This window comes from Scyliorhinus canicula, chromosome 6 (assembly GCF_902713615.1).
Source record: "Scyliorhinus canicula chromosome 6, sScyCan1.1, whole genome shotgun sequence".
NCBI lineage: Eukaryota > Metazoa > Chordata > Chondrichthyes > Carcharhiniformes > Scyliorhinidae > Scyliorhinus > Scyliorhinus canicula.
The window spans coordinates 113,357,052-113,486,863 of record NC_052151.1 but is presented as its reverse complement, the minus strand read 5'-3'; the positions used below and the strand labels follow the sequence as shown (position 1 = coordinate 113,486,863).

Below are 129,812 nucleotides of genomic sequence, written 5' to 3'. Positions count from 1 at the left end.
GTGTTTTTAAGCAGCAATTCAGTTTCTATGTTGCAGCCCTTGGCCTTCAGGCACAGTTTGACGATAGACATATTGCTTTGCTGCTCACGATAGTAGGTCTACAAGCAATAGACATTTATAATAACTTCGCATTCGATAGCGAAGCGGAAAGCAAGAGCTTAGATAAAGTAATAAAGTACTTTGATCGCTATTGCTCTCCAAAGAAAAGAAAAATTAAACATTCAAGTGTTATATCTTTCCCATGCACATTCAGACGGCGGGCAAATTGTTCGATTGTTTTCTAACCGACTTGCGGTTGAAGGTGCAGTCATGCAATTTTAGTACTTTAAAGTCGTCGATGATCTGTGATCAGATAGTGTTTGGGATATCAAATGATAAGGTACGTGAGAGACTATTATGGGAAGATGAGCTTCAACTGGAAAACGCTGTCAATATTTGTCATGCCTGCGAGCTAGCTGAACAGCAGATTAGCATGCTCAATCTGAAACATTTCGGCGCCAATGTGGCAGAAGGTGGCAATGCCATAAGCACTGTTACGCAGTCAAAAAAGAAATGTGGTCACAGTGCAGGTGGCCATTTGAGTGGCCAACCGGATATGTCGTTTTGTAGCAGCAAAGTGGCAATCGACATTTGCCACAACAATGCCCCACATTTGGAAAGGTGTGTTAAGTGCGGAAGAACAAATCACTTTGCTAGGCAACGTCTCTCACATCCAGCAGTTGAACAAACAGGGTCAGTTAACTTAGTTAATGAGATATGCATCGACGACCTGGCTACTGTGGACATGGGTTCAACTGAGGACATGAGTCATCCGAACAGCCAAAGTGGCAAATTTTCCCTCACCTTTTGCAACCACAGTGATGGGGATGCGAATACCGTAGAAGATAGATGGACGATTCCGTTGATGGTTAATGGCATGCTAATGAAAGGCAAGCTTCACAGAGGAGTGATGGGGATGGCCTAAGGGTTCCTGCTCGGGTTACTGCAATGTGCGGGCAGAGCTGAGTGAGGCAAATGGATTTCTGCTGTGACAGCACAGGATTATGATTCCGTATTCCTTGAGGCCGTTCATGCTCAAGGAGCTACATGAAGGGCACTGGGCATTGAGAAGTGCAAGCGCACGACCAGGGATACAATTTACTGGCATCACCCAAGACATTGCAGTCATGGTTGACAACTGTGACACTTGTCAGAAGTTCCAGTGCAAGCAGAGCAAAGAGCTGATCACATGGGTGAAATCATCACATGTTCTTGGCAGAAGGTGGGCATGGATTTTTTTTGCTTCAATGGAAAAGACTACCTTCTGGTAATCAACTACTTCTCTAATTACCCAGAGGTAGCACAGTTTGTGAACTCGACTGCTCGTTGTGTTATCCAACATGCTAATGCGATTTTTGCCTGGCATGGCATACCAAACACTGACATGAAGAACGACCCTGCCTTTCATTGCAACCCACTCTGTAGATTGAGAACTAGAGCCAAAATTACTTCTTCAAAAAAAGAGGCAGAAAGGGTTTTGTGATTGATCCACAAGGCAGTTCCAGCCACTAGATCCAGGTGGCACTGTTAGATTGGAGGATGCCAATGGAAATGGATGGTTAAGGCTTGCAAAGTTACTGCAACGGGCAGGTCCACATTTGTTTCTCGTCATCAGTGAGGATGGGTCAGGCTGGTGAAGAACCCGAAGAGCACTGTTGAAAATTCAACGTCCCTTCGTTTTGAGTGCAGTAGAAGAGTTGGTGTGTAATCCCAAATCACTTGAAGAGTCCAACAAGCTTCTTAAAAATCCTTTATTTCAACAACAGCATCGTACATGCACAGGGCCCAGTTACGTTTCACCGGGTCCTCATTCCTTTTTAGCTGGCTTTACAACTGCCGGTCCTTTATGCTAGCGCTGGGTTAATTCAGTCCAATTGAACACGGGGATCAATCATCCCCAGCTGGATGAGTCCTGTGCAGGTTATTACACCCCTCCCCCGATGCGACTATCAATTCACTCAAGACACGAGTAGAAGTAAACTGTGGCTTTAATCGACTTACAACTGAGCCTGCCTGCGGCCAGATGAACTGAGGGCAGGCTCGCAAGACCGCAGCACTTTATACTTCCGGTAGTGGGAGGAGCCATGGGCGGAGCCCTGTACATGCTCTTCATCTCCCCCTGTGGGCAGAGCCATGCAACGGCTCACAGATGGAGCCCACAGGGACACAGTGATGCACAGTGTGAATTATACATATTATACATTCACCACACCCCCCCAAAGTCCGAAACCCCTCGCATCGCAGTCATTTAGGAGGAGTGGGTGGCCTGTGACGTAGTCGAGTCCGGTGGACGCCGCGACGGTGGCGTCCACGAGGGGTTCGCCGGGTCCGCGGGGAACGCGCTGAGGCTCTGGTACGCCACCTCTAATGAGGTGGATAGTTTTACTGTGTCCTGCAGGTCAGTGGTCCCGTTTTCCAGCAGGCGCTGCCTGATGTAATTAGACCGGACCCCAGCCACGTAGGTGTCCTGGATCTGTAGCTTCATGTAGTCCTCTGCCGTCACATCCTGATAGTTGCAGTTCCTAGCGAGTAGGGTCAGGTTTTTTAAGTACTCATCCAGCGATTCCCCGGCGCATTGACGACGAGTACTGAGGAGGTGTCGCGTGAACACCTCATTTACGGGCTTCACGAAATGCGCCTTGAGGGTCGCGACTGCTGCCTCGTACATGGCAGCTTTCTCTATCATTACGGAGATTCAATGGCTCACCCGTGCGTGGAGGAGTCGCAGCTTGAGGGTTTTGGAGGGCGGCGTTGCGGAGGAGTCGAAGTAGGCCTCGAAACAGCAAAGCCAGTGTGAGAAGATCTCCTTAGCCTCTGTTGCTCATGCATCGAGTTCGAGTATCTGGCATTAGAGCGGCTTCCATGGTGATGTCTCTGGATAATAAATTGTTATACCGCCAATTCACTGCGAGACTGCGAGAACGAGTCAACATAAGGGGTGGGATTCTCCGACCCCCCACCGGGTCGGAGAATCGCTGGGGGTTGGCGTGAATCCCACCCCCGCCGTCCTCCGAATTCTCCGGCCCCCCAAAAGTCAGGAAACTCAGGAAATTTTCCAACTAGAGCAACAAAAATCCAGCCTTTATACTCCAATCCCTTGGCAACAAAAGTGAATGTACCATTTCAGAACATACCATAGAATCTATGGGCGTGAATCTTCCAAAACATTTCTAAGTTAATTTGTGGCGGGTTTTTCAGGGAGTGTCTGCCTGCTCTACCGGTGAGTTCCCCACCGCTATTCAATGACACTTAGTCAGTTTTTTGGGCCCTGGGGAGTTTCTCACCAGTTTAGCCCACACTTAAATTTTTTTTAGCATTGGAGAGCTGAATTCAGATATCGGCCCGCCATTTTGAAAGCGTGCCCCGATCTCTAAGTGAGCTTGTGGGTCCCCCACATCCATGGCAAATGTCACCCCGCACACACAAGTACACTACCCCACACCCCCATGCAAACAATGTTTATTGTACGTGCGTTCCAGAGTACATTGACGCCGCTGTCGAGGTGAATGTGAATTGCAATTTGCCGTCAAATAGGTGCCTGCTACAAATTTGGGATCGGAACCAATTCTCCGCCCAATCGCAAACGTTTTGCGATTTTGCCGTCGGCCAACGGAGAATCCCGCCTGATAACTGGTTCTCCCCATAGATGCTGCCTGACCTGCTGATTATTTCCAGTATTTTCTGTTTTTGTTTCAGATTTCCAACATTTGCAGTGTCCTGCTTTTGTGTTGCACACAGGCCCCTCCTCGAAGTCAACAATATAGATTGTAAATAGCTGAAGCCCAAGTAATGATCCTTACCGTACCCTGCTATTTACAGTTGCCAATCTGAATATGTTTCTGTTTATGTGTACTTTGTTTTCTGCCCAAGGTCATGCAGGCATACGTTACTCAGTTCAGTAAGGATTTTGATTACTTTCATCAAGAAAAACAAATTATAGATCTGCCACCGGGCGACAATCCCTAACACTCACTGCCCCCTATTAGGCTTTGACATATTCTTCACCTGAGAGACCTGCATTTTGAGACACATTTCACCATTCTGTTTGTTCATAAATAAGACCAGCAGTTCATTGTGACTGAACAAGTGAAGTATGTTTTTTAATTGCATGGAATTATGGGATTCCTCAGGACATTTCCCATTATTTTGAAGATTGAATTCCATTCATATGACCACTTCCAATTAGCTGTCTTTCAATTTTGAAATCTACTGTTAGCTCCAGCTTTTAAAAGCACCTCCCATGAAGGTGAGCCTTGAAAAGAAACCCTGCACACAGGTGATCCTTGAAAAGAAACCCTGCACACAGGTGATCCTTGAAAAGAAACCCTGCACACAGGTGATCCTTGAAAAGAAACCCTGCACACAGGTGATCCTTGAAAAGAAACCCTGCACACAGGGTCTTGATAAAGAACCTCCGATACAGGTTAGGGAGTATTCTTGTTGAAATTGAAAGTTAGCTAATAGACATGGTAACACTTGTGGCTTCTCACAAAGCTGGAATGAAAGTCAGGAATAAATTAAATTGAAAAGGTTTGGTCAGCTGACCCCTCAAGCTCAAAACTTGTAACTCGGTAAGTCCCTGGTCTTATACTGTAAGGGTCTCAGGCATACGTGCAATTATTTTTAGTAATAGTTATACAGCTTTGTAACCTTTCCCTATCAGTTAAAACTTTGGCTGGCTGGAATTCCTTTTGCTAATTGAACATTGCTAACATTGCTACCTCACATGGACTATGTTGTGTGGCAGCACTGTGATCAGAAGAATATTGGGAATACATTTATATTTATAGTGAATTCTGGCATGAAACCAGCAGTTTCTATAAGCTGCAGTTCTGGTTAATTAGGTAGGACTCACACTATCTCTTTGGCAGTTGTCTAAGGTCCACCCAAAGACTAAATGTAAAGTCTCCATAGTCCCAGATGACCATAGGCTGCTTTCCCCTTTGAAAAACCTCTGCCGGTACGGGAATCAAACCCGTGCTGTTGGCTTTGCTATGCCAACCAGCTGGTCAGCCAACTGAGCTAAACTGCTCCCTATCCTCCATAGGAGTAGTTGAGGCCTATTTGGAGTCAAGTCTGACATGATTAAAGTGGAAGTTTGGAATCATTTAGCTTTTCTCACAAAATGTGGTTGTCTAATGTCTGGGTCAGGCAAGGATCCATATTACCCTAGGTCAATATTAATGATAACATAGCTCCTAGGGCTGGTTTAGCTCAGTGGGCTAGACAGCTAGTTTGTAATGCAGAACAAGGCCAGCAACGCAGGTTCAATTCCTGTACCAGCCTACCCGAACAGGTGCTGGAATGTGGCGACTAGGGGCTTTTCACAGTAACTTCATACTTATGACAATAAAAGATTATTATTATTAAATGAATCCTGAAGGAGTAGACCAGTCAATGGGAGATGGTATTCCTTTCCTTTATTCTTTCATGAGATGTGGGTGTCACTGGCAAGGCCAGGATTTCTTTGCCCATCCCTAATGCCCTTGAATTCAGTGGCTTGCGAAGCTATTTCAGAGGATAGTTCAGGTCAACCACATTGCTGTGAGTCTGGAGTCACAGGCAGGCCAGATTAAATAAGGATATTAGTGAGCCAGATGGGTTTTTACAACAATCAATCATAGTTTTATGGTCACCATTACTGAGACCAACTTTAACTTCCAGTTTTTTTAATTAAGTGAAATTAAATTTCACCGTGGTAGGATTTGGACCCATGACTGGGAGTCTAGATTACTCATTGTGTGACATTACCACTAAGCCACCATTTCTCCCCTTTCTAACTAACCCCCACCACTGGTCCCTCATACCCTTCCCACTTTGCTCCAGATAACCTTGCTGGTGCAAACGCTGATGAATGGCGAGCTTGACTGATGTCAGAAATTTTATAAATGCTGTTCTGAAGTCATTGCTCGAATGCCATCTAGAGGGCTTAATATGCAATGAGTGTCCTTGATCACCGGAAGGTAGTTTGGTAATATCATGGCATTGTTTGGCCAAGAGGTTCCTGAGGAGAATGACATAGTTGAGCTGACTTTGGTAAACCTCTTCCCTCCCATCTTATGCTTTCCCATGTTCCACTTAACGAGGCCTCACGCTGGAAATAAAGGCTCGCCAGCTGATTCGCTGCGAGCACGCTCGCCAGGCTCCCCCTAACAATAAGGTTGAACAGCACTTAAACAGCAGTTGCACAATCAACCCCTCTCAGATCGCAGCCATAGAGACGACTGGCCCCAAGGTTTGGAGACACGGATCTCGGAAGGCTCCGAGATGTGGTGGAGATCAGGTGTGATATCCTGTTCCTTCGAGAGTCCTGGAGAGTGAGCCATAGGGCAGCCAGTGCCACCTGGGACAAAGTGGTAGTAGCCGCTAGCTCGGGAGGCTTGGCCAGGAGCATTGGCCTCCAGTGCGGCAAGATGGCCAATGACCTATACCAGGCAGCATGGGTGAGTTGACCAGCCCTCCACCCAGGACCCCACCCCCAAGGCGACCAGCCCCTCCAACTCTCCGTCTGCCCCCCCAATCAACCCTTCACCACCCCCTTTCCAAGCCTCCCATCACCCCAACCCTCCCTTCACATCCCCTCCCCCTCCCACCAATGTGAACCGCATGTGTGGCAGGAAAAACTCTCCCTAAATCGTCAGGTGGAGGGGTTCCGGAGATAAGAATCCTCATGACCTTCAAGGCATGGGCCCTGGAGGTTACGGGGGTGGCCAAGAACAGAGCGATCACCTATGCAGAGGTTGGCGCACGCCACAGTGATGAGGATCCACCGGGTCCCACCCGGTCACATATGAAGTCACATATGAATTTTACATGCCACACACGCTGACCCATCCCTCCCACTGACCACCTGGAGCTGATGGAGACATTAGGGAGCAGCCAGGACATTCAGAGGGAGATATCAACAACATTTCAGCAGATGCACAGCTGATTGGAGGAGTCCCAGAGGCTACGGGCGTAGGAAATGTCACCAGCAATGCGTGGCACAGAGACCAACCTGCTAGTGTGGCAACCGCAGTGGATGTCAGCAGCATTAGTGGAGGTATCCAAGGCATAGCGCAGGTGGGGATGGCCATGGCTAAGGGCCTTGATAAGGTGTCCAACTCGATGGGGGACGTGACCCAGTGCCAGGCTGACCATGATGAAGTACTGCGGGACACGTCCCGCTCTCAGATAAGAATGGCCGAAGTGCTGCAGAGCTTGGTGGGCATTGCCGAGTCACTAGATAGCATGGCACAAACAGTAAAGAGCATCTCTGAGGATGTTGACATGCCCCACATGCTGAATGGCCCACGAATTTCCACTTGGGATGTGAGAAGAACTCACTTAACTACAATTGCTAATTCCCTATTAGTAATAACCTTCAGCCGCATGACCAAAGGCTTCTGCGGTCAGTGGGAGTTATAGATCGTCGGTGGGGCAGACAGGCAGGGACTAGGGTTGCCCTCAGTTAGGGAACACACGGTTCAAGGGTTGGCATAGCAGACCCGCGCGCGGCCGGTTCCCCCACTCAACAGCCCCACAGGGCCCCACCCAGTTTTGTAAAGAAGTGCTAATCAGTGCCAGCGTGACCACTTGCTGGGGAGATCACTGAATGACGGGAGGGCCGTTGGATGTGGGGTGGCTCCCGTTAATTGTATGGAAATAGCATTTAATTGGTGATAATTGATTTCTTGCCACGCTGCAGCTGGATCCCTATTTTGCCCATGGGAGCAGGCCGGTTGCTTTGCATCTGGTTTGGCGGCCAGCTCAGTTCTCGCTTTCCGTCTCTCCCACTATTCACCGGCCTTGTTTCACTCGAGCGAGAGAGCATCGAAGCTGGAGAATCGCACCCCTTGTCTCTTCTTGTTCTTCCCTTTCCATTAGGTTTGAGATGGTCGCTGGCAAGGTGCCATGGAGCAAGTAGTCCCAGTTGTTGGTGTGCCATTTCATTGGTCAATACAGGGGAAGTGTGGACGACAGTACTCAGGGGAAGCTTTCCCATTTCAGTGCTCTCTCCCTTACCCACTTGCTTTCTTACAGGATGTTAAATCATTAGATTGTTGCACTAATCGCCTTTCCCAATTCAGCTTTACAATTCAGTTGTAAAGACATTAGACAGGCTAAATGTCATTCTTCATGGCAGCAATGCTTTTGATCAGACACTGGCATTCACAGAGAAGCAGCACAATGCAGATATCCTGGGCTGGATTCTCCCAAAACGAGGCTTAGTGTTGACGCTGTCGTCAAAACCGTGGAGTTTCACGACAACGTCATCGGGCCCCCAGGTGGAGCTATTCAATGGCCCACAATGGGCTAGCACGGGCGCAACGTGCAATGCCTGACGGACCAGCCGCCGATTCGCCGGTTCCATCATTGACGCGACGACGCGGCTGGAGTTAAATAATCTCCCCGCCACGCACAGCGACGCAGGCAAGATGGCCGCCAGGTGAGCAGCCCCGAGATTTATGGACTGGGAACTAGACACCCTCCTAGACGCCGTGGAGGAGAGGGGGCTGGTGTTCGGGCCGGGACGCAAGACAGCAGGCGCCATCATTCGCCGTGCCTGGGCTGAGGTGGTCGAGGCCGTCAGCGCCGTTGGGATGGTGGCCAGGACCACAGACCAGTGCCGGAGGAAGCTGCACAACCTCCTCAGGGTAGCTAGGGTGAGTACCCAGCAGTGTGCCCCGGCACCAAGCACCCTACCCCCCACACATGTGACCACCCCTCCCCCAGGGGCAGCCCCACCCCCACCCTCACCCACATTGCTGCACCCACCCATGCCAGCCACAATGGCCGGATGCCCTGGGCACCAGGGCCATCAGAGACCCAAACCCCTGGGCTGCAGGCGTCGGACCGTCTAACACTGTTGCTGTTTGTGTTTGCCCCAACCCCCCCCAGGACAAGACCGCTCATAACTGCCGGGAGCGGGAGAAGACCAGAGGGAAGCATGCCACCAAGTGAGACCCCCTTTTTGGTTCCGGCCCCTGATGCCACATGCGTGCACACCTCACCCCACACACCTTCACCCCACACCCTACTCCCCCACACCATCCTCCCCTCCCTCCCTCACCCCTCCACCCCCACGCCACACACCCTCGCCCCACACCCCCTCACCCCCCACCCCACGCCACACCCCCTCACCCCAAACCCCTCACCCCACACCCCTCACGCCACACACCAACAGCCCTCACCACCTCACGCCTCACCCCAGGTATGCCTGTCTAACCAAACATGCTGTCTTGTGTCTTACAGGACCAGACAGCGATGGGCCGGCCCATCCGGGAACCCCGCCCCCAGCCAGTGCCAGATCCGGTGCTCCCCAGGAACCCAAGAACCAATGGGGAGAACATCTTGAACACCAGCCCTCTGCCCGAGATGACCCAGGTGATGAGACCATCAATTCACGTGACACGTGGTTAGAAGTGAACAGTGGTTTTAATTGTCTTACAACAGAGCCTGCCTGTGACAAAATGAACTCCAGATGAACTGGCAGGCAGGCTCTCAGCATCAACCTTTATACTTCTGGTTAGGGGGAGGAGCCGTGGGTGGAGCCAAGGGTGGAGCCCAGTACAAATTCCCATACACTCCCAGTGCATCTCCCCCTAGTGGCAGAGCAGCGTAACTGCTTGTGTGCCGAGCTTACAGAGACATAGTACAACATGTGTAATACAGTGTGAATTACGCTACTGTGATTCGCCACATTCAGCCCCTGTCAAAAAAGTCCGGCGGGGGTGGTGGCTTACAGATTGAGTCTGTCCAGTGGCCGAGTTGTCCGCTGTGATCGGCGTAGCACCGGGGTTGCAGCCCCTTCTGGTGGCTGGATGAGCACCGTCGGTTGGGGTATGATGGCGGACCCTGGGGGCGATTCCGCTCGAGCTTCGTACCCGTCTGGTTTGACTGGGGACTGGGGGCGCTGGGAGCTAGCTGGCGCGGGCGCGCGAAAAAAATGTAGCGAACTGGTAGGTGCGGGGGGGTGGGGGGCGAGCTGGGTGGGATTTAGTGTGAGGGGTACCTCGGCGGTGGTAGTGGGGGGGTTGGACCCTGCAGGTGCTAGGTCCTGGAGGAATACAGTGTCCTGACGGCCGTCAGGAAACTCTACGAAGGTGTACTGGGGGTTCGAATGCAGTAGGAGCGCTTTCTCTACGGGTGGGTCAGTTTTGTGCCCCCTGACGTGCTTCCAGAGGAGTACCGGGCCCGGTGTCTTCAACCATGCCGGGAGCGAAACCCCCGTGGTAGTGCCCCTGGAAAAAATAAAGAGCCGCTCGTGAGGGGTCTGGTTGGTAGCGGTACATAAGAGGGACCTAATAGCGTGGAGCGCGTCGGGGAGGACTTCCTGCCAATGGGAAAAAGGGAGATTCCTAGACCGGAGGGTCAGTAGGACGGTCTTCCAGACCGTCACATTCTCCCTCTCCACCTGCCCGTTCCCCCTGGGGTTATAGCTGGTAGTCCTGCTCAAGGCGATGCCCTTGCCGAGCAGGTACAACATAGTACAACATGTGTAATACAGTGTGAATTACGCTACTGTGATTCACCACACCAGGACACCACGACCCGAGGACAAAAACACAGGGGACAGACACACAGGACACCACGACACAGGATACCCTGGACCTTGGGTCCAATGAGCACATTGACATTCCAGCACAGCTATCTCCTACACCATCGCAGAGACTATTACCTCGGTTGGGCACTTTAGTGATGAGGCTTCTGAGACACTCACCGTTCAGCACCACACAGCCATCCCGGTACAGCAGGTGGAGGTAGGAGCAGCCCGGCCCCAGCAACCAGCTGCCGCCCAGACAGGTCCCGTGCTCCTGGAAGATCCATTCCCACCCATAGTTCAGGCGCAGTCAGAGACCCAGGGATGAGAGGAGCGGATGAGGGCCGGCTTTCAACACCTGCAGGGGCAGGTGGAGGAATCCAACCTCCTGCAGGAGCAGGGAGTGGTGCCGGTCATGCGTGTCACCCAGGCCGAAACCGCACGGGTGGCGTCCGCGGTGGAGACAATGGGGGCAACGGTGTCAGACATGGGTCAGTTTTTGCAAGGCCTGGGGCTATCTGTGCAGGTGAGGGCCGTGGCCCCACTCATAGGCAACCACGTGCCAGAGAGAGCTGCAGATTGCAGCGGCACTCCTCAGTGTGGTCCAGTCACAGCAGGCCATGGATGTGAGCATTGGCGCCATTGCCCAGGTGCTGACCGCGTCGCACAGACCCAGAGGGAGGTGGCCCAGTCCCAGAGGGAGGCGGCCCAGTCCCAGAGGGAGTCGGCCCAGTCCCAGAGGGAGGTGGCGCAGTCCCAGAGGGAGGTGGCGCAGTCCCAGAGGGAGGTGGCGCAGTCCCAGAGGGAGGCGGCCCAGTCCCAGAGGGAGGCGGTGCAGTCCCAGAGGGAGGAGGTGCAGTCCCAGAGGGAGGTGGCGCTGTCCCAGAGGGAGGTGGTGCAGTCCCAGAAGGAGGCGGCCCAGTCCCAGAGGGAGGCGGCACAGTCCCAGAGGGAGGCGGCACAGTCCCAGAGGGAGGCGGCCCAGTCCCAGAGGGAGGCGGCCCAGTCCCAGAGGGAGGTGGCGCTGTCTCAGAGGGAGGCGGTACAGTCCCAGAAGGAGGCGGCACAGTCCCAGAGGGATGTGGTGCAGTCGCAGAGGGAAGTGGTGCATTCCCAGAGGGAGATGGTGCAGTCCCAGAGGGAGGTGGTGCAGTCCCAGAGGGAGGCGGCACAGACCCAGAGGGAGGTGGCCCAGTCCCAGAGGGAGGTGGCCCAGTCCCAGAGGGAGGAGGTGCTGTCCCAGAGGGAGGTGGTGCAGTCCCAGAGGGAGGCGGCACAGTCCCAGAGGGTGGTGGCGCAGTCCCAGAGGGAGGCGGCGCAGTCCCAGAGGGAGGAGGCGCAGTCCCAGAGGGAGGTGGCGCAGTCCCAGAGGGAGGCGGCACAGTCCCAGAGGGAGGAGGTGCAGTCCCAGAAGGAGGCGGCACAGTCCCAGAGGGAGGTGGCGCTGTCCCAGAGGGAAGTGGTGCAGTCCCAGAGGGAGGCGGCACAGTCCCAGAGGGGGTGGCCCAGTCCCAGACAGTGATAGCCCACTCCCTGTGCCCCATGGCCGCTAACGTTCAGACCATGGTCAATACCAGAGCAAGCATCCAGGACTGGCCGTGTCAGGTGTCGGAGGGGGGGGGAACTTGGGGTTTGTCTCCGCTCGCGCCCCCGTCCCATGGAGAAGCCCGGGAGCCATCGGGCATGCTGAGGGGGGAGGAGATGATGGGGCCCGTGCCGGTGACCCCTTGTGATGAACGATATCTGCACCTTTACCTTTAATACGATGGCCCCTTTAAGACCGGGCTTGGAACCCTGGGGGACTCCGCCTCTGGCTCTGCCCCCAGGAAACTGTATATAAGGTTACGCTTAGTGGGCAGCGTGCTGTGAGCACACTTCTCGCTGGCTGTCTGGTTCTCTGGTAATTAAAGCCTTTGAATTACCAATCTCTCCTGTGTCGTAATTGAGGGTTTCTCACCCCTGCAGGGGAGGTGCCAGAACACCCCAACACCTCGGACTCCCCGCCCCGCTCCTATCCCTGGTGCATCAGGTGGGCAGCAGACAGAACAGTGTGGCACCACGCCACCCGGGAAGTACGAGGTGCAGCCTGGCCCATTGGGCCACCTCAGGAAATGTGCGCCAACGGAGACCCTAGTCGCAGGGCAGGAGTCTCAGCAGTCCACCTCCACTCCTGCTGTACCGTCTGGGGTACCACCTAGGCATAGTGTTAGGGCCCGGAAGGCCAGAAACTAAACAACATTTAAGTTGGCACAGATGCAGGGCACAGTTGAGTAATAGGGGCTAGGATACAGACTGTATATACCTCTTCACATTAAACACATATTCACACCGTTGAACGCCGCGTCCGTGCTCTGTCTGATGGGTGTGGGGTTAGGGTGGTCAGTGATGGCCACTGTGGGTGAGGGGTGGTGGACGGGTGAGGCCCAGTGAGTGGGCCATTCAGCCTCCCCTCCCACTCCCTCTCCTCTGACCGTCCCCCCATCACCCCGACCCTCGAACATGCCAGGTATCAATGATTGTGCCAACACGAACGAGCCATGCACACTGCCTAGGTACCGGGCAGAGACGTGCAGGATCCTCATCTGGTGGTCACAGGCCACCTGAATGGTCACGGAGTGGTACCCCTTTCGGTTGGTGAACTGCGGCCAGTTATTCACAGGTGGCCACAGGGCGACATGCACCCCATCGATGACCCCCTGGACCCGGGCATCCCGGTGATGGCGGCAAAGCCCGCTGCCCGGGCATCCTGGTGAGTGTGGTCCACAGGGAACTGGATGTACCGGTCCGCAAGGGCATACAGGGAGTCAGTGATAGCACAGATGCACCTGTGCACAGATGTCTGCAAGATGCCAGACAGGTCCCCACTCGGCGACTGGAATGACCCCGTTGCATAGACGTTCAGGGCGACTGTCACCTTGATGGCCACCGGGAGTGGGTGTCCTCCCCCACTCCCACGCAGTGCCAGGTGTGCCATCATGTGGCAAATATAACCGACGTTTTCCCGGCTTATCCGCAGCCTCCTCCTGCATGGCCGGTCCGGAAGTTCCTCAAAGGTGCCAGTTCACTTGAGGCCTCATCAGGCCCCTCCTTGGCACCACCACCACCTCCTCCTCCTCGGACTGTCGGGCAGGCGGCCCTCCAGCCTGAGCAGCTGCCACCTGCCCCTCTGCGGCCCACTCCTCTGCTTCAGCCTTGGCATCCTCTCTGAACCGCCTGGGCTGATGATGACACAGGACTGCATGCAGAACAGCGGCCCCGCCACGGTGGCCAACATCGCTGGCTGGTTCCCAAACATGATAATCTGCAGGGGATGGGGAGAGAAAATGTTATCATGGTGCATAGACCCATGCACAACCAGGTGCCATGGGCTACATGGTGGCCCCGGTTGACTCCGTGCGCCCCTGCCACGCATGTTCCCCACCCCCACCCCGTCGGTGCCCCTGTTCCTGGCGCTCATCAATGCTGCCAGGGCCACTATTTCATGGCACTGCCCTCACTGGGGGCTGCTGTCGGTGAGGTCCTGGGTGTTCCCCCCGGTGGGTGTCACGGGTTGAGTGGGGCGTTCACCCACAGGCCAGGGTGGGTTGCCAACAAGATGGCTGCCGTAATGGCTCTCGTTGCATGGGCACCGCCCTGTCATGGCGGTGCTTTCTGCTCGATCGCTACCCTCCCCTTCCCCTCCCCTCCCCCGACCCTGGCAGGGCCCCCCTCTCGCAGAAAGCACGACCGGTGTCTGTTTGGTAGCACGTGGTCCCCCCCACGCCAACCCTAGCTTCTCCCACAGCCGCCTCAGCCAACACGCCGGTATCATAAATTTTTACAGGAGGTTAGAACCACGCTGTTGGGAAATCGGCCCATTGGGCCGCAGAATAACTTAGGCCCCGGAGAATCGATCGTCGGGGCACTTGAGGCAATTCTCCAGGCTGCATGGCGGGCGCCGTGATTCCGGGATTTTGGGGGGGGGGGGGGGGGGGGGGGGGGGGGGAATGGCATCAAACCCAATTTCGGCGTCGGAGCCGATTCTCCAGCCGATCGCATTTTGCGATTTTGGATCCAGCCCCCTATCTGACTTACTTTGACCTGTTAGAGAGTGGATGTTTTACTTATCAGTTTGTGTTAGTCCACATTAAGGTTCAAAGACAGTTAGTGGCTTTCAAAAGAATCAAACATACGATTATACCCATTATTATCAACAATGTCACATATACAATGGTAATCATTACTAACAAAAATTACACAAATACTCAGGGTCATTTAAAGTAAAACAAATGACCAGAGAATTCACTGTCTTACAGAATTCAAAGTCAAGGGAATCAGGTGGCCGAGCTTTTTCGTCCCTCCTAATATTTTTTCCTCTGGTACAGGTTTCTATATTATCACAGTATAATCTCACCCCATTGTTCACTTAATAATTTTTAGTGTTCACAAGACAGCCTCCTCCCAAACCCCTTATCAAACAACATTTACTTTTCCACTGGACATTCCACTGGAAACAAAGGTGACATTTTCAGCCTCCTAACAGAAGGTGACTTAACAGCTAAAGTTAATATGAAGAAATTAACCATTTCCTTACTCCTTCTCCACACCCCCACTTCACCTTCATGACAGTCAGCATAAATATACATATAAATATTTCAGTGGTAACACTAATGTTTCACATCGCCAGGGCTCCCAGGTTCGATTCCCGGCTTGGGTCACTGTCTGTGTGGAGGCTGCACATTCTCCCCGTGTCTGCGTGGGTTTCCTCCGGTTGCTCCGGTTTCCTCCCACAAGTCCCACAAGTGCTGTTAGATCATTTGGACATTCTGAATTTTCCCTCCATGTACACGAACAGGCGCCAGAGTGTGGCAACTAGGGGATTTACACAGTAACTTCATTGCAGTGTTAATGTAAGCCTACTTGTGACACTAGTAAAAAGATTGTTATAAAGACTATCCTTTTTGTCATGCAAATTTCTGCCCATTTCTTTTACATGACAGAGCACAATATGTTGAATTAAAAGTAAAGTCTATTTGTCCCTCCAAGTGCACCTATACATTAAAAATTAACCTTCTTGGCTTAAAAGACTACTGCTGACCATGATATGAGGAATTTTAATTTCAATTTTGGGTTCATTTAAAATTAGATTTTTCAATGTGATATTTCTCCCTACTCGTATTTCCAATTTCATTAAAAAAAACAGTTTATCTAAGGAAAACTGCCAGTGTCTTGATTAAAAAGTTTTCTCACTTTCCTAAACCACTTTACACATTTCATGTAATGGTAGTGTCGGCCTGACCATGCTTTTCTGAGACACGTTCTTCAATCACTTTCACTCGGCAATTTGCACTGCGGGAAGATAGATTTAAAGATCAGCTGTGATCTTATTGAATGCCGAAGCAAACTCAAAGGACCAAATGGCCTACTTCTGTTCCCTTTTCTTATGTTCCCTATATCGCATTTGCACAGGTACCACATCCAAAGATTATGCTGCATGTGACAAAAGATACAAGTCATTCCTATGCTCTGAAGCTATCTTATCAAAAGCTCAAAGAGTGGTCTGAGATCTTCGCTTATCACCCTGCATAATCCCAATGTCTCAAGAAGTGGGCAGTTTATCAAACACATTTTATTTTTCGCTGTACAGTATAACCACCTCACGGAGAAATCTGGCAATTAATTATTTTTAACTACATTATCCTGACTTTCACCACATTGCACATTGATAACAAATTGATATCTTTTGGTGAATAACAATTAGTTATTTGTAAATATATGCACATCTTTCGCTCAACCGTTTAGTTCAGTTCCTGAAATTTACCCAGAGTCATGAGGGGCAATGAGCTTGGTCCCTACTTGGTGTTGTAATTTTACAGTTTTTGTATTCTCAATCGCTTCCTCTCATTCAATTTTACACATTCCGTTATAATGCCATTTCATCTCATTTATTAACTCCTGGAGAAAATTCCCATGATTAAAACATATATTAAAATTTCACAAATTGGTCCAAGTTAGCAGCACATTTATTTTATTTCAACTGGCCTCTTTTTATCCTCAGAATATCGCATTATATTACGGCAGAGTTCATTATATCTTTTCAAATTTATCCCAATAGTTCAATCTGTAAGACAAAGATTGTTTGTTTCCTTTAGTCTCCCCAATAGTCTCCCCACCCACAACACCTTACCCCCATCACCACATCACCCCTGACCATCAGGAAGAGTTTCAAAGGTATTGTTGGGCTGGGAGGACTTGTTAATGCCCAATTTTATTTCAAAATCAAAATCTTTCTTCCTTATCACAAAATACCGGGCAGAATTACCTGGATTGGACTCTTTTTCCATTTAATTATCCTATTAAGCCTTTCCAATTTTTTTTCTTGATTGCTTGAAGAGCAAGTTTTATCCAAAGATCTCATCAATTTTAACTTCAGAAACAAATGGTTCCCAGGTTTGGTGGATTTACAAAATTGCGATTGCAATTACTTTTGAAGGCCAGTCTTTTGTTCCCTTGCCCACAATAAAGTTTGGTTTCACAATTTAACAGTGACTCTAATTCAGATCAATATTTTAAATTTACAGTCCACCAGTAAATTACATCATTTTTCCTCTTGCTCTTTCTTCAGGCACCTTCCTGAATGACTAAAAATATTTAATAAAACTGAAGAACTATATAGTCTCAACAGCTAAACAAATCTTTGCAACATTCTTACACAGAAGGGGTTAATATCTGCAGACTAAAATAAAAGGGTGGTGGAGTTTCCTGCAGCTTCTGAGCTACAAAAACCAAACTAACATTGTTAAAGAAATAGTCCGGAACACAAAATAAATCTGTTTGCACCACATTCTCCTCAGGATAACTTCAGTGCCTGATGCGTGTTGTGAAGTTTAGTGTCTTTTCATTATGAACAATGGTGTACTGATGCAAATAGAATATAGGTGGATAGTGACATTGGGGACCAGATGATACAACAGTCCCAGATTACCGCATCTTTCAGTGTTGGCTCCAACTCGAAAACCGTCCCATATTCCAAGCTGTCCACATACCTCACTGAATTTATTACAGTGTTGTAGACTGTATCGAGATCTGGCAGCTCATAACTAACCGCGGACCACCTGGTCCTGTTTTGTGTTTGAATAAGAATCGAAGGGGACTCTTAATCATTTAAACATGTCTTCACGTCCGACCGCATCCAATCAAAATTATGATCCTTGACGTTACTTGAACTCAATTTCTCTGAACTGTATTCCAGTTTGATAATGCCATGACAGAATAATTTACTGTCATAAGTTGGCGTTAAAAGTTGGAAAGTTAAGATCCTAAAATTTCTATCCTCTGAATTATACTAACACTTTTGTCCCCTTCATCTGGGTCTGTTGTTTGTGATAAATTTGAAAGTTACTCCATAAGATAATAGAGTTCAAGACATTTAGTGATTTTCATTGGAATTAATGATATTATAACTATTATTATCAAAGGTTACACATGTACAATGATGCCCATTACTAATAATATTTACAGATAATATTTTGTACGCTGGTCGCACCATGTACCAGGGAATTCACTGCGTCACAGGCTTTGAGCTTGAGGAAGTCAAGCCTGTTTCAAGTTCTGAAGTATCTGCTCTAATATGCCCTCTTTATATTTTTCCTCTTGTTCAGATTCATATGCTGTCAAAGGATTACCTCCCTTGTTATCATTTGATGAATTTCAGTTTTAACAAGACTTCCCATAAAAACCCTTATCAAGGCTTTATCTTGAGTGAATTATCAAGCAAGTATTGAACTGGATTGTTTATTTTGTGTCTTGCACTCGTGTCCTTGGAGGTAATGCAGAGGACGGAAACTACGAAAACAAAGAAAACTTGTAACTGACTGCTTATCTGCTCAACTCTCTGGGCACAAAATTAATTTCGGCCCATTTTGGAGCACTTCAAGTGTCCTTACACTTCCAAAATGATGTCCTTAACATGAGCATAATCTTTTGCGGCAAGTCGCATCAGATGCTACATAGGTAATGGAGTATGTACATTGAATGGCAACTGGATATATGCAGAGCAGGCAAGCCATGACATGCAATGCTGATTTAATGCCAATACAGTGACATTTTGGAGCTCAACACTCCAGTTAAATCCCTCTCTTAATCATGCTAAGCTTATCAAGTATTTGGCAGCAGGAAGGAGCCCCCCACCAGCAATATTTAAAGGGATCATCAACTTCTTGCAGGTTAGTTGCTGGTTATTTAGGTAAAGGGTGAAACAGTCATTAAGTGAAAATGCCTGAAACACACTAAAACCTGCAGGTTTTCTCACTGAAGCACTGATTTGTAGCTATTTTCCTGGAGTGGTATTCAACAATTCCACACACACACTTCCACTGAAGATCTGGATCTTGTACATGATGGACAGGGGCATGAACAGGGGCAGGGGAATACATTCTTCCATATGTTCACAATGGAGGAACTGCTGGTGATAGTTTTGAGCAGAGTGGCAGGCAGGCAGAACTGGCAACCTATTCCCTAGTGGTACACGATAACTAGCTTCTTTAAACCCACAGCTATTTCTGATTCATAAACCCCCAAATAAATTCCCACTTACCAGCTCCATATGCTCTCCTCACACACATCCTTGCATACAAGCTATGGGTGCTGCACCCCAGCCTTTATAACTTTATCAGTGCAGTCTCCCAGGAGTTAGAAGGAAAAGGAGGAGACAGGATGGAAGAATCACTACCATTGTCACAGGCACCAACTCAGAGACTGGCAATCTGTGTAGTTTAGAGACTAGGAGGAACAGCAAGCCACACAGTAACACACACAATGGTGGGCAGCAGCCACATCAGGTGGAAGAGATGCTACAGATAACACTTTGTCAACATGGAAGGTCACACACTGGCAAAATCCCAATGATCAACCCTTCCCTTTCTCCTTGTGGCTGCAATAAGGTCTCCAGTGACAAACAATAGCAGAACATTCACTCTTTTCATCTGAGATCCTGAGAGATTTTCCAGAATAAAATATTGATAAGGGTGTTGAAAACAGTCTTGACAGTGACTGGATATGTATCAAAAGCCCTTTCCAAACGCAGGTCATAGAATCCCTGCAGTGCAGAAGGAGGCCATTCGGCCCATTGGGGTTGCACTGACCCTCCTACCCGACCTAATCCCCACTCGCTACCTGTAACCCCACCTAACCTAACCTTTGAACACAAAGGGGCAATTTTATTTTTTTTAAATAAATTTAGTGTACCCAATCATTTTTCCAATTAAGGGGTAATTTAGCGTGGCGAGTCCACCTAGCTTGCACGTTTTTGGGTTGTGGGGGCGAAACCCACGCAAACACGGGGAGAATGTGCAAACTCCACACGGACAGTGACCCAGAGCCGGGATCGAACCTTGGACCTCAGCGCCGTGAGGCTGCAGTGCTAACCCACTGCGCCACTGTGCTGCCCCTCGGGGCAATTTTCTAAGGAGTAGCAGCACATTTTTGGACTGTGGGAGGAAACTAGTGCACCCGGAGGAAACCCACGCAGACACGGGGAGAACGTGAAAACTCCACACAGTCTCCCGTGAATCGAGCCAGGGTCCCTAGCGCTGTGAGGCAGCAGTGCTAACCACTGTGCCACCATGCTGCCCAGTCAATCTCAGAATTAATAATCTTTATTAGTCTCAAAAGTAGGCTTACATTAACACTGCAATGAAATTACTGTGAAAATCTCCTAGTCGCCACATACCGGCGCCTGTTCGGGTTCAGAGGGAGAATTCAGAATTTCCAAGTTACCTAACAGCACGTCTTTCGGGACTTTTGGGAGGGAACCGGAGCACCCAGAGGAAACCCACGCAGACACGGGGAGAACGTGCAGACTCTGCACGGACAGTGACGCAAACCGGAAATTGAACCTGGGACCCTGGCACTGTGAGGCAGCATGCTAACCACTGTGCCACTATGCCACCCATTATGCTACCGTGCTGCCCAGTCAATCTCAATCAGTAAATGAAAAGTGAAAGTTGAGTCTGGCTTTGCGTAGTGCTCACAATGTTCAAAATGACTTATTTTGCTCTTGTCGAGCTGGTTGCTGTTAGGAGAGGTTGGTAATTGCAGCCCAAGCCAGCAAAATGGTGTGCAGCCCCTTGAATGAGCATTAGGAGCCAATTTAATCGGAAATCAGTGTTTTAATCTGTGGTGAATGTATTATACCAATAATCCACCAGTGTATTTGTATCTGTGCTGTTGCCCTTGTATTTGTATCTGTGCTATGCTATTGCCCTTGTGGGCTTCTCCTATGGGCCATTGTATGGCATTATCCATAGGGGAACATGTTGGGGCATGTATGGGCTCCGCCCATTGCTCCTCCCCTTGAAGGGAGGTATAAAGAGCAGTCGACCTGTAGGCAGTTCTCAGTATTGGTTCAGTCTCAGGCAGGCACTGTTCTAAGTTGATTAAAGCCACGGTTTACTTCTACTCATGTCTTGAGTGAATTGATGGTCGCATCATAATCATTCTCGGTTTTGCTGTAAGTGCTTAAATTCCTTTGCCACGAAGAAGGTGAGCTCACCACCTTGGAGGTTCTTTAATTCCTAAACTGTCAGAACTACAGCAAAAAAATACTTCCAATATGTTTAAAGACATCCTCCTCCTTCTCTATCTATGGCCTCTGTCAATCTTACAGTGTCCCCGCTCCCCATTTCTCTGACTCAGTCGTCTTCTGCATTTCCCCTGAACCTTTGATCACCATTGCAGGTGCTAATACAACCTCGTAGGTTCAACTCTTTGGAATTTCTTCTAATTCCCCCTCCCCACTTATTCTCTGGATTCCTCTTCTTTTAAGAGTCTTCTTAAAAACTACGTAAAACAAAACATTTGGTTACCCCCTCCAATCATTCCTCTTGGCTCAGTACCCATTCGTTTTACAGCTCTGCAAAGCATTTTGGGATATTTTTCTGTGTTAAAGAAAGATATGAAAATTAAAAGTGCTGTTGAATTTTTGAAATTCTGAAAAAAGGCACAAGAAGCTAGACTATTAGACCTTAAGATATCGGAGCATAATTAGATAATTTGGCCCTTCGAGTCTGCTCCGCCATTCAATCGTGGCTGATATTTTTCTCGATGTCGAGATGCCGGCGTTGGACTGGGGTAAGCACAGTAAGAAGTCTTACAACACCAGGTTAAAGTCCAACATGTTTGTTTCAAACACTAGCTTTTGGAGCACTGCTCCTTCCTCACCTGAGGAAGGAGCAGTGCTCCGAAAGCTAGTGTTTGAAACAAACATGTTGGACTTTAACCTGGTGTTGTAAGACTTCTTACGATATTTTTCTCATCCACATTCTCCTGCCTTCTCCCTGTAACCCCTGATCCCCTCATTAATCAAGAACGTATCTATCTCTGTCTTAAAGACACTCAATGACTTGGCCTCCACAGTCTTCTACGGCAAAGAGTTCCACAGATTCACCACCCTCTGGCTGAAGAAATTCCTCCTTATCTTAGTTTTAAAGGATAGTCCCTTCAAGCTGAGGCTGTGCCCTCGGGTTCTATCTCTCCTACTAGTGGAAACATCTTCTCCACATCCATCCTATCTCAGCCTCTCAGTCTTCTGTAAGTTTCAATGAGATCCTCCTCATCCTCTAAACCCCAATGAGTACAGACCCAGAGTCCTCAACTTCTCCTCATATGACAAGCCCTTTTTTCCGGGATCATGGAGCTGCAGAAAAGTATCCTGAAGCAACTGTTTCACAAAGAATACTACGAGATTCATGTGGCAAAGGAGTATTATTATACTTTAATATCTGCAAATAGAATCACCCCTGCATCAGTCAGACGGGGCGGCCGGTGGGCAGCACGGTAGTATAGAGGTTAGCACAGTTGCTTCACAGCTCTAGGGTCCCAGGTTCGATTCCCGGCTTGGGTCACAGTCTGTACGGAGTCTGCACATTCTTCCCCCGTGTCTGCATGGGTTTCCTCCGGGTGCTCCGATTTCTTCCCTCAGTCCAAAGGTGTGCAGGTTAGGTGGATCAGCCATGATGAATTATCCTTAGTGTCCAAAAAGGTTTGGTGGGGTTACTGGGTTACGGGGATAGGGTGGAGGCGTGGGCTTGGGTGCTCTTTCCAAGAGCCGGTGCAGACTCGATGGGGCGTATGGCCTCTTTCTGCACTGTAAATTCTATGATCGTCTCGCCAATATGAAGGAATATCGTTGTTGAACACATAAAATAAAGACTCGATCAATAGCCATTTATCTTATTTACAAACTTCTGCAACATAGGTTAATTTCTTTTTGGTGGCTGTAGTGTAATGGAGGCTGTTAGATTAACTCTCATAAAGGGTAACTGGAGTAGTCTAGGATATCAGAGAAGGGTGACATATACTCATATGATGTGCATCTAACAATCTAAAGAGGAAAGTAAGCATGGTCAGAAACTTGTAAGGGTTTCTCTAATCTGTAAATGTATTAAAGTAGATATTAGAAGCTGGATTCTATGATTCTGGGGCAATGTCCCTGTGCCGGCGTATGAACGGTGCTGTTTTATGCCAGAAACAATGGCGTGAAACGGCCACCGATTCCCTGTTTTGCTGGAGGCTAGTATGCCGGCAGCATAGAGCAACCGGCTCTAGCTGCCGCTATGCCCTGGAGAATTGCCGGGTTTGTGGCAGTGAATGAGCACGGTGGCAATGCTACATGGCGGAGGCAGCTTCTGGACCCGTCCCGCAAAATAGTATCTCCCTTTGGCTGGCTTGCTCGCCCCAGACCATCCCCCCCACAGTGCCCGCTGCCCCTAATAAAGTCTTCCCCTGCTGGTGGATCGGCCCTCCCCTGACTGTGGTGACGTTGGACTGAGTTTGCAGCCGTCCCGCCACGTTCCCAAGGGATGAGACCACACGAGACCGACGCTGTTGGGAACTCGGCCAGTCGGGGTCGGAGCATCAGGGGGCAGGCCTCAGGCAATGTCCTGAGGCCGACGATACGTGGTGCAGCTTATTCCTAGAGTACGCTGCTTTGGAGGAGGTGTGCATCGCAAAAGCAGCGCCGCCCCAATTTCGTTGGTAACTTTGATTCTCTGGCCGATCACCGAACCCGCTTTCGGCGTCGCTGACCAGAGAATCCTGCCCTAGAGTTGTTTATAATCAGCAGTCTTCTGAAATCATTGAAACTATTCCAACCCAAAAACACAGTAACATATGGTGGCAAGCAGTAAAAAGATGGTGCTAGAAAAATTTCTCCCTCTAGTGGAGAAAGTTGCAGGCCTAAATCAGCTGATGCATGGCCAAAGTGGTGGAAGAGATTTGCTCAATTAACACACAACATCAGGACTCACAGCAAAGCCAAACTTGAGCCTGTTAGCACACCTTTGTACGCAATGCGCAACTGTGTGGACGACATTTTAGTTACTCTGAGGATTGATGGGGATAAAGCCACATATGTATTGATGCATTGGAGACATATTTGCAAAGTTGCACAAAGTTCAGTAAACATACCCAGAGACACGGGGAAAGTATCAAAACATTTATTAATGATTTGTACTGATTAGCAAGACGGTAATTTGGAAGAGGAGCTAATTCACTTCCAAACATTTGTTGGAGTAATAGAAGATAATTATCACATAATATGCAGTCCAGTGAAGACTTGATGCTGGCAAAGGCATGTCAATTATATAGGTAAGGCGACATCAGGAAGCTGACCCAATCTGTAGTCAGCGGAGAGAGAGACAGCCGGATCCCAAAGTAACCGATACAATTGAATTCATCAGACATAAAAAAGGGTAGAAAAGGAGAAGGAGCCATGTACGGCAGCCCAAACTAGCTGGTGCAGGAAGGAAATGCAAGGGCAAGGGAATTGCTCTGTCATTGAGCTTTGACAGCTTTGACAACGAGTCATTGGACTTGAAACGTTAGCTCTTTTCTCTCCTTACAGATGCTGCCAGACCTGCTGAGATTTTCCAGCATTTTCGCTTTTGATTCAGATTCCAGCATCCGCAGTAATTTGTTTTTATAGCTTAAGTAGGGTGCTCTTTCTGAGAGCCAGTGGGCTCGATGGGCCGAATGGCCTCCTTCTGCACTATGAATTCTTTGATGACGATGATGAAAAGAGGAGTCCATCCAATGGCATAAGTATATGATATTTTAGCAAAATTAGAGAAGAGCTCAATATTCTCCAAATTATGTTAAAAGTGGATTCTGGCAAATATCACTAGAAGGGGAATCCAGGCTTCTGCCAGCTTCCATAAAATCTTTGCCAAGACTGTATAAAATGTTCCTTTCTGGGGTAAAGTACTATGGCGGTGGTAGGAACCGGGAGTATTTCCATGGAGGCCAATGGGAATTCACATGATACCACATGATACCAGTCTAATTAATTATGCAGTCGGGGGTGTCCCAACATTTGCAAAGCACAGCGGGATGGATGGTGCATGCCCCGCCATCATTTCTGGGAGCAATATTTAAAATGTACCCAGACATCAATGGTTGATGGAGGAGATGGACTGCTGATTACAGGGAGCTCCAGTCCCCAAATTCAATGATGTATCACTGGTGTGGTATTTTTAAAGGATAGGGTTGCTGACCATGTAGGTACAAACAAACAAGAGCTTTATTGGAAAGGTGTTTACTCTACAGGCTGTAAAGATAGACTGTCCGTTTGCCTGAACAACTGAAAACGTCATTAATACATTGCATGACCAAACTCTAAAAGTGACCTTGTTCCAACACTTTCCTCTCCCTTTACATTAGATGTTCCTGCAATGAAAAACAATATAACGTGAACAATCAAAATTCACAATGTGAAAAATTATAAACAGAACAGTCAATAAGTTAGATGTTTCAGACAACATTGCTTTCTGTGTGGTTGTCGGCGAACCATAGGCTCCATGTTTTCATGTTAACTGCAACCTTTGGGGCGCGATTCTCCGCCCCCCACGACGGGTCGGAGAATAGCGGGAGGGCCTTCCCGACATTTTTCCCGACCTACCGCTATTCTCCCCCCCCCCCCCCCCCCCCCCACGGCTGCCCCACGACACAAATCACTGCTCGCCGTTTTTTACGGCGAGCAGCGATTCTCCCCTAGCCGATGGGCCGATTTCCCAGGCCTTTACGGCCGTTTTCACGAACTCCAACACACCTGCTCTCACCGTTCGTGAAAACGGCCGCAAAGTGCCGTTCTGGAGAACCATGCCACCCATGCGGGCATGGACCCGCGATCGGTGGGCACCGATCGCAGGCAGCGGGTCCGAACCCCGCGCACTCTTTGTTCCTCCGCCGCCCCACAGGATCAGTCCGCGGGGCGGCTGAGGGGCATAACGGCCCGCGCATGTGCGGGTTTCACGCATATGCGTGATGATGTCATCCGCGCATGCGCGGATTGGAGCCGTCCAATCCGCGCATGCGCGGCTGATGTCATCATTTGCGTCAGCCGCCGTTACCCTTGGCGCGCGGGCTTAGCTAAGTTCGCTAAGCCTACGATGCCGAGGTTCACGGGGCCCCGCTGCTAGCCCTGACCGGGGAGCAGAATCGGGTCCCGGGAGGGGGCGCAGAGGCTGCAGTGAAACACGGGCAATTTCACGGCAGCCTTCACGACTCTCCGCTTTTGGGGAGAATCGCGCCCTTGTTGTTTTTGGTGTAGTTTGAACATCGTCTGTAGTTGTCTCAACCAGATTCAACTTAGTGTTCGCAGGTTGACTCGGTGTTGAAGTGTCCTCAAATGGGTTACTGTCTTCCACAGTTGTTTCTGGTATTATCAGCTTCTCAGGAATGCCTAGGTCTTCACTTGGCACAGTTTGTTGTGTACGTTCGGTTGACTCTGAATCTGGCAAACTAGCTCCAGTTGCTAAATGTTGATCAGCATGTCTTCTCCACATTACATCATCCTGAGTTTGAACTGTGTAGGAGACCGGCCCTGTCTGTGCTAAAACGATGGCAGGCATCCACTTCTCACTGGTGGCATCGTTCCTTGCCAATACTTAAAACAATAATAATCTTTATTGTCACAAGTAGGCTGACATTAACACTGCAATGAAGTTATTGTCGCCACATTCTGGCGCCTATTCGGGTACACGGAGGGAGAATTCAGAATGTGCAAATTACCTAACAGCACATCTTTTGGGACTCATGGGGGGAAACCGGAGCACCCGGAGGAAACCCACGCAGACATAGGGAGAACGTGCAGGCTCCGCACAGACAGTGACTCCTGACCTTTCTGAAAAACACGGCGTATAGCCCTGTTCTCACGTCGCAAAATCTGACTTTGTTTTTTCCTCTCAATAATCTCTCTTATTTTAGCCAGCTTCAGCAGATCAAATGCTGTGGGTAACTGATGTTTTACCATAAATAATGCCGGAGAACTTTGGGTTTTTGAATGTGTTGTATTCCTGCATGTCATTGCAAATTGGCTCAGTCATTTTGACAATGACCACTGCTCACGAGTTACCTTCAATTAATGCTTCATTGTCTGAACAAACCTTTCAGCCAGCCCATTTGTGGCAGGATGATAAGGAGCAGATTGGGTGTGTTTGATTCCGTTCTCTTTTAGATAATTTGAGAATTCTTGTAATATGAACTGTGGCTCATTGTCATTCACAAGTTGTTCAGGTAACCTCACCCAGTCTTTCGATTGTTCTCTCCAAGGACGTAATCTTCACAATGGCGACTTCAGGCTATTTTGAATGCACTTCTATCACAATAAAAAACATTCACCCTCAGCCTCCCAAACCTCCATGGCTCCCCCCCCCCCCCCCCCACCCCACCCCCCGGCAACCACCACCACCACACCACCATGAGCTCTATAAACCCTTTCAACTCTTTGACCACTGCCTATCCCTCGATGACTTAGAATTTGGCCGGTCCAAGCTCCATTCTATAACTGTGTTAAATCCCCCCCATAATCAACCAGTGCAAGTCCAAATCAGGAATCCTTCCTAACACCTGCCTCATAAAATCAATATCATCCCAATTTGGGGCATAGACGTTTACCAGACCACCGGCAACCCCTCCAACTTTCCACTAACCATCACATATCTCCCCCCCACCCTCGGAATGGCCATAATGCCGCACCTCAAACATTACCCTCATATTAACAAACACTGCCACCCCCCTCGTCTTCATATCCAGCCCTGAGTGAAACACCTGCTCCACCAGCCCTTCGTCAACCTCGTTGGGTCCTCTATGTTTAATTGCGTCTCAGGCAAAAAAGCCACATCTGCCTCCAGACTCCTCAAGTATGCGAAGACACGTGACCATATGACCAGCACATTCAACCCCTTCACATTCCACGTGATAGCCTGGTTGGGGAGGCCAGGGGGGGGGGGGGGGGGGCTCTCTGCCCCCTTACCTTGCTGATCAGCCAGCCCCATTTGAACCAGCCCCTGGCCCATGCCACATGACCCTCCTGGTCCACCCTAGGATGTCCACTGCCATCGATCTCTTTCCAACTGTGCCACACCCTTGTCAACAACCATCCCCCTTTCACCCCACCCTCAAAGAAAGAACCAGCCTCTTTGCCCCTCCCCCCTCCCCCCTCCCGGCATGTGCCTCCTGGCAACTCTCTACTTCACTCCCATTAACTAGCCCGCCCAGCTGGCATGGCAGCCCCTGCCCAATGCTTCTAACCTTCCAGTTCCCCCCCTCTCCATCCATACATCCCTAAAGAGTAACAAAAGGTGCACTCACCATTGGTGTTCTCCCATGAAAACGTCTGCACTCCATGTAGTGATCTCTGCATGTGCATGTATATAAGGGGTTAATGTGTAATCAGTAGCACCAGATGATCACTAGAGGGCCAGACCAACAGGGGTATAAAAGAAACCACATTGTGTGTCTCTCTCTCTCCCTTGGAGGGACTGTGACCAGGACAGGAGCATCAGATTAGCTCAGGTGGTTAGTGTAGTTAAGCACAGTTACTGTATTTAGATCTAGTTCACCTTATCACTAGTATCAATGTTAAGGTAAAGAACTCACGCAATTATTGTTATAGTTGTAACAAAAAGGGTTTCCTGTACTCCACAACAGGCTGGTATTGGGTGTCACCAATAACTGTGGGTGTCTCTCTCCTACTGGTGTTGAAACCACGACCCGGAAGTGTCGCACTGGGACAGCTTCACAATATAGAGGGAACAAGTCTCAGTGTTATACATAACCAGTGAGGTTGTCCTTATGCCACACCAGGTACCTTGGCTGCCACCTACGCCTGTGTGAGTCTCTCTCCTGTGATGATGAAATGTCACCCGGAAGTGCCCCACTCGAACAACTTCACAAGAGAGAGAGAAAAAGAGGGACCACTGTTTATTACTGACCAGTAGCCTCTCTTGAGTGAGCGTGTTCGAAGCTCTCTTTCTGATCCTTGACTACGGGATCATGTCTTGGCAATGATTGTGACTTGACCAGAGCGGACAGTGAACGGGAGGTGAGACCACAATACTGTAATGGTATTTAAAAAAATAGTTGATTTATTCAAGAGAAATTGAGTCTTTTGCAACTCAGGTTAACCCACACACACAAACAGCAATTGTGAAATACCATGTGTAAAACAAGAGACTAAGCGGCACATCAAAAAATCCTTACTTTAAACAGTTTTGGCAATGTTTTACAGGAGGTTTTATATATATATACTGTATATATCCTCCCTTACCACCCCGCCTCAAAAAGCCTAGCCTGATTGCGGGTTTCTGTAAGCTGACAAAATATACTCGCCACTTCCTGGCTGAATGGGTCCGTTTAAAAACATACAAAATCTTCAGGCTTCCCTCTGGCTTCTTGGGTCCTAGTTCGTTACATCTGTCTCTACACCTGGTTCGTGAAGACTTGCTCCTCCTGTTGAGCCCGTAGTTCTACCTTGTGGTGGCCGCTTCGTAGGTTTTTAGTTTCTTCTTCTTGGTTTACAAATCTCCTCCAGCCCAAATTTATGTGCCCAACTTCTCAATCAGAAATTCTGAATAACCAACCCAAGGTCTCTCCACCTCACTTGTCTGTGTCCTGTACCTTTAAGTGCGCATGTTTCAATGGAGCCGGCTGGCTCCTTCCACTGATCGATTTCAAAGACAAAAGGCACGTTAATCACCCTCAGGAAGAAGTTAACCTGATCAGTTTCTTCCCAATAGCTGATGATGTCTCCGGGGCTTGCCTGATTGCTCGCAAATGGCTTCTAGGGGGATACTGGAACAGTTTGAATTAGTTTGCCATTAGTGGAATAGGTTTCTGTCTGGTTTGGGCAGACATTGTCTTCCTCAGCTCACTCTGAGCCATCCACATTCCTGGCATAATTTTTCAGTTGGACCTGCCCTGGCCCATTGTCCCCTTTGTCCTTCTCTGGGATGATTGTGTGATCTGTATATCTCTGTCTGGCTGCTTCCAGCCATTTTGTTGCAGGCATTTTGCAGGAAAGCTTTCTTATTTTAAATTGTCTGTATGTCTTGCCATTTCTGTAGCAATGTTGCCCTAACTGGTACGGATGGAGAGTTGCCATAACTTACAAGCTACTGAATAAACCTTTTGTTACTACTGGAGAAGTTCGAGTCTTCTTAACCGAGATTCAGAAGACCTCATCAGTGACCAATGTTTGACTAACACATATTACACTCGGTAGTATATCAAAATACACAGAGAAGTGCAATAAAAGATAATACAGGAGCGTAATAAAAGATGGTACCAGGAATGTTGGCTTTGAAAGAACTAGTTAGATTAGGTTAGACAAAAAGAAAGAAAACAAAGTACCAACTGCTCGACTGTGGAAGACTTCACAGCAGATAGATCCTCGATGACTAAGCAATTCGATGGACCACGTTCAAGTATCAATGAAGCTGAAAACTAACGGTAACTTAAGTAATAACTGGAAAATGTTTATACAAAAGTTCCAAGTATATATGGCGGTGAATGATTTAAACACGGCCTCTGAAGAAAGAAAAATCATACTGCTACTTGGAATAGCAGGACATGAAGCAATAGAGATCTATAACTCCTTTAATTTCTTGGAAGGTGAAGACAAAACTAAATTTAAAGTAATTATCGCAAAATTTGAAGAACACTGTAAAAGTCAGTCTGGTGAGATGCTGGAAAGATTTAAAATTTCATCATAGGTGCCAGAGAAATGGAGAGCCCATCACTAATTTTATTACAGGCCTCAAGTTAATAGCACAAGGCTGTAATTTTACTGATTTCAGAGACACTATGATAATGTATCAATTAATTTGTGGACTATCTGATAAAAATTTGAGGGAAGAACTTTCACAAAAAAAGTATCTAACTCTAGAAATCGCTATATAAAACTGCCTTGCTTATGAACAAAAACGAAATCAATATTTTGAGTCTTTACAAACAAGGACTCATTACCTAGAAAACAAAATCAGTAAAAATGGCACGAATACTCACCACGAGGCAGGGGCTGTGTTGAATTTGAAGAACATGGACATTCTGAGCGGCAGCAATCTTGCATGTGTGCTGTCTGGCCAGTTCGCACATGAGCACTTCCCTAAAAGACGCAAACCGGGAAAAGTGTTTTGCGCATGTGCAATTGATTCTTACGCTTTACGTCATGAGCGTCATGATGTCAGAAGACCCGGACCACGCCCACTTAAAGGGGAAATGCCTGAAAATTGAAAAAAAGAGTTTTAAAGCAACAAAACCCAATATTTTTACCTCCAAAGGCACAACAATGCCTGAACTTCAACAAACATTTTGCAGCACCCTGGAACAAGCAGTTTGCACCACCCAAAGTGAAGAGCACAATGACAAATCCAAAACCAAAGAAGATGATTTGTTCATTGAACATGAAGAGCACAATAACAAATCCAAAACAAAAAAATAGATGATTTGTTTATTGAAGAAGACTACTCAGACATGGTTGAGTTATTCGGACATGATGATCATAGCATTAGCAACATGGTTGAAAAGCTCAATATGACTCTACTCATGGTAGATGAATCCAATACCATGATGGAATGGCAGATCGTTGATACATTGGATGACAGCTTCCTGTCAATCAGACAAGAAGAAAACAATGTAACACAGAGAGCACTGACCGACTGTTGAGAGAGTGCTGATCGTCTCCACAGAGAGAACACTGCACGACTCCACGCAGAGAGCGATTAAAAACTCCACAGAGAGAGCGATGGATGCCTCCTCCGAGAGATCGTTGACAGACTCAACAATGGAAGCAATCGACGACTCCGGAGCGACAACCGTACACGAAGAAGACCATGAATGCCTACCCACTGTGTTGCTCTCTTTTAGTGGCTCTAAATATGGCGGTTAATAAGGTCGCCTTTCTTAATCTTAATTATAAATATGCTTTCAGAGTCGCCATGTATCTCTTGATACCGCCGCGAGGTTCAACCGAATACCGATGAAAGAACCAATACACCAGTTTGTTAGTTCAAAGTCAATGCTACTTTATTTACACACAGTATGATTTACTCATGCACAATAACACTATAGGCTAAACTATGTCTATCACTAACACCTATACTTAACTTCGGGTGCCCACTTAGGTCAGAGGAATAATGGCCGTTGTTCGGATCTGAGGCTATTGAGTTCGATGAGGTAGCAAGAGTACAGCTAAGGTCGTCCTTCTGGTAGCGAGCGTTGAACTTGAACTTACTTGGTTCTGGTGGTGCAGGTGGAAGGGTCTCTCCGGTTGAGAGCCAATTCCAAGAGAGGGAACACATGGCAAAGGTTCCTTCTTATACTTGGGGGCCTTTGCGCGCTTTTAGGCGGGCCTTAAACTTGGTCCCAATTAATTGGGCAGCTTCTCTATCACTGCCATCGATCTGAGCCAATAAAGGGGCGGGTATCTTGATGGCTGGGAGTGTCCTAAGTGGCCATTGGCCTTGCTTTGTTTGTGTCTTCTTGCTGGGGTAGTGGTGCCGGGATCTCTGGGACAGTATCGGGTACCTGAGCACTAGTTCTTTGTTCATCGGGGATGGGCCATCAATGTGCAAATCGGCCAAGGGTTTTGGTTCCGTCTGGAGTCGGTCTTCCCAAATACACATACAGGCTCTATGCATGCTTGTTTACTTTGCATTGTCCATTTTCCCTGCATACTCTGCAAGTGTCCATTTTATATGCTGAAAGTGACCATCCCAGGTAGCTCCAACTGTCTGTGAGAACAGTGACAATGTGATCACAATCGACATACAAGATGTGTAAGATCACAGCGAGACTGACAGATCTCAGCTCATCTGTACAGAAGCACTCAACAATCAAAGTAAAACTATTCATGAGTCCAGTGAGACCACGTCAATTAAAACCTCATTTACTCTAAACTACCCACAAGAAAATGAAATCTTGAAGACTTTGACTCCAGAAAAGGAGCACCAAGAAACCAAAGATGGTTCAAATGAACCTGAACCTTAAATGACTCCAGAAGAGGAGTACCAAGAGATCACAGATGAAGCAGATCAACCACAAATGACTCCAGAAGAGGAGCACCAAGGAATTAAAGAAGAATCAAATCAACCACAAATGACTGATGTCACCAAGATCAATGCAACATCAGATCATTCTCTTTTTTAAAAATAATTGTTATTGAGATTTTCCAAAACATATCAAAAACAGAAAATAACAACAAGAAACCAGTATTAACAACAACAAAAAGAAAAACACACTAACCCCCAAAACCAAACCCCTCCCCCCCCATTAACTACAAAAAGAATAAATAGATAAACACCCAGCATATTCAATAAGCACATATACACATTTATCCCTTCCCCCAAAACAACCCCCCCCCCCGGGTTGCTGCTGCTGCCGGCCTATTTTCCTACCGTTCTGCCAGGAAGTCCAGGAAAGGCTGCCATCGCCTAAAGAACCCCTGTACTGATCCCCTCAGGGCAAATTTCACCCTCTCCAATTTAATGAACCCCGCCATATCATTGATCCAGGCCTCCACACTTGGGGACCTCGCCTCCTTCCATTGAAGCAAAATCCTCCGCCGGGCTACTAGGGACGCAAAGGCCAGAACACCGGCCTCTTTCGCCTCCTGCACTCCTGGCTCTACTGCAACCCCAAAAATTGCACGTCCCCAGCCTGGCTTGACCCTGGATCCTACCACCCTCGACACCGTCCTTGCTACCCCCCTCCAACCCACCCACCCGAGAGCACCCTGTCCCGCACCCCACGTGCGGGCAGCAGAGGGAACCCCTCCACCTGCCGCCTGGCAAACGCCCTAACCTGCATGTACCTAAACATGTTCCCCGGGGGGAGCCCAAACTTCCCCTCTAACTCATCCAGGCTCGCAAACCTTCCATCCACAAACAGGTCCCTCAACCTCCTAATACCTACCGTGTGCCAGCCAAGAAACCTGCCATCGATGCTCCCTGGTGGTTCCCCCGTATCGGGGACTCCATCGAGCCCCCACCTCCCCCCTATGCCATCTCCATTGCACTCAAATTTTGAGGGTAGCCGCCACCACCGGGCTCGTGGTATACCTCGTTGGAGGGAGCGGCAACGGCGCCGTTACCAGCGCCTCCAGGCTCGTGTCCACGCAGGACGCCACCTCCATCCTCTTCCATGCTACCCCTTCCCAGTCCATTACCCACTTACGCACCATCACTGCGTTGGCAGCTCAGTAGTACCCACAGAGGTTGGGCAGCGCCAGCCCCCCCCCACCCTATCCCTGACCCGCTCCAAAAACACCCTTCTCACCCTCGGAGTCCCATGTGCCCATACAAATCCCGTAATACTCCTGTTGACCCTCCTAAAAAAGGCCTTCGGGATAAGGATGGGGAGGCACTTCCCTTCACAAACCCCGTCTGGTCCTCATGAATGACCCCCGGCACACAGTCCTCTATCCTTGTGGCCAAGATCTTCGCCAACAGCTTGGCAGCTTGGCATCCACATTGAATAACAAGATCGGCCTATATGATCCACACTGCAGGGGGTCCTTGTCCCGTTTAAGGATCAAGGAAATCAGCGCCCGTGACATAGTCAGGGGCAATGCCCCCCTCCCCCCCCCCCCCCCCCCCCCCTCCATTGCCTCGTTAAAGGTCCTAACCAACAGGGGACCCAACAGGTCTGCATACATTTTGTAAAATTCGACCGGAAACCCATCCGGCCCCGGCGCCTTCCCCGACTGAATGCTGCCTATCCCTTTGACCAGCTCCTCCAGCTCAATCGGTGCCCCAGCCCCTCCACCTGTCCCTCCTCCACCTTCGGAAATCTCAGCCTATCCAAAAAGCGCCCCATCCCCCCCCCCCCCCCCCCCCCCACCGGGGGCTCGGACCGATACAATTCCCCATAAAAGTCCCTGAAGAGCCCATTAATGTCCACCCCACTTCGCACCACATTGCCTCCCCTATCCGTCACTCCACCAATCTCCCTGGCCGCGTCTCGTTTATGCAGCTGATGCGCCAGCATCCTACTCGCCTTCTCCCCATATTCGTACACCGCTCCCTGTGCCTTCCTCCACTGAGCTTCCGCCTTTCCGGTGGTCAACAAGTCAAACTTGGCCTGAAGGTTATGTCGCTCCCTCAACAGTCCCTCCTCTGGAGCCTCCACGTATCTCCTGTCCACCCTCACCATCTCCCCCACCAACCACTCCCTCTCTCTTTGCTCTCCCCTCTCCCTATGGGCTCGGATGGAAATCAACTCCCCTCTAATCACTGCCTTCAATGTCACCCAAACCGTCTCCACCCGGACCTCCCCATTATCATTGGCCTCTAAGTACGCCTCAAACGACACCCTTTTTCCCACCAGAATCGCCACCCCCTGACTTTTTGCATCCAGCCCTGAATGAAACACCTGGCCTACCCAGCCCTTCCTCAGTCTAACCTGGTCTGCCACCTTCAGGTGTGTCTCCTGGAGCATAGGCACGTCCGCCTTCAGCCCCTTCAGGTGCGTAAACACCCGGGCCCGTTGAACCGGCCCATTCAGCCCCCTCACATTCCAAGTTATCAGCCAGATCAGAGGGCTCCCTGCCCCCCTCCCCTGCCGACTAGCCATAACCCGTCCCCTGCCCGCCCCAGGCCAGAGCCCCCCGCTCGGCCCGTTCCCAACGACTGCAAACACCCTCCGCGGCCCCCCCTGCATACTCCAGCTCCTTCCTGGCCATTTCAGCAGCAACCCGGTACCCCCCCATCCCCCCCAGGCTTGGACCCCTCCCAGCCACGTTACTCCCTCCATAGCACTCCCGTGAGCCAGCTAACTTCTGCTGACCCCGGCAGCCCCCGCCACATCTCCGACCACCCCCCCCCCTCCCAAATGTGGGACTACTTCTCCTCCCCCAGACCCATCAGCAGACCCTCCTCCTCCCCCTCCTGCTCTCGCGGGGGAAAAAAGCCCGCGCTTCTCAGCTCTGACCCCGCCCCCATCCACCCTCAGCACGGGAAACAGAAGAAGAGCCCGCGCTTTCCCTCTGCCCGACCCCGTCCCCGCAAAAAAAAAACAGCACCTCACCCGCCCAAGAACCAACACACAACTAGCTTAAAACAGCATAAAACAGCATAATACAGAGACCATTCCCACCAAAAGTTAACAGTTATTTACAAACCCCCGACCCTCAGTCAGAGTCCAACTTCTCGGCCTGCACAAAGGCCCACGCCTCCTCCGGGGACTCAAAATAAAAGTGCCGGTTCTTGAATGTGATCCACAGACGCGCCGGCTGTAACATGCCAAACTTCACGCTCTTTCTGTGGAGCACCGCCTTCGTCCGGTTGTACCCGGCCCTCCGCTTAGCCACTTCCACACTCCAGTCCTGGTAGATCCGCACTATCGTGTTCTCCCACTTGCTCCTCCGCTCCTTCTTGGCCCACCTAAGCACGCACTCTCGGTCAGCGAACCGGTAGAACCGCACCAGCACCGCCCTTGGCGGCTCATTCGGCTTGGGCATCCTGGCCAGTATTCTGTGGGCCACCTCCAGCTCCAGGGGCCCCTAGAAGGACCCAGTTCCCATCAGCAAGTTCAACAAAACGACCACATAGGCCCCCAGGTCTGACCCCACCAGCCCCTCCGTGAGGCCCAGGATCCGCAAATCTTTCCGTCTCGACCGGTTTTCCATCTCCTCGAACCGCTCCTGCCACTTCTTATGGAGCGCCTCGTGCATCTCCACCTTTACCGCGAGGGCCGCGGCCTCATCCTCTCTTTCGGAGGCTTGTTATCGGAGCTCCCGGATCTCCACCCCCTGGGCTGTCTGCGTCGCCAGCAGCTTGTCAGTAGTAGCCTTCAGCGAGTCTAGCAGCTCCACCTTTAGCTCCTGAAAACATCGCTGGAGAGTCTCCTGCTGCACCTGCGCCCACTGCCTCCATTCCTCGAGGCCTCCGCCGGCCGCCATCTTGATTCTCTTCCCCCGCTTTTTCTTGGGCACTGCCACCGCTATTTTGCTGGCCCCACTCCTGGTAAAGACCACAGACCACTGGGGATCCGCTGCAGACACCTTCCCACGTCGGGAACCATCGAGCAAGTACCACTGGGGGCCATTAAAAGAGCCCAAAAGTCCGTTCCTGGCGGGAGCTGCCGAACGTGCGGCTTAGCTCCGCATAGCCGCAACCGGAAGTGCAACATCAGATCATTCTCACAAACCACAAGACAAAATGCTCAATGAACGATTAGATACCGCAAAGGACACTAATACCGATAACTTTGAGAATGACTCAAATCATCATCAAATCAGAACAGTCATTGAGCGCAACAAGAACAACAACAAAACCACCAGAACAACAACACAAACAACAAAACCAACAACAAGAAGCACAACCAGAACAACAACAAGAACAACAACAAAAACAACAACGAAGACAACGAAAGCAACAATGAAACAACGACCTGTACAAAATGGTACCACTCTGCAGATGAAGCACAATGTAGCAGCACAGTCCAAAACAATGGCAAGAGTACAAAAATAATATGGCATGACAACGAATCTATCAAATTCATATGTGGCCCACATTAAACAAGCAAACTAGCTTTCAAGGCAGATGACATACAGAATCAATACCGCAAAAACAGGAAAAAGTCCAGGTCAGACAACAAAGATAACATACAGAATCAATACCGCAAGCACAGGACAAAGTCCAGGTCAGACAACAAAGATGTAACACAGAATCGCTACCACAAGCAAAAAAAAAGTCAAAATGAGACAACAAAGTGATTCAACCATTTGAACACCTCATCATGACTCGTTGGGACTGAACCACAAGCAAACAGAAAAAAACCCTAAAAGACTAAATGTATTAACATTTGAATGATTAATTCATTGATTTTATGTAATGCATCCATTATGTTAGTTCAATTTTCTTTACAACATACAGAAAATATGTAACACAAGAAAAAAAGGAGGATGTAGTGATCTCTGCATGTGCATGTACATAAGGGGTTAATGTGTAATCAGTAGCACCAGATGATCACAAGAGGGCTGGACCAACAGGGGTATAAAAGCAACCACATTGTGTCTCTTTCTCTCTTGGATGGACTGTGACCAGGGCAGGTGTACCAGATTATTTCAGATAGTTAGTGTAGTTACGCATAGTTACTGTATTTAGACCTAGTTAATCTTATCACTAGTATCAATGTTAAAGTAAAGAACTCACGCAATTATTGTTATAGTTACTCAATAAACCTTTGTTACTACTGGACGGGTTTGAGTCTTCTTCATTGAGATTCAGAAAACCTCAACAGTAACCAAGGTTTAACACATATTACACTCCATAGTATATCAAAACACGCAGAGAAGTGTAATAATAGATAATACAGGAGTGTAATAAAAGATTCCAAACAACCCTCTCAGTCCATTGTCCCTCACAAACTCCATTGCCTCCTCTGGCATGCCGAAGTGATACCCTTGCTTCTGGAAAGTCACCTACAGACGGGCCGAGTACAATACTCCAAATTTCACCCCCCTCTTCGCCAGTTCTGCTCCTAGGTCCTGGTAGACCCGCACTCGTTCCCTTCCCAGGTACATTTCCTGGTCTGCCTCGTCCATCGAAGAATCTTCTCCTTGCCCAGAAAGACGTGCAACCGCGCCACCATCGCCCTCAGTGTCTCACCCGCTTGCTGCTTCCTCAACAGCAACCTGTGTGCTCAGTCAACCTCCAGCGGCTGGTCAGAGGTTCCTTCCCCCATCAATTCCTCCAGCATCTTTGCCACGTACACCCCGGCCTCCACACCTTCAATGCCTTCAGGCATCCCAACAATCCTGAGGATTTGCCTTCTGGAGCGATTCTCCAGATCCTTCACCTTCTCTTTTGGCCTTTTCTGGGTCTCCCGTTTCACTAACATCTCAGCCACCAACGAGGCCAACTGATCCCCCACCACCTCCTCTACTTTCTGGATTGCCAGGCCCTGGGACTCCAGCCTGTGCTCCACTCTTTCGATCCTCGGCTTAATCAGTTCCACCACCTCGATTTCGCTATTGAACAGTGGCCATCAAAAATAGCTTCTGGCTCTCTCCTTCATTCTTCCTATCCCACAAGACCTTCATTAAGTTGGTTTAGGACACGTTCCCTTAACAATGGTGGAATGGTGGCTTTCATTCTCCAGAGGAGACAATCAGCCTGCACAAATAGTTTGAGTCTTTGGTGGCATATTGCATCAACTCCGGGTTTGCTCCCAAGGTCATGCAATGAAGAACCAGGTCCATAACTTCTTTTTTTTTAGAAAATTTTTTATTGAGGCATTTATAATTTCAATATTCTAATCAACAGAGCGGTCCAACACACGCAAAAACCCTACAATAACATACCCAACTCCCCCCCCCCCCCCCCCCACTCTAACTCCTAGCTACCCATATATTAGATTCCCTGCTCTTATTCTTCATTTCCATGCCTTCCCTTCCCCCCATTCCCTCCCCCCCTCCTGCTGATAGTCAGTTTTCCAAAAAGATGTTGATGAACGGCTGCCTCCTCCGAGCGAACCGCTGTAATGAGCCCATTCAGGCGAACTTAATCTTCTCTAGCCTGGGAAACCCTGCCATGTCACTGACCCACAACCCTGGCTTTGGAGGCTCCTCCCCCATTACCCATTTCATGTGCATAACTTCTGATGGTAGTGGATTATTTCTGGTATACATCTTAATTTGTCCTGCGGTTACAGGCGTGTTATAGGCTTCTTTGAAATAGAAAATTTTGCCACTCAAACCATTCATTGATAGGTTGTTAGGTAAAGGTAATCGAGAGACTCCATCAGCATTTCCTTGGAGATTTGATTGAGGATATTTTATCGTATATGTATGTGCTCTGGGCAGCACGGTGGCGCAGTGTGTTAGCCCTTCAGCCACACAGCACCGAGGTCCCAGATTCAATCCCGGCTCTGGGTCACTGTCCGTGTGGAGGTTGCACATTCTCCCTGTGTTTGCGTGGGTTTCTCCCCCACAACCCAAAGATGTGCAGAGTAGGTGGATTGAACATGCTAAATTGCCCTTTGATTGGAAAAAATGAATTGGGTCCTCTAAATTTATTTTAAATAAAGTATATGTATGTGCTAACTTTTCAAGGTGATTTGTGCAGTCTTTATATCTATGACGTGCTCTAGGTATTCAATAGAAGATTTGAAGAATTCACATTAATCCTTCCGTACTCATAGTCCGTAATCTCCTCGTCTCTGGAGTGTAGCATCTAATTGTTTTAAGATACTCTTCTTCATTCTTTCCCATAACTAAGATATCGCCTATATAGCACTGAACTCCTTCTAGTTTGCTTAGAATGTGATCCAGGAGATGCTGAAATAACCCAAGTGTGGATCTGATGCCAAATGGAAATATTTCATATCTGAATAGTCCTTTGTGTGTCATGCTTGTTAAATAGTGTTGTGAATAGGGATCTACATTTGTCTGGAGATAATTTACTAAGATCAACATTATTTAAATACTGGCCTCCAGTCAACCCAGCAAATAAATAATGAATTAAAGGCAGAGGGTGCTGCTCTGCACACAGTACCTAATTGATAGTAACTTTAAAATCACCACATATTTGTACCGAAACATCTTTCTTCATCACGGGTACTATGGGTGTGGCCCAATCACTTACACTAACGGGTTCGAGGAGCCCTGTCTTGACCAGCCTCTCCACTTCTGCCTTGAGCTTAGGCCGGATGGTCTACGGCACTGACCTAGCCTTTAAGCACCTTGTTTGGTTTTTGCCCTTTTTCCTTAGAATCACAGAATATACAGTGCAGAAGGAAGCCATTCAACCCATTGAGTCTGCACTGGCCCTTGGAAAGAACACCCCACCCACGCCCACTCCTCCATCCTAACCCAGTAACTCCACCTACCCTTTTTGAACAATTTAGCATGACCAATCCACCTAATCTGCACATCGTTGGACTGTGGGAGGAAAACGGAGCACCCGGAGGAAACCCACACAGACATGAGGAGAACGTGCAGACTCCGCACAGACAGTGACCCAAGCGGGAATCGAACCTGGGACCCTGGAGCTGTGAAGCAGCCATGCTAACCACTATGCTACCGTGCTGCCCGTAGCTTGACTGAAATCTCTTTCATGCTTCCCAGCTCTCCATTAAAGACTATGGCATGTTTCTTTAAAATCTTTGGTACACTTGCTTCTGACTCCGATATGTGATTCACCTTGGCCCAGCTTAGCTTAATTCTCTCCTGCTAGGTTCTCTTCATTAGGGCTGGATAGTCAACTTCAATGACCTGCAGTCTGTCCATTTAGCAACTCATTTACATTGAAAAGGCCCTCGCTGCTACTATTTCTGCGTATATGATTTATGTTTTATCTTTGTGGGTTTAAAGGCAATATGTTGTAGTTTCTCTTGGTGAACAGTTTCTGGTACCAATGAAACGGCTGCTCCAGTGTCCACTTCTATTTTCACCAGTTGTCTGTCCAGTAAAGGAGTGGCCCAGTAATAGTTTCTTGTGCCCACAATGGCCAGTACGTTCAATGAGTTTGTCATCTGACTGACTCTGATCCTTTTTCACACCTGTTTTGTTCAATGTGGATCTTTTTCCCTCTTCAGTTTGCCATTTGACACACTTGCTTCTTGTTTTTTATAGTTCTTATTCAACTTGTTTCTATCTCAAACAAACATATTTGATGTGGTCCTTTTTACCACAATTCCTGCATTTTGCATCTTTGCAGAAGCAGACTGCTGCTGCAAGACCAAATTTTGCACATCAGTGGCAATTTTGAACCTGGTTCGGGTCTCAGCTAACATTTTGTGGATTCTAGTACTCAGATTTATAGATTGTGCTGCCTTATCTGCTAATTCCATAGAGATCACCACTTCTAAAGTCTTCTTTAGTTTTAAGTTGCTCTCTGTTAACAGCCAAGAAAGGATTAGGGTTAGCTTCACTTCTTAACCCACACACTTATCTGTCTCTAATGGTGTCATTCAAGACAGCTCCAAATTTGCAGTATTTAGCTAATTTGTTTAAAGTAGCGAAGAACTTTGTGATTAATTCATCTTCTTGTTGGTTATGTTTAAGGAGCCTGAACCTTTTGGCGATGACCGAAGGTTTAGATGAGAAGTGGCCCTGCAATATCGCCACAATCTCATCCGAGGTTTTCCAGCCTGGTTTTTCTTGCTGCATCAGACTTTGCAGGAGATTGAAGGTTTCGCCCCCCCCCCCCCCCCCCCCACATTGTACTCAAGAAAGTTGAGACTATATTATCTGGCTCAATTTTGTTCACTTGCACAAAATAATCAAACCTTTCAGGATATGAGCTCCACCGCTCAGTGTTATCATATGGCCCCAGCGCACCAGAATTTCCAGCATTTCTACTGTAGAAAAACCTTGTGTAAGCATAATGTCCCACAAACCTTTTAGCACAACCTCGTTTTTTTTTTCAAACTAGGTAGCCCTGAGGCCATCCTTCCGACTTTGGAATTGTTTCTACTCACAATGCTCCCTGTACTGTTCCAGATCTTTCTGGGCAGAGCACGTGGTGAGCTTTGTTGTGAAGTTGATTTCGCTGCAATCTGTGTTTACATTTTGTTTTCTTCAATGGCTTCTACCTCTATTTAGCACCCCTATGTCTCCAGCTTTGGTGCAGTAAAGATTTTAGCTTCTAATCCTTTTCAGATGTCTGCGCACAGATCAATGATTTTTCTGTATCTCTTCTTCAGGAGTCTGCCATGTGGTTCCAATCTCTTCCTCGCCAGTTTTCTTTGTGACATTTTTAAAGGATAGGCTTTGCAGACCACAAAGGGACAAACAAATAAGAGATTTATTGGAAAGGTGTTTACCCAACAAGCTGTAAAGATAGATTGCCTGCACGTACAGCCAATGAGGTCATCAGTAGGTCACATGATTGGACTCTTAAAGTGGCCTTGTTCCAACTAGGAACAAAGATGAACAACAACTGGCAGTCCTGTCTAATGCTGTGGACACTAGTAGGGGGCTACTCTACCTTCAGGATGGAAGGAGGATGACGAGCTATAAGACCAACCCAGCATGGGAGGAAGTCTCCAGGGAGATAAGTGCCAAGGGCCTCCAACAGAGGACTGCCCTGCAGTGCAGGAAACGGATGAATACTCCGCCAGGATCAGTGAACCCTCAACTGCTCACACTCACCTCATTGAATGGTGGAGAGGATTAGGCCTAGTGGGCAAGGGTACCATTCATGTGACCCATGCATAAAAGATAAAGTGATGCCTTGTTGTTTACAGTGGTCTCTCGAAATCGAGGATGATGTTCATCAGGCTTGGTGAGTCTTTAGATGACGGAGGAACCCAATTCTGGATCCACAGGTTCTCCTGCTGTGATGGCATCTTGTTGCACAAGGAACAAGGAAATGAACTTTGCCCCAGGTTGTCTTCCCTCTCCTTCCTATGCCGCCGCTATTCTGCCTCACTGTCAAGTCACTGAGCTTCATAGTGGCTTGCTCCTTGATAGGCCAGATGGAGCCATGCTGAGTGGTCTGCAACTTTCTCCTCCCAGTCAGTGGTGTTAATCCTTCCGTCCTCTAGGGCCACTTTGAGCATATCCTTAAACATTTTCCTTTGGCCACCTTTAGAATGTTGGCAAATGGAAAGCTGGAAGCAAAACTTCAATACTGGTAGACGTGGCTTCATGGAGGATGTAAGCTTTGGTTCGGCAGTCCTCCTATTTGATCCCCAGGATTTGACACAAGCATCACTGATGAAAGCTCTCAAGGACCTTAATGTGATGTTGATAGATAATCCAGGTTTTGCTCTAATATAGAAGGGTGGTCAACAGAAAGGCCTTATAATCCAGGACCCCTGTTGACTTTGAAAGGACCCTGTTGTCAAAGACACATTGATGCAGCTTGAAGGCAATGTAGGAAAAGTTGACTTGGTGCTGGCTTCCTCATTGATGGTGGTCCCTTGGGAGATGTGGCGACAGAGATACGGGAAGTGCTGCACATTCTCCAGAGCTACCCTGTCTACGTGAAAAGCACAGGAGATGCTCATCTAGCCTAGGAAGGTTGGTGAAAGACCTTTGTCTTGGTGATGTATAAAGATAAACCAAGCCTCTTATAGGAGGTATTGAAGAGGTCAAGCATCCTTTGCATGTCCTGTACAGAGTGAGCCATCACGCAGCAGTCATCACAAACTGAAGGTCGTAGATGTCCATGGTGGTCAATTTTGTTTTTTGCCTGTTAAAAAGCCTCCCATCCAGGTGATACTGGATGTTGACACTGCACTCCATCTACTCTGAGGCCAGTGTCGATCCTTGGCCATTCCACACAGAGAGCTCAGATACAGCCTGGGAGGTGTGGGGAGAGGAAGCGTATTCAAGTTTGAGGGCATCAGCAAGCACCACTACTGACATGCCTCTGAGCCTTATCCTTCCAGCTGCCTGCGCTCACCCATCTTGAAAGCATTGCCTCAGAACTCTTGTGCACAACCTGCAGTGCATCATGGTATACAATCCAGTGTATGTAAATTCTACTTTATTCATAAATAGTAATTATTTGTACCTTTTGGGGCCTCACGGTAGCATGGTGGTTAGCATCAATGCTTCACAGCTCCAGGGTCCCAGGTTCGATTCCCGGCTGGGTCACTGTCTGTGTGGAGTCTGCACGTCCTCCCCGTGTGTGCGTGGGTTTCCTCCGGGTGCTCCGGTTTCCTCCCACAGTCCAAAGATGTGCAGGTTAGGTGGATTGGCCATGCTAAATTGCCCGTAGTGTAAGGTTAATGGGGGGATTGTTGGGTTGCGGGTATACGGGTTGCGTGGGTTTGAGTGGGGTGATCATTGCTCGGCACAACATTGAGGGCCGAAGGGCCTGTTCTGTGCTGTACTGTTCTATGTTCTATGTTCTATGTTCTAGGTCAAGCACAACCAGTGTTAGAAATTTAAACTTCAGACGTTAAAGTTCTTTTAATTAGAAGGGTTTTAAAATTCAAAACCCAAAATTCACAACAGATTTAGAGAAAGTATGAGAAAGAGGAAAATAAACACTATGACTGTCATCACAGAGCAAGGACAATGAAAACAGGTTTGAATCAGGGATCAGTTAAGATTTGGATAAATTACCTTGCCCGAGATCTTACATTGTCCAGACGGAACAGGCAGAGTAAGAAGAAACAGAGAAGGTTTGATTGCAATTGAGCAGCGTGAAAATCAGAGACCAGGGAGATCATGATCACCAGAAATGAAAGAGGACACTGAAGCAGGTGATCCTGAGCCAGCTATTAGTTCGATTCTGGAGGACCAACAGCAGAATGAGATTCCCTACAAACAAGAGGAGAACAGGTACGGTAGACTAGTGAATACATCACAACGCTTATCGGTGTAAAGAGATGAGAATCTAAAAGAAAATGGGGCAAGAGAAGAGATGAGAGAATAAGAAGAGAACACGGAGAGAGAAAGAAACAACATTTACCGAAGTAAGGTGATCATTGCTCGGCACAACATCGAGGGCCGAAGGGCCTGTTCTGTGCTGTACTGTTCTATGTTCTAAAGCAAAAACAGGCTACATTTTGACATTTCCTACAAGAATTCAAAACACTGAAATGTTCAGAATGACTTGGGACAGAGACTTGGGGCGGGATTATCCCTTTGAGAGACTAAGTGCTGACACCGGGACTGAATGGCTGGTGTTCCTCAGTCCTGATGGAGGTGCCAGTGCCCGAGTCATTCGGGACATGCTAATGGGCCAGTCGCTTGCCATGTGAAACTACTGCAATTCCAACACATGCCGGTGTGGGATACGCTGGGGTTGGGATTGGCACTGGAGAGCCTGACAGACTGGAGCTGCATAGAAGCCCTCCACTCCCCGCACACTCTCATTCCAGCCCTGAAAATGGCACCCCAGAGAGCGGCCCTGAGGTTTGCAGACGCAGAGCTGGAGATACTGCTGGATGCCGTGGAGGAGAAGTAGGATACACTGTTCCCCGGGGTGGGAAGGAGGCTGCTATCCATCGAGGTCAACCGTGCCTGGGCAGAGGTGGCAAAGGCAGTGAGCGGTGTGGGCCCCACCGTGAGGACTGGCTAGCAGTGCCGACCTCCTTGGGGCGGCCAGAGTGAGTCACCACGTCTGTGCCTCTGCCGCTACCCTCATTGCACACACCCCCATCCCACACCCTTCACCACCCCACCCAGCCCTATGCAGCCCCCATCAGGTGGACGGGTCGGCAGTGCTGCATGAGGATGGGCAACCCACAGGCCAGCCAGGGTGAGTCACCACCTCTGCATCCCTGGCATCACCCCCATCCCACACACTGCACACTCTTCCCCACCCCCTCACCAAGAGGGTGATCAAACTCCAGCCACCGGCAGCCCCCTCACATTCCACCCTGCATGACAAACTATCCCCTGTACCACCCAAAATGGCCAGCTGCCCTCCACGTAAAGGCTATCAGCTGTGAACCACCTGTGCAGCCCACGTCTGTGTGTTTCACGCTATGTACTATCTGTTCTCCCGCAAGAGGACAGACCACAACGTCGGAGGTGGCCCACCGGATTTATGGGTCCTCAATGTCACAGAGCAGAGGGCGATGGATCCAGTGAATGGGGTCGGAGATCAGGCACTCGTCCAGGCGGAGGTTAGCATGGGACAACCAAGTGATCCCCCAATGAATTGCAACGTCCCTATTGCATGTGTGTCACCCGCACCCTGCCCTGCCCCCCACAACATGCCTGCCCACGATCCCACCATGCGGCTTGTCATGTGCCTTTCAGGACTAGCTTACGGTGAGGCTGGACTGTCCAAAGTCCCTCACCCCCATGGTAGCACAGTGGTTAGCACTGTTTCTTCAAAGCGGCAGGGTCCTATTCGATCCCTGGCTTGGGTCACTGTCTGTGTGGAGTCTGCATGTTCTCCCCGTGTCTGCATGGGTTTACTCCGGGTGCTCCGGTTTCCTTCCACAAGTCCCAAAAGACGTGCTGTTAGGTGAATTGGACATTCTGAATCTCAGCAAGTCTGGCAGCATTTAGATGCTGCCAGACGTGCTGAGATTTTCCAGCATTTTCTCTTTTGTTTCAGATTCCAGCATCCGCAGTAATTTGCTTTTGCCCAGTGGACATTCTGAATTCTCCCTGCGTGTACCCGAATAGATGCTGGAATGTGGTGACTAGGGGATTTTCACAGTAACCTCATTGCAGTGTTAATGTAAGCCTACTTGTGACAATAAAGATTATTTTTTAAAAACCTGCAACACCCAGAACATCAGTCCGGGAATAACACCGACTTCTCATCACTGCTGTCACCTGCACCCTCCACTATCTCGGGTGGGTCATTTTAATGAAAAGGTTCCTGGAACAATATCTGGTGCGCACATCACAAATGCTGTGGTACATCGGGTGGAGGTAGGAACCCCGGAGGGGCAGACAGTCAGAGGGCGAAACCGGGGCTAGCTGCCGTCCAGACGGGGTTTGGGCTTCTGGAACAGACGTCCCATCGACTGCGTTGATGCAGTCACAGAGCCAGGGACTGCACGAGGCAGTGTCAGCAACCTTCCAGTCCATGCAGGTTCAGTTGGAGGTGTTCAACCGCCCAGAGGTACAGGAGGTGGTGCCGTCAATGCATGCTCCTGAGGCCAAATGGATGGCCATGGTGGAAGCATTGGGTGCGAGGGACACGGCGATGGGTTGGATGTCCAAAACCTGGGCCGCACTGTGCGGATGGTGGCTGAGGCACTGGACAGGATGGCCATGTCATAGGCAGCTATGTACCAGTTGATGTGACCATCAATTCACTAGAGACACGATTGGAAGTAAACTGTGGTTTTAATAGTCATACAACTGAGCCTGCCTGCGACCAGAGGAACTGAGAGCAGGCTCACGGCTGCAGCACTTTATACTTCCGGTAGTGGGAGGGGTCATGGGCGGAGCCAAGGGTGGAGCCCTGTACAAGCTCCTCATCTCCCCCTATGGGCAGAGCCGTGCAACAGCTCACATACAGAGCCCACAAGGACATAATGCAATACAGTGTGAATTACAATACAGTATGAATTCACCACACCAGTGCCACATGGACTTTGCTGCAGAGCATGGCCCAGTCACAGAACCTGAGGGAACCCAGATTATATGGCGAGATATGCAGCAGGCTGCCTCCAAATACTGCCCGGGGACCAACCTAGATGGAGCATTGGATCACATAGGATTAGAAAGTTAGACCAGTTAAGTTGGCACAGGTGCAACACATAGGTTAGTGTTAGGGACAACACATAGGGACTAGGGCACAATACTTGTATGTAGCACAATGAACCCCTGTTCACAGACATTCCAAACTGCTTCAGTCCTCCATCTGAAGGGTGTGAGAGATGGGCTGGATACGGAGGATGGAGGGTGTGCCGGAGGTGGGTGTGGAGGGAGGGGATGGTGTGGGAGGCCGGTGATGTGGAGTTGAGGTGTTGGGAGGTAAGGATGGTTGGGAGCAGGGCTTGGAGACAGCTGATGGTCCTGTGGGTGTGCTTGTGTCACTAGTGGGACTAGTTAACACATGAAAATGTAGGTTTTGTATGCCGACCCCAGTGCAGGGCGTGAAGTGCATTGACGCCACTGGTGAGGCCACGGAGCATAGCGGTCAGTTTGGTGCTTGCCGCCAAACTTGATTTTCACCTGATGCCCGATTCTCCATTCGATTGCAATTCTGGTGAAGCAAAGTAGAGAACCCAGTCCTTGAGGTGAGGTGCAGTCTAGTGGAGTATGTTGGACGCCTCTGTCCCATAAAGAGTTAACAGTAATAATCTGTGATGTCATATACTCATGATGCCAGTCTCTGGCACAGTCTGAAGGGAACGTAAAAGAGAGCAAAGTGTGGTCAGAAGTTTGTAAGTGTTGTCAACGTTTAAATATGTTACAATAAATGTTAGATGTTTATCGTCAACCGTCTTCTGAAATCATTGCAACTACTGCACTGCAACAGAACAGTAAATCAATAAATTAAGCACTTAGTTGCTGGGGGTCAGCTCTGATCTAATTTGACAGAACCTCAGGAGATGCTCTCCCCCTCCCCCTGCCATGCCACCAGAAGTAAAGGGCTCAGGTGGAGTGTCCATCATATTAGAAAAACCCATCAAGTAGAAACAATTGTGTAACTCCACCCATAACGTTGCCCCCTGTTTAAAAAAAAATACTTCGGGAGTAAATAGAACACGATATGATTTTGAGGTTGACGGCATGTATCAATTTCCTTTTGTTGTCAACATTTTAAAAACATGATCATTCTGGTGGTCAAAGGTAAATGCGAATGGATTTAAGAAGTGCTAGAAGTATGATCGGCAGAGTGGCAACAGCCAGGGCCCAGCCCCCTCTGTGCGTCCATCAAATCCACCCAAATTTAATATTGCGGAAGTCAGGGGCAACTCCCTCGCCGAATTTCTGGTTCTCATGTTCACCATTTGTCTTCCTCCTCTGTCAGAATTTGTTGTTGTTCGTGTGGGAATTTTTGGCCTAATGCGGTAACAGCGGAGGTAAGCGGATTTGATGGAAGTTACAAACACGGTAACATTGAGAAGGCGGAGCGAACCGGCACAGCTCAGCCGAGCCGGCGACCTGCTGGCAGCGTTTGCGGGTTATTGCCCGTCCCCAGGCAGCCCCACTCGGCATTGTGTCCTGCAGGCCGGAGTGAACTCCGCAAGCCGCAAATGTGGTGCGCTTCCTTCTGCCTCAGTTTTGTCGGCAATCTCAAGGGCCGATCTCTTCGGGAGTCCAGCTGTTTATAAATTATTTCATTTGTCAGATGTATAGAAAATGCCGAGAATACGCAAGAATTTGCAGTTTAATGTATCAGGTTAAACAGCGTTTAATGATCAGTAATTATTTACAGTTTCAGTTTTTGCACTATCATTGGGATATCATGGTGGGCATCAACGCGTTGCCGATCCTGTGATCTGATCGTACTAATAATATCCGTATACATCATTAACCTGCCCTCACATGGTGAATTGCCTGCCTTCTCTTCCTGCTCCCGTAACGTTGCCTCGGATGCCCCTCCCCCTTTCACATTGATGCCCCTCCCCCCTTTCACATTGATGCCCCTCCTCCCTTATCCAGAAACAAAACATCAGCAACTCGACCTCACCACCACTTCTCGACTCCATTGTCTCAGACGTCCAGTGTTCCGAGCAGCAATTACCTCAAATTAAATAATTGAAAGTACAAATGCATTGTCTTCAGTCCCTGCCACAAATCTCCCTCCGTCTATGACTCCTTCCCACTCATGGTGCCCCATTTGACCCTGAGTTTCTGACCCCATATCATGGGCATCTTGTAGATGGTACAACTACAGCTCAATCATTATGGTAAGAAGTCTTACAACACCAGGTTAAAGTCCAACAAGTTTGTTTCAGCAGTGCTCCTAAAGCTCGTGTTTGAAACAAACCTGTTGGACTTTAACCTGGTGTTGTAAGACTTCTTACTGTGCTCACCCCAGTCCAACGCCGGCATCTCCACATTATGTCAATCATTATGGGCAGCACAGTGATTAGCACAGCTCCAGGCACCGGGTTCAATTCTGGCCTTGGGTGTCTGTGTGGGTTTCCTCTGGGTGTTCCGGTTTCCTCCCACAGTCCAAAGATGTGCAGGGTAGCTGGATTGGCCATGCTAAAATGCCCACGAGTGTCCAGGGGTTAGGGGGTGGACGGGGGAATGGACCTGGGTAGAGTGCTGTTTTGGAGGGTTGGTGCAGACTCAATGGGACAAATTGCCTCTTTCTGCACTGCAGACACCCCTCCAATGCCTCAGTTGCATCTTTGTATCCAGCTTCCTGCACTGAACATACTTCCTGGATTGTTCTTGGTTCAGGTCTGGTTCTGTGATTAATTGAATGATATTTATTGTCACGTACTGAAGTCCAGTGAAAAGTATTTTTCTGCGGCCCAGGGAATGTACGTACATAGTAGACAAAAGAATAATGACAGAGAACATTGACAAATGGTACATCAACAAATAGTGATTGGCTACAGTGCGGAGCAAGGGCCAAACAAAGCAAATACATGAGCAAGAGCAGCATAGGGCGTCGTGAATAGTGTTCTTACAGGGAACAGATCAGTCCGAGGGAGAGTCGTTGAGGAGTCTTGGAGCTGTGGGGAAGAAGCTTTTTCTCTGTCTGGATGTGCGGGTCTTCAGACTTCCATCTTTTGCCTGATGGAAGGGTCTGGAAGAGAACAAAGCCTGGGTGCGAGGGTTCTCTGTCTGCCTTCCTGAGGCAGCAGGAGGGTGTATATAGAATCAATGGGAGGGTGACAAACTTGTGTGATGCGTTGGGCTGAGCTCACCACACTCTGCAGTTTCTTGTGATCTTGGGCCGAGCAGTTGCCATACCAGGCTGTGATGCAGCCGGATAGGATGCTCTCTATCGCACATCTGTAGACGTTTGTGAGAGCCGATGCAGTCATGCCAAACTTTTTTAGCTTCCGTAGGAAGTAGAGATGTTGTTCGGCTTTCTTGACTGTTGCATCAACGTGAGTTGACGAGGATAGACTGTTGGTGATGTTGACCCCCAGGAACTTAAAGCTATCAACCATCTCCACTTTGGAACCATTGATGTAGATGGAGGGGCGGGGTTGTGTGCTTCGCTTCCTGAAGTCGATGATCAGTTCCTTAGTCTTTCCAACATTTAGAGAGAGGTTGATTTCGGAACACCATGAAACCAAGTGATCTATGTCTCTTCTGTAGTCTGACTCGTCGTTGTTTGCGATACGGCCCACCACAGCCGTATCATCCGCAAATTTATAGATCGAATTGGAGTTAAATCCTGTCACACAGTTGTGAGTGTATAGGGAGTACAGTAGAGGACTTGAGTACAGATCCTTGCAGGGCCCCGGTGTTGAAGACTATTGTGGTGGAGTTGCTTTTACCTATCCTGACAGATTGCAATCTGTTGCTGAGGAAGTCAAGGATCCAGCTGACAGGAGGGGTCAAGTCCAAGATTGCAGAGTTTGGTGATTAGTCTTGTCGGGATAATGGTGTTGAAGGTAGAGCTGTAGTCTATGATTAGCAGTCTGACGTAGATGTCCTTGTTGTCGTTCTAATCTGCTTCATAGAATTATAGAAATTGTTACAGCACAAAACGAGACTATTCGGCATATTAACCCTGAGCTGGCTGTTTGCCCATAGTGCGACATTTCCTTTCTTCAAGTTTTTATCCAATACTTTTTTGAACGTTACTATTGAGTCTGCTTCTACGTCCCCTTTGGCAATGCTGTACGGGTCACAACAACTCACTGTGTTTTTTAAAAAATCCTCATATTACTGACCACCTGGTTCTGTTGCTAATCTGTGTCCTACAGTTATCCATCCTATTGCCACAGGAAAGTTAGTCTATCAAACCTTTTCTGTTCTAATTCTTACTTCTTTCCGAACTTCTGCATAAACATTGAAGGAGATATCAACTATTAAACTGAGATTGTATTCACATTCTGCACTTAGAGTTGCTACTAAATTGGTAATTGACTGGACATGAAAATGAAAGTCAGATCATCTCTATGAATTTAATGGATGAGCAATCAATTTAATTTTGAAATAGCTTAATGCAGGTTTTTAAAAGATAATTCCCAATAATTCCATCTCATGATATGAAATGCTATCTAAATAATAAAACCATGCTAGTCATGTTATGCTAGTTCTGGAAATAAATGATTTGTTTGATTTGTGTTCACAAAGATGAAAAGAATAGCCTGAAAGATTTCGATAGTAAATATGCAATGTGATAGCTCCCTTCTCATTTCTGTGAATAAATTGAAGAAGAAAAATTAATTTAAATCTTAAACTGGAATTTGACGCTATGTGGAATTCAACGCTATGTAATGTTAAGAAGGCGTATTGTGTGTTGGCTTTCATTACCAGGGGATTGTATTTAAGAGCCACGTGGTTTTGTTGCAGCTTTATAAAACCCTGGTTAGACCACACTTGGAATATTGTGTCCAGTTCTGGTTGCCTCATTATAAGAAGGATGTGGATACTTTGGAGAGGGTACAGAAGAGATTTACCAGGATGCTGCCTGTACTGGAGGGCATGTCTTATGAAGAAAGGTTGAGGGAGCTGGGGTTTTTCTCACTGGAGCGAAGAAGGAAAAGAGGTGACTTGATAGAGGCGTACAAGGTGATGAGAGGCGTGGATAGCCAGAGACTTTTCCCCAGGGTGGAAATGTCTGTCACAAAAGGGACATAATTTTAAGGTGATTGGAAGAAGGTACAGGGGACATGTCAGAGGTAGATTCTGGGTGCGTGGGTTGCACTGCCAGCAGAGGTGGTCAGAGTCATTAGGAATGTTTAAGCGACTCTTGGATAGGCACATGGACAGACATAAATTGAAGGGGTGTAGGTTAAGTTGATCTTAGACCTCAATGTTATCATGATGCCGGCAGTGGAGGGGGAGGCGGAGATAGTGGTGGCGCTGGATGCAGAGAAGGCGTTTGATAGAGTTGAATGGGGGTACCTATGGGAGGTGCTGGAGAGGTTTGGATTTGGGGAGGGATTCATCAAATGGGTGAGGCTGCTTTACGCGGCGCCGATGGCGAGTGTAGTCACAAATGGAAGGAGATCGGAGTATTTTAGGCTTTATCGTGGGACCAGGCAGGGGTGTCCCCTGTCCCCCCTGCTCTTTGCACTGGCGATTGAACCGCTGGCCATGGCGTTGAGGGAGTCAGGGAAGTGGAGGGGTCTGGTGCGGGGGGGGGAGGAGCACCGGGTATCGCTGTATGCAGACGACCTGCTGTTATATGTGGCGGACCCAGAGGGGGGAATGCCGGGGGTGATGGAACTGTTAGCGGAATTTGGGGGCTTCTCGGGCTATAAGCTGAACTTAGGAAAGAGCGAGGTATTTGTAGTGCACCCGGGAGATCAGGAGGAGGGAATTGGGAGGCTCCCCTTCAGGAGGGCAGTGAAGAGTTTCAGGTACCTGGGGGTGCAGGTGGCCAGGAGTTGGGGGGCTCTTCATAAGCTTAACTTCACCAGACTAGTGGAACAGATGGAGGAGGAATTTAAAAGGTGGGACATGGTGCCGCTATCGCTGGCGGGCAGAGTGCAATCCGTCAAAATGACGGTTCTCCCGAGGTTCTTGTTCCTCTTCCAGTGCTTGCCCATCTTTATCCCTAGGGCCTTTTTTAAAAGAGTGACCAGCAGCATCATGGGATTTGTTTGGGCGCATGGCACCCCAAGGGTGAAGAGGGTCTTCTTGGAGCGGAGTAGGGATGGGGGGGGGCTGGCGTTGCCCAACCTCTCGGGGTATTACTGGGCGGCCAACGTGTCGATGGTGCGTAAGTGGGTGATGGAGGGGGAGGGGGCAGCATGGAAACGGATGGAGAGAGCGTCCTGTGGGGATACAAGCCTGGGGGCCCTGGTAACGGCGCCGTGGCCGCTCCCTCCCACGAGGTATACCACGAGTCCGGTGGTGGCGGCTACCCTCAAGATTTGGGGGCAGTGGAGGCGACATAGGGGAGAAGTGGGGGGCTCGATGGAGGCTCCGTTAAGGGGGAACCATAGGTTCGTCCCGGGGAACATGGATGGGGGATTTCGGGGATGGTATAGAGCGGGCATTAGACAGCTGAAGGACCTGTTTATCGACGGAAGGTTTGCGAGCCTGGGGGAGTTGGAAGAGAAATTTGGGCTCCCGCCGGGAAACATGTTTAGATATCTGCAGGTAAAGGCATTTGCTAGACGGCAGGTGGAGGGATTCCCTGCGCTCCCCGCGAAGGGGGTGAGTGACAGGGTGCTCTCGGGGGTCTGGGTCGGGGAGGGGAAGATATCCGATATCTACAAGCTTATGCAGGAGAAGGAAGAGGCGTCAGTAGAGGAGCTGAAAACGAAGTGGGAGGGGGAACTGGGGGAACAGATCGAAGACGGGACATGGGCTGATGCCCTGGAGAGGGTAAATTCTTCCTCCTCGTGTGCGCGGCTTAGCCTCATCCAATTCAAGGTGCTGCATAGGGCCCACATGACTGGGACGAGGATGAATAGGTTCTTTGGGGGTGAAGATAGGTGTGCCAGGTGCTCGGGGAGTCCAGCGAACCATGCCCATATGTTCTGGGCATGCCCGGCATTGGAGGAGTTCTGGAAGGGGGTGGCGAGGACGGTGTCAAGGGTGGTGGGATCCAGGGTCAAGCCAGGATGGGGACTCGCGATCTTTGGGGTTGGGGTAGAGCCGGGAGTGCAGGAGGCGAAAGAGGCCGGTGTGCTGGCCTTTGCGTCCCTAGTAGCCCGGCGAAGGATTTTGCTACAGTGGAAGGACGCGAGGCCCCCAAGCGTGGAGACCTGGATCAATGACATGGCGGGCTTTATTAAGCTTGAGAAGGTTAAATTCGCCCTGAGAGGATCGGTGCAAGGGTTCTTTAAACGGTGGCAACCTTTCCTCGACTTTCTGGCTCAACGATAGGGTACTGGGACAGTAGCAGCAGCAACCCGGGTGGGGGGGGGGGGGGGGGGGGGGGGGCGTTGATTATGTTAGCTTATTTTATTTAAATTTGATTTATCTAATTTTAATTTATGGTTAAGTTCTCTTGTTTGGGGGGGGGGGGTGGGGGAATGTGATACATGTGATGTTACGGTATGGGGGGAATTGTGGGTGTTATGGGGCTGTTAGTTGCATATTACTGCTTTTTGCTATACTTTTTGTTATATTTTCTGCAAAAAATTCCAATAAAAAAATTAAAAAAAAAAAAAAAAAAAAAGTTGATCTTAGATTAGAATAAATGGACGGCACAACATCGTGGGCCAAAGGGCCTGTACTGTGCTGTACTGTTCTATGTTCTAATGTGAAAAGTGCTTCATAGGCCCTTGGCAGCAGTGCTTATGAATCGTTATAGATCTAAGACTTGGAGGGGGACCAGACAGGGGTGTCCCTTAAATCCCTTGCTGTTCGCATTGGCTATAGAGCCTTAGGTTTGGGATTTTGCAGGGAGGGGGGATGGGTGTGCAACAGAAGACCATGCTTTACTCTGTTGATGTGCCGCTGTTTATAACAAAGCTAGATGTCTTGGTTCCCACTATTATTGATTGAAAGCAGCACTTTCTTGACCAATGTGGAAAATTGGATAAATGTTGGCTTAGTAACAGGAAACAAAAGGGTAATTGCCGATGGCTGGGTGCCCTTGCAGTTGGAAAATTGCTTCAAGTGGTGTTCCACAAGGCTTGGTGTTGGAACCCTTTTATTGTTTGTATTATATATGAACGATTTGGACATGAAGATGGGCAGCATGATTGGGAAGTTTGCAGATGACACAAAGATTGGCCGAGTGGTGGGAAGTGTAGAGGACATCTATAATCTTAAAAACGATATAGATAAATTGGTAAAATGGGCGGTATAGTGACAGATGGAACTTAACACAGAGAAGTGTGAGGTCATCCATTTAGGGAGATCAAACAGTTCTAGGGTGTACCCAATAAATGGGAATGTACTAAGAGTGGTAGATGAAGTGAGAAATCTTGGCATACAGGAACATAGATCCCTAAAGGCAGCAGTTCAACTATTGATATATTGATATTTATTGTCACATGTACCGAAGTACAGTGAAAGGTATTTTCTGCGGCCCAGGGAATGTACACAGTGGACAAAAGAATAATCAGGTTAAAGTTCAACAGGTTTGTTTCAAATCACTAGCTTTTGGAGGAGCACTGCTCCTTCCTCAGGTGAAGGAAGAGGTATGTTCCAGAAACATATATATAACCAAAGTCAAAGATGCAAGACAATGCTTTGAATGCGAGCATTTGCAGGTAATTAAGTCTTTACAGATCCAGAGATAGGGGTAACTCCAGGTTAAAGAGGTGTGAATTGTTTCAAGCCAGGACAGTTGGTAGGATTTTGCAAGCCCAGGCCAGATGGTGGGGGATGAATGTAATGTGACATGAATCCAAGGTTCCGATTGAGGCCGTACTCATGTGTGAGGAACTTGGCTATAAATATCTGCTCGGTGTTTGCGTTGTCACGCATCCTGAAGGCCTCCTTGGAGAACACTTACCCGGAGATCAGAGGCTGATGACTGCTTAAGTGTTCCCCGACTGGAAGGGAGCATTCCCGCCTGGCGATTGTCGTGTGATGTCCGTTCATCCGTTGTCGCAGCGTCTGCATGGTCTTGCCAATGTACCACTCTTCGGGACATCCTTTCCTCCAGCGTATGAGGTAGACACCATTGGCCGAGTCACATGAGTATGTAGTGCATAGCTGGTGGGTGGTATTCTCACAAGTAATGGTGGTACCCATGTTGATTATCGTGCGACGTCCGTTCATCCATTGCTGCAGCGTCTGCACGGTCTCACCAATGTACCACGCTTCGGGACATCCTTTCCTGCAGCATATGAGGTCGACAACGTTGGCAGAGTCGCACGAGTATGTACCGTATACCTGGTGGGCGGTGTTCTCTCGTGTAATGGTGGTACCCTTGTCGATGATCTGGCACGTCTTGCAGAGATTGCCATGGCAGGGTTTGGTGGTGTCGTGGTCGCTGTTTTAAAGGCTGGGTAGTTTGCTGCAAACAATGGTTTGTTTGAGGTTGCGCAGTTGTTTTGAAGGCAAGTAGTGGGGGTGTGGGGATGACCGTGGCAAGATGTTCTTCATCGATGATGTGTTGAAGGCTGCAAAGAAGATGTCGTAGTTTCTCTGCTCCGGGGAAGTACTGGACGACGAAGGGTACTCTGTCGGTTGTGTCCCGTGTTTGTCTTCTGAGGAGTTCGGTGCGGTTTTTTGCTGTGGAGCATTGGAACTGTTGATCGATGAGTCGAGCGCCATATCCTGTTCATACAAGGGCATCTTTCAGCGTCTGTAGATGTCTGTTACGCTCCTCCTCGTCTGAGCAGATCTTGTGTATATGGAGGGCTTGTCGTAGGGGATGGCTTCTTTAATGTGTTTAAGGGTGGAAGCTGGAGAAGTGGAGCATCGTGAGGTTATCCGTGGGCTTGCGGTAAAGCGAAGTGCTGAGGTGACCGTCCTTGATGGAGATGAGTGTGTCCAAGAATGCAACCGATTTTGGAGAGTAGTCCATGGTGAGCCTGATCCACCACCGACAGTTCCATCCCATCATCAGACTCACCATGGACTACTCTCCAAAATCGGTTGCATTCTTGGACACATAGTCGTGTGCGTACAGGGAATACAGTAGAGGACTGAGTACACATCCTTGGGGGGCCCTGGTATTGAAGACTATTGTGGAGGAGGTGCTGTTGCCTATCCTGTCAGATTGTTGTCTGTTGGTGAGGAAGTCAAGGATCCAGCTGCACAGGGAGGGGTCAAGTTTGGTTATTAGTCTTGTTTAGACAAGGTTGTTAAGAAAGCAGATGGAATACTGTCCTTTATTGGCAGAGGTATAGAATATAAATGTTAGGATATAATGTTAGAATTGTATAAAACACTGTTGAGGCCACAACTGGAATATTCAGTTGAATTCTCTGGCCGCATTTGCCCAGCGACCGGAGAATCCCCGGTGACCAGAGTATCCCGCCCGTGGTCAATGGATTGTTCCATTGTCTGCGCCTTGCCCGTGTCGTTCTTGTGGTGGGTGGGGTGGGAGAATCCAGCTCATAGTGTGCAGGTCTGGTCACCGCAATACAGGAAGGACATTCTTGCTCTGGAGAGAGTGCAGAAGTGGTTACAAGTATATTGCCAGGGCTAGAAGAAGTGAGGCTGCGAGGAGAGATTGGATAGGTTGGGGTTACTCTCATTGGAACAAAGAAGTCTGAGGGGTGACTTAATTGAGATGTACAAAATTATGAGGGGAAGAGATAGGGTGGACAGGATAAAATTGTTTCCCTTGGTGGAGAATTCTAGAACCGGAGAACATAGATTCAAGATAAGTGGCAGAAGGTGTAAAGAGGACTTGAGGAAAAACGTTTTTACACAGAGGTTAGTGGTAGTCTGGAATTCGCAGCCCTAGTTGCTGGTGGAGGCATAGACTCTAAACTCTTTTAAAAGGTACATGTCCCTGCACCTTAAGTGCTCTAAGCTACAGTGCTATGGACTGGATGCAGGAAAGTGGGACTAGAAAGGGCACCTGGATGTCCCTGGGCTGGCATAGACCAGATGGGCCGAATGGCCTCCATGCTGTAACTGTTCTATAATTGTGCTAGATAGATTGAGCATTTTCTCCGGTTACAAGATTAATTTTACAAAGTCTGAAGCTATGCCGTTGAGAGGTAAACCACCTCCCCCTTGTTAACTTCTCATTTAAGCGGTCCCTTCGGGATTTACCCATCTGAGTGTTGTAATTAGTCCTTTCTTTAAGCAACTGTACGAGGCCAATTTTCCTCAGTTAATTGTGTCTATTAGGTGGGACTTGACTCTTTGGTCCTCCCTGCCAGTATTGTGGCTGGGTAGGTGCGTTGCCTACATTGTTTTATCCTTTAGAGATGTTGCCAATCTTGTTGTCTGCTGGGGTCTTAAAGGAGATCAATGGAGTGATCAGATCATTGATAAGTAATAATAAGAAGCCTCGGTTAAAGTTAGAGCTATAGAATCCGTACAGTGCAGAAGGAGCCATTCAGCCCATCGGGTCTGCACCAACCCTCTGAAAGGGCTCCCTACCTAGGCCCAATGCCCCACCCTATCCCTGTAACCCCACGTGGGAGCAATTTAGCATGGCCTATTGACCAGGACACCTAATCCACCTAATGTGCACATCTTTGTTACTGTGGGAGGAAAATGGAGCACCTGAGGAAACCCATGCAAACACAAGGAGAAAGTGCAAACTCCACACAACACATCGGAATTGAATCCGAGTCCCTGCTGCTGTGCCTCCTAAATTGGCAGGTTTGCAGCTCCCAGGTTCTAAGAGGAGTCTGAGGGTGCCAAATATTAGAATATTCTAACTGGCTCTCATCCTGGGTTCATAAGAAACTGTGTTAGAAAGGACCCCAGCTTCATTTGGCTCAATATTGAAGCAGGCCAATTGGTGTATCCTTTACAGTGACTTTTGATTGGATTCTGCTCGGTGTGAGAATCCTATAATTATTAACACTCTTAGAGCGTGGAAGATGGTCCATCAATTAGAAGGGAGATCTAAACTGACTTCCCACCATGTCTTATGGACCATGGATTCGATATTTGGAGAGATAGAGGCATTTTTAGGCAGGTAGATATTTTCATTGGTACCTCCTTGTTATTCCCTTGAACAGGTACACCAACAATTTGACATTCTGAGACACACCTTTTGTAAGTATCTGCAACTAAGTGAATTTATCATTAATGAGACAACTATGCACCTTGACTCTTCTATTTCCCGTGGAAAAAATCCTAACTTCTGCGGAGCCTAAACAGTTAATTAGCAAGGTTTTTTTATATCTTGCGTTCCAGGTCCTGTGTGAGTTATATTGGGTACCTTTCAGTCTTGGGAAAGATACTTGGTCTATTGGTCTGGTGTAGTTAAGGCGCTTGAGAGGATATTTGCCAAGACATTGAAATTTGATCAGGAGATAATCGGTCCTATTCATATGGATTAAGTTGCCAACACTGGGTGAGGCAGTGGCGTAGTAGTATTGTCATGGGACAAGAAACCAGAAATCCAGGGTGAGGCTCTGGGGACCCGGTTCGAATCCTGCCACTGCGGATAGTGAAATTTGAATTCAATACAATTCTGGAAATAAAAGTCGAAAGGTGGCCATAAGACCATTGTCATAAAAACCCATCGGGTTCACGAATGTTCTATAGGGAAGGAAATCTGTCATCCTTACCTGGTCTAGCCTACGTATAACTGCAGACCCACAGCAAAGTGTCTCTTAACTGCCCCCTCAAAGGCAATTAGGGATGCGCAATAAATGCTGGCACAGCCTGCGACACCCACGTCCAAACCCATGAATAAAACAATAATAATCTTAATTCGAGGTCTTCCAAATAGAACTATTGATGCCTCGTATAAAAAGGCTATAACATCGCAACTTTTGCAGCTCGGAAAAATATCCTTTACTCCCGGATTAGTGACAAGTGTCCTTCGATTCAAAAGTTGGTATAAAGTAGTTATGGATTGTACACCATTCTAAGTGTGGGACCCCTATTTGAAATTTATAGGTTATGCCCTGTTTGACCTGCTCTTGTAAGGTTTCCGTGAGCCAGGTTGCAAGTCCTGATTTCGGTATGCATAAAGATGTAGAACATAGAACATAACAGCGCAGTACGGGCCCTTCGGCCCTCGATGTTGCACCGACCCGTGAAACCATCTCAAGCCTATATGACCTACACTATTCCATTTTCATCCATATGTCTATCCAGTGACCACTTAAATGCCCTTAAATTTGGCGAGTCTACTACTGTTGCAGGCAGGGCGTTCCACACCCCTACTACTCTCTGAGTAAAGAAACTGCCTCTGACATCTGTCCTATATCTACCACCCCTCAATTTAAAGCTATGTACCCTTGTGTTGGTCATCACCATCCGAGGAAAAAGACTCTCACTGTCCACCCTATCTAACCCTCTGACTATCTTATATGTCTCTATTAAGTCACCTCTCAGCCTTCTCCTCTCTAACGAAAACAACCTCAAGTCCCTGAGCCTTTCCTTGTAAGACCTTCCCACCATACCAGGCAACATCCTAGTAAATCTCCTCTGAACCCTTTCCAAAGCTTCCACATCCTTCCTATAATGTGGTGACCAGAACTGCACGCAGTACTCCAGGAGCGGCCGCACCAGAGTTATGTTCAGCTGCAGCATGACCGTGTGGCTCCGAAACTCAATCCCCCTACTGATAAAGGCTAGCACACCATATGCCTTCTTAACAGCCCTATTAACCTGGGTGGCAACTTTCAGGGATTTATGTACCTGGATGCCGAGATCTCTCTGTTCATCTACACTACCAAGAATTTTGCCATTAGCCTTGTGTACCTTGTTATGTAATTCTACCATGTTTGTATGGTTTTATCCTCCTCCTCCCACCCTCCCAACACCCCCTGTTTGTTGTGTTACCCATAAAAATGATAATAACTCTAATAAAATATATATTTCTAAAAATGTAGAGGGGGTTGTAATGTACAAAAGCAAGGCTGCCAGTGTCCACAGAAAACTCCGACAAACATGAATGTGATAAAATAACCAATGAATCTATTTTTGTGTGATGTCAGTTGAGAGCCAAATGTTGACCAGGACACCAGGACAACTGCCCAGATACACCAATCTCCTGAAAGAGGAGACAATAAATGAAAAACATCACGTCTGGCAATATCATACAGCACTCCCTCAGTACTGTATAAAGTGTCTACCTAGATTACAAATGGGGGCATTTACCTCAATGTCGCCATGGGACATTGGGTTGGAATGAGGTCCTTTTGGTCTTCAGTTATTTTGTGGAATCTGGGCAACATTTATATCCCATCATCCATTACCCTGAGAATTTGTTTTTAAATAAACTTAGAGTACCCAATTATATTTTTTCCAATTAACGGGCAATTTAGTGTGGCCAATCCACCTAACCCGCACATCTTTCGGTTGTGGGGGCGAGACCCATGCAGACACTGGGAGAATGCTGGAATCTATCATCAAGGAAGAAATAGCGAGGCATCTGGATGGAAATTATCCCACTGGGCAGACGCAGCATGGGTTCATAAAGGGCAGGTCGTGCCTAACTAATTTAGTAGAATTTTTTGAGGACATTACCAGTGCAGTAGATAACGAGGAGCCAATGGATGTGGTATATCTGGATTTTCAGAAAGCCTTTGACAAGGTGCCACACAAAAGGTTGCTGCGTAAGATAAAGATGAATGGCATTAAGGGTAAAGTAGTCGCATGGATAGAGGATTGGTTAATTAATAGAAAGCAAAGAGTGGGGATTAATGTGTGTTTCTCTGGTTGGCAATCAGTAGCTAGTGGTGTCCTCCAGTGTTGGGCCCACAATTGTTCACAATTTACATAAATGATTTGGAGTTGGGGACCAAGGGCAATGTGTCCAAGTTTGCAGATGACACTAAGATGAGTGGTAAAGCGAAAAGTGCAGAGGATACTGGAAGTCTGCAGAGGGATTTGGATAGGTTAAGTGAATGGGCTAGGGTCTGGCAGATGGAATACAATGTTGATAAATGTGAGGTTATCCATTTTGGTAGGAATAACAGCAAATGGGATTATTATTTAACTGATAAAATATTAAAACATGTTGCTGTGCAGAGAGACCTGGGTGTGCTGATGCATGAGTCGCAAAAAATTGGTTTACAGGTCTAACAGTTGATTAAGAAGGCAAATGGAATTTTGTCCTTCATTGCTAGAGGGATGGAGTTTAAGACAAGGGAGGTTATGCTGCAGTTGTATAAGGTGTTAGTGAGGCCACACCTGGAGTATTGTGTTCAGTTTTGGTCTCCTTGAGAAAGGACATACTTGCACTGGAGGGTGTGCAGAGGAGATTCACTAGGTTAATCCCAGAGCTGAAGGTGTTGGATTACGAGGAGAGATTGAGTAGACTGGGACTGTACTCGTTGGAATTTAGAAGGATGGGGGATCTATAGAAACATATAAAATTATGAAGGGAATAGATAGGATAGATGCGGGCAGGTTGTTTCCACTGGCGGGTGACAGCAGAACTAGGGGGCATAGCCTCAAAATAAGGGGAAGTAGATTTAGGACTGAGTTTAGGAGGAACTTCTTCACCCAAAGGGTTGTGAATCTATGGAATTCCTTGCCCAATGAAGCAGTAGAGGCTCCTCCATTAAATGTTTTTAAGATAAAGATAGATAGATTTTTGAAGAATAAAGGGATTAAGGGTTATGGTGTTCAGGCCGGAAAGTGGAGCTGAGTCCACAATGATTTCATTGAATGGCAGAGCAGGCTCGAGGGGCCAGATGGCCTACTCCTGCTCTTAGTTCTTATGTGTAAACTCCACACAGACAGTGACCTGGGGCCAGGATCGTACTCGGGTTCTCAGCGACGTAGGCAGCAGTGCTAATCACTCCCCCACCCTGAGAACTTTTAAGGGTCAACAAAAAGTGCGGATCACAATCCGATATACGCCAGGCCAGAAGGACACCAGTGAGGCAGTTGGATTTTTAAGTTATATTTTTCTGGTGCCTGTCCACAAATTACTAGGTGAACTGAATTACATTTCATGCTTGTCTTGGTGTGCTTTGTACTCTCAACCTCTAGGTAGTTCACCTGGTATCATAACTGTGTGACTACTATACCATGCATACCATGTTATTCATTATAGTTACCAGCTAGTTTGATATGAGCTCATGTCCATAAAGCATTAGCCTGGGCCTCTTGATTACTAGTCCAGTGACATTACATCTTGCATAGTCATTCAAACTAGCTAGTGCAAGTTAAAAAGCAAATAACAAATCTGGAATAAAAAGCTAGGGCGGATCTACTGGGCGGCACGGGAGCACAGTGGTTAGCATTGCTGCTTCACAGCACCAGGGACCTGGGTTCGAATCCCGGCTTGGGTCACTATCTACGTGGAGTCTGCACGTTCTCTCCATGTCTGTGTGGGTTTCCTCCGGGTGCTCTGGTTTCTTCTCGCTGTCCAAAGATGTGCAGGTTAGGTGTATTGGCCATGCTAAATTGCCCTTAGTGTCCAAAAAGATTAGGTGGGGTTACTGGGTTACGGGGCTAGGATGGAGGTGTGGGCTGAAGGGCTGGTTCAGACTCGATGGCCGAATGGCTTCCTTCTGCACTGTAAGATAGTCCACAAGCAAACTTCTGTATATGTTAGAAATCTGAAGTAGAAACAGAAAATGCAGGAAAAGTTAGACTGCATCAGTGGAGAGAAAAGCTGAGTTAGTTTTCATAAATTCACTGTCATTTAAGTTGGTATTACTCTTTTTGACCACCTTAAAAGGACAGTGCCTCTGTCCTTTGGGAGTATGATTGAAGCCAAGCACAATGCTCTCCACTGTGGTATGATAAAAATTTTAGATAAATCTCACGTGCACAGAAGAACAAATGTTAATTGATTTCTGAGCAAAAATTTCTAGAACAGACGATTGTCCAACACGAGATGAATGCATGACAGGATATCAAACTTTTCTCTGTTCCGAAACTATTTCAAGTATTTATTCTATCTAATCTATATGATATATGAGTGTATGCACAATATATGTATGCACAATATATGAGTGTATGTATGTGAGAGAGAGGGGCAGAAATGACATTTGTCCAGATCTGATGTCACAACCGTTAAAGCTGGTCAGGAGCGCGACGGTGGTTTGCTCAGTTGACCAGACGCGAGTGTTAGCAGGAGAGGATCTCAAAAGAAATCACTCAACGCCTGGGGCTGCTGGTCCTCGCATCAAACGGTTTATTTCGCCAGCGGGGAGGTGGTGTTTGCCAGACCGTCTCTCCACCAAACAAATGAAATATCCATTCTTTTTTTTGAAAATAATTTTTATTGAAATTTTTTGAAAAATATATATCACTGAAACAATAATAACAATAACAATAATAGTAATAAACACCCCCCGGCACCCGTAACAACGCATATAACAAACCCCCCCCACCTCCCCAACACCAATAAACAACAAAATAAATTAACAATAAGCAAATTAACTTAAACACTATCCCCCTAAACCCCCCCCCCCCCCCCCCCCCTCCTTTCCCCCCCTCCCCCCGGGCTGCTGCTGCTGCTGACCTAGTACCTTATCGTTGAGCCAGAAAGTCGAGGAAAGGCTGCCACCTCCTAAAGAACCCTTGTACCGACCCCCTCAGGGCGAATTTGACCCTCTCCAGCTGAATGAATCCCGCCATGTCATTAATCCAGGTCTCCACGCTCGGACGTCTCGCATCTTTCCACTGCAGCAAGATCCTCCGCCGGGCTACTAGGGACGCAAAGGCCAAGACATCGGCCTCTTTCGCCTCCTACACTCCCGGCTCCACCCCAACCCCAAATATCACGAGTCCCCAGCATGGCTTGACCCTGGATCCCACCACCCTCGACACTGTCCTCACCACCCCCTTCCAGAACTCCTCCAGTGCCGGGCATGCCCAGAACATATGGGCATGATTCGCTGGACTCCCCGAACACCTGACGCACCTGTCTTTGCCCCCTACTCATCCTAGATCCGGACATGTGGGCCCGGTGCAGCACCTTGAACTGGATGAGACTAAGCCTCGCACATGAAGAGGAGGAGTTCACCCTCTCCAGGGCGTCCGCCCATGTCCCCTCCTCAATCTGCTCCCCCAGGTCCACCTCCCACTTAGCCTTCAGCTCCTCTACCGACGCCTCCCCCACCTCCTGCATTACCTGGTAGATGTCAGACACCTTCCCATCCCCGACCCACACCCCCGAAAGCACCCAATCCCTTACCCCCCGCGGGGGCAGCAAAGGGAACCCCTCCACCTGTCGCCTACCAAACGCCTTGACCTGAAGGTACCTGAACATATTCCCCGGGGGGAGCTCAAACTTCTCCTCCAGTTCACCAAGGCTCGCGAACCTCCCGTCGATAAACAGGTCTCCCAACTTCCTAATGCCCGCCCTGTGCCACCCCAGGAACCCGCCATCCATGTTCCCTGGGACAAACCGGTGGTTCCCCCGCAGCAGGTCCTCCACCGAGCCCCCCACTTCCCCCCGTGTCGCCTCCACTGCCCCCAAATTTTGAGGGTAGCCGCCACCACCGGGCTCGCAGTGTACCTCGTTGGAGGGAGCGGCAGCGGCGCCGTTACCAGTGCCTTCAGGCTCGTGCCTCCACTGGACGCCATCTCCATCCGTTTCCATGCTGCCCCCTCCCCATCCATTACCCACTTACATACCATCGAGGCGTTAGCTGCCCAATAGTACCTAGAGAGGTTGGGCAGTGCCAGCCCCCCTCTATCCCTGCCCCGCTCCAAAAAGACCCTCCTTACCCTCGGAGTCCCGTGCGCCCAAACAAATCCCAGAATGCTGCTGTTCACCCTCCTAAAAAAGGCCCTCGGACCGAAAATGGGGAGGCACTGAAACAAAAACAAAAACTTCAGGAGCACCGTCATTTTAACGGACTGTACTCTACCCGCCAACGACAGCGACAGCATGTCCCACCTTTTAAATTCCTCCTCCATCTGCTCCACCAACCTAGTAAAATTGAGCGTGTGCAGAGTCCCCCAGCTCCTAGCCACCTGAACCCCCAGGTACCTAAAACTCCTCACTGCCCTCTTTAGCGGGAGCCTACCAATCCCCTCCTCCTGATCTCCCGTGTGTACGACAAACAGCTCACTCTTGCCCAGGTTCAATTTATATCCCGAGAAACTCCCGAACTCAGCAAGAATCTCCATCACCTCCGGCATTCCCCCCACCGGGTCTGCTACATACAACAGCAAGTCGTCCGCATACAGCGATACTCGGTGCTCCTCCCCACCTCGCACCAAACCCCTCCACCTCCTCGACTCCCTGAGAGCCATGGCAAGAGGCTCAATTGCCAGCGCAAAAAGCAAGGGGGACAGGGGGCACCCCTGCCTCGTCCCACGGTGGAGCCTGAAGTACTCGGACCTCCTCCCATTTGTCGCTACACTCGCCATCGGGGCCTCGTACAGCAACCTCACCCATTTAATAAACCCCACCCCAAACCCGAACCGCTCCAACACCTCCCACAAGTACCCCCACTCAACCCTGTCAAAGGCCTTCTCCGCATCCAATGCCACCACAATCTCCGCCTCTCCTTCTGCTGCTGGCATCATTATCACATTTAGCAGCCTTCGCACGTTAGTGTTCAGCTGCCTCCCCTTCACAAAACCCGTCTGATCTTCATGTACCACCCCCGGAACCCGGTCCTCTATTCTAGTGGCCAAGATCATCGCCAGCAACCTGGCGTCTACATTCAGCAGTGAAATTGGCCTGTATGATCCGCACTGCAAGGGGTCCTTATCACGCTTCAGGATCAGGGAGATTAGCACCAGAGACATCGTCGGGGGCAGAACACCCCCTGCCATGCCTCGTTGAAGGTCCTAACCAACAGGGGGCCCAGCAGGTCCGCGTATTTCTTATAAAATTCAACCGGGAACCCATTCGGTCCCGGCGCCTTCCCCGACTGCATGTAGCCAATCCCACTGACCAGCTCCTCCAACTCGATCGGCGCCCCCAGTCCCTCCACCTGCTCCTCCTGCACCCTTGGAAATCAGAACCTGTCCATAAAACTCTCCATTCCCCCTCCCACTGCCGGCGGCTCCGACCGGTACAGTTCCCTATAGAAGTCCCTAAAGACCTCATTGACCTCTGCCCCCTGCCGCACCACATTCCCATCTCTATCCTTCACTCCACCAATCTCCCTAGCCGCATCCCACTTACGAAGCTGGTGCGCCAGCATCCTGCTCGCCTTCTCTCCATCCTCATAGACCGCTCCCTGCGCCTTCCTCCACTGTGTCTCCGCCTTTCTGGTGGTCAATAAATCAAACTTGGCCTGCAAGCTAAGCCGTTCCCCCAGCAATCCCTCCTCTGGGGCCGCCGCGTACCTCCTATCCACACTCAGCAGCTCCCCCACCAGTCTCTCCCTCTCCCTCCTCTCCCCCCTCTCCCTATGGGCTCGGATGGAGATCAGCTCCCCCTAATCACTGCCTTCGGAGCCTCCCACACCATACCCACGTGGACCTCCCCAGTATCATTGACCTCGAGGTACCTCTCGATACATCCCCGGACCCTCCTGCACACCTCCTCATCAGCCAACAACCCCACGTCCAGACGCCAAAGCGGGCGCTAGTCCCGCACCTCCCCCATCTCCAGATCCACCCAATGCGGAGCATGGTCCTAAATCGCAATAGCCGAATACTCGGCCTCCTCCACCCTCGGGACCAGTCCCCTACTCAACACAAAGAAATCAATGCGGGAATAAACCCTGTGCACAGGTCTCCAAGAGTACTCCCGAGCCCTAGGCCTCCCGAACCTCCAGGGATCCACTCCTCCCATCTGGTCCATAAACCCCCTCAACACCTTGGCCGCCGCCGGCCTCCTGCCTGTCCTTGAACTAGAACGATCCAGCACCGTATTGAAGTCCCCCCCCCCCCCCCCACGTCCAGGCCAGGAATGCGGCCCAACATACGCCTCATGAAACCAGCATCATCCCAATTTGGGGCGTAAACATTAACCAACACCACCCTCTCCCCCTGCAGCTTACCGCTCACCATCACATATCTGCCGCCACTATCAGCCACAACCTCAGACGCCTCAAACGCCACCCTCTTCCCCACCAGGATCGCCACCCCCCGGTTCTTCGAGTCGAGCCCTGGGTGGAAAACCTGCCCCACCAACCCCTTCCTCAGACGGACCTGGTCCGCCACCTTCAGGCGGGTCTCCTGGAGCATGGCCACGTCCGTCTTCGCCCCTTCAGGTGCGAAAACACCCGGGCACACTTAACCGGCCCATTCAACCCCCTCACGTTCCACGTAATCAGCCGGATCAGGGGGCACCCCGCCCCCCTCCCCCGTCGACGAGCCATAGCCCATCGACTGTTTGCCCCTGGCCAGCACCCATTTGGCCCGTTTCCCACGGCGATAGAACCTCACCCCGACCCCCCCCCGACCCGCACCAACTCCTCCTTGGCCAATCCAGCAGCAACCCGGTATCCCCCCCCCCCCCCCCAAGGCTAGGACCCCTCCTAGTCGCGACTCTCCCTCCACTGTACTCCCGTGAGCCAGCTGACTTCTGCTGACCCCGGCAGCTCCCGCTCTAACTCCGACCCCTCCCGATATGAGGTCCCCCCTCCTCCCCTGCATCAGCTCCTTGGCACCGCTTCAGTGCGGGAAACCCGGTCTAATAACCACGCCCCTCGCCACCAGCTCCACCCCCTCGTCCCACAGCGCGGAAACCAGAGAAAAGCCCGCGCTTTCACACTGCCCCACCCCACCAACGCAGCTCCCAAACCGCAGTCCCAACCCAACCACCAACTCCGTACAGACAAAGACACAGATCAACCACAAACCCCAGTACCCCCCTTAGAACACAAAACCATAACCCACATTGTCCGAAAGCGAGAGAAAAAACAGAAACAAACAGAATAACCCGCTACAGCATAAACAATGATACAGAAATAGAAAAACTCCCACAGCCCCCAATCTCTAGTTCGAGTCCAGCTTTTCAGCTTGCACAAAGGCCCACACTTCCTCCGGTGACTCAAAGTAGTGATGCCGGTCCTTGTAGGTGACCCACAGGCGCGCAGGCGGCAACATGCCGAACTTCACCTGCTTTCCATGGAGCACCGCCTTCGTCCGGTTAAACCCGGCTCTCCGCTTGGCCACCTCCGCAGTCCAGTCCTGGTAGATACGCATTACCGAATTCTCCCACTTACTACTCACCTTCTTGGCCCATCGGAGAACACACTCCCGGTCACTGAACCGATGGAACCGCACCAGCACCGCCCGCGGGGGTTCATTCGCCTTAGGCCACCTGGCCAGTACTCTGTGGGCCCCCTCCAGCTCCAGGGGCAGATGGAAGGATCCTGCCCCCACCAGCGAGTTCAACATCACGGCCACATAGGCTGGCAGGTCCAACCCCTCCAGCCCCTCCTCGAGGCCCAGGATCCGCAGGTTCTTCCTCCGTGACCGAAGCTCCATCTCCTCGAACCGATCTTGCCACTTTTTATGAAGCGCCTCGTGTATCTCCACCTTCCCCACGAGGGCCGAAACCTCCTCCTCGCGCTCAGAGGCCTGCTGCTGCAACTCAAGTATCGCTGCACCCTGGGTTGTCTGGGTCTCTAGCAGCTTACTCGTCGTCACCTTCAGGGATTCCAACAACTCCCCTTTCAGCTCCGTGAAATAGCGCAGAAGGGCCGCCTGCTGCTCCTCAGCCCACTGCCTCCACTCCTCAGGGGCTCCACCGGCCGCCGTTTTGTCCACCTTCCCCCACTTTTCCAGGGGAGCTGCTGCCGTTTTTCTCCTCGCCCCACTTCGAGTCCACACCATAAATCCCGGCGGGTTTTGCTCCAGACCCCTTTATCCGCCGGGAATTATCGAATCAGCACCGTTTGGGGCCCTTAAAAGAGCCCACAAGTCCTCTTAAAGCGGGAGCTGCTGAACGTGCGGCTATACCGGAAGTCATGAAATATCCATTCTTATACATTTTTCAAAACAGCTACACAGCCCATTTTCGCTGGACCTTGTCCAATAATATTGCTTATACATTACATATTCGTTATATATCCAATTAAATTTGACATTAATTAAACTGGTTTACCTTACCAGCCCCTAACTTCATGAAGAAGTCACTCATACTAACTGTTAAAATTACCTTTCCTGCCTGCACCTGGAGACCTTGCGCTGGTGAGGATGAACAATATTTCTGTGTATGCCTCTCATATCTGTTTCCAGTCAATGTCTTAATATCAATCATCCTTGTCATCCTGACTATCTCTGCTGTCTATAATTAAATTATGTTATTTATACCAGTTTGCAACTTAACCCACTAATAGTTGTTCAGGAATGTGGCTACTTCAGCTGAAAGCCATTTTCTGTCTTTATTATTGCTAACTCAGCTAACAGCCATTTTGTGTAACTACTTTTTAATTGTATGCCTGTCCTTTCTGAAATTAGTAATTCTTAGGTTATAAAATCACATGCATTGTTTACACAGTATCTATTCCTACACATTGCCTCTATACAGTCATCTAAGCCAGGGTACTTTTATCTAAAATCTTCTTTCCAAATCTGACTTCAACAGCTAGCATGTGGGTCAGATTAAAGCTAACAGCACGGGTTTCAATCCCTGTACCGACAGATGTGGACTCGGGGTCTCTCTCTTCGCCTATCCCTCGTAGAAAAAAGAATCCCTCGACTCCCTACAGTGCAGAAGGAGGCCATTTGACCATCAAATCTACACCGACCCGCCAAAAGTGCATTCGACCTCGGCACATTCCCCCTAACCTCATGCATTGATCATGGCCAATCCACCCAACCTGCACATCTTTGGACTATGAGAGGAAACCTGAGTATGCGGAGGAAACCCACGCACACACGGGGAGAACATGCAGACTCCACACAGTAACCCAAGGCCTTAATCGAACCCAGGTCACTGGCACTTTTCAATGGATCAACAAATTATCACCGAGGAGCTGCCTTCGGGCAACGAATTTGAAGAATCTGAAGCTCCTGTAAAAGGGACTTTCCGTCACATGAAAGATCAGATCAGAAATTAAACTGCATTTTATAGTTTAAACCAACATAATTCACTAGAATGAGGTACAAGAATAATTTATTACCAGAACCCAGCTTTCCTTTTCTGTTAGTTGTGTAGTCAGATCTTTTTCTCCTATTCCAGATGACATGATTCCACTGCACATCACCAGCTGATCTGGTTTGCCTGTTTTAACTGACTACAAAGAGCAAGTTAGGAATATAAATAAGTAATGTCCTTTGACTTGAGATGCAAATATAGTCAAATGAGTTAATATTATAAATCTTTTTTTTATAGATTTAGAGTACCCAATACATTTTTTGCAATTAAGGGGCAATTTAGGGTGTTCAATCCACCTACCCTGCACATCTTTGGGTTGTGGGGTCGAAACCCATGCAAACACGGGGAGAATGTGCAAACTCCACACGGACAGTGGCCCAGAACCAGGATTGAACCTGGGACCTCAGCGCTGTGAGGCTGCAGTGCTACCACTGCGCCACTGTGCTGCCCTTAATATTATAAATCTTAAGCAAACACCTTGAAGTACCTTGGCATGGATTCTTACCTACTGGGACCGTAAGTTCGGAAAATTAACCTTTGTGTCTATAAAGTCTGCTTTCCCCCAATTTTTGGATACCCCCTTCACCAATTGCTGCCAGGTTAGATCCGATAATGATGTGTTGTGGAATCATATTTCCTGTAACAGGTGAAAAAGATGCTAATCTGACAAGAACAGCAACTGGAAAGGGAAATTAGGCTGTGAAATCAATTATTATTCTTGTAATTCTACTTTTAATGTTTATAGTTTCTGTTCAGTTCTTAGCTTTGGCTGTTTTTCCCCCTCTTTCTATTTCATTTACTCCCAGCTTGTCGTTTGCCACTTCTCCTATGTTCAAATCCTAGTTCCTGTTTTACAAATATTCAGTGGTTGACTGTTTGTCTCTTCAACTGCTCAAGGGGATGTTGGATATTTTTAAACCGTTTCTGGAGAATCAGCAATTTAAAACACATGCCTACATAAAGAATTGTAATGGCAGCTTTTTAAAAAAACTTATTTTATTGATGCATTTATATATTCACACAACAAACATAATCACAAACCAACCCAAACCAACAGGGCTGCAAATAACAAACTCAACAAAATACCCAATCATCCCACCCCCCACTTCCCAACTCCCTGCTCCCCTGCTGACATCTTAACTTTTCTCGAAGAAGTTGATAAACAGCTGGCATCTCCGGGCAAACCCCTCAAGGCAAACTTTATTTTTTTCTAACCTGAGAAACTCTGCCGGGTCACTAACCTGAGTCCGTCCATTCTAATAATATCCGTCTTTGGGCTACCAGGGAGGCAAAGATCAAGACATCAGCCTCTCTCTCCCCCTGAACTCCCAGGTCTTCTGAAACTCCGAAGATCCCAACATCTACACTCGGGACCACCTTCACCTTCAGGACCTCCGACATAACGACAGCAAACCTTGCCAGAATCCCCCAAGCTTCGGACATGCACAAAACATGATTCGCGGGCCCACCCGCAAACTGCCAAAACCTAATAATTGCACCTTTTAAAATACTTTGAAGACAGCAGGGACAGGATTTTTACCCTAAGGGGGAGGGAAGAGGCCTGTAATGTCGCTGGTTGCCAGCGCCATCTTGGTACCATGCCATTTTCCTGGACACCACATGAGAGGAACAGTTAATCATTGCAGAGCTAATTAAAAGGCCAATTAAGGCCATTAAACACAGGCTGACTGAAATTCCAGTGGGCCTGTTGCCACCCCACCGTGTCAGGAACGTGGAGGCTGCCTGGAGGCTGATAGACTGGGGGCCAGTGCCCCCAGGATGTCCTTTGAGCGTCACTCCATCCTCTCAGCTCTCCACAATGATGGTTAGCATCTGTGGCTTGTTTTATTTTTGTAGCTTTTTTATACTTCAGAAGTTTTAAAAGTGCTGAGAGGGTGCCTTTGGATGTACCTCTCTCCCCCCCCCCCCCCCTCCCCCCTTTATCTGCAACACTGGCTGCAGCCCTTTACAAATATCTCAAGAGGAGCCCAGCATATCGGTGCAAAAGGTGAGGCTGAAGCATTTGCAACAATTTTCAGCCAGAATTGCCATCTGGATGATCCACCTCTGCCTCCTCAGGAGGTCCCTAGCATCACAGGTGCCAGTCTTCAGCCAATTCAATTCACTCTACGTGATTTTAAGAAATGGCTGAAAACATTGGCTACTGCAGAGTCTATGGGACCTGACGATATTCTGGCAATAGTACTGGATGTGCTCCAGAACGTGCTGCACCTGTAGCCAGCTACAACACTGGCATCTAGCTGGCAGTATGGAAAATTGTACATCCCGTAAATACAAAGCAGAAATCCAATCCAACAAATTACTACCCATATGTCCCTATGCTCCATCAGTTTATTCTCAGTCATCAATAAAGTGATTGAAGGGGCCATCAACAGTGCTATTAAGCAGCACTTGCTTCACAATAACCTTCTCACTGATGTTTGTTTTGGGTTGTTCAAGATCACTCAACTCCTGACCTCATTACAGGCTTGCTTCAAACAGGGACAAAAGGGCTGAATGCCAGAGGTGAGGTGAGTGTGACTGTCCTTGACATCAAGGAAGGATTTAACAGAGCGTGGCATACAGGAGCCCTAGCTAAACTGAGTCATTGGAAATCAGCTGGAAAACGCTCCATTGTTTAGTCATACCTGGTTCAAAGGAACATGGTTGTGGTGGTTGAAGGTCAATCATCTCTGTTCCAGGACATCACTGCAGGGGTTCCTCAGGATAGTTTCCAAAGCCCAACCATCTTCAGATGCTTCATCAGTGGTCAGAAGTGGGGGATATTCACTGATGATTTCAAAATGTTCAACACGATTCGCATCTGCTCAAATATTGAAGCAGTCAAGTCCAAATGCAGCAACACCTGGAAAATGTCCAGGCTTGGTTTTTTAAAAATTCATTTATGGGATGTGGGTGTCCCTGGTGAGGCCAGCATTTATTGCCCATCCCTAGTTGCCCTTCAGAAGGTGATGGTGGCCCAGTGACAATGAAAAAATGGTGATATATTTTCCAAGTCAGGATGGTGAGTGACTGACGGAATCCTCCAGGTGGTGGGGTTCCCAGGTATCTGTTACTCTTGTCCTTCTAGATGGTAGTGGCCATGGGTTTTGAAGCTGCTACCTAAGAACCTTAGTGAGTTCCTGCAGTGCATCTTGTAGATGGTATGGATGGCTGCCACTGTTCATAGGTGGTGAAGGGATTGAATATTTGTGGAAAGGGTAGCAATCAAGTGGACTGCTTTGTCCTGGTTGGCGTCAAGCTTCTTGAGTGTTTTTGGAGCTGTACTCATCCAGGCAAGTGGAAAGTATGAAATGAAATTTAAATTGCTTATTGTCACGAGTAGGCTTCAATGAAGTTACTGTGAAAAGCCCCTAGTCGCCACATTCCGGCGCCTGTCCGGGGAGGCTGGTACGTGAATCGAACCGTGCTGCTGGCCTGCTTGGTCTGTTTTAAAAGCCAGCGATTTAGCCTGGTGAGCTAAACCAGCCCCTAGCTAAACCAGCCCCATTACAAGTATTCCATTACACTCCTGACTGGTGTCTTGTAAATGGTGGGCAGGGCTTGGGGGGGGGGGGGGGGGGGGGATATGAAATGCTGGTACGGAGGGGTTACTTGCTGGAAGACACCTCGCCTTTGACTTGCTCTGGTAGCCACAGTATTAATATGGCTAGTCCAGTTCAGCTTCTGGCCAATGGTAACCCCCAGAGTGTTGATTCTGGGGGATTCAGAGTGACAGTAATACTATTGAATGTCAAGAGGCGATGGTTAGATCCCCCATTGTAGGAGATAGTCACCACCTGGCACTTGTATGGTGCAAATGTTACTTGCCACTTGTCAGCCCAAACCTAGGTATTTAACATCTTGCTGCATTTGGACATGGTTTGATTCAGTATCTGAGGAATCGCAAATGGTGCTTCACATTGTACAGTCATCATTGAACATCCCCACTTCTGACCTGATGGAGCAGCTGAAGATGGTTGGGCCCAGGACACTACCCTGGAGAATCCTAAAGTGATAGATTAGATAGCAGTTCCTATACATTTCTGTAGCATAGATTTAATACTGTTATTTTCTTAGCTATTACTTAGTAAGGTGTGCAAATCATTTAAAGTAGTGTAAATAAACTAGCTTTGTTTGAAATACATAGCTTGATGTTCTTTGTCAGCACTATGACTTTTAGCCATCTTGAGGGACTCAACAAAGAACATCACAGGATTGACCAGATAATCGTATTTACATTATCCATTAGGCTCATGTGAGGCCGCATGGAAGTCACTGGACACACGATGATGCCTCAACTGGGCGATGATTAGTACTGATCTCCATAAACGGAGATCAGGCGTGATGGCCACTTCTAGGGCCTCGGAGGCCATTAGATCACCACGCATGGTTGGGTTTGGGGAAGGGCAGTACCCTAGCACTTATCCTGGCAGTGCCATGCGGCACTGCTACAAGCCCAGTTAGCTCTGACAGGGGACATAGGCACTGCCTGGATGACAGACTTGCAGTGCCAGTGTGCCTAAGAGCCAGGTTGGCACTACCAAGAATCGGGGTATATGGGGGGCGGGGACCATGTCATGAGGGAGGGGCTTCATAAAGGTTGGGCCACAATGCTGAGGTGGGTCCTGAAAGGGGAATGGGGGGGGGGTCTTATAAGGGGGCCCTCCTTGACCCCCATAGCGGGCTGTGCTCACTTGTTGAAGGTGGGGCGGTAATGCCCATGTCTGCGTGGGGGTGGGGGGTGGGGGCCCTCAAGCTCACATGGCGATCAGGGCACCCTTTCAAAATGGTGCCCCAATCTCTAAGGAAGCAGTCTCAAAAGTGAATTCAGCTCCCCACCACTGAAAAGGTTTCGAAGAGAAATTTCTGGGAGAAACTCCCCAAGACGCAAAAGAAAGTGTGGGTGAATTTTGGTCTGGATCTTACCCAAAAAGCAGGCAGGAAACACCCTGTCAAACCTGCCCAAAGTGACACTTGATAATTCTTTGGGAGGACCGTGCACTATATTTTTTAATGTCCTGATGACTCTTTGCTAGGGTTGCTCACAGCATTGTCCTGGAGGCTTAACAACCTTGCCTCAGGGTCCTCCAATCAAAATGTAAAATTCTGTACCCAAATGTTTATATTTGAAATCAATGTGCAGTGTCTGTCCTCACTTGCCCAGAAAAGAGGAGCAGTTAGAGCATCAAATTTATTGATGTCCTAATGCCAGCAGTTTTTTAAAAAGAAACTACTGCCGTGGTTGGAAAGGAGGGCAGGCCAGTCTAATCAGAAGCATGTTATGGTACTAATGATTTAATAACAATAGCTTATTGTCACAAGTAGGCTTCAATGAAGTTACTGTGAAAAGCCCCTAGTCGCCACATTCCAGCGCCTGCTCTGGGAGGCTGGTAAGGGAATTGAACCTGCGCTGCTGCCTTGTTCTGTCTCACAAGTCAGCTGTTTAGCCCACTATGCTAAACCAGACCCCGTTTGCTTATTGTGTGGTGCTGGAACAAGTAGAGACCGGCCCCATCTCCACCTTAATTTGAATATTCAGTATGATTTGGTTGCTTCACCAGAATAGGACTCCAAATGCATGACCTGATGGAGGGATGGAGAACGTTAAGGGAACGAAGGGCTTGTGATTTGTTTTTTAAATGAACATTTTTGCTTTAGAGAATCAAGTTTGTTCATTGGTTTGAAAATATTGTGACTTACTCCCTGGAATAAATTTGCTATCAGCAACTATAAAGAAATCCTAATAAACTATCCTAAAACATTCAAGATGACCTGTCAGAAGTGCCCATCCAAGTACAATGTAGCAATCTATACATGTACAAAGGTTTTTTTGAAGTATGCTTTGTCTCCGTACTAATGAGGAATTGGGGAGGCACAATCTTGTGGGAAATAACTGTTGTATTGTTATAGTATTCAAAAAGAGTTAAGAACGATGTCATTATGCGCATGTATAAGTAAGTATCCAGGATGCTAAATCTTTCACTCCTGCACCAGTCTGATACGTAACTAATAATGTATCATTCTGCAGCACATAGTGACATGTGAGAAATGCATTTGAAGTCAGTTCCAGTATTTGTGTCTGAAGGTCTGATTCTTTCAAATTGCTGGAAACCTCATAACAAGGATGGCATGGTGGTTAGCATGGCTGCCCTTTGGGACCCGGGTTCAATTACAGCCTTGGGTAACTGTGTGGAGTTTGCACGTTCTCCTCGTGTCTGTGTGGGTTTATCTCACAGTCCAAAGATGTGCAGGTTAGGTGGATTGGCCATGATAAATTGTCCCTTAGTTGCGGGAAAGGGAGCATGGTTCCTTTGTTGGGTCGGTGCAGACTCGATGGGCTGAATGGCCTCCTCTGACTGTAGGAATTCTAAAGCTGACAGAGCTGACGATATTGAGATGATCTTTACATCAATGCTTTGTTTAAATAACAGCCTAGGGCAGCACGGGGGCGCCGTGGCTAGCACTGCTGTCTCAAGGCGCCGAGGTCACAGGTTCAGTCCCGGCTCTGGGTCACTGTCCGTGTGGAGTTTGCATATTCTCCCCGTGTTGACATGGGTTTCGCCCACACAACCCAAAGATGTGCAGGGTAGGTGGATTGGCCACACAAAATTGCCCTTTAATTTGGAAAAAATGAATTCGGTACTCTTAAATTTAAAAACAAATAACAGCCTGCCCTGGGGCAGGAGCATGAGTAAGTGGCAGGGAGCCATAGTCAGGAAATAGTGGAGATGGACCCGCAGTTAGCAGGAGACATTGCTGTGATCGAGCAGAAGAGTGGACCGAGGAGCAACGAGGGCCCAAAGCTTTGTTTTGAAGCCAGGGAAAGGACCTCTGGGATTTGTGACCCAAAATCCAGCTCCTGGCTGTTTTGTTAGACATGGAGCCAGCACAGCCTCTGGTCCCCAATCCTCATCTCCTCCACCCCCAACCTATAACCTTCCCTAAAGCCTCAGCGTGAAATCGAAATATCATCAGATCACAATTCTCATACAGTATTTAAACCTGCACCATGCTTCTTTCTGTGGGTGTTCTGTTCATAATGGTTGGTGGGGTAAGTGACTCATATTTAACTTTCCTGTGGACTGCATTTCACCAGGTGGAGGGAGATAAAATCTGAGCCTTTGTCTCTTCTGTGCCTTGCCATGTATGTATCAGACTGGGTCATTTCTGTTCTGTTCTGCTCAAGAACATACTTTCTTACAAGGAAGAAAAATTTCAATAAGTAAACTATATTATAGACAAAAATGCGTTACGTTTGTCAGAAGCACGCTCCTCAGGCTGAAAAGCCTCGGTTCCTCACATCAGTGTTCTGATCCTTGGGATGATTCCTGTGGCTGCTCTGTGAACAATCGCAAAGGCTTGCAAAGCCCTTGAGCTGGATTCTCCTGGGTCTTTGTCCCCAAGCCGGCATGGGAATGATGGTTATGCCAGAGAAAATGGTGCAAAACGGCCACCGATTTTCCCCGTTTTGCTGGGGGCTAGCATGCTGGCAACGTAGAGCCTCCAGCTCTAGCTGCCGATATACCCTGGAGAATTGCCGGGTCCGTGGCCGTGCATGCGCACGGCGGTGGCCTGCAGTGGCCACAGCGTGCTACATGGCACTGGCCGCTCACGGACCCGGCCCACTAAATAGTGCCCTCCTTCATCCGGCTGACGCGTTCCTGACTGTCCCCCACAGTGGCCCCCAGCCCCTGATAAAGACCCTCCCTGCCTGCGAATTGGCCCTGCCCCAACTGTGGCGGCGCTGGACTGAGCCTGCAGCCGCCACGCTGAGTTACCGACAGGATGGGCCGGTCGGGGCGGAGTATCGGGGTCGGGCCTCAGGCAATGTTCTAAATCGGGTATTCTCCGGCCGATCGCTGAATGCGATTTTGGCGTCGGCGACCAGAGAATCCCGCCCTTATTTCCTGATAACCAAAATTGGATACAGTACTTAAACTTTTGAGAATGAGTTCCTTTTGATTTGTATGGATTTACCATTTTGGTAGTACATCTGAATTATACATTCTTGATTGCTGTACCACCGCAGTGAGTGGACATATTGAGTAATTGTAGAAAACACACGTGTCCAAGTCCTGGCCTTCAGTTAATTCTGTAAAGAAGGCATAGGGATAAAATTAACTGTTTTGAGTGTTGGAAATTTTAAATGAAAAGAAATAGTGAATTTCTTTCACTATTCTTTTTCAGAAGGCAGGTTATTGTGAAGTTCTTGGGACAACAACAGCTCTATATTCAGCCAGAATTAGGACAACATGGGCTGTTAAACATGGATCCTTTATTACCTCTACCTAGTGGCCTCCCTCTACTGGTACACCTGTGTATGGTACAAAATGTAATTTTCTATTGAACATGGCTTTATGTTCATCCCACCACCAAATCATCATTTTATTATAAATGTATATTCTTAAGAACTGACACACATGATTCAAATATATTAGTCGACCCTGTGAAATGGTTCTCAATGTGAGAATTAAACTGGCTTTATGCAGGGATTGAACATTTTTAAGTCACAATTCTCTGCAGGAAACTTATCTGATAAGTTTTGATTCTGCTTTAGATATTCTCTTGGGTTCAGAACCATTCACGTATATAAACAACCCCAGAATCGTGAGTACTGTCCAATTATGCAATAGCGTTACCTAAAGGTATAACAATAGAGTGCCCTTGTGATCCACACTGTGTTGGCATGATTCCTGCTCAACTTTCCTCAGCCCTTCACAGAATTATGCATCGTACTGGAAAGCACTAATTACAATTCTGTTGCAGATTTGGCTTCTTATCTCCTCAAACTTTTAGAGCACAAGTGGCTTCCATTTTACAGTGGGAATGACAGCAAAACTGGCTGTTGGCATCATTCCACTGAAACTGACAGCAACGTCTGGAGTCTGCACGTGGGTAGACTAATTTGGAAATCCAGAATTTGGTGATTTTTATGAGCGAGAAACCCATTCGCCTGCATAGAGTTAAAAATTGGGCTCTTGTGTTTGTCCAATATGTCCACTGTTGAATTTCTCCCCCACCCCCCCGCCGCTGCTCCCCATCAGCGTTATGCTGTAAAAAGAACACTTTAAGGGCAGCACGGTAGCATTATGGATAGCACAATTGCTTCACAGCTCCAGGGTCCCAGGTTCGATTCCGGCTTGGGTCACTGTCTGTGCGGAGTCTGCACATCTTCCCCGTGTCTGCGTGGGTTTCCTCCGGGTGCTCCGGTTTCCTCCCATAGTCCAAAGATGTGCAGGTTAGGTGGATTGGCCATGATAAATTGCCCTTAGTGTCCAAAATTGCCCTTAGTGTTGGGTGGGGTTACTGGGTTATGGGGATAGGGTGGAGGTGTTGACCTTGGGTAGGGTGCTCTTTCCAAGAGCCGGTGCAGACTCGATGGGCTGAATGGCCTCCTTCTGCACTGTAAATTCTATGATAATTTATGATTGTTAAAAGTTTGTTTATATTGACATCTGACATTCCATCTAAACCCAATCGGCATTTTAAAATTTACTGATCATGAAATAAATTAAAAAGTGATGGATAAAGTGCTTTTAGCTTCATGAATTGCTGTCTGTGAGACTACCTTGCTTGCTGATACCACTTCTGCTGCATGATTAGAACTCCCCTTGACATGGTTAAAGATTTGAATGCAGGATAGGAGAGGTCCACACCTATGAAATCGCTACAGGTAGAATTCTTCCATTTTGAGGCTAAGTACTGTGGCGTGCATGGATGAAACGTGGAGGGCTGGTTTCCCCACCACTGGTAGCAGAGTTCCCGATGCGGTGGAGAATCCTGTGTGGGGGGAAAGTGGGATCGGCCTCCATGATGCTCTGGTTCCCCACTGGCAGCGGCATCGAGGTCCACACCCCGCGCTAGCAGGAGGATGCGAATGGGTCATTTGAACTTATTTGCATCATATAAATGGGCTAGGTGCCAGATTCTCCAGGCCTCCTTGATGTTCCGATGCCATCACAGAGGCCAATCCCATTTTCACCCCCACACAGGATTCTCCACTGCATCTGGGTCGGGATTCAGGCAGGTGTGGATTTGTGCAAGTATTTGCCAGTGTGACCCTGACAAACAAAGAACAAAGAAAAGTACAGCACAGGAACAGGCCCTTTGGCCCTCCACATCTGCGCTGATCATGCTGCCCGTCTAAACTAAAATCTTCTACACTTCCGGGGTCCGTATCCCTCTATTCTCATCCTATTCATGTATTTGTCAAGATGCCCCTTAAACATCACTATCGTGCCTGCTTCCACCACCTCCTCCGGCAGCGAGTTCCAGGCACCCGCTACCCTCTATGTGTAAAAGAAAACTTGTCTCGTACATATCCTCTAAATCTTGCTCCTCGCACGTTAAACCTATGCCCCCTAGTAATTGATCCCTCTACCCTGAGGAAAAAGTCTCTGACTATCCACCCTGTCTATGCCCCTCATAATTTTGTAGACCTCTATCAGGTCGCCCCTCAACCTCCGTCGTTGCAGTGACAACAAACCAAATTTATCCAACCTCTCCTCATAGCTAATGCCCTCCATACCAGGCAACATCCTGGTAAATCTCTTCTGCACCCTCTCTAAAGCCTCCACATCCTTCTGGTAGTGTGGCGACCAGAATTGACCACTATACTCCAAGTGTGGCCTAACTAAGGTTCTGTACAGCTGCAACATGACTTGCCAATTTTTATACTCCATGTTCCAGCCAATGAAGGCCAGCATGCCGTATGCCTTCTTGACTACCTTCTCCACCTGTGTTGCCCCTTTCTTTTTAAAAAAAAAAAATTTTTATTAAGGTTTTCACAAAATATAAACAAAACAATATTAACAGAACAACCATGGTAAAACCCAAGAACAACACCCACCCCACTACAAAAGCAACTACTAAAACAAAAACAAGAAAGAAAAAAAAAAATCAAACAACAGAAAGGAAAGAGATACCACCCGCCACATCCAACAAACCCATGTACACACTTCTCCCTCCCACCAAGCCCCCCCCCCCCCCCACCCCCCCCCCCCCCCCCCCCCCCGCCCGGGTTGCTACTGCTGCCGGCCTATTTCCCTACCCTTCCGCCAGGAAGTCCAGGAAAGGCTGCCCCGCCTAAAGAACCCCTGTACTGATCCCCTCAGGGCAAATTTCACCTTCTCCAATTTGGTGAACCCCGCCATATCATTGATCCAGTCCTCTACACTTGGGGGCCTCGCATCCTTCCATTGAAGCAAGATCCTCCGCCGGGCTACTAGGGACGCAAAGGCCAGGACACCGGCCTCTTTCGCCTCCTGCACTCCCGGCTCCACTGCAACCCCAAAAATTGTGAGTCCCCAGCCTGGCTTGACCCTGGATCCCACCACCCTCGCTCCCCGAGCACCTAGCACACCTGTCTTCGGCCCCGAAAAACCTATTCGTCCTCGTCCCAGTCATGTGGGCCCTATGCAGCACGTTGAACTGAATGAGGCTAAGCCTCGCACAGGAAGAGGAGGAATTCACTCTCTCCAGGGCATCCGCCCACGTCCCCTCCTCATTCTCCTCACCCAACTCCTCTTCCCATTTACCCTTCAGCTCTTCCACCGTGGCCTCGTCTACCTCCTGCATTACGTGGTATACGTCCAAAATCCTCCCTCCTCCAACCCATACCCCAGAGAGCACCCTGTCCCGTACCCTCCATGGGGGCAACAGAGGGAACCCCTCCACCTGCCGCCTGGCAAACGCCCTAACCTGCATGTACCGAAACATGTTCCCCAGGGGGAGCCCAAACTTCCCCTCTAACTCACCCAGGCTCACAAACCTCCCATCCACAAACAGGTCCCTCAACCTCCTAATACCTACCCTGTGCCAGCCCAGAAACCCGCCATCGATGCTCACTGGAACAAACCGGTGGTTCCCCCGTATCGGGGACTCCATCGAGCCCCCCACCTCCCCCCTATGCCGTTTCCATTGCCCCCGAATTTTGAGGGTAGCCGCCACCACCGGGCTCGTGGTATACCTCGTTGGAGGGAGCGGCAACGGCGCCGTTACCAGCGCCTCCAGGCTCGTGTCCACACAGGACGCCATCTCCATCCTCTTCCATGCTGCCCCTTCCCCATCCATTACCCACTTACGCACCATCGCTGCATTGGCAGCCCAATAGTACCCACAGAGGTTGGGCAGCGCCAGCCCCCCCCTATTCCTGCCCCGCTCCAAGAACACCCTTCTCACCCTCGGAGTCCCATGCGCCCATACAAATCCCGTAATACTCCTGTTAACTCTCCTAAAAAAAGGCCTTCGGGATAAGGATTGGAAGGCACTGGACCAGGAACAAAAACCTCGGGAGCACCGTCATCTTGACGGACAGCACCCTACCCGCCAGTGACAGCGGTAACATATCCCACCTTTTGAACTCCTCCTCCATTTGCTCCACCAACCTTGTGAGGTTGAGCTTGTGCAGGGCCCCCCAGCTCCCCACCACCTGGACTCCTAGGTACCTGAAGCTCTTCCCTGCCTGCTTCAGTGGGAGCCTACCAATCCCCTCCTCCTGATCCCCCGGGTGCACCACGAACAGCTCGCTCTTACCCAGGTTGAGCTTATACCCAGAAAAGCCCCCAAATTCGCTGAGAATCCTCATCACCTCCGGCATTCCCCCCACCGGGTCCGCCACATACAGCAACAGGTCGTCCGCATAAAGCGACACTCGATGCTCCTCCCCACCCCGCACCAGGCCCCTCCAGTTTGCTGACTCCCTCAACGCCATGGCCAGGGGCTCAATTGCCAACGCAAAGAGCAAGGGGGACAGGGGACACTGTCTCGTCCCCCGGTGCAGCCTAAAGTACTCCGACCTTCTCCTATTCGTGGCTACACTCGCCATCGGGGCCTCATATAAAGTAATCTCACCCAACGGACAAACCCCTCCCCAAATCCAAACCTTTCCAACACCTCCCACAGATATCTCCACTCAACCCTATCAAAGGCCTTCTCCGCATCTAATGCCACCACTATCTCCGCCTCCCCTTCCACAGCCGGCATCATAATGACATTGAGGAGCCTTTGTATGTTGGTATTCAACTGCCTTCCCTTTACAAACCCCATCTGGTCCTCGTGGATGACCCCCCGGCACACAATCCTCTATTCTTGTAGCTAAGATCTTTGCCAGCAGCTTGCCGTCTACATTTAGCAGTGAAATCGGCCTATATGACCCACACTGCAGAGGGTCCTTGTCCCGCTTTAGGATCTAGGAAATCAGCGCCCGTGGCATAGTTGGGGGCAAAGCCCCCCCCCCCTCCCTTGCCTCGTTAAAGGTCCGGACCAACAGGGGGCCCAACAGGTCCGTGTACCTTTTATAAAATTCGGCCAGAAACCCATCCGGCCCCGGCGCCTTCCCCGACTGCATGCTCCCTATCCCTTTAACCAGCTCCTCCAGCTCAATCGGCGCCCCCAGTCTCTCCACCTGCCCCTCCTCCACCTTCGGAAATCGCAGCTTGTCCAAGAAGCACCCCATCCCCCCCCCCCCCCCCCCCACCGGGGGTTCAGACCGGTACAGTTCCCCATAAAAGTCCCTGAAGACCCCATTAACGTCTACCCCCCTCCGCACCACCTTCCCATCTCTATCCTCCACTCCCCCAATCTCCCTCGCTGTGTTTCCCCTTTCAATGACCTGTGGACCTGTACACCTAGATCTTTCTGACTGTCAATACTCTTGAAGGTTCTACCATTCACTGTATATTCCCTACCTGTATTAGACCTTCCAAAATGCATTACCTCACATTTGTCCGGATTAAACTCCATCTGCTATCTCTCTGCCCAAGTCTCCAAATGATCTAAATCCTGATGTATCCTCTGACAGTCCTCATCGCTATCTACAATTCCACCAACCTTTGTGTCGTCCGCAAACTTACTAATCAGACCAGTTACATTTTCTTCCAAAGCATTTGTATATACTACGAACAGCAAATGTCCCAGCACTGATCCTTGCGGAACACCACTAGTCACAGCCTTCCAATGACGTGGTGGGCCAACAAGGTAAGTATTTAAGGTAGGTCAGATGTCTAGAAAGCAGCAGCTATAGCTTAATAGAAAGCCAAAACCACATCACAAGGCTATAAAGCCCCCTCAGATCCTGTGACCTGTGAGGCGTCTATTCACTTCAAAGAGAAATAGCTTTCAGTAGCTAACGGAGGAACGGAGAATCCAAACAAAGGTTCCCGCTTCAGAGGCTGGCTGGAAAACATTCCAAATCTTCCAGCCCTGACCTCATTAATTATGCATGTGGATGTTTCACATCTTATTCAGTGGCGGGGCAGGCCTGGATGGTGCGTAGTCCACCGTTTTGTCTGGGTGCCATATTGAAAAGGTGTCCAACATCACTGACACCGTTGAAGAATAGGTGGATTGTCTGAAAATGAAAATAGATCAAGGGGAAGATTCTGAGACTGGAAGATGGGGATCTCCTGAGAACGAAGATGGATCACCAGGAACATTCTGAAGCTGGAAGATAGACCCCCTTCAGGACACCTAATCTGGACGGTCCACCTGCTCCACTGCTATGGTATTCCGGACTTTCAGGCTGCTTACATCCCAAGCTCTGTAGACAGCCCAGGCATTGTTTGGGTGAGTTCCGCCATCTGTACGGCACATTGTTTCAGATGGATTTCTTGCCTGCCTCTGGATTTTCTGAGCAACTATGGCGGGCACTGGTGGAAGATCCCTGTAAATTTACCCTGGTGTGAAACTGATTTCTGGGCCTCCTGCCATATTTTCCCTCCACACTGGCCATCGAGCGGCAGTGGCCTGGGAGAATTTAACTCTATGGGGAGCTTATCTTTGACAGTGAGTTCCCTTGCTTCAGCGCTGACCTTGAATCTGGGCCCATATGATTTGTGAGCTTCTCGAGATGGGTGCTGCTGTCCCAAGATAAGATCTTGGCTCGTCACCTATGGCTCTTATCCGAATGTAGCTTTGTAAAGGTCTTTTAAAAATTCAAAAGCTGCATCTCAAAAGTTCTCAATTCAATACAAATAATGTCACTATTTTGAAATATGGTACAGCAGAAGTAATAGAGTGCGTTTTTCCTAACTCTTCTGAAAATGCTTGAAACCTTATCAATATTGACCGGTATTATAGCATTGGTGCAGGGTTTATCATGACAAAAGAGGATCTGCCAATTGCTAGTAGGAACAGTAATGAGAAACCGTTTTGTTAATACATGTTTAAAGACACCATTCAAGTCATAACATGTAAGCAGTCATATTTTGATATTGCCATTTAATAACTGCCTTGTATCTTTCAGTGTACCAATAGGCCTCCCAGAAGAACAATGAGACTGCAGCATCTTGCGGAAAACTGTCTCACAATGCAGAGCTTATGGGTTTATATCTTGGTGCTCATATCTGGATTCCTTGAGTGCCATTGTAATAATGCAACAAACAACTCTGAGGTTAGATTACTTCTTGTGTCCTTTGATGGATTCAGGGCCGATTATCTTGAACAATACGACTTTCCTAACCTTCAGAAAATGATTGCTGATGGAGTCCATGTGAAGCATGTAAAAAATGTGTTTGTTACCAAAACCTTCCCAAATCATTACTCCATTGTCACAGGCCGCTATGCAGAAAGCCATGGTATCGTGGCCAATACGATGTATGATGCAGCCACCAAAAAGACATTTTCAACCTTTGCAGATAAAGATCAGTTTTGGTGGAATGAGGCCACTCCCATTTGGGTAACTAATCAGCAACAAGGGCACAAGAGTGGTGGAGTAATGTGGCCTGGTACTGATGTCAGAATACAAAATATTACTCCTTCCTATTTTTTGAAATATGACCGCAATGTCACATTCAATCAGAGAGCTAACCACATTATAGAATGGTTTTCCAACTTAACAGAATCCATTAATTTTGGGGCATTGTATTGGGAGGAGCCTGATGCCACTGGACATCGTTATGGACCTGAAAGTCGACAAATGAAGAATATGTTGAAGGAAGTGGATGATCACATTGGCTATTTAATTGATAAACTTCAAAAGGCTGGACTCTGGAACACAATTAATGTAATTATCACCAGTGATCATGGGATGGCACAGTGTTCTAAAACAAAAGTTATAAAACTGGATAATTGCATTGGACGTGGTAACTACACCGAGGTGACTTTCTCTCCAGTAACGGCTATCCTGCCCCTTAAAAGTAAGTACGATATGTAGCTATTCAAACTATCATAGCAGAAAATCTATTTTACAAGCATACAGTAACCAACTGTTAGTGAATCAACACACACAGGAATATGATGGGTAAAATCAACTTCATAGACCTCTTGTAATTCTCTCAGACCCCAGTTTGAAAACCTCTGTTCTAAATCAAATAAGGAATGAAATTGTGTAATTGTTTCCTGATACCTTAATTCTAGTGCAGATACTGCTAGTCCTTCCAATAATTAATTCTTTATTGTAGATAGATTGCACATAAACTACATGAGAGCCGAACATAAGCACCACATATGTCAGAACAAAATTGCCCCCATGGGCTCAAGTATAAAAAAAGAAAGACTTTTACTTTATGTAGCACCTTATAGCACCTTCACAACCTTAGGACATCCAAAGGTGCTGCACAGCCAATGAATTATCTTTTGAAGTGTAGTCACCATTGTAATGCAGGAAGCACAGCAGCCAATTTATACACAGAAACACCCATAAACAGCAATGTGACGATGAGCAGATAATCTGTTTGATATTCGTTAGAGAATAAATATTGGCCCGGATACCTAGGTCAACTCAAAAGCAAAATACTGTGGCTGCTATGTTACTGGAAATCTGAGATTAAATACAGAAAATGCTGGAACTACTCAGCAGGTTAGTTAGAGAGCATGGAGAAAGAAACAGAGTTTATGTTTCAGATCTTAGTCCACAGATGGTACTGACTTAGAATCATTATGACACAAAAGGAGGCCATTCAGCTCATCGAGTCCATACTGGCTCTCTGTAAAGCAATCCAATCAGTTCCGATCTGTCTGACTTGCTGAGCATTTCTGGCAGGGATTTTTCTGTTTCAGATTTGCAGCATCTGATTGCTAAGCTGATTGCTAGAGGAAAGGATTGCAAAGATGATTCTCGACAGGAGTGAGAGTAACAGGGTAGTTGTTATGGGGGACTTTAACTTTCCAAATATTGACTGGAAATACTATAGTTCGAGTACTATAGATGGGTCAGTTTTTGTGCAGTGTGTGCAGGAGGGTTTTCTGACACAGTATGTAGACAGGCCAACAAGGGGCGAGGCCACATTGGATTTGGTACTGGGTAATGAACCCGGCCAGGTTAGATTTATATGTAGGTGAGCACTTTGGTGATAGTGATCACAATTCGGTTATGTTTACTTTAGCAATGGGCAGGGATAGGTATATACCACAAGGCAAGAATTATAGCTGGGGGAAAGGCAATTATGATGCTATTCGGCAAGATTTAGGATGTATAGGATGGGGAAGGAAACTGCAGGGGATGGGTACAATCGAAATGTGGAGCTTTTTCAAGGAACAGCTACTGCGTGTCCTTGATAAGTATGTACCTGTCAGGCAGGGAGGAAGTTGTCGAGCAAGGGAACCGTGGTTTACTAAGGAAGTTGAAGCACTTGTCAAGAGGAAGAAGAAGGCTTATGTTAGGATGAGACATGAAGTCTCAGTTAGGGCACTTGAGAGTTACAAGTTAGCCAGGAAGGACCTAAAGGGAGAGTTAAGAAGAGCAAGGAGAGGACACGAAAAGTCGTTGGCGGATAGGATCAAGGAAAACCCTAAGGCTTTCTATAGGTATATCAGGATCAAAAGAATGACTAGAGTAAGATTAGGGCCAATCAAGGATAGTAGTGGAAAGTTGTGTGTGGAATCAGAGGAGATAGGGGAAGCGTTAAATGGATATTTTTCGTCAGTGTTTACACTGGAGAAAGACAATGTTGTCGAGGAGAATACTCGGGTTCAGTCGACCAGGCTAGATGGAATTGAGGTTCAAAAGGAGGAGGTGTTAGCAATTTTGGAAAATGTCAAAATAGATAATTCCCCTGGGCCAGGTGGAATTTATCCTAGGATTCTCTGGGAAGCCAGGGAGGAGATTGCAGAGCCTTTGTCCTTGATCTTTATGTCGTCTTTGTCGACAGGAATAGTGCCGGAAGACAGTAGGATAGCAAATGTTGTCCCCTTGTTCAAGAAGGGGAGTAGAGACAACCCTGGTAATTATAGACCTGTGAACCTTACTTCGGTTGTGGGTAAAATGTTGGAAAAGGTTATAAGAGATAGGGTTTATAATCATCTTGAAAAGAACAAGTTGATTAGCGATAGTCAACACGGTTTTGTGAAGGGTAGGTCATGCCTCACAAACCTTATTGAGTTTTTTGAGAAGGTGACCAAACAAGTAGATGAGGGTAAAGCGGTTGATGATGTGTATATGGATTTCAGTAAGGTGTTTGATAAGGTTCCCCACGGTAGGCTATTGTAGAAAATATGGAAGTATGGGATTGAAGGTGATTTAGCGGTTTGGATCAGTAATTGGCTAGCTGAAAGAAGACAGAGGGTGGTGGTTGATGGCAAATGTTCATCCTGGAGTTCAGTTACTAGTGGTGTACCGCAAGGATCTGTTTTGGGGCCACTGCTGTTTGTCATTTTTATAAATGACCTGGAAGAGGGTGTAGAAGGATGGGTTAGTAAATTTGCAGATGACACGAAGGTCGGTGGAGGTGTGGATAGTACTGATGGATGTTATAGGATACAGAGGGACATAGATAAGCTGCAGAGCTGGGCTGAGAGGTGGCAGATGGAGTTTAATGCGGAAGAGTGTGAGGTGGTTCACTTTGGAAGGAATAACAGGAATGCAGAGTACTGGGCTAATGGCAAGATTCTTGGTAGTGTAGATGAACAGAGAGATCTCAGCATCCAGGTACATAAATCCCTGAAAGTTGCCACCCAGGTTAATAGGGCTGTTAAGAAGGCATATGGTGTGCTAGCCTTTATCAGTAGGGGGATTGAGTTTCGGAGCCACAAGGTCATGCTGCAGCTGTACATAACTCTGCTGCGGCCGCTCCTGGAGTACTGCGTGCAGTTCTGGTCACCAAATTATAGGAAGGATGTGGAAGCTTTGGAAAGGGTTCAAAGGAGATTTACTAGGATGTTGCCTGGTATGGAGGGAAGGTCTTACGAGGAAAGGCTCAGGGACTTGAGGTTGTTTTCGTTAGAGAAGAGAAGGCTGAGAGGTGACTTAATAGAGACATATAAGATAGTCAGAGGGTTAGATAGGGGGGACAGTGAGAGTCTTTTTCCTCGGATGGTGATGACCAACACGAGGGGACATAGCTTTAAATTGAGGGGTGGTAGATATAGGACAGATGTCAGAGGCAGTTTCTTTACTCAGAGAGTAGTAGGGGTGTGGAACGCCCTGCCTGCAACAGTAGTAGACGCGCCAACTTTAAGGGCATTTAAGTGGTAACTGGATAGACATATGGATGAAAATAGAATAGTGTAGGTCAGATAGGCTTCAGATGGTTTCACGGGTCGGTGCAACATCGAGGGCCGAAGGGCCCGTACTGCGCTGTAATGTTCTAATGTTTTAACTGGAAAAAAATAAACATGTTTTTAATGTTCCCAATTTATATTGGCTCAAAGATTCCTGTAGCCAGTCAACTATCTGTGCTCGCTGTTAGTTAGACTTCTACTGGGGAGGCCTTTAAAAATGGGGCCCCTATCTTCAAGGGACTAGGTTGCTGGTGAAGTGGATGAATCCGAGGCCGCCCCGTCAATGTTTTGATGTGGGACCCATCTCTTGAGATTTTTTTTCCCATATCCAGGAGAAAGCCGCTGTTGCTGTTGGCAGCTTCAACAGCCCTTTTTCCGCCCTACATTGGCCGTTGCCGAATTCTGGGAAAATTCTGCCCAAAGACTAAAGGAAAGGAAAATGACACATAGCAGAAAAGGGGAGACTTTCCTTCACCTTAATTTGTACCCTAAGGCTTTGTGAGAAGCTGCGATTTATTGGTAGCCTTGGTTGTATAAATCTTTGATAATAGTTTGACTATTTTATTTCCATTTGACTCATGTTGTAAGGGCTGATATGTTATATGAATGAGCCTCAAAAAATCTTCTACAATTTTTCTTTCATCAGAACTTCTAGATTCTACTCCCAACAAAATTAGGGGATCTTTCGCCAATGTAATTGATTTTATTGTGTTCATTGCAGACCGCTGTGGCACCTACCATCGTTACTTCTTATACTTGTTCAAAGAGGTGGCATGGTAGCATCCTGGTTAGATTTGCTGTCTTGCAGGGACCTGGGTTCAATTCCGGCCTTGGGTCACTGACTGTGTGGAGTTTACACATTCTCCCCGTGTCTGCGTGCATTTCCTCTGGGTGCTCTGGTTTCCTCCCACAGTCCAAAGATGTGCAGGCTGGATGGATTGGCCATGATGAAATTGCTCATTAATGCTCAGGGATGTACAGGTTAGGTGGGGTTTGAGGGGTAGGATGAGGGAGTGGGCCTAGATAGGGTGCTCTTTCAGAGGTTCGATGCATTCATAGTGGCCCGAATGGCCTCCTTCTGTATTGTAGAGATTCTATTCTAAGTTAGTATAGAGATCAAGTGGAAGCCATGATATCTGGTAAATTCCTGTGTCTGTATAAAATCATACTGCCCATTGAGTCTGTGCCAGATCTTTTAAAGTGCTATCCAATCAGACCCACTCCCCTGCTTTTGTCCTGTGTTTTTTCCCCTTTCATTATTTATCCAATTTTCTTTTGAAAGCTCCCATTGAATCTCTTTCAATCACGCTTTTAGGAAGTGCATTCCGGATCATAACTAAATACAAAATAAAATCTCTCTGGTTCTTTTGTCAATTGTCTTAAATCTGTGTCCTCTGGCTACTGGCCCTCCTGCGAGTGGAAACCAATTTCAGGCCAATGATTATCTGTAAAATATATTCACAATATATTTCTGCAATGAAAAGAGTAAAGATCGTGGTAATTGTACTGTACTTTCATCAGTGGACTCAGCCAGCATTACAATGAAGTTGCACAATTAAAACATTTCTTTTTATTTTAGTCAGTTTTGAACATCAGGTTCAACATGTGATTCCATCTTTGTTTTTAACAGACGTAAGTTACGTATACGAATTGCTGTCGAACTGTGATAGTCACATGAAGGTATATTTAAAAGAAGATATCCCAGAACGTTTTCACTACAAACACAATGAAAGGATTCAACCAATTCTGCTTGTTGCTGACGAAGGATGGACAATTGTTCAGAATGGATCAAACCCCCAGAGTAAGTTGAGGATGGAAAATAGTTTTGTTTTTTGTATCTGAGCATTATATCCATCCCAGTCCTTTTCCTGGTGTTACTTCCACGTATGTCTATGTTTCCAATAATCAATGAGTTAACATTTACGGTGTAAGACTTAAAATTAAATTGCATTTTTTTTAATAACAGAAGGAAAACTTCATGCTCAAGGTCACAAAATTCCAAATAAATTGTTGGAAAGCTCTTGAGATGTAAGGGCACATTTTGTTCCTAATAATTGCTTATGGATTACCACTCAAACTGGCAGGATTACTCCTTTCTGAACAGGAGGATTTTTGGTTTCGACCAAAAAATAGACAGAATCATCAAGTATGATTGACTGCTCCATTTTTGCAGTTTTGTGCAGGTATTGCATAAATGGTTCATTGGAAACACAAACAAGATTAAAAGAAATATGTAACCACAGCTGGAAAAGACCGTCCCACCAGCTAATTTGCCTTGACCCCACCCGGCAGCCCCCCGTAAACGAGGGAGAGGACCTCTTAAATGGATCCCGCAGAGTAAAGCCCACACAGCAGCCATTCCACCATGCAGATCAGCCTCACATTTCGGTGATGGCCTGATTATTGGACGTGGTGGAGTCCAGACAGGATATCTAGTTTTCCCCTGAGGGGGTCGGAGGGTCAGCCGTAGGACATCCAGTGATGCCTGGGAGGCAGTGGCAGCGGCAGCGGCCATCAGCACGGGGAGAGTTACCAAGAGACCGCCACTCAGTGCATTAAGAGCTCGATGACCTCTACCGGGCTGCAGGGTTGAATTGGCATTGGCCCCCAGGTACCACCTGCCACTCTGCCCACACCCAAGCACAGCCCTGCCATGCCACATCACACACCCCCAGCACAATATTGCGCCTGTGCCCCTGCACACCCAGTAGCCCACCTGCGCACCCCACTCATGCCCCATGCCTGCCCCCTTCCAAGAGAACACCTTGGAGGAGAGCTTCGAGGATGCCACCATCGGGGCGTCGCAGCTGTCATTCCCACCCTCCACCAGCACAGAGACACCCACCACGGTGGACGAAGGTAATGGACAGACTTCTGGAGCACAATCTGGTGAGCACAACACAGTTGCTAATGCACATGGTGTCCAATAGTCCTCCATGCCCGTCCACCCCAACCCCACCTCCTGGCCACCCCACCACCACTGGCAGAAGCCCTCCGGTCTGCCGCACAACTATCGGCAAACTATGGCAATGTTGGACACTTTCCGTCTCTCCCTCAGCAGCCACAGAGCCAGTTTCATGACTTTTAAAAACGCAACTGAACCATGAGAGGCAGAGAATCGCGGAGGTCCGGAGAATATTGGGTCGGGCTCGCTAATGATATGCAAACGGTGTCTACTGTCCGCGTGGAGTGAAATGCATTGATGCCGTTTTAGAGGTGATGGAGAATCGCGATTTGGCATCAAATCGCCCTTTGCCGAGATTTTGGCGTTTGAAGCTTCTCTGCCCAATTGCATTTCTCGATTTCGGTGTCAGCTAACGGATATCCCGCCCCCAGTGATTGGTATGTTAAACCAAGACAAAACCAGTCATCCTACACTAGAGGCATGATAAACATGGCACCAACAAAATTACAAAACACCTGGCAGCACACCTACTGTAAATTCATTGGTTGTTGGAAACTTTAGGAGGTGATGGGGAATTAAATTATCCTGCTTTATGAACTTGTATTAATTAATGCAGAGAAGTTGCATCATCCCTGGATCCAAATGAAATTTGAAACAAAAATGAATTAGTCCGTTATAGAGCGGAGTGTAGTAATGCATTAGGGAAACTGTTAAACCTAGGTATTGCAATGGACAAGGAGTCAAAAATGGTAGTTATGTTCTATTGTAGGTGATAGGAATGTTTCAAAGATTCCCTAATCCTTGAGAACTAAGTAGTGACATTTGATGACTGTCTTCCTGACATTGAGTTTGTGTTGGGCTGGTATCTCCCCTTCCAGATTATAATTCTCCTGAAATGATCCCAGGACTCGTTCACATGGCCACTAAAATCACACGAAGCTCTGAGGAGTTTATTAAATGGTATTTTAATTTTTTTTTAAATTTCAAATAAGATCCCTTTATGGATTTTGAGTACAAGCTCAAAACCTGTCTGGCTGAATGGCTATCAGAATAAAAGAGTGATCTTTCAAACTTTAATTAGCAAACTTTTCAAGTTTCACAGTCAAAAATGGTGAAATAATTTAGGGCTAATGTATAGAATTCTGTCAACCAAAATTTGATCATCATCTAAGCTGACACTCTAGTGCAGTACTGTCAGAGATGTTGGCTGGAAGTCCCTGGCCACTGGAATTCTCTGTTCCCTCCAGCAGTGCACCGTCGTTTGTGGGCTTTCCAACAGTGTGGGGTGGCTTCAATAGGGAAAACCTATTGACAAGCGGTAGGAGCAGAAATTCCCACGGCTAGCAATCGGCATGCCGCTGAGAAACACTCAGCTGGGGGACCAGAAAATCCTGCCCATTGTCTTCCAGATAAGACATAAAACTAAGACACCTTCCCTGCCCTCAGATGGAGGGCACTATTTAGAGGATCAGGGGAGTTGTCTTGGTATCCTAGATAATATTTTTGCTTAACGAAAATCCTAGAAACAGGTTATCTGGTCATTTATCTGTTTATGAAACCTTGCTGAGAATAAATTGTTTTCTTTGTTTTCAAACATTACAAGTAATTGCACTTCAAAAGTACTTAGTGTAAAGTGTTTTATAATTTCTTGCTTTCACCAGCCTCACGAATGGCATGGTTACAAAAGTAGGGCAAAACTAGGCGCCCTGCAACATGTTTCTTAATCTCCTGATCCCTTCAAAGCCTCTCCAACCCCTACAAGGCTCATGTCAGGAGTGTAATGAATAAGCAATACTTGACTGGCTGGGTGCAGATGTAACCACAGTCAAATCTTAGGACGGTTCAGGACAATGCTGTCTACTTGATCAATCTCTCTGTGTTGATATCCACCTCCTTTGCCCCATCGTCCCATAGTAGTAAATCCTATCTACAGGATGCACTGCTAAGTTCAGTTAAGTGCACCTCCTAAATCCACAACTTTGGTCACCAAGAAGGACAAAAGCAGCAAGATAATAGAATACCATCACATCAAGTTGCATACCATCCTGTCTCAGAATACTTACTTTGTTCCCAAATCTTGGCTTGTGCCCCAGTCTGTCATCTTCCATTGTATCACATTTGATAACTTGTGGCTCCCCATATATAGTTTCAGTACTTTTCTCTCTTATTTGCATGTTTTGCATGTCCTCGGCCAAACCTATTACCCACAACAAATCAGCACGTTTGGCTTTGGCCACCACCTTGTGAGCCATGGCTTCTAACATAGGGTTAACAAGTAGAAAAATGCTCACATATTAGAGGCACTCAGAGACATTGAGTGAGGCACAGAAAACTGGAAAGGAAGGATAGACTTGAAATATGATAATGTGAGCAGTACTGCAACAGAGATATGGATGTTGATATGCGAAACATGTATGAAGAATAAAGGCATATTTAAAACAAAGTTGGGACAAAGTTAAGTTCTCTGTAATGTAAGCTTCCATTGGGAAATGATCAATGGCAGAGTACCAACATGGAAAACAATCTCGTTCTTCGGTGTCATAATTGTATAATTTGTTTTTGTCTTTTTCTTCAGTGGGTGACCATGGTTATGATAACACTTTACCAAGCATGCATCCCCTTCTGGTAGCTCATGGACCAGCATTTCGAAAGTCACAGTATAAATATACATATACAAGCATTAACATTTTAAAAATACAATTTCTATTTGTAGTGCCAAACATATGAATACCTATTCACTACTTCACCGATTTAATGGGCTGAAGCAAACATGTTCTTCAGATTATCAGTTGAAATTTTGTAGTTACACCTGAAATTATTCCGAGACTCTCCTATCACTCCACTGTTTATGTAGAGGTGAAGGAGCCGGTTACTGAAGGAAAACCCAGCAAGAAGAGGTTCTCCCCAAATTTTACTGCAAAACCTATTCTAATTTTTTTCTTCAATATCCTGTCTCAGTAACTGACCAAATTGACAACCTGGCTGACGACGGGAACACTCAGCAATGAGAAGGTGTACCTGAGGATCCTTGGAAATTGTTCATGACAATTGTGATGGGGAGGGAGCGAGAGATTGGAGCTTGGCAGATGGGTGAGATGAGGCAATTGTGGAAGTCAGATCAAGACTGGAGGTTGGTATAGGGGGAGGGAAGGAGAAAATGATTAGAGCTTGGTGGGGAGGTGGGTACTCAATGATTAAAGCAGAGGCTACAGGTGAGAGGCCTAAATTCGAGCCATGAAAATAAAATAGCTGCCACTAGTTTCAAGAGAAAATCAGGAAAAAATTCCTTTACCCAGTCATGAGAATGTGGACCTCTCTCACTTGGAGTGTTTGAGGCTAGTAGCGTGGATGCATTTGGGGAAGCCAACTAAGTACATGAAGAAGAAAGTAACAGAAGAATGTACAGTATTGATAAGGTGAGAATAAGGTTGGAAGGGCTCATGTAAAACATAAACCTGGAGGGCTTCATTTGCTGTTAAGTTCTCTGTAATGCAAGCTTCCATTGGGAATTGATCAGTGGCAGAGTACCAACATGGAAAACAATCTCGTTCTTCGGTGTCATAATTGTATAATTTGTTTTTGTCTTTTTCATCAGTGGGTGACCATGGTTATGATAACACTTTACCAAGCATGCATCCCCTTCTGGTAGCTCATGGACCAGCATTTCGAAAGGCTTACAAAACCAACACAATCAACAGTATCGATATCTACCCACTGATGTGCCACATCCTGGGGCTGAAGGAGGAGTCTAACAATGGAACGTTCAGGAATGTGAGATGTTTGCTGGTTAATGAGCACTGTGTGAGCCTGCCAGATGTGGTTGGAATTGTGATTGGTTCCTTAATGGTATTGGTCACACTGTCCTGCCTTATAATACTAATGAAAAAGCGAGTGTCACCTCAGCATGCATTTGCTCGCCTCCAGTTGCAGGATGATGATGACGATGATCCTTTAATAGAGTAGTTTTAAAGTTAGCAGTGTGAAAAGTCAGCAATTAAATAGATTTATAATTTTAATGTGGCAGAAAGCAAAATTGATTTCATTTTAAAGATGTTAGCAATGGAATTACTTTTTTCCCCCATTATCCTTTCAATACTGCAGATCTAATTTGCAAATTGTGGTGGTGAAATCACTCAAGCAAAGGGATTATCTGCTGAAATTACTGTTATCAAGAGTCAAACAATTAATAAAATTCAGAATTCTGTTCTTATCCATACTAATTGCTGCCACGTTAAAACATTCAAATATTTGTGTATCCTGTTTGTACTGTCATGTTTCAATTCAGGTAAATACATTTCTCATGCAGTTTGTTTTGCAAGTGACAGTATATACTTGAAATTGGTGCAAGACAGTTTTTAGTAGATTAGAAGTGACAGGTTAGAAAACAGTTCTAATAGAGAAATGAAACCTGAAATCTCCTGGACTACCTACACCTGGTATCAGTACAAACATAGTTATCATGAAGTGAGATGGAGCTGATTACAGAATTCCGCAGACCTACTATGAATATTTATCACCTGCTCAGAATTAAATTGTTGCCAATGTTTGGGGGTAACATGAGATCAAGATTCAGAGTTCTGCATTTCTGAACTTGCATAGACACTGAAATCCCACAAATTAAACCAAATCAGACTGCACTGATGACACAGATGTGTTTAAATTTAGATGAGACAACTTGTCTAGGCTAGTGGAGCTGGTTTAGCACAATGGGCTAAACAGCTGGCTTGTGATGCAGAACAAGGCTGGCAGCGTGGGTTCAATTCCTGTACCGGCCTCCCTCAACAGGCGCCGAAATGTGGTGACTAGGGGCTTTTCACGGTAACTTCATTGAAGCCTACTTGTGACAATACGCAATTATTATTATTATTATTATAGGTTTATGCAATCAGGTTCCATGACAAAATTAATTTGTCCCACCATCGTCATGAAGTATTTACAAGAAAATATGGATTGGGCCTGGGTCATACTGTAGCATTGGCAGTGGTAATATCAGAGTTCTGGGCCCTGTTTTTTTTTAAAAATGGAGTCTGGCAGCCACCCAAAATGTAGTGAGAATGTGTACAACAAATATTTTTTAAAAAGGTTTAGAACCAGAATCAAGGAAAAAAAATTATAAATAGGTGAGTAAATGAATGGGGAAAGGAGGAGTCGAGGGAAGTGAAGAGTTAACATTTTTAATTAGAATGCTTTAGGTATTTTGAAAAATGAAACCTTGACATCAGAGGTATTATTGTAATGCCATGGTTTACTTCAATGTGAATGTATTCAGGTCTATTGTTTTTAAGTTGGCTATGGATCTGCTGGCAGTCAAGGGTTAAAAGATTGACATCTACATACGGTGTGTGTATTTTCACAAAATTGTATAAGACTAAACTATGGTTTAAGCAGAATATATTTTGGAGGCAAGACTTTCTAGGATTTATATGGGGAGAGGGAAATGTACTTTGCAGAAAACTAACTGAAAACTCGTCAATCTTTATTTTGGCAAGTTGCATTTAAACATAGATTTTATCCAAATTAGCTGTTTTGAAGATAACCCATTTAAAAAAGAGCATTATGCTCTGACATTAAGGATTAATACTTCTATTACTTGCGATATAACAAAGTTTGTACTTTAATAAGTCAAGAATATCCAAGTTCTCAAAGTGATGAGTGCCTATATATAGGTGAAAACAAAAAGTGACATGTAACTGAGTGTTTTTTGGTGCACTGGTGAACATGGCTGGAATCTTGTGGGGGTAACAGGGGCTAGACCACCGGCTGAAGAATTGGGAGAGCCCATCAACCTTTTGCAGGAAGGTCCATCGTATCTCGTTTCACTCAGGCACATGACAGGCCAGCAGAAGGTCTCTTCCCTGACGTTGCAGGATCAAGGACCCCAGGTGCAGAAGTCATACCCAACTAGCGAATTAGAGGCCGGGAGCTTTACTGAACAGCAGTGCTACTAGCGAAGTGGTGGCTGCTGCTGTTACACCACCCACCTTTTGGCGTGGTGGTGGGAAAGGAAGAGTTATGGAGGAGGAGATACAGATTGTGGGGGAGGTCCACAGCAAAGGCTAGAGAGTGGCTCGCAGTGGACCTCCCCATTCCCAATGCCAGGTTCCTCAATCAAGTATTGTGCCTTTTAATGTGGGATCCTACTGGGAGCCTGCAAGCAACCCGACAAGACAAAACCCTTGCCTGCTGAAGGGTTAATCCCAGCAACAAGCGAATAAGACCCATAAATAGGCATCAGTTGCTCATATAAGGGCCTCTATTGGCAGCAAAGGTCATCCATAGGCCTTTTGCCATGACTGAATTGGGGTGGAGGCATGAAAGTGGTGAGGTCATCTGTAACTTTCCCAGTTGATTAAATGCCACCCGCTGGCACCAAACTCACCATGCAGTAGGGGACACAAGTTTTCTCCCCCATGTGATATATGCCTTATTCCAGAATTCAGCATTGTATGGAAAATATACTTACACAGACCTGAGGGTATCAACTAGATAGTTTTTTTTGAAGAATAAAGGGTTATGATGTTCAGGCGGGAAAGTGGAGCCGAGTCCACAAAAGATCAGCCATGATCACATTGAATGGCAGAGCAGGCTCGAAGGGCCAGGTGGCCTACGCCTGCTCCTTATGTTCTTACACATCTCAACTCCATTTACATCTTTCTCAACTAACCAGTTTTTAAAGAGGAGCTTGTGTGGGCAACATTAAGTTGAAAACCTGGAAGACACCTGACAGACCTGAGGGTATCAACAAGATGCAAACAGTGTTTATTCAATATAGCTTATCTGTATATATTTCAGCTGTTAAAAGCAATATGATAAAAAATTCTAGATGATAAGACTATCTTTTACTGCTTGGGTTACATGAGTCTTTAGTATCTTGGGTATTTAATTGTTTCTCTGTACAGATTTTTTGATGTAAGTGTGAATTTCATATATTTTATGGCAATGAAAGGTGAGAATTAGAACATAGAACATAGAACAGTACAGCACAGAACAGGCCCTTCGGCCCTCAATGTTGTGCCGAGCCATGATCACCCTACTCAAACCCACATATCCACCCTATACCCCTAACCCAACAACCCCCCCTTAACCTTACATTTATTAGGACACTACGGGCAATTTAGCATGGCCAATCCACCTAACCCTCACATCTTTGGACTGTGGGAGGAAACCGGAGCACCCGGAGGAAACCCACGCACACAGGGGGAGGACGTGCAGACTCCACACAGACAGTGACCCAGCCGGGAATCGAACCTGGGACCCTGGAGCTGTGAAGCATTTATGCTAACCACCATGCTACCCTGCTGCCCCTAATTCTTTTCAAGCTTCACACAAAAAGTAAATGTTTGCAAAGTTATTCAAACATAATCAGGAAATAATTTACCTGCCAATAAAATGATCCTAAATATCCACCTGTCAGTCTGTTGTATCACCTGCATGTGGATCAGCACTCCCATTGTATATTTGATTGACAGCTCTGAGCTGGAGGTTTCGGACAGTTGTGCTCAACAAAGAGGTTCAACTGTGCTAGATGTGTCACTCCAGGGAAAGTTTGCTTTGTGTAATTTTAGTCTTCTTACGAATACAATTATAAATTCCATGTAGCAGTAATATATTTGACTTATTCTGCAGAGGTGAGCTACCTAGGAGCACTGATCCTCCACTTAAAAGGGCCATTGATGAATTTTGGTTCCCCATCCATTATCCCCAAGGTCACGAGGTGGCACGCCCCGGGCAGGGCAGTCCAGCCGAATCGTCGCTGCATGAAAATGCCAGCTTGCCACTACCCAACCTGGCAGCACCCCTGCCAGTGGCACCTTCAGTGCCAGGCTGGAACCCTGGTGGCATTGCCAGGGTGCCTAGCTGGCACCAGGGTACCACCATGCCCAAAGGAGGCATCTGATCTCCTGGGAGACCTCCACAAGTGCCGTTCCATCTGGTCCTTTTTGTTGAGACCAATACTGAACAGTGCTCACCCAAGGTCTCCGAGGCCAAGGGAGTAGATTCCAATGCCTCGGGACACTGCATATTAGAGTGAGACTAGCTGCCTTGCTCTAATATGCTGATTTGCAGAAAGTGATCCCGCCAACGTCTTGCAAGATCGCGTTAAGATATCGCAATGCGTTGTGAACCGGGTAGATCTCGGAACAGTGGTCTCCAGCTTCTATCACACTGCGCCCCGCCGTGCTGTTTTTTGGGCGCAGCATGGCCATTCGATCATGCCCATTATCTCTGATACTTGCATTATTCAGCAATAATCTTATATTTGGAGATATTTGATTCAACCTGTGTAAATATAACACAACTTAACTTACTGCTGCCTCCAATTACTCAAATATAGAAAAAAAAAGCAACTCCTAAACCACTGTAAATATGAACTTAAAGTTCTTTGGGACTGGGAATCTTTGATTTCTTAAGTCAAAACCTAACTTTCCATATTATTAACAGAGTGACTTGGATGCTAAACAACTGTGGTAAAGATGTTGATATAGAATAGTGTTCATCTTTTGGTCATAATTTATAAAACTGAATATACCTCTATGTACTTTCTTTCACTGTAATCAATTAGTAATAACACTGAATGTTAAGGTGACATTCGATCTTAATGGACTATTCCTACAGCTATGTGATGATTTTAAAACTTTTGTCATTTGTGTTTTTGTTTTGAACTATGAGAACTGAAATAGCATTTCTGCGCCTCTTTTAAAATAAGATTAAAATTAATGTACTATGTTCCAAAATTACAAAATATCTGTATTCACAAATCAAAAACCTGCTTCAATACTTAAAAGGTGAAAACTAAAGATATTTTTCGTACATAATGACTAAAGTAATAAGCACTCTTAGAAACTGGTACTGTTATCATTTATTTGGATTCTGAAAAATGAACAATAAATATTTTTTCATTTTACTCATTTTTGTTGTTGACCTTTTATACATTATGTGGACATATACCATTGATGTAATTTTATCATTTCAATCACAGGAGCTTAGGAAAGGCAACACCCATTTCATTGCTGCCAATAATTAAGACCATTTTGCTGCTGGTTCCATGTTTATTCTCCGACAGATCAAAAACCACATGGTACATTAGGTATCTTTTATGTTAACAAACTTTTAATTTAAACACAGAAATAACCACATTAGCTAAGAAATAACTTGACAGTTAACAGTTCTTAAGTAAAAGAGAAAACCTTAACTTACTTCCTAAACCTGCCACTATATTCCAATTAAGCAAACCAATATATTTCAAATACCACTCAAATAAACAGCCAGGTTTCTACTTGCTTTTCTCTGTGCAGAATATTTGTAGAGAACACTTTTCAGGACCAAAGTGAAACACCTCTGTTCAGATGAGAGTTTTAGGACCAACTGAATTTTCTGACAGACATGGCTCCTCCCATTAACTGCATTATTTGTACCCAAAGCATAAAGCATTATTTTCTCTCTTACAAGATGTGCCTTGACGTGTTTAGTCAGGACCAAAAACAATCCCCCGCAAATTATTTACACTCCAGGGGTCTTTCAAATGTAAACAATATTCCATTAGGTAACTATCTGTAAACAAGTACATGTCCCTTCTTAATGAGTTTCAAAACGGCAAATGGTGATTATCACAAGCTGTATTTTCCCACTTGAATACTCAAAAATCTATGGTCTTATCCTGGATAATTTCACTGCTATTTTGTTTTATAGCAATTTATTTATTCTTCCACTGGGTGTAGATGTCACTGGCTATCCCTTATTTTCTTGAGACATGGTCTTCAAGAACTATTAGCTGACACTTCACCTGCAAATCAATAATGACCGTACTTTTACAACATCTTAATTACAGTTCTAGCAGTCATACTGCCTGGTTTTAATAACGTTATTGCAAAAAAAAAGGCAATTTCTTATATTCTTAACAAAGTGCAAAAATTGCAGTTATACTTCTAAATGGTGAATATCATTTTTACCAATTATAGATTGGGAGTGTTTTAATCATTTCAAATGCGGATAACTGTAATTTTACTGATCAATAATTACGTTTACAACTACTGAAACTTTACACATTCGGACAGTAAGGTATAGATTTCTTTCTTGCTTGCCTGCTGTATCCTTTGACAATCCTCTTCACTATCCACAACTCCACCAATGTTTGTGTCATCTGCGAACTTACTAATCAGATCAGCTGAATTTTCTTCCAAATCATTTGTATACACGAAAAGCTTAACGTCATCTAGGACAAACCAGCCCATTTTCTTGACATCCCATACACTACTTTCAACATCCACTTCAGAGGTCCTGTCTCCTCCATTAGTACCTTCCAAACCCATGACCTCTATCACCTAGAAGGACAAAGGCAGTGGATGCATGGGAATGCCACCACTTGCAAGTTTCCCTCCAGGCAACATACCATGCTGCCTTGTAACAATGTCACCATTCTTTCACTGCTGCTGGATCAAAATTCTGGAACTCCCTTCCTAATAGGACTGGGTGTACCTACACAACATGGTCTGCTGTGGTTCAAGAAAGTGGCTCACCACCTCCTTCTCAAGAAAATAAGGGATAGCCAGTGACGTCTACACGCAGTGGAAGAATAAATAAATTGCCAAAAAACAAAATAGCAGTGAAATTATCCAGGATAAGACCATAGATTTTTGAGTATACAAGTGGGAAAATAGAGCTCGTAATAATCATCATTTGCCGTTTCAAAACTCATTAAGAAGGGAAAGGTCATCTACCACTTTTGCAAACATAGGAGCAGAAATAGGCCATTCACCACATCTCTATCCTATAAGGGTGACCACTAATTTTAAAACAATTTTGCCTAATTCTGGACTCCCCGACAAGAGGCAACATTCTTTCCACATCCACCTTTTCAAGCCCATTCAGGATCTTATATACTTCAACTGAGTCACCTCCTACTCTTCTAAACATTAGCTGAACAAGCCCAACCTGCCCTACCCATACTCAGAAGACACCTTCAACGAATTTACATCCTTGTTTAAAACAAAACCAAAGCTGCACATAGAATTTGACATGTGGTCTCACCAATGCCCTGTATAACTGAAGTATAACATACCTATTTTATGTTCAATTTCTTTTGTAATATAGGATGGCATTCCACTAACCTCCTTGATTACTTACTGTACCTTCATAACAACATTTTGTGGCTCATGTAGAACATCCAACTACACCTCTGAATGCGAGTCATTCCCTGTTTGAGTAATATTCTGCTTTTATTATTCTTCTCGCATTATACTTCATCTGCCTGATTTTTGGCTACTCACTTACCCGATCTATCTGTCTGCAAACTCCTTATATCTTCACAACATACTTTCCTCCCTTTCTTTGTATCATATGCAAATTTAGCCAAAATGTCTTCACTCCCCTCATCCGTGGCAGCTATCTTGGGCAGCACAGTGGTAGCACTGTTGCTTCACAGCACCAGGATCCCAGGTTCGATTCCCAGCTTGGGTCACTGTCTGTGCGGAGTCTGCACGTTCACCCTGTGTCTTCATGCATTTTCTCCGGGTGCTCCGGTTTCCTCCCACAAGTCCCGAAAGACATGCTGTTAGGTAATTTGGACATTCTGAATTCTCCCTGTGTACCCAAACAGGCGACTAGGGGCTTTTCACAGTAACTTCATTGCAGTGTTAATGTATGCCTACTTGTGACAATAAAGATTATCTAAGTAATTTATGTAAATTGTAAAACGTTTACACAGCACAGACTGCTGTGGACCTACACTCGTCACATCCTGCCACACAGACCCATTTATGCAGACTGTTTTTGCCTGCCACTCAATCTTCTATCCATGCTAATGTTACCTCCTGCACCAAAAGCTTTCATTTTCCAGAAGTGCTTTCATGAAATCCAAATACAGTACATCTACAGGCTTCCCTTTTTCCACCTCATGTTACTCCTTCAAATTGGTTAAACATGGGGTGTAATTTTCTTCCCGCATTGTGCCTGGTACCAATGCAGCAGTGCCAAGTGCATTGCAGGAGTGGTCCAAATCGGCCTTCGCGCCTGCCGTAAAACTTTGCACGAGTCACCTGACCCATGACACCGGCACAATCTGGATCACGTAATCACTGGGCGTGATCCAGATAATCATTTCTAAATTAGCAATTAGGTTTCTTGAAATATGCTCGGCCTACCTGAGGCCGCATTCTCCAGGCATCTGGGAGTCACCAGCTGCACAGGCGAGGCCTCATCTGGGCATCCATTACTACTGGTCGCCATAAGCGGAGACCAGGCGTGATGGCCACTCCAGGGGTCTCAGAGGCCATTAAGAGTCCCCGGGTGGTCAGGGAGTGGGCAGTACCGTGGCACTCCTGGCAGTGCCAGCTGTCAGGACACCAGGGACATTGCCCAAGTTCCAGGGTGCCCTGTTTGCACTGCCAAGGGTCAGGGCCTGAGGGGGTCATGCCAAGAAAAGGGGGGGGGGGGAAAGAGGGGTTAAGGCAGGTAGGAAGGGTGACCCCATAGCAGGGTGTGCTCACTTGGGAAGGGGGGGGTGGAGGTAATGCCCATGTTTGTGGGCTGATGGGGATATCCTCAAGCTCACTTAAAACATCCTTTCAAACTGGTGCCACGACCTCCGAGGAGGTTGTTTTGCTGGCGAGTTCAGTTCCCCACTGCTGAAAAAATGTCTAAATGTGGGCTGGACCAGGGAGAAATTCCCCAAGGCCTAAAGAAATAACCAAATATGGGCGAATCCAAGTCTAGATCTCAACAAAAAAGCCGGTGGGAAAGATCCCACCAATCACCCAAAATGAATAATTTTGGGAGAATCATACCCATGATGTCCCTTTCACAAAATTTACCCACTCTTCCCCGATTACCTTGAGTTTTTCAAAGTGCCCAGCCAGAAGCTCTTTAATGATCAATTCAAACAGTCCTCACAACAGATGTAAAGCTAACTGACCAACTGTTTATCTGCCACCCTCCCTCCTTAAATAAAGGGCTTATATTTGCTACTTTTCAGTCTGATGGAATCTTTCCAGAATCTAGGCAATTTTGGAAAATTAACGGCAACACATCTACTACCTCATTAACCACTGCTTTTAAGATCCTATGAAGAAGTCCATCTGGACCTGGAGACTGGTCAGCCCAGAGCTCCATCTGTTTCCTCAGTATCGCTTCCCTAGTGATTGTAATTTCACCAAGTTCCTCTCTCCTACCCAGCTTCTGATTTATGAATGTTTTTTGTATCCTCCATAGTGATGACAGAAACAAAACATTTGTTCACTTCATCAGCCATTTCCTTATTTTTAATTAACTCCCCATTCCCTCTCCAAAGGATCAACACTCTCATTACCTACTCTTTTCCCATTTAAATACCTGTATAAACTCTCGCTATCCATTTTTACATTTATACCTAGTTTCCTCTTATACTTCAGTTTCTTTCTCCTGATTAACCTTTTAGTCATTCTCTGCCATTCTTTATATTCTGACCAATCATCTGACCTGCCACGTTTCCAAAGTTATGAAAATAGCACATCTTCACTGAGCTTCAACATTTCCTTCCTTTTTTCCTCTTCCCCCCACCCCCTTCCACTGCTCAGATATAGTATTTTAAAGAAATAGTGTGACAATAAAACCAATGTTTTGGTATGCTGTCCAGCAGATACATTTAGTTTGGAGCAGGAAAAATCTTACAATTATCCACATAACACAATAAATGTATCTGGCCAAGACATAGGACAAGCTTTTTTGAATGGCAAGGTTTCCCATCCTGCCAGCTAAAGAGTTGGTGGGGAACGCACCTGCTGCCGATCACAGCAACCCCACAGCCATTTAACACGGCAAGACGTGTTAATGGCTGGAGGAGGTACTTCTGACCCTCACTTGGGCAAAGGTCCCGCCTTAGAGAGCAGTGCCATCTGAGTCCCAGCAACAGCAGTGGATCGGACTGTAATGACCAGCAGTCTTCAGATTCTGAGTAGTGGAGTCCAGGAGCACAAGGACATCTGATGTGGCAGGGGGTGGTGTCTCAGTGGGGAAGCAAGGTGAAGCCAGAGGATGTTGATGAAGAGGCCAGGGGGAGAAAGAGAGCTTCCACGTGTGTGTGTGTGGGGGTGGGGGGGTGTTCTCAATGTGGACTCTTGTGGAGGGTGCCCCATTCATGCAGGATCTTCTCTTGGGACAATGCACTCCTTTCTCCTCTCCTCCCCTCCCCCCCCCCCCCCCCCCCCCCCCCACCTCAATTACCCCAGGCCTCTTCTGCACCATCACTGCGTAAAATTGGAGAGGCCAGAGATGGGCGGGAGGGCCAACTGTGGACTTTCATGCCATACTCCCTGGCCTACCAGTCCATTGGCGAGGGGCAGCAATGTTTTCAGTTGTGATTCCTACCAGTTGCTAGGATGAGTTTTATGTGTTAATGATTGCAACATCATGTAAAATCTTTGAATAAATATTTCTTGGCATAATCCTGATCAAAGTCTTCTAACACTAATATTGTCATTATTTATCACTGTGGAATCCCTCTTAACAGCAATACTTAGTATATTTGTTAGTAGACTCTATTCACTGCAGTTCAGTCCCATCCAATAGTGCTGCTGGGCAAACTGACAGAAAATTTTTCAAAGACCTGCAAAACTACAACCCTGAATTCACATCAAGTATAATTACAGTCTCTCAGCTAGTTAATACCATTTTGAGATGACAAAGGACTACTAACAAATTACATATTTAAGCATTAGGTTCCACACATCAGAGAACAGTTCAATACATACAAATTTATGTTGACAGCAGGGGTTGAGCCATCTCACCACGGTGAATATTTAATCCAGACATCTGACTTTTTGTCACCTGCTGTACAAATGCTAAAAGAAATCCAATAACCAGTACACTTCCAAGGAGAATACCTAGCCACGCAAATGAACCCCTGCTGTTTATTTCATCTTGGGACACAATCTCAACATGTGAATTTTTAGTTATGATCACTTCTGCAGCGACTAATAACTCCTGTACATTTTTTAAGGTACCATTATTAGGCATTGGGTCAATTCCCAAAAGGTGGCAAAGTAGTGGATAGAGGTCAATAATAGCCATGTTTTCCTTGGTGAAATTCTTCTTGAAAGCAGGACCATGGGCGATGAATAGTGGATGCATGCTCTTTATGGTGTTATCATATCCATGATTACCCACTAGGAAAGAAAAGGGAATCTCAGTGGCAAATAATCACAATTTCACATGAACATTTAGTCATAGTATTTTTTAAGTAAAAACAATGTCAATTTCTATAAAAGATAATCAGTTTCTAAAAATTCGATACATATTTTGAATAACTTTGTAAATAACTCAAAATAACAATATTTTTTAAAAAAATCATACTTATTATACTTATGTTGTGTGGCACTACCACCGTGCTAAATCGAATAGACTTCAAACAGATCTAGCAACACAACAGTGGACATGCATGAGGAGCTGTGGGGCATGAGCAGCAGCAGAGTTGTGTACAACTACAACCTGTAACCTCATGGCCCATCATATCTCTCACTCTACCATTAATACCACGCCAGGGGATCAACCCTGATTTAATGAAGAGTGCAGGAGGGCATGCCAGGAGCAACACCAGGCATATCTAAAAATGAGCTGTCAACCTCATGTAGTTACAATACAGGACTATGTGTGTGCCAAACAACAAAAGCAAGTGATAGACTGAGCTGAGCAATGTCATAACCATCATATCTGATCCAAACTCTGCATTCCTACCACATCCAGCCATGAATGGTGGTGGATAATTAACAACTCACTGGAGGAGGAGGCTCCACAAATATCCCCATCCTCAAATAATGGCGGAACACAGGATATCTGAGCCAAGGGTAAGACTGAACCATTTGCCGCAACCTTCAGCCAGAAGTGCCAAGTGGATGATCTATCTCGGCCTCCTCCGCAGCTCCCCAGCATCACAGAGGTCAGTCTTCAGCCAATTCGATTTGCTTGCCATATCAAGAAATGGTTGAAGGCACTGGATATAGCAAATGCTATCCTGACAATAGTACTGAAGACTTGTGCTCCAGAACTTGCAGCACCCCGAGCCAAGCTGTTGCAGTATAGGTGTAACAATGGCAACGACCTGGCAATGTGGAAATTTGCCCAGGTATGTCCTGCACATTAGAAACAAGACAAATCCAACCTGGCCATTACCGCCCCATTAGTCTACTCTCGTATCATTGGTAAAGTGATGGAAGTGGTTATCAATAACACTACCAAGCAGCATTTACTCACCAATAAATTGCTCACGGATGCCCAGTTTGCAAGCCCCCAGGTCACTCAGCTCCTGATTTTATTACAGTCTTGGTTCAAAAATGGACAAAAGAATTGAACGCCAAAGCGAGGCGAGAATGACTGCTCTTGACATCAAGACAACAGTATGGCAACAAGGAACCCAAATCAATAGGAATCCAGGGGGAAACCCTCCACTGGTTGGAGGCACACCTGGCACAAAGGAAGATGGCTGCAGTGGTTGGAGGTCAATCATCTCAGGTCCAAGACATCACCACAGATGTTCTCCAGGGTAGAGACCTGGGCCCAACCATCTTCAGCGGCATCATCAATGATCTTCCTTTCAACATAAGATCAGAAGTGGGGACGTGTGCTGATGACTGCACAATGTTCAGCTCCATTCGCAACTCATCAGATACTGAAGGGGTCAATGTCCAAATGCAGAAAGACCTGGAAAATATCGAGGCTTGGGCTGACAAGTAGCAAGTAACATTTGCACAACACAAGTGCCAAGCAATGACCATCTCCAACAAGAGAGGATCTAACCATGGCGCCTGGATATTCAATGACATTACCATCACTGAATCCCTTACTATCAACAATCCGAGGGGTTACCATTGACAAGAAACTGAACTAGGCTAGCCATACAAATACTGTGGCTACCAGAGCACATCAAAGTCCGAAGTGGTGCGGTGTTCCAGGACCTCCGCTGCAGGGGTCATTGGTACAGTCCCCAGCACCTCCTCCTCCCTCGGGGTGCCCAATGGCCCCCGGGCTTCTCCATGGGACAGGGGTGCGAGTGGAGATCTCCCCCGAAACACCCCCGACATCTGGCGCTGCCTGTCCTGGAGTTCCGCTGTAGCATCGACAAGGATCTGGATGTTAGCGGCTATGGAGCCCAGGGAGGAGGCCATCCCTGACTGGGACTGCGCCACCTCCCTCTGGGACTGCGCCACCTCCCTCTGGGACTGCGCCACCTCCCTCTGGGACTGCGCCACCACCCTCTGGGACTGCGCCACCTCCCTCTGGGACTGCGCCACCTCCCTCTGGGACTGCGCCACCTCCCTCTGGGACTGCGCCACCTCCCTCTGGGACTGCGCCACCTCCCTCTGGGACTGCGCCACCTCCCTCTGGGACTGCGCCACCTCCCTCTGGGACTGCGCCACCTCCCTCTGGGACTGCGCCACCTCCCTCTGGGACTGCGCCACCTCCCTCCGAGTTTGTGCGACAACGGCCAGCGCTTCAGCCATGGCCTGCTGAGACTGGGCCACAGTGAGGAGCGCCGCTGCAATCTTCACATCGCTCTGGCACATGGCTGCTTGTGACTGGGCAGCCTTGTCCTGGGCCACAGCCCCCGCATGCACAGAAAGCCCCACGTCTGTCCGACACCGTCACCCCCATTGCCTCCACCACGGACACCACCCGTGCGGTTTCGGCCTGGGTGGCAAGCATGACCGGCACCACTCCCTGCTCCTGCACGCGGTTGGACCCCTCCACCTGCAGGTGCTGCAAGTCAGCCGTCATCCCCTTGTCTGGTCCCTGGCTCGCTGACTGCATCAGATCTATGGGTGAGAGTGGAAAATCCAGGAACCTGGGACCCGTTTGGGCGGCAGCTGGTTGCTGGGGTTGGGCTGCTCCCCGACGTCTGGCCCCTTGGCTGCTCCTACCTCCACTTGCTGAACCAGAGCGGCTGTGTGGTGCCCACCAGTATGTGTCGTCAGGAGTTTCCTCACTAAAGATCCCACCCGAGGTGATAGTCTTTGCGATGGTGGAGGATGTGGGTGATAGCAGTCACGGAAAGTCTAACGATACGTCATCCTCGGACCCTAAGTGTGGCATTTCCTGTGTCCTGGCGTTGGATCCCTGCTGTCTGTCCCCGGTGTCCGTCCCGTGTCAATGTGTGCTGTGTCGCAGTCCCCTGTGTGGGTGTGTCCCCTGTGTGGGTGTATCCTGTGTAGGTGTGTCCTGTGTAGATGTGGCCTGTGTAGATGTGGCCTGGCTCATGTCGGGCGCAGGGCTGTTATGACGGCTGGCCTCCCTGTCAGTGCTTGCGTCCCTGGGGTGCAACGGCCCTGGCACTGGCTGGGGACAGTGGCTGAGCCCAGAACATCGCCAGCTGGTCCTGGAAGACACAAGACAACATGTATGGTTAGACCGACGGACTGGGGTGAGGGGGGTTGTGGTGAGGGGGACTGTGGCGAAGGGGGTTTGGCGGAGGGAGGGTGGGCTGAGGAGGGTTGTGGTGAGTGGGTGGGAATTGGCACAAATGTATTGTGAGGGGCCACGGTTAGGCAGGGGCGGGTCTCACTTGGTGGCACTCTTCCTACCACGGCAACCTCCCCCTCCTCGGGTCCGCCAGCAAGGTCCTGCCCTGTGATCGGGCACATGTTGGGTAGAGGGGTTGGTGCCAGGGGCACAGTGCTGGGTACTCATCCTGGCTGCCACGAGTAGGTCGTGCAGCTTCTTGCGGCACTGGTCGCCTGCCCTGACAACAGGCCCAACGGCACTGACGGCCTCACCCACCTCCACCCACGAACGCCAGACGATGGCGCCTTCTTTTCTGTGGCTGGGTGCGGGGTACAGGACCCCCCCCCTCTGCTCCACGGCGTCCAGGAGAGTGTCCAGTTCTCCCTCCCGAAATCTTGGCACTGCACGGCAGGCGGCCATCTTCAATGATGTGACGCCGTGTATCAGGGGCGCTTCCTGTGGCGCCTGTGCTGGCTCCTTGTGGGCCGTTGAATCGATGGACCCGGAGGTCTGTTGATGCCGTCGTAAAACTCTACGGTCTTTACAACGGCGTCAGCATTTAGCCCCATTATCAGAGAATTCAGCCCCATATTGATGCTCACTGAGGAAGCAATTTTTAACAAAGATCCTGGGCGCGATTCTCCCGAGTTACGAAAACTCGGGAAGCTGGCGTCAAAAACGGGCACGTTTGATGCCAGCCTCCGCCCCCCCCGACCGAGAACCGATTCAGCTCCCCGGTCGGGGCTAGTATCGCGCGGCCGTGAACTCCGGCATCGCGGGCTTAACGAATTTCGTTAAGCCCGCTAGCCAGGGTTAGCGACGGCTGACGCGTCAGATGACGTGAGCCACGCATGCGCGGATTGGACGACTCCAACCCACGTATGCGCGGATGACGTCATCGCGCTTGTGTGTGAAACGGCCGTTATGCCCCGCAGAAGCCCCGCGGATGGATCCATCGGGGCGGCAGAGGGAGAAAGAGTGCGCGGGGTAAGTACGGCTACAGAGGTACGGCCGTGCCAATCGGTGCCATGGTTCCCGAGATCGGGACTTTACGGCCGTGTTTACGAACGGTCAGAGCAGGTGTGTTTTACGCTTGTAAAAACGGCCGTAAAGGCCTTGGAAATCGGCCCATCGGCCAGGAGAGAATCGCTGCTCGCCGTAAAAAAACGGCGGGCAGCGATTCGTGTCGGGAGGCGGGCGTGGAGGGGGGGGGGGGGAAGAATAGCGGGAGGGCGTCGGACTAGTGTGTCCGTAAAAATTTACGCCACCCGCTATTCTCCGAATTTTCGTGAGAGCGGAGAATTGCGCCCAGTGTTCCATGTAAACAGGCAGACATTTTATCTGCAATTTGACAAAGTAACAGTCTCTCATTAGTATACTGAAGCACCAGCCTGGATTGTGTGTTTAGGCTTAGTAATGAAGCTTGAACCATGACCCTCTGACTCAGAGGCATGCATACCATCAAATAAGCCAAGCTAACTCTTAATGATGGTGTCAGTTTTGAGCTGGGGTTTAGCTGAGAAAATCAAAAACTGTTTATAATTTTTGCCAGCTTAACTGGTTCAGAATTAACAGTAATGACTGATTCCACTTAGTAATATCACTTGGTAGATCATAAAATTCCTCTTGATACAGAATATAAAGCTGCACTAATAATATTTGCTTATTATAATAGCACTGATATTAAAAGGTACTTGCAATAGAATCAAATAAAATAGTAAGACGTTTTAAAAGAAATTAAGATTTTGTCCTGGATTTTCTCTCGTCAAAAATTTTTACATATACACGTGTAATCTCTGCATTTTCAAGATGCCTTGCTTCTTTCTTTACCCTTTCAATTCCATGTTTTGTCGACTTCTTTTGTCTTTGCACCACAAAATTAATGTAATCTTTTCTCAAGGTACTCTAAAGAAACCAACTAAAAGAGATAATATGCATTTTTATAGCTGACAATGCATATACTTAAGACACAGGTGAAATTATCTTCCTTCCTTTGTCACTGCCTTGCGCAATAAAATGTCTGAAAATTATCCTCACCCCCCTTTTAAGAGCTTAACAATATTAGAAAAAGCATTAAAATACATACAAGTGAATTTTCCAGATGTTTTATTCTGATTGATTGTCCAGCCTTCATCTGCCACAGCTATTATTGGTTGAATTCTCACATTGTGTTTGTAGTGAAAACGATCTGGAATATCCTCCTTCTTGTATACAGTCATATTGGGGTGCGCATTCACCAAAGCATTATATACCTCATCGTATTTGCCTGCAGCAGAACAAAACTGTGGTCACATCAGCAGCTTGTACAGAATGTTGTTAAAGATATGTTGTTAAAGATTTTGTTGAAAGATATTTGGAAACTAAAATGAAAATCTTGTGCCCCAGAGCATTCATAATTATTACTTCTCTGGTTAATGAGGTTTCTGACACAGAAGAAAAACTCATCACTAATGAACGGTCACCAAGCAAAATTGTTGAGAAATCTGTTTGCTTAATTTTGGAGTGGGGGGGGGGGGGGGGGGGGGGGTGTAAATGAACTGCATGCAACAAAATTCTAAAGAGCAAACATACAATATTGAATAGGAAGGATGTCAGACTTTAGTGACTGATCCATCCTCAAAGTCCCTTAATGTAACTGATTGGCTGGTTAAAGAAGTACTTTGGAAGTAATTAGATTGGGTATCAGATTACCCAACCAGCTGCAATGATTCTTATCCAATTTTCTATCAGACTTGCCACTGGACCCAACCCAAAGTGAATCCACTTGCTTCCCCCAAGGAAAACAGTCAGTAGTCGGTTATGAAAACTGACAAATCTTGTTACAAATCAAATAGCAGATATGAGAATCTCTTTGCAAGTATAATAGTGGGCATAGCATGACACCATACTAATGTGAGTGCACTGATATTGTCCTTCAAACAGATACCATTATCCTTTTAAATGGTAGTTACAATATTTGAAAGTGCACAATTTCAGCAGCTTTTCTCTTTGCAAGCTAATTTTGCCAAGTACTATGCCATGGATAAATGAGCATCTTCTCACAGCCCCTTTCCAGGAATGCAATGACCTTTCAAATTTTCAGAATTCCTTAAGGGCAAGGTTAGTAAGGACAAGACTGTAGTAGTCTTCAAGGATAAAATGGTCAGAATCATGAATTTTACCATTAAAACTTTGGTAAATATTCCATAATCCCATGTAATTAAAACAGAATTTGCTTTATTCAATTAAAGGTCAGTAGGCTTAAACTTTAAACAGAACTGCACAATACATTCCCATAAAAACTGGTAAAAAATCTTGGAATCTTGTAAGAAAGACTGGTAGATGACCGATTTGGTCAGAGTACATTAGTTAAAGGACTGATCTTACCTCATTACAACGGACAACATGTAATGCACAAATCATTTCATTTATTAGATAATCAGGTTCAATGGCACGTGAGTATTAACTATCACCAATCGTCGTCCCAAAAATTCAGCTCTCAGATCACACACATAGAAAGGAATGACCAATATTGAGAATCATTAGAATTTTGTTCATCTACTACTCGTATGTACATGACACATCTCAAGTAGAATAACATTTAAAGGATCTTTGCTGGGTGCTTTGAAAAAACGGAGTCAAAGGAGGAGAATTTAGGAGGGACGATCAACACATTTTCCAGAGAAAACAATTTTAAGGAAAGGTTATAGAAAGATTTAAGATTGGAAATCCAGAAAATGGGGTCTAAATGCTTAAATGCACATTGCTAATGGAAGAGTGAGGAAAGAAGAAATGAACAAGAGGCTAGATCAGATGAAACTAAAGTTTGGGTGGGAAAAGGGGTTGTAAGACTGGAGGATATTAGAAACATGAAGAGCCAAGTCTCCCTCTTGTCTTCTGTTCCCACTTCCTTCACTCCACCCTTGCCAAAGAAACAAATGTTTACACTGAAGTCTAAAAATCTTCTTCAAAATTAAGTTTAGTAGTATTCTAAAAAAAAGGTTCACATTAAAAGTAGGTTGACAAGCCCACCAAACCAGTCCTGCCGTTCAATTACATCACACAAATCTTCACCTCATCACATTCACCTGCATTTGTTTGATACTTATTAATATTCCAAAATAACAAAATATCAATGTTAGTCTTGAAAATTTCAATTGACCCAGCATCCAGTTTTTTGGCAGAATAAGTTCCTATTTATTTCCAAGTGGCCTAGTCCTAATGTTTAGATTTTCCCACTTGTTCTGCGGAAACAGTTTCCCTGTCTAGCCTATTGAATCCTCTTATCATTTTAAACACCAATTAGATTACTCAATTTTCAAACTCAAGGAATTGCAAGTCATTCTTAAGTTCCAGTGTTCTGGCGAATCTGTGGCCGTTCGATGGCCAAAATCTTTCCTGAGGTGTGATGCCCAAGGCTGAAGTCCAGTACCCCAAACAGGATTTGACTATAGCTCTGTACAACTGAAGTAACTCTTCCTCATTTTCAAATTCCAATCCACTTGAGATAAAGGCCAATATTCCTTCAGGGTTATTGATTCATTTTGATAGCTGTGCACCAGTTTTTATTAGGTACACCTAAACCTATGCTACTCCACAACCACTAATATATCAACATTAAAAAATTGCCTTCATCAGGTCCAAAACAGGTGATCTTACACTTATGTTCCAGGAACATAGAGTCAAACATATCAAATAAAAAAAGAAATCTTACCGTTTTTGGGTAAAATAGCAGAAACCGGTGTGAAGTCAATCCAGGTGTACAGCTCACGATCAACGTATAGATCCAATTCAATTATCCTGTTTATAGAACATTGAGCCATCCCATGGTCACTGGTGACTATTAAGTTTATTGTATCCCACAGTCCTGCTTTCTGAAGTTGTTCTATGAGGTAACCAAGCTTTAGATCAATATCTGCAATTACCTTATCCATGAGAGGGTTTTCAGGCCCTAAGTCATGGCCCGAACGATCAGGTTCTTCCCAGTACAACAGACCAAAATTAACAGGTTCTTTCCCTCTGAACCAGTCAATCAATTGAGCCAATCGATCCTCAAAAGGAACAGAGATGTTATAGATCATGTAGTGAGTTGGATACAAACCGTGTATTTGAACATCAGTACCAGGCCACATTACAGCTCCAGTCTTATGGCCTTGAATCTGGTTTGTAACCCAAAGTGGGTAGGCTTCATCCCACCAGACTGGATCAAATATATCCATTCCATCCATAGAAAAGGTTTTATTTAAATTCTGATCGTACATTTCATTGGCTACAATCCCATGGTTCTCTGCATATAACCCAGTAACAAGTGTATAGTGGTTTGGATAGGTTTTTGTGATGAAAATATTTGTAACCTGATTTACATGAATACCATTTTCCATGACATACTTGAAGTGTGGTGTTGGAACTCTGTGGATATAATCCCAACGAAATCCATCAAAAGATACCAGCAGCACCTTTGGTTGGTCTAGATGGAGAGATACAGCTTCAGTGAGAGTGAAGATAATTACAACCTTCCAAAGGCACATTTGCCAGATGTAAAGTGCCATGGTGGGAAGTTATTTGCTGTCAGGTATTTTGACACCAGCTGCAACACAGAAAAAGCATCAATCAAATTGGGCTAAAATTGCTAATATCTCCATAGAGATCAGAATATCAAAAACTCTTTGACCAAAATGTTTCTCCCCCAATCTTGGAAACACTTACTGTATTGCGGTAAAATTCTTGAAACAGCTTTATCTCTCTGGTTCAGCTAGTTGAAAAGATCAACTGTCATGTCCCAATTGATAACAACTAACTTATTGCAGATAGGTAGATGGTTAGAAGTAGCAAGTATCCATAAATATATAGGTGTAAATACATGGGTGACATTTTCTGAGACCCTTCACCACCACTGAGGCTTTGTACACAGCGGGTTAAAAATTGCATGTGCATTTCTCAGGATTTTGCATGGATTATTCCACATATAATTTTCCAATAAACCATCTGCTGCTTACAAGACCCTTCCCTGCCCAGCATTTTAAGTCTCAGGAAATTTTGCCCATAGTTTATTACAGGAATCACATTGAAAAATATTAACGCACTGCTCAATGTGATTCCATTTATTCTTAGTATACCATTTGGCCTATGTTTAAGGCAACTTGTCAAGGTGGCTGCCTGAAATCGGCAGCATTCAAATGTAACAGAAACGAGGCAGAGATTCCAACAAAAGAAAATAGCTTGCAGTTTCATAATGTCTTTCACATCCTCAGGGTGCCCTGAAGTACTTTACAACCAACAGATTATTTGCATGAAAATGTGGATACTGTTATTAGTAAATCAATTTATGTGTTCATTCGATACAGAAAAACATATACAAACAGCAATATGACAGACGACCATTGAATCAGTTTTAGTGACATCATGTTGATTGAGAGAGGTGTGGCAGCACAACTGAATCTCATCTGAAAGACGACTGGCTGGATTCTCCATTCCTCAGACTTGGTGTTGACACTGGGGCAGGATTCGTGGACTTCCATGACAGCAAACAGGCTGCACCTGGACAGATTCAGTGATTGTTGAGGGGCTAGCACCGGTGCCACTTGGAACACAATCGATTCCAATGAGAAACGGTGTGGGATTCGCCAGTTTCGTGATTGACACTCAGGAGGTTGACAAGCTACACCCTTAGATACACATTTCACTCCCGCACACACCATCCCAGTCAACAAGATGGCAGCAAGACATGCGGCCTCACGATTTACGGGAGCCGAGCTGGTGACCCTCCTGGATGCTGTGGAAGATAGGCAGGCCACCCTGTAACCCTGGCCAGGGAAGGAGGCTGCTAGATGCCGCCGTTCACCGTACCTGGATGCCGGTGGCAGAGGCGGTCAGCGCCACCAACAACACCGTCCAAACTGGCCTGCAGTGAAGAAGAAACTGCACGACCTCCTCAGGGCGGCCAAGGAATTTGGCAGCACTGGGCCTCTGGCACCAACCCCTGTCCCTCACACCCACAACCTCCCCCCATGAGAGCGGCGAAACACCCACCCTGCACCACATGCTGGCATTCATACTGGACGACCTGGCCAGGTGCCCTGGGCTACTCACCCCCTGGGCTGCATGTGCCAGATTGTCAAACACTTCTGTCTAACACTGTAGTCTTTTGTTCCCCCCCACCAGGAGAAGGCCCCCCCTTAACCACCAGGAGCAGGAGAAAACTGGAGTGAGGACCGCCGGAGCTGCAGCCCCTCACCGTGGCTGAGCAGAGGACCCTGGACGTGGCCGGCGGCCCAGAAAGGGAAGTCGCCGGGGTCGAGGTCTGCCGCAGGCGAGGAAGTGAGACTCTGCTGAGTTGCGGTTCCTCATGCCACGTGTGTCAACTAACTCCCCACCCCCCTGCCCAACACCCTCACATCCATCCTCACCCCAAACCATCACTCTTCTCGCCCCACAGTCTAACCATGCGTCTTGTTTTGTGTCTTGCAGGACCTGGTGATGGGCATGTCCATCAGCCAGTGCCACAGCCTGAGCACCCCCCACCCCGTGTGCCAAGCAGCGACGAGGACAGCAGCACGGACAGGAGCTCTCGATGCGAGGCCCAAGACACCGCGGAGCTCGTGTCCGGGATGACAGATTTTCTGTCACAGCTGATTCTACACCCTCCACCATCCCAGAGACATCACCTCTGTTGGGCACTTTAGTGAAGAGGCTCCCGGGACACCACATTAGCTGCTCCAGTACATTAGATGGAGTTAGGAACACCAAGGCGGTGGATGGTTGACCCCAGGGGCGAACTGCCATCCAAACAGGATTTGGGCTTCTGGAACGGACAGTCCCATTTATAGTGGAGATGCAGTCGCAGATCCAGGGAATACATGAGTGGTTGTCACTGAGCATCCAGCATCTGCTGGTGCAGTTGGAGGAGTCCAACCGCGTGCAGGAGCAGGAGATGCCGACCATGCGTGCCACCGAGGCCAACACCGCACAGGTGGCGTCCGCAGTGAACGCATTGGGTCGAGGGCTTTGGCTATGGATCAGCATGTCCAAGGCCTGGGCATTCTGTGCAGGCGTTGGCCGAAGCCCAGAACAGGACTGCAGTCTCACAGGCAGCCATGTGCCAAAGCCGCTTGGACATTGCAGCGGTTGGGAACTTTGGCGGCATTGCCCAGGCGCTGGCTGATGTGGCAAAGAGGGAGGTGGCCCAGTTCCAGAGAGAGATGGTGCAGTTACTGGCTGATGTGACACAGACCCAGGTGGTGGTGGCACAGTCACAGCGTGATGTGGCGCAGTACATAACGGAGATGGTCCACTCCCTGTGCTCCATGGCCGCGAGCATGTAGACCCTGGTCGAGACCAGAGTGGGCCTCCAGGACTGGTAGCGCCAGGTGGCGGGGGAGCCTCAGAGAATATCTTCTCTCGCTCCCCCGTACCATGGAGTAGTCCGGGGGCCACTAGGCACCCTGAGGGAGGAGGAGGTGTTGGGGCTCCGAGCCGGTTACTCACGCAGGAGAGCTGTGTGAACACCGCAGCACCTTGGGCTCCACCCCCCCTCCTGTCCCTGGAACATCTGGTTGGCAGTGGGCAGAACAGGTGGCACCACGCCACGTGGGACACCCGTTCACCACAGAAGACAGCCGGCAACAGGGACCCAGGTCACAGGGCGGGAATCGCAGCAGGCCGCCTCCACTCCTGATGTACCCTTGACATAGCGTTAGGGCTCCAAGGCCAGAAAGGTAGACACCACTTCAGTTGGCACAGGTGCAGTGCACATTTTAGTGATCGGGGCTAGGGCACGTATCTGTATATATTTGTGCACATTAAACACCTATTCACACTGACTGTCAGATGGTTGTGAGGGGTGGGCTGGTCGGGGGTGGCCAGAGAGGTGGTGCCGAGGAAAGGGTGGTGTGGGGCATCAAGGGATGGCGGGTGTTGTGTGGGGGCTGGGCTCCACACCCTCCCTACCTCCCCGATCGTCCCCACCAGTGCACCCCAAGGATCCGATGGGACCGTGTTATGGAATGGCAAGCTCGCATACAGGGCTCACCCAGGTGGACAGTGGAAAGTGCTACCATGGGCAGGAGTCAGACATTGTCAAACGATATGGAGTACTAGAGCTCATCTTCCATCCCATGGACCAGACCTGCTATTGCTGCCAACCCAGCGCCTGCACCCCTGTAGAACGGCAGGTATGTATCACAGAGGGGTTGAAGGCAGGAGAGGCGTGTGGGGATGGGATAGGGTGTCCGTGCCCCGGGCCAGTTTCCACAGGAGGCTCTGTCTCAACTAAAAGACAGTGCGGCACCCGTGTCATGTACTCGCAGACTTGGCACCCCATGGAGAGTACCCGTGGTACTCCCAACAGCCGTTAAGGTCACAACAGCCCTGAACATTTGTGTTACTTGTTCATTCCAAGGTCGAGCGGGAATTTGCGCAACCTATCACCATCTACAGCCCAAAAGTGCATCCATGAGGTCACTCATGCCCTGTACGTCCGGGAAGCTGACAATATCAACTTTGAGCTGGGCCAAGCCTATCAAGATGCCGGGCTGCTGAATTCACCGCCATCACTGGGGTGCATCAGGTCCAGGGGGTAACTGATGGTATCCATGTCGCCTTGCGTGGACCGGGGCAACAGGGTGTGCCCTTCATTAACAGGAAGGGGTTCCATTCCCTGAATGTTCAACTCATGTGCAACCACCATCTCCGGATCATGCATGGTTCTCAGGGAGCGTGCAAGACAGCTACATTCTGGGACACTTAGATCCCCGTTGTCTTTGAGGACCACCCCAAGAAGACCCACAGAGGTCCTAGCTGATGGCGCCAGTGCGGAGGCCGGGGCGAGACCCGATATAACAAGGTCCATGTTGCCCCCATGCTGCCATTGAGTAGTGCATCGGTCTGCTGAAAATGCGGTTCGGATGCCTCGACCACTGGTGGTGCACTGCAGTACGCCTCGCCAGAGGTTATGCCGCCTTATGGTGGTCTGCTGTATCTTGTCGGAAGAGGAAGTGGCGCAGGAGGAGATGGTGGGCAAGCCTGGGGAAAAACCAAGGAGGAACCAGAGGATGGAGGACAGTTGGTGTCAAGGGTCCGGCATGCCAGAAGACCCAAGGAGGCCACATCCTCATTCGTTTCTCATAGGGTGAGGTTTTGCCTGTCATCTCACCCCAATTTCCTTCCACCCCTCCCTCCCCCCTCCCACAGCATTCCACCCTCAAAGGGTCTGTCTAACATCAGGGCGATGAACCTGTATCAATACTGGCACTGAAGAAATATACAAGGCAGGATTGTGATGATCACTCGCTGTTCCTCAGTTTATGCCAAAGTTTGACTCCTGTCTTTCTGATGATAGTAAGAAGTCTTACAACACCAGGTTAAAGTCCAACAGGTTTGATTCAAACACGAGCTTTCGGAGCGCAGCTCCTTCCTCATTTGCTGCGCTCCGAAAGCTCGTGTTTGAATCAAACCTGTTGGACTTTAACCTGGTGTTGTAAGACTTCTTACTGTGCTCACCCCAGTCCAACGCCGGCATCTCCACATCATTTCTGATGATAGCACACTCACACGCATCCTCTGAATGGGTTCTGCATCAGGGGATTTGATCTTGGACCACTATGCCTGGTGGGGGAAGCAGAGGGCAAGCAGCAGGCAGACCCACTGTGAAGAGTAATGTGAGAGTCGTCATATGTATCAGGTGAAACATTTTTAAATTGTGAACATTTGACATTTGCCCTAGCTATAGATAGTGACCCCTCCCCCCCTCCTCCAGTGATCTCTATCTTCTTAAACTTACATGGTCTACTGCTAAGTCTAGGTGTGACCCCAGGATGCACATTAGTGGTGGAGGCAGCCTGCTGTTTTTCTTGTCCTGTGACCTTTGGTGCCGTTGACGGTCGCTTCCTGAAGGTCTGTCACAGGCATCGCCATACCACCCTGTTCTGTCCACTGTCTTGAGATGCACTGGTGAGGAGCAGGATTTGGAAGAACTGGAGACCATCATCTCCTTGGTGGCAGGCCCCAAGTTGGCTGCCAGCGCTTCCTTCGCCCTGATGGTGCCCCTAGGACTCTGGGGGTCTCCAAGGGATGGAGGGGTAGCCAGAGGCCTTTGCATCATTTGCTTTGCCAGTCCTGGTGGATCCCCATTGTCTGCACCATGGTGTTGACACCCTCAGCACTACTCCTCAGTGACCGGGCAATACTCTGCAGTGCCTCGGCAATGCCCACTTGAGTCTATGTTCCTCAGCAACTGGGACATGATGTCGAGGCTCTCAGCCATGACCATCACAGACTGAGTCACACCTTGGGCACCACCACTTCCAAGATACTGACCGTGTGCTCCAGGCTTTCCACTGCATTCCCCACCCTAGCAGTGTTGGCCTTGGTGCCACACATTCTCAGCATCATTCCCTACGCCCGTAGCTATTGGTACTCTTCCAATCGACTATTACATTGCCCAATTGCACTAGTTGATAGCAGATTCTAAGTTCAGCAACATACAAATTAGTTTTGAGGAGCGTAAATGCTTCTCAAAACTAGTAACATTTTGGGAACAGTTCAAGCCCTGTTTATCGATTGCACCAAAAGTGGAAACTCTCCCTTTGGTTAATATAAAGGCTGATTAAGAGACAACACTTAAAGTTGACCCACGTTTTTTGCAGCCTTTGTTTTATATATTTTTAAATTTTAAGCACAAAACAGAAATTGGAGTTACATAATAGACAGGAAACAGAGGGTCAACATCACCTGCATGCTCAGTCAGGCAATGCTGTGCCCTAGTAGGGCCAGAGTTCAAGAAGATAAAATTGTACAATATCTCAACTACCTATATTCAAAACTTTATCCAGTTATTTCACGGGAAATTAGAGTCATTTTTTCAACAATGTGCTGCCTCACCAACTGATAGCACGAATCAGAAAACTACTGATATGTTTCCAATAATTCTCCTCACAAATGTATAATTAATTAGCTTATCCGGATTAGACCTGTTACTCCACAACAATTAAAAATGTTCAAGTCTCAAAGAATGCTACACCCGAAACAGGCCATTTGGTATATTAAGTCTGCAATCTTTAATTAATTTCCCTTTAAAACAATACATCGACTCTGCTTCAATGATAGCAGGGACTTCCACATTCTTATGTGTGTGTGTAAAGACACATTTTCGAACATTCTTTTTGTGACCACCTTAAAAACGTTTGCTCACTCGATGTTTATGGTCTGCAGAATGCTCTATGTAGGTTATCATAATCCTTTAAATGATTATTACATTTCTATCAGGTGACCCTTAAGTATTTCATTTTTAAGGAAGGAAACCATTACTTCTCAAATCTGCATAACTGTCAAATGTATTCATGAATTCCCTCGAGAGTCTTCACTGCACTTTCCCCATTGTTTACATCTTTCCTCTGATGAGATATTCAAAGGTCTACACAATAATCCCACTATTTAGAATTTAGAACAGTACAGCACAGAACAGGCCCTTCAGCCCTCGATGTTGTGCCGAGCAATGATCTCCCTACTCAAACTCACGTATCTACCCTATACCCGTAACCCAACAACTCCCCCTTAACCTTACTTTTTAGGACACTACGGGCAATTTAGCATGGCCAATCCACCTAACCCCGCACATCTTTGGACTGTGGGAGGAAACCGGAGCACCCGGAGGAAACCCACGCACACACGGGGAGGACGTGCAGACTCCGCACAGACAGTGACCCAGCCGGGAACCGAACCTGGGACCCTGGAGCTGTGAAGCATTGATGCTAACCACTATGCTACCATGCTGCCCCTTCTATTTCAGAAATTCACATTTACCCACTATTACCCAACCAAGTCCTGTCCAAGTTCAACATTACCTCCTTGCTTTTGTACTCTACCACCAGATATAAAACCAAAGGCTCCATTTGTCATTTTTAATGACCTTATGCACAATATAGGAATTAAAAAGGATTTACAGCAAAGAAACAGGTCACTCAATCCAATTGGTCTCTACCAGTGTTTCTCCACAGGCTTTCTCACATTCCTTTTAGTTATTCCCACACTTCCATATTCCTCTTTTTTAAAGCCACCAACGACTTTGACAACAACTGATAACACCAACATCTTGTCTGGGATTTGAATCAGAAACCTCACACATACTAGTTCAATGAAAACCCCAAAGCGGGAAACATAGCCTTAGGCCAATGAGCCAGCTCATTTCCCTCCATGTTTATTGCCTAGTCCCTCACATATATATCAAGCCTTCTTTTTAATGCCTGACCACAATGGCCGTTAACTATTTATCATCACCACTATCTAAAAAAAATCCTCTAAAATTCATTATTTGATCAGTTATGTTATATGTATGCCTCTTTATCTAAACTCAAACACAAGTCAGAACTGTTTTGCCACATTACCCCATCAAACACCTTCATAATTTTAATGACCTCCATGTCTTTTCTTTTCCAGAGAAAACATCATGAGCCTGTTAAATCTTTGCTGCCCACTGCACCCTATCAGTTCTGTTAACATATACCCATCCTGCCATCATCAATGATTTGTGCAACCGCACATTAAAGTTTTCCATTGCATTAAAAAGCTCACCATTTAAGGTGGATTTGTTTACTCACTTTAAAAAGGCATTGCTATGCATTTCTTGACAATAAACTGCATCATCACCAAATCTGCCCATCCTATCAATAGCCTCCCAGTCATTTATTCCCTTCGAATTTGTCGCTCTCCAAAATCTGGGATTGTCAGCAAATATTGGTTTTTCTCTCAATTCCCAAGTCATTCATATATACAGTAAATACTAGTGGTCCCATATTCCTCCATGGAACACCACTTAAAACACTTTGCTACTCTGTGAAACTTCCTTTTAACCTTACCTTCTCTTTGATAATCTCTAGCCTCATTCCGCTAAACTGATCATTCCTAAAAGTCGCTTCTGCAATACCTACTTTTTGCACCACTCTCTCTCCCCCTCCCCTTCTTGCAGGTAAGAGGCAAATGTAATAATATCCAGTCCTCTGGCACATGGGTTGTTTTTAATGGAGGTCACAGGGATCTTGCCCACTGGCGAGAGAGCTGGCAAGAGCAAGGGAGTCCTTGATCCCAGGAAAGGCCTAATTAGCACTTAATTTCGTATGCCTTCCCAAAAAGCGATCGGTTGCACTTCCTGATATATATCAATGGCCTAGACCTTGGTGTACACAGCACATTTTAGAAAAATTGTGGACGATACAGAACTTGGATGCACTGTGAACTGTGACGAGGATAGTGTAGAACTTCAAGAAGTCATATTCAAGTTGGTAGAATGGGCAGAGAATTGGTAAATGAAGTTCAATGCGGGAATATGCGAAGCGATTCATTTTGGGAGGAAGAAAATGAAGATGCAATACAAAATAAAAAGCACAACTGCAAAGTGGGTTCAGGGAACAGAGATCTGGGTGTATATGAGAACAAATCATTGAAGGTATCAGGACAGGTTGACAGCATGGTTAATAATGCATTCAATTGTTTTCTTAGTCACCATGAAGGAAGGAAAACTAAGGGAGATGGTGAAGTTGTGTCATGTAGTGGGCTAGTAATCTAGAGGTCCAGGCACTTGGTGTCTGATTCAGGGACTGAGCGTGGGATGAGGGAAAATGCACTGAGAACCACCCTCTGCCACCCCATCCGGCGAGCATCACTCATCTGTGCCTGTGTCGCTCAGCAATTCTAGAGCTCAGGTGGGTGTGCTGGCAGCAGCCACCACCGCCAATTGGCTTGCAGCTTTCGAAAGCATACAATATCTCAGACTTTATTGATAGGGACATACAAGAGCAAGGAGGCTATGTTGAATAACACACGAGTTCAGCCTCAATTGGAGTATTGCATTCAATTCTGGTGCCGCACTTTTGGAATGATGCAAAGGCATTGGAGAGTGCAGAAAAGATTCTTAACTTCAGTTAAGAACATACATTGCAGAAGTTGGAACTGATTATTTTTCTTGCAGCAGAGGTGGCCGAGAGGAGCTTTGATAGAGGTATTCAAAATCATGAGGGAGAAACTGTTCTCACTCTTGAAAGGATCAAGAAGGAAACGGCATAGATTTAAAGTAACTGACAAAAAGAAGGAAAAGCGACAAAAGGAAAATGTTTTTCACTTGGCAAGTGTTAAGGTCTGGAATGCACTGCCCGAATGTGTGGTGGAAGCAGTCCAAATCGAATTAGGCTGTTATCTGAAAAGGAGGAATGTGCATTGTTACAGGGAGAAGGCAGGGAATGACACTAGGCAAACTGCCAATTCGAAGAGAAGATGCAAACACAATTCTGTGAAATTTTCAAAATTATGAAGGGCTTTGATAGAATATATAAGACCAAACTATTGTCAGCAGCAACAAGCAGACACAGATTGAAGGGAACCAGCAAAAGCACCAGAGGTGTCATCGGGAGAATATACATAATTTAACAAGAGGCCGTGATCTGGAATGCATTGCCTGAAAAGGAGTTGGGAGCATATTCAATAATAACTTTCAAAAAGGAATAGAATGAAGGCTTGAAAAGGAAAGATTTGCTGGATTATGTGGAATCAGTAGGGGAGTGGCAATAATTGCAAAAATTGTTAAAGAGCTGGGACCAGCTTGATGGTTCAAATAACCTCCTTCTTTACTGTATTATTCGATGCATGATCTTGTTTGGATCATTTGATACTCGCTAAAGCTATGTCGTCTCAAATTATTCCTGGCATCAGGGTGACACCGGGAGACTCTGGAGTAAGAGCTGCCCTCCAGCCCACAAGGCGAAATAATAAATAAAGGTATTTATAATATTGTATTCCACATCTGACCCTGCAGTGCTATCACTGACCAGGGTCAGGATGCGAGAATGAAGATCTGCCGAGAGTGAGACTCACTGCAAACCTGTATCGCTCTGCAAGTCAGACGGGCTGTCAAGGTCCGAGGACACATATAATATTCCAATATAACACGGTCACGAATAAATAAGATGCTGCTTACAGAAAACAATTTTACAGCCGTGCAGAAAGAACAAAGCCACACCGCCTCCGACCGCGGCCAGGTGTCTGCCAGCCGCCGAGGTGCAAGGGGAGAGGGGAACCTGAGCAGGGTTCGGCCCCCAGGCGATTCCTCGGCGCGCCGGTGCTGATGCTGAGCGGCCCCAGCCCGCGGCGATGTCCGCTGCTTGCTTTACTGTGGAGGAGCGGGGCCGAGCTTTCCCTCTGAAGCCAACCTCCTCTTCCTCGTCTTCCTCCTCCTGACCCGCCGCTGACAATCAGTCGCGCTCCCAACGCGCGCACAAACCGTTGCGCGGCCGCCAGGGAGCACGAGCCGGAAAAACCCGTTCCGATTGGGCGGCCGCCCGTCCTGTGACGTCACTGCGACCCGCCGCCGCGCTGCCGAGCCACAGCCAGAGCGCGCCGAGGCGCGCGCGAGCATGTGCGAGGTGGCCTCCGACGAGGCACGTGGGAGGAGGTGTGAATTCTACAGTCAGCATGAAGTCGTTTTCAAAATGTTGGCCTGAATTAAGCCATCAGCCGCGAAGCAAGGACGTGCACCGCTGATTTCGGGGAAAGCTGACCACAAGGATCAAATGATTCTGTGGTGTGGTTTTTTTATCCCCTTTTTCCCAGAATAATTTAAATCTGCTGCTAAACCGCGGGAATCTGCAGGTGTGCAGCAGCAGTGTTGCCAGGGTCAATGACATTGAAGTATTCACATTAACAGCAAACCATGGAAGTTAAAAGTACTTGTATCCTTCACTTAAAATTTAAATTTTCAGATGGTGAAGTCAATGATTGGCTGCATTAAGATTGAAGGTAAAATAAGGATCAACACTCACTTCCCATGGTGAGCAGGTGGATAGGCATTGTTATTGGCCAACGTGCACATCTCTTGGAGGATGCCGGAACCCCGCCCATTCCCAGGTTTCTGCCTTTCATAAAAATTTGAGCTCTCTTCTGCAAGGAGAGCATGCTGGAAAGTACGAGTGTTCGTAATGGCTTGTGTGTAGAGGAGGAAATAGTCATAGAGCTTTCCAGCACAGAAAGAGGCCCTTCGGCTCACCGTGTTTGAGCCAGCCATCAAGCTGCTATCCTAATCCCATTTTCCAGCACTTGGTGCACATCCTTGAATGCTGTGGCGTTTCAAGTGCTCATCTAAGTACTTCTTAAATGTTGTGAGGGTTCCTGCCTCCTCCATTACAGACTGGGAGATCCAGATTCCTACCTG

At 47.4% G+C, this 129,812-nt stretch overlaps 2 protein-coding genes across 4 annotated transcripts; one reads left to right on the top strand and one right to left on the bottom strand.

Annotated features, from left to right (window-relative positions):
- Positions 1-48,529: 48,529 nt before the first annotated feature.
- enpp4 (ectonucleotide pyrophosphatase/phosphodiesterase 4) lies at positions 48,530-99,694 on the top strand. 3 transcript variants are annotated; one of them, XM_038799923.1, is made up of 4 exons: positions 48,530-48,640; positions 87,080-87,971; positions 92,903-93,073; positions 97,773-99,694. In XM_038799923.1, the coding sequence occupies exons 2-4, from the start codon at positions 87,107-87,109 to the stop codon at positions 98,138-98,140; spliced, it is 1,404 nt and encodes a 467-aa protein (XP_038655851.1). In that variant the 5' UTR covers positions 48,530-48,640; positions 87,080-87,106; the 3' UTR covers positions 98,141-99,694. The 3 variants fall into 3 exon arrangements, with proteins under 3 accessions (XP_038655851.1, XP_038655850.1, XP_038655849.1); XM_038799922.1 differs by lacking the exon at positions 48,530-48,640 and adding an exon at positions 48,946-49,049; XM_038799921.1 differs by lacking the exon at positions 48,530-48,640 and adding an exon at positions 49,074-49,282.
- A 6,100-nt stretch (positions 99,695-105,794) lies between these two features.
- On the bottom strand, positions 105,795-128,924 carry enpp5 (ectonucleotide pyrophosphatase/phosphodiesterase 5). Its single transcript, XM_038799920.1, has 4 exons — positions 128,583-128,924; positions 117,336-118,208; positions 114,729-114,908; positions 105,795-109,314 (listed from the first exon to the last, which is right to left on the bottom strand). The coding sequence occupies exons 2-4, from the start codon at positions 118,168-118,170 to the stop codon at positions 108,905-108,907; spliced, it is 1,425 nt and encodes a 474-aa protein (XP_038655848.1). The 5' UTR covers positions 118,171-118,208; positions 128,583-128,924; the 3' UTR covers positions 105,795-108,904.
- Between the last annotated feature and the right edge of the window lie 888 nt (positions 128,925-129,812).

Excerpts from the sequence above, each read along its gene's own strand:
- enpp4 (XM_038799923.1), top strand. The coding sequence starts at position 87,107 with ATGAGACTGCAGCATCTTGCGGAAAACTGTCTCACAATGCAGAGCTTA. Across the intron at positions 87,972-92,902 it reads GGCTATCCTGCCCCTTAAAA|ACGTAAGTTACGTATACGAA; the intron begins GTAAGTACGATA and ends TGTTTTTAACAG. Across the intron at positions 93,074-97,772 it reads GAATGGATCAAACCCCCAGA|TGGGTGACCATGGTTATGAT; the intron begins GTAAGTTGAGGA and ends CTTTTTCATCAG.
- enpp5 (XM_038799920.1), bottom strand. The coding sequence starts at position 118,170 with ATGGCACTTTACATCTGGCAAATGTGCCTTTGGAAGGTTGTAATTATC. Across the intron at positions 114,909-117,335 it reads TGCTATTTTACCCAAAAACG|GCAAATACGATGAGGTATAT; the intron begins GTAAGATTTCTT and ends GTTCTGCTGCAG. Across the intron at positions 109,315-114,728 it reads AACATCTGGAAAATTCACTT|TGGGTAATCATGGATATGAT; the intron begins GTATGTATTTTA and ends TTTCTTTCCTAG.